This window comes from Coregonus lavaretus (genome assembly GCF_964263955.1).
Source record: "Coregonus lavaretus genome assembly, chromosome: 33".
NCBI lineage: Eukaryota > Metazoa > Chordata > Actinopteri > Salmoniformes > Salmonidae > Coregonus > Coregonus lavaretus.
This window is the reverse complement of record NC_140020.1, coordinates 36,836,764-36,980,942: the sequence shown is the minus strand read 5'-3', so window position 1 is coordinate 36,980,942 and position 144,179 is coordinate 36,836,764. Positions and strand designations below refer to the sequence as shown.

General features: G+C 43.3%; 2 protein-coding genes across 6 annotated transcripts; both read left to right on the top strand.

The window, feature by feature from the left end:
* Positions 1 to 39,192: 39,192 nt before the first annotated feature.
* LOC311108454 (protein lin-9 homolog) lies at positions 39,193 to 89,478 on the top strand. 2 transcript variants are annotated; one of them, XM_084151078.1, is made up of 15 exons: positions 39,193 to 39,252; positions 62,230 to 62,262; positions 64,309 to 64,394; positions 65,154 to 65,258; positions 65,441 to 65,571; positions 65,658 to 65,783; positions 86,252 to 86,409; positions 86,612 to 86,745; positions 87,016 to 87,141; positions 87,321 to 87,422; positions 87,511 to 87,591; positions 87,725 to 87,850; positions 88,103 to 88,285; positions 88,370 to 88,467; positions 88,641 to 89,477. In XM_084151078.1, exons 1-15 carry the CDS (start codon positions 39,222 to 39,224, stop codon positions 88,744 to 88,746), a joined length of 1,626 nt encoding a protein of 541 aa, XP_084007204.1. In that variant the 5' UTR covers positions 39,193 to 39,221; the 3' UTR covers positions 88,747 to 89,477. The 2 variants fall into 2 exon arrangements, with proteins under 2 accessions (XP_084007204.1, XP_084007205.1); XM_084151079.1 differs by lacking the exon at positions 62,230 to 62,262 and having other exon boundaries at positions 39,194 to 39,252; positions 88,641 to 89,478.
* Positions 89,479 to 97,564: 8,086 nt separating this feature from the next.
* Positions 97,565 to 130,740, top strand: LOC311108046 (Golgi resident protein GCP60-like). 4 transcript variants are annotated; one of them, XM_084150693.1, is made up of 8 exons: positions 97,565 to 97,885; positions 116,834 to 116,975; positions 117,312 to 117,452; positions 117,581 to 117,739; positions 117,924 to 118,098; positions 126,622 to 126,841; positions 127,364 to 127,648; positions 127,953 to 130,740. In XM_084150693.1, the coding sequence occupies exons 1-8, from the start codon at positions 97,615 to 97,617 to the stop codon at positions 128,165 to 128,167; spliced, it is 1,608 nt and encodes a 535-aa protein (XP_084006819.1). In that variant the 5' UTR covers positions 97,565 to 97,614; the 3' UTR covers positions 128,168 to 130,740. The 4 variants fall into 4 exon arrangements, with proteins under 4 accessions (XP_084006819.1, XP_084006821.1, XP_084006820.1 ...); XM_084150695.1 differs by having other exon boundaries at positions 97,599 to 97,885; positions 126,622 to 126,820; XM_084150694.1 differs by having other exon boundaries at positions 97,599 to 97,885; positions 126,622 to 126,820; positions 127,361 to 127,648.
* Positions 130,741 to 144,179: the final 13,439 nt, after the last annotated feature.

Here is a 144,179-nt window from a genome sequence, read left to right as displayed (position 1 = left end):
TAATAGTTTTCAAGCCCTGCCACAAGAGGGATAGAGAGAGAGAGAGAGGCAGAGCAGCTATAGAAGGGGCTAATCATAGTGCACTGCAAGCCAAGGCACCCAGACTCTCTTATCCCTGCGACAGTGCAGTGCCAGCCTTCAAGAGGCCGGGACATCGGGGACAGGCAGGGGCATCGTGCGTACACACACACACACACTGGCACATACACACTCAAACACACAGCCAATCTTGTCATGAGCCTCTCACTCCACCGGGTTACCACCTTAATTTTCTTCCACTCTGCTCACCACTCTCTCTACTCAGCCTAACTAGCTCCACCTGTCCCTGCTCTGCTCTGCTCTAATTACTCTGCCAGCTGCGCTGCATTACCCACTACCTCTCCCAGTATTTAAGGCCCTGTCTTTCAGCTCTCCGGTGTCAGATCGTCTGCAAAGCTCACACCCGGAACCTGTTTGCTCGCGCTTCTGGCTCACCCTGGTTTTGTGACCCCGGACCTGCCTGATTTTTGGATACTCTTCTGCCCCAGGAGATCCAGACCTGCTTCTGCCATTACGACTCCTGACTACTCTTCAATCCCGGTAACTCTGACCAGCCTTCTGCCTTGCTACTACGTATTTTGGATTTCCCTTGAACTGTACTGCTGCCTTGTTTCATTCCGCCCTGTTGTGTCTGTGTCTCCCCCCCCCAGGACTTCTGGACCACCCACCACCGGCTTCATAGGACGCATCGCTGCCACTGGGGGGGGCACAGACCCAGCACATTGGACGGGATCCCTGTTACCCCTGGAGCCTTCATTCACTCCCTACTTCCCTTTTCCCTTAAGTTTTAATAAACTTTCTGGTGTGACGCAATTGTGGTCCTCTGGTCGTCTGTCTGAACCGTGACAGTACGATCTGACCATTATGGACTCAGCGCACACTTTCCCCGACATGGAAACCGATGAGCATGAGCAGCAGTTCCAGCAGCAGCAACAACAACTCGCCATGATCATTCAACTCCTCACCAACCTTACCCCAGCCAGTCTGCCCACCAGCCCTGCCCCCGAGTTACCTGCCCCGGTCATTGCAGCCGCTGCTCCGGAACCCAAGATTGGAAACCCCGAGCGGTTCAACGGCGATTCAACCCAGGTCCGGCCATTCCTGACTAGCTGCCGACTTCAGTTCTCCTTGCAGCCAAGGACCTTCGCCACGGAGGGGGCTAAAGTTGGGTATGCCATCACTCACCTGACGGGCCGAGCTCGACTCTGGGGAACAGCAGAGTTCGAACGTCAAACCCCCGCATGTGCAACCTTCGACCTGTTTGCTGAGGAGATGCTGAAGGTGTTTGACCTGGATTCACCAACCGCAGAGGCGTCTCGTGAACTGTTCAGTATTCGACAAGGCAGACGTACAGTCGCAGACCATTCCATCGACTTCCGAACCCTGGCTAGACGAAGTTCTTGGAACACACCATCGTTGGTGGACGCGTTCTTCCATAGTTTGGCTGACTATATCAAGGACGAGTTGGTCTCCCATGAACTGCCTTCCACTCTTGATGAAGCCATCGCACTGACTGTCAGGATCGACAGAAGGATACAGACCCGTCGTCGTGAGAGGGGGCGCCAAGGTCCACCTACTACCGGCATTCGGAGAGATCCGACTGGGCTCCTGTCATCTACTGCCACTCACCCAGGTCAGCTTGATCAGTCTGACCCTATGGAGATTGGGCGAGCCTCTCTCACTCCTGCAGAGCGCCAGCGCCGCTTCACCTCAAACCTCTGCCTCTATTGTGGAGGTGATGGACATCGTGTGGTAACCTGCCCTTTAAAGGGCCGAAGCTCACCGGGCATAGGGGGAGTCCGGTTGAGTTCAATGACCATCCAGTCCTCCGACCGCAAACCCCTGCTGCAAGTTCACCTCCGCCTCTCTGACTCAACTCACACCCTGGCTGCTCTGGTGGATTCTGGCGCCGAAGCCAACATAATGGACATCAAGCTGGCACGCCAACTGGGACTGGAGAACCTCCGTTTGACACCTCCTATTCCTGCCCGGGCACTGGACGGACACTTACTCGGATCGGTCACTCATGTCACGGCCCCGGTCTCGATGGGTCTGTCCGGAAACCATCAAGAAACTATCCAGTTTCACCTGCTCCCCTCTCCAGGCCAACCCCTCATCCTGGGTTACCCATGGCTCCGCCGGCACAACCCTCAGCTCGACTGGGTGACCGGGGTGATCAGGGAGTGGGGAGAGGACTGCCACCGAACCTGCCTGCTTGCTGCCGCACTACCCCCTCGGCCAGTACCTACTAACTCCGCTCCTGACCTCTCCAATGTCCCAGAATGCTACCATGGTCTCAGAGAGGTGTTTAACAAAGCAAGAGCCACATCTCTGCCCCCTCACCGACCGTACGACTGTGCCATCGACCTCCTCCCTGGAACAGCCCCTCCAAAGGGTCGTCTTTATTCGTTGTCTGCTCCTGAAAGAAAGTCCATGGAGGACTACATCAATGGCTCTCTGTCCGCAGGATTAATCCGTTCATCTTCATCTCCTGCTGGTGCTGGCTTCTTCTTTGTGGGGAAGAAGGACGGATCTCTTCGCCCCTGCATCGACTACAGGGGACTCAACGACATCACAGTGAAAAACCGTTACCCTCTGCCTCTGCTCACCTCTGCTTTTGAGTTGCTCCAGGGAGCCACTGTTTTTACCAAGTTGGATCTCAGAAACGCTTACCACCTAGTGCGGATCCGGGAGGGAGATGAATGGAAAACCGCATTCAATACACCAACAGGCCACTACGAGTATCTGGTTATGCCTTTTGGCCTCACCAATGCTCCTGCTGTGTTCCAGGCTCTAGTGAATGATGTACTGCGGGACATGTTAAACAAGTTTGTCTTCGTTTACCTGGATGACATCTTAATCTACTCCAGAAACCTGTCTGAACACACCCGCCATGTCCAGCAAGTCCTTCATCGTCTTCTGGAGAATTCCCTCTACGCCAAGGCAGAGAAATGTGAGTTTCACGTCAAGACAGTGGCCTTCCTGGGGTACATAGTGGCAGAGGGAAGTATCCAAATGGATCCTGCCAAAGTATCAGCAGTCACTTCATGGCCAGTTCCGGAGAACAGAAAGAAGCTGCAACAGTTTCTGGGGTTTGCTAACTTCTATAGAAAGTTTATCCGGAACTACAGTACCGTTGCTGCCCCTCTCACTGCTCTAACCAGCACCAAGCAACCCTTCACCTGGACCCCAGCAGCCGACAAAGCCTTCAGTACCCTCAAGGTGAGGTTCACCTCCGCTCCCATCCTCCAGATGCCTGATGTGGACCGGCAATTCATTGTGGAGGTGGACGCCTCGGATGTGGGAGTTGGTGCTGTGATTTCTCAGTGGGCTGCGGAGGATAGGAAGCTCCATCCCTGTGCCTTTTTCTCACGTCGGTTGTCCCCCTCTGAGTGCAATTACGACATAGGGAACCGTGAGCTGCTGGCTGTGAAGCTTGCCTTGGAGGAGTGGCGTCACTGGCTGGAGGGGTCCACCATTCCATTTCTCGTTTGGACCGATCATAAGAACTTGGAGTACATCCGCACGGCCAAACGGTTGAACTCCAGGCAGTCCCGCTGGGCCCTGTTCTTCACCAGGTTTAATTTCACTCTGTCATACCGGCCTGGATCACGCAACACCAAGCCAGACGCCCTCTCCCGTCAATTCCAGAAGGATGACACCCCCTCCAAGGACCCTGTGTCGATTCTGCCAAGTCCCTGCATCGTTGCAGCTCTGACCTGGGCTGTTGAGGAACAGGTGCTGGAGGCTCTCCGTAACCAGCCAGGTCCCAGCACTTGCCCAGCTGACCGACTTTTTGTCCCCGAAGACCTGAGGTCCCAGGTCGTTCAGTGGGGACATGACTCCCGCCTAGCTTGTCACCCTGGCTCCACCCGCACTTACAACCTGCTCGCCCAGAGGTTCTGGTGGCCCTCTCTGAGAAAGGATGTACGGGAATTCGTCCAAGCCTGCCCCATCTGCAACCAACACAAGTCGTCCTGCCAGCCCCCAGCCGGATTGCTGCAGCCCCTGCCTGTGCCCAGACGTCCCTGGTCTCACATCGCCCTTGACTTTGTCACGGGGCTGCCCCCTTCAAGTGGCATGACCGTCATTCTCACCATAGTTGACCGTTTCAGCAAGATGGCACACTTCATTCCCCTCCCCAAGCTCCCAACCGCCAAGGAGACCGCCCAGGTGGTCCTGGAACACGTCTTCCGGATCCACGGACTGCCAAAGGATGTAGTTTCTGACCGTGGTCCACAATTCTCCTCCGCTTTTTGGAAGGAGTTCTGTCACCTGCTGGGAGCCACAGTCAGTCTGACTTCCGGATTCCATCCCCAATCCAATGGGCAGTCAGAGCGGGCTAATCAGGAGCTCGAGAAGGCACTGCGATGCATGACTTCACGCAACCCCCACTCCTGGTCGCAGCAATTGACATGGGTGGAGTACGCACACAATTCTCTGACCTGCTCTGCCATCGGTATGTCCCCTTTCCAATGTGTTTATGGATACCAGCCTCCTCTATTTGCCAGCCAGGAAGAGGAGGTTACTTGCCCATCTGCACTTGCTTTTGCCCGTCGATGTCGCCGCACCTGGTCACAAGCCCGAGCCACACTCCTCAGATCCGTTGCCAGCTACACTACCGGGGCCAACCGTCGGAGAATTCCTGCTCCCACCTACCATGTTGGTCAAAGGGTGTGGTTGTCATCGAAGAACCTGCCACTCAGGGTGGAGTCGCAGAAGCTGGCACCTCGGTTCATTGGCCCATTCCCTATCATAAGAGTGATTAGCCCAACTGCTGTCCGGCTCCAACTGCCTAATTCCCTGAGGGTGCACCCCACTTTCCATGTGTCTAAGATTAAGCCCATCCATGAGAGTCCGCTGGTCCCTGCTGCGCCTTGTCCTCCTCCTCCACGGCTCGTCGATGGTGGTCTGGTTTACACCGTCCGCCGCCTGCTTCGGTCCAGACGGAGGGGTAGGGGTCTCCAGTACCTCATTGACTGGGAGGGCTATGGACCTGAGGAAAGGACCTGGGTGCCAGCTAGTCGGATTGTGGATAGGACTCTCATCACCGCTTTCCACCAACGGCATCCTGATCAACCTGCAATCCGTAGGGGCCGCCCCAGAGGGGTCCCTAACCGTCCTGCCCGCTCGGCTTCCTGTCCTGTGCCTGATCCTGTCTCGGGACCTGTCCCATCTCCCGACCACGGCCCTCCGGCTTCCTCCGAGGATGAGGACGTTCACTCGGACCGTTCGGAGGAGTTCTAGCCCTCCTCCGGCTCCCCTCCTCCCGCCCGGCGTGGTGTTGCTCTTGGGACTTCTGGGGCCGTCCCTTGGGGGGGGGGTTCTGTCATGAGCCTCTCACTCCACCGGGTTACCACCTTAATTTTCTTCCACTCTGCTCACCACTCTCTCTACTCAGCCTAACTAGCTCCACCTGTCCCTGCTCTGCTCTGCTCTAATTACTCTGCCAGCTGCGCTGCATTACCCACTACCTCTCCCAGTATTTAAGGCCCTGTCTTTCAGCTCTCCGGTGTCAGATCGTCTGCAAAGCTCACACCCGGAACCTGTTTGCTCGCGCTTCTGGCTCACCCTGGTTTTGTGACCCCGGACCTGCCTGATTTTTGGATACTCTTCTGCCCCAGGAGATCCAGACCTGCTTCTGCCATTACGACTCCTGACTACTCTTCAATCCCGGTAACTCTGACCAGCCTTCTGCCTTGCTACTACGTATTTTGGATTTCCCTTGAACTGTACTGCTGCCTTGTTTCATTCCGCCCTGTTGTGTCTGTGTCTCCCCCCCCCAGGACTTCTGGACCACCCACCACCGGCTTCATAGGACGCATCGCTGCCACTGGGGGGGGCACAGACCCAGCACATTGGACGGGATCCCTGTTACCCCTGGAGCCTTCATTCACTCCCTACTTCCCTTTTCCCTTAAGTTTTAATAAACTTTCTGGTGTGACGCAATTGTGGTCCTCTGGTCGTCTGTCTGAACCGTGACAAATCTCTCACACACAGAGGCCAATCCTTGCAAAAAAAATAGAAACACACACCGACACGCTCAAACACATACAAACATAGACTAGGCTATATAAAAGCTAGTCCCAATAACAAGACAAGACATGACTCACTAGTCCTAAACACAAATCAGTCAGTCCTGTCGTCAATCTCTACACATCGCTTAGAGCCTCAGACAAGCCTTTAGTGTTAATGACAACACACTAACTAAAATCTGTCACATGTACGCACCAGCTTCAACCTCAGCAACAAAACACCACAAATTCACACACTCACACTCACACAGACACACACTCACACAGCCCCTTATGGCCCCTGCCGAAGACAACTTGTGTTTCTCTCTCTCAGAGTCTCTGTCCTGTGATATTTCTTCAGCTAGTGGAGGAACTAACTGAGAGAGTCTGGGTGCCTTGGCTTGCAGTGCACTTTGATTAGCCCCTTCTATAGCTGCTCTGCCTCTATCTCGCTCTATCCCTCTTCGTCTATCCCTCTCATGAATAAACATCTCACTAACACAATGGTCTTCACCATCCACACTCTGTCTCCCTGTGTGTGAGACACAGAGAGAGAGAGAGAGACACAGAGAGTTAGTTCAAGGGTCTCTCTATATCCAACCTGTAATGTTGCCCCTCTCACATTCATTTGGATAGGATAACCAAATTAATCAATTGTATTAATGAATTATTCCAGAAATTAATCAGTATATTATCTTGAATATCCAAAGCCAAAAGTCACAACATTACCTACCAAAAGTGCAGATAGAACCTCACGAGAGTGCTCCTGGAGGAGCACCTCACCCCTCGGCGTCCATCCATTGGGGGCCGTCCTGCTGCAGACAGTCCACTACACCTTACTGCATGGCATTTTCCCTCTGAAGTCCTTCAAACTGCTGCTCAAGGCACACAGAGGCACTGCAAATTCTGCATGTCCGGCACCAGGAGAAGGAAGCAGAGAAGGGTGACAAGGTACATGTGTTTAGCTTGCGACACAACCCTGTGTTTTGCGCCATGCTTAGGGGAGTACCATATACTCAAGCGATATTGAGCACATCTGCAGCAATTACTGACTGACTGACTTGACAGGTGACCTTCCATGATGCCTTTAGGGGAGGGGGTGGGATGTTCAAACAGTATGTTGCTAGCATACAAAAGCTGGCCTCATTCTTCGGCAAGAAAGATGTCCAGTTCCAGTTATGATGTTGGCAAATAAATGTTTAATACTGTTTGTGTGTGTGTTTTCTGAAAGTACATAATAAAGAGTAATCATTATCATAATGAGATGGTAAGTAATAGTTGTACTGTAGCGTGAGGTCCAAAAGACAGATGGAGACATGTTAACCTCTATTGTGCCTTGCTGTGCCTCTACCTCTTTCGTCCCTTTTTTACTTTTCTTTTCTGGTGCCCACTCCTGAAAGAGAGATTTCATTAGACTCCATTAAGCATCAAGGCAGACCGGTCCAGAATATTACCCTCCAGCAGTCTCTAATAATGGTCACATTGAAGGACCATACACTACTGTTATACTGTCTGCTACATTAGCTTGTAACACTGTTCACTACATTAGACTAACTCTGACAATAACAAAGGGTCTGAAGTCTGCTACATCATCGCATACTACAGTACACTCCATTAGGCCCCATTAACTTCCATTAGCCCGCTGAGTGTGTGTGTGCGTGTGTCTGTGTGTCTGTGTGTGTGTGTGTGTTGCACCTGGAACTGAGGCCAGTCAGTGGGCATGCCTGGTCTGTGGGTGTTCTTCCACCAGCGCAGTTTGTCCTGCTCATTGATGGTCATGAGAGTGTTGTGGAGCTCATTATACACAGACTTCACACTGGGAGAGAGAAGGAGAGAGGGAGAAAAGGCGGAAAGAGAAGGATAGAAAGGGGAGGGAGAGAGAGGAGGAATGAGAGATCAGGGCATGACAAAAATGATCAATGAGAGATGAGATTAAAAAGAACATTCACACACCCACCTAGTAACAGTGACTGCAGGTATAGCCTACCTCCATTGCTGATCCTCTCCTCCTGTGATTTGTCAAGAACCTTCTCAAAGCGGGCTCGCATCTTGGGGTGTCGCATTGGCAGGAGATGTACACATTATTACACACACCAATGTATATAGATAAAGGCAGGTTTCCAGTAAAACATTGTTAGCACTATATTACAATATTGAGAAAAGGGTAAATGTTCAAATACCATGTTAGGTAACATTTCATTTTAAGGGGTCCTTTTTACAGTGTTAATACATGTGTAATTACAATTTAACAAGTATTGTTGTTAACTGTAACAACTCATAATTACAGTGTAATAATTACAATGTAACTGTTAGTAATTGCGATATGTAATTACAGAGGTGTAGCAATGAATGATTGTTACCATGCTTGTTACAAATGGGCAGGTTTCCACTAAATTCACCAACTTAGAGTTTCACTTCTTCTCATTTGCATACAGTAACAACTCTCACAAAGGTTGTGATCCCACTTGGATGCACTGGGTGTCTGAGAGATTATAGCCTATGCTCAACAGGCTCTAATTACTTACCCTTGAATGTGCACTGTTCAAACTATATCATCACTCAGTGTCGTTGCTAGCACTTGCCCCCAAAATAAAGTGTACCATCTGGGTTAACTTGGTTGAGCAATTAAAAACAGATCAGTAGGTCAACCTCACTGATTGGGATCTAATATGGGCTTCTGGAAGTTTCACTTCATTTCACAATAAGGTACAGAAATGAAGTGAAACTTCCAGAAGCTTTAAAATGTATAAGTACACATTAATTACAAGTAAGTACCCATCAAGAAACACTTCATTTTAATTAGCTAAATCCTGTGTAACACCTAGTAATTACATTGTACTTAGGCAAACATGACATGTACTATGCTTTGAAATAGTGTGTTTTTCCATATCTGGGATGACCAGGATAACCCAGATGATACACTTTATTTTAGTGGCAAGTGCTAGCAATAACGTTGAGTAGAGCTATATTTTCAACAGTGCACATTCATGGGTAAGTCATTAGAGCCTATTGAGCATAATCTCTCGGACACCCAGCGCATCCACGAGGGGTCACAACCTTTGTGACAGTTGTTACTGAATCGGATGAACCTGAGAAGAGACACAACACTACGTTTGTGAATTTAGTGTAAACCTGCCCATTTGTAACGAGCATGGTAACAAGCATTCATTGTTACAGTTTTGTAATTACAGACCACTATTACAACCAGTTACATGTTGTTATTACAGTGTAACTATTGGTTGTGACAGTTAACTACAACACTTGTTACAGTGTAATTACACATGTAATTGATTAATTAAGGTCACTAATTAGTAAAGAACTCCCCTCACCTGGTTGTCTAGGTCTTAATTGAAAGGAAAAAACAAAAACCAGCAGGCACTAGGCCCTCCATGGAATGAGTTTGACACCCCTGCCTAATATGCTGACTAGACCGGGCACGCACGTGCATCCGCGTGCGCCATCGCGCACATGTTGATTTTGTCCATCCACACCAGACGCGATCAGGACACGCAGGTTGAAATATCAAAATGAACTCTGAACCAACAATATTAATTTGGGGACAGGTCGAAACACATGAAACATTCATGGACATTTAGCTAGTTAGCTTGCTGTTGCTAACTAATTTGTCCTGGGATATTAACATTGGGTTGTTATCTTACCTGAAATGCACAAGGTCCTTTTTTCTGGATCTTTGTAGAATTTTGACCCATTTTGAATCACACAAAATCGTGTGTTCTCTACTCCGACAATTAATCCACAGATAAAAGGGGAAACCTAGTTAGTTTCTAGTAATCTCCCCTCCTTCAAGCTTCTGCTTCTTCTTCTTCTGTGGACTTTATATGGCAGTTGGCAACCAACTTTAAGGTGCATTACCACCACCAACTGGACTGGAGTGTGGACCTCAGTTCATCTTTCAATCACCCAAGTGCAGGGGTTCTTAAACTTTTTCAACGTAGGACCCAAATTAGAAATTCTGTGTTTTCCTGGGACCCAAGCTTATGAAAACATGCAACTATACGTAAATATGGTAAATATGGGTACATTACATTGCCCTTATGCCTAAAACAAATGCAATATCCATGTACATAGCTATTCATGTTTATTGTTCCCCGTTAAAAACACTCTTACATATCTGTCTAGGTTGGAACTGTTGCTGTTAAAATACAATAAATCATTTTCATTCTGAACAGGAATAAACTAATTGATTACATCACACAAATGTCTAACAGACCACACACAGGCTCAGTTTTTGATAGTGCAACCCTAAATAACAGTACAGATGAGAAATGGTCAGGCCTACTGTACATCTTACTGTACAAATTATTGTTTAAAAAAGTATAGGTTGGAACTGTGACTGTTAAAATACAATACATAATTCTTATTATGAACTGGAATAAACTGATCACATCACACAGACATAGACCAGAAAGCAAATACACACACACACACACACACACACACACACACACACAACACACACACACACACACACACACACACACACACACACACACACACACACACACACACACACACACACACACACTCACACACACACACACACGCACACACAATCACACACGCACACAATCCTAATGAGCAGTGTGTGGCTGGTTGAAGTGTTCAACAAGCAGGTCTATTTTGGGCTCCGTTTTTTGACCGTGCAACCCTGAGGTCATACGCAGCATTGATTCTGTTTCTGTACTTGTTTTTGAAGCACACCAGAGTTGAGAACCCTGACTCGCATAGGTATGTGGTGCAAAACTGGATCAGAATATCTACAGGCAGGAGACCGCTTCCTGATGTAGATGAGCAACCCAAAAGCCTCAAAAAACATCTGGCTTAAATCAGTTTATTCCAGTTCAGAATAAAAATGATTACTTGTATTTTAATAGCAACAGTTCAAACCTGGACTTGTTTTCAACAATAATTGCTACAGTAAGATGTACAGTAGGCCTCATCATTTTTCATCTGTACTATTACTTAGGGATGCACTATCAGTAGCTAGCTAACTTGCTTTGGCTAATGTTAACTTTAGTTACCTAGCTAGCTATTAGTAGTGTACAAAGGGATTGTTTGAAAGAGAAACTCACATCGACTACTATGAGAGACAGTACTCCCTTATTTCTGCTTACACTATCATCATCACCTGTTATAAAATGACAGCAATGCCTTGCTAGCTGACGACAGCTCCACTGTCGAAGTCCATGGGTTTACCGTCATGCTGTGGATGTTTGGTCAGGACGTGTCATTTTAATTTGTTCGTTTTGAGAGACTCATTACTAAGAACTTCCCCGCACAAAACACATTGTGGGCACTCCTCGTTATTTCTCAAAGTTTGTATGAAACCAAGAGAGAGAAACTCATCGCTGTATTTGCGTTTCATGACGATTGAGCTCAGTCAGAACTTGTGGCTAGCTTGAGTGATGGCGAGTGGGAATGAAAAGTCAGTGACTGACAGCGCATCACCTGCTGCTGAACGACAGCGCTGCAGCATGTGGGTCGCAGAGTGATCGTCAAGAAAACGGCTGAAAAAAGATCTGGTAAACCAGTGGTGTAAAGTACTTAAGTAAAAAAACTTGAAAGTACTACTTAAGTTGTTTTTTGGGGTATCTGTACTTTACTTTACTATTTACACTACAGTTCAAAAGTTTGGGGTCACTTAGAAATGTCCTTGTTTTCCATGAAAACATACAGTACATGAAATGTGTTTGAATAGGAAATATAGCAAAATGCATAGGAAATGTAGTCATTGACAAGGTTAGAAATAATGATGTCCTTCAAACTTTGCTTTCGTCAAAGAATCCTCCATTTGCAGCAATTACAGCCTTGCAGACCTTTGGCATTCTAGTTGTCAATTTGTTGAGGTAATCTGAAGAGATTTCACCCCATGCTTCCAGAAGCACCTCCCACAAGTTGGATTGGCTTGATGGTCACTTCTTACGTACCATACGGTCAAGCTGCTCCCACAGCAGCTCAATAGGGTTGAGATCCAGTGACTGTGCTGGCCACCATTATAGACAGACAGAATCCCAGCTGACTGCTTCTTCCCTAAATAGTTATTGCATAGTTTGGAGCTGTGCTTTGGGTCATTGTCCTGTTGTAGGAGGAAATTGGCTCCAATCAAGTGTCGTCCACAGGGTATGGCATGGCGTTGCAAAATGGAGTGATAGCCTTCCTTCTTCAAGATCCCTTTTACCCTGTACAAATCTCCCACTTTACCACCAAAGCACCCCCAGACCATCAAATTGCCTAGACCATGCTTGACAGATGGCATCAAGCACGCCTCCAGCATCTTTTCATTTGGTCTGTGTCTCACAAATGTTCTTCTTTGTGATATGAACACCTCAAACTTCTATTTCTCTGTCCATAACACTTTTTTCCAATCTTCCTCTGTCCAGTGTCTGTGTTCTTTTGCCCATCTAAATCTTTTATTTTTATTGGCCAGTCTGAGATATGGCATTTTCTTTGCAACTCTGCCTTGAAGGTCAGCATCCCGGAGTCGCCTCTTCACTGTTGACGTTGAGACTGGTGTTTTGCGGGTACTATTTAATGAAGCTGCCAGTTGAGGACGTGTGAGGCGTCTGTTTCTCAAACTAGACACTCTAATGTATTTATCCTCTTGCTCAGTTGTGCACCGGGCCTCCCACTCCTCTTTCTATTCTGGTAAGAGTCAGTTTGCGCTGTTCTGTGAAGGGAGTAGTACACAGCATTGTACGAGATCTTCAGTTTCTTGGCAATTTCTCGCATGGAATAGCCTTCATTTCTGACGAGTTTCAGAAGAAAGTTATTTGTTTCTGGCCATTTTGAGCCTGTAATCGAACCCACAATTGCTGATGCTCCAGATACTCAACTAGTCTCAAGAAGGCCAGTTGTATTGCTTCTTTAATCAGCACAACACTTTTCAGCTGTGCTAACATAATTGCAAAAGGGTTTTCTAATGATCAATTAGGTTTTTAAAATGATAAACTTGGATTAGCAAACACAACGTGCCATTGGAACACAGGACTGATGGTTGCTGATAAAAATTTGCTTTTCTTTCGAAAACAAGGACATTTCTAAGTTACCCCAAACCTTTGAACTGTAGTGTATATGTTATTGGAATTACTCAATAGAGTCTGCTAAAATTAAATGGGTATTTTTGATGGGCAACAGGTTTAATACAGAGTACTGGTGATTCCTTACTCCACCCACTCCATTCAGTGCAATGCAATACACGGTATATGGGATACTTATTGGCTTGTAGAGAGAAAACATTTCTACCGGTCTCTGCTAAAGTGGGGTGGGAATACTCAGTAGGGTCTCTACTAACCAAATATGTGTCGTTTTGGAGGGGGACTGAGTCCTACATAGCCAGCAGCACCTAATTCTCCACCCCTTACTTATGTATGACTCAGTCCCCCTCTAAAACTACACATATTTGGTTAGTAGAGACCCTACTGAGTATTTTCCACCCCACTTTAGCTGAGACAGGTAGAAAAGTTTTCTTGCAGGTACAGCGTCCCCGCAACATAAATACTGGGGGTAGGCCATACCGGTGAAACGTCAGCCTATCACAATTAATACAACATTCCCAAAAAACTATAGTCTATTACACCTTTATTTAACATTAGTGCATGTTAGCCGCATGAGAAATTTGTGAATTGACTGGAAACCGGGTGGTATGAAAATGTATGCACTCACTAACTGTAAGTCGCTCTGGATAAGAGCGTATGCTAAATTACTAAAAATGTAAAATGTATACGCTCCAAATTGCGTTGTGGTTTGAGGAGAACACTTACATTTTGTCAAGGCGGAGATGACTGTCCGAGACGCTCGCAGACAAGGCAGATATGAGTGGCCTAGACCCAGGCACGCGTTGCCAACAGTGGAATCATCTGTTCAGGTTACAAGTGTAGGCCTAATGACAATAGCAGAATGTCATTGCAATACATGTAGGTGTTTTGTAACAGATGTCTCTTTCCATTAATCAAATTGCGGGTGTACAGTGCACTGTTGGGGTCTGAAATTATTTTGTGAGTGGACGAATGTGCGTGGGTAGCCTACAGGAGTGCCTTTGTTAAGTGACTGTTTGACAATCAGATGAAAACATCATGACTGGTTGTGTTTATGCCACATTAAAAGTCATAGGCGGCGTGTCCATAAGGCTAGGGTAAGCTAAGATTTCCCTAAAGTAAATGTAATTAAATTGCTCAAAGTATACAACCTAATTAGCTTACTCCTGTCTATGCAGAAATAAATAAATTATTTCAAAATAGGCTACTACACCAGAAAGCATGATTTGGCCACAGGGGATCATTAGCTTCTTAAATCGCATAGCCTAAGTCGGAAGGGCCCGCAATTTGCGCAGCGGGTGCTGCAAATACCAAATAGATAATTGTTAAGTTGCGACTGTCAGTAAAAAGCAGAGACCCATATATCGCAATATAAAAAAAATGCAATCACAGGAAAATTGTTTGGAAAGCAAATGGCTATTGCTGTAAAGAGATGACAATGAAAAGACTCCAATCTGTCTTTGAGTTATCAAAAATCTTAACATACTGTAATTGAGCAAACAGTAGCCTATCTTATTGGCACAAGCGGAGAACATCGGCCACATCCCCATATTCACTGTCTTTATCATTGGGTCAGTGCCACTTTTGTTTGTTTTTGGACAATCATTTCCTCCTCCAGGTTAGATGGACCTCATATTGTATTTGTGTCGCCCCTTTTCATAGGCCGATTATATAGATCAGACAACATCCAACAATAATATCAAAGGGCTTAAAAACAAAGGTGTCATTGTACACTGATGATTCATGTTTTCTTTTATATCCACAACTTGAATCCCTCCACAGCCTCATAGAGGATCTAGATACATGTTCTAACCTCACTGGATTACAACCTAATTATGATAAATGTACTATATTACGTATTGGATCACTAAAAAATAAAAAATGTACATTACCATGTAGTTTACCAGTAAAATGGTCTGATGGTGATGTGGATATACTCGGAATGCATATCCCAGATGAAATAAATGATCTCACTCTAATACATTTTAATAGAAAGTTAGCAAAAATAGATAAGATCTTGCTACCATGCCTATCCCTGTTCTCTCCTCTCTGCACAGGCTACACAAACGCACCACACCGCGTGGCTGCTGCCTCTCTAACCTGCTGGTCCCTGCACGCACCCCACACCTGGAGTTCCAGGTCGCAGGCAGCCTCTGGAACTGCCGTTCTGCTGCCAACAAAGCTGACTTCATCCCAGCCTATGCCAACCTCCAGTCCCTCGACTTCCTGGCGCTGACGGAAACATGGATCACCACTGAAAACACTGCTACTCCTACTGCTCTCTCCTCGTCTGACCATGTGTTCTCGCATACCCCGAGAGCATCTGGTCAGAGGGGTGGTGGTACAGGAATCCTCATCTCTCCCAAGTGGACATTCTCAATTTTTCCCCTAACCCATCTGTCTATCTCCTCATTTGAATTCCATGCTGTCACAGTCACTAGCCCATTTAAGCTTAATATCCTTGTCATCTATCGCCCTCCAGGTTCCCTTGGAGAGTTCATCAATGAGCTTGACGCCTTGATAAGTTCCTTTCCTGAGGATGGCTCACCCCTCACAGTTTTGGGGGATTTCAACCTCCCTATGTCCACATTTGACTCATTTCTCTCTGCCTCCTTCTTTCCACTCCTCTCCTCTTTTGACCTCACCCTCTCACCGTCCCCCCCTACTCACAAGGCAGGCAATACGCTTGACCTCATCTTCACTAGATGCTGCTCCTCTACTAATCTCACTGCAACTCCCCTCCATGTCTCCGACCACTACTTTGTTTCCTTTTCTCTCTCGCTCTCCTCCCACACTACTCACTCTGCCCCTACACAGATGGTAATGCGCCGCCGCAACCTTCGCTCTCTCTCTCCCACTACTCTCTCCTCTTCCATCCTATCATCTCTTCCCTCTGCTCAATCCTTCTCCCTCCAATCTCCTGATTCTGCCTCCTCAACCCTCCTCTCCTCCCTTTCTGCATCCTTTGACTCTCTGTGTCCCCTATCCTCCCGGCCGGCTCGGTCCTCCCCTCCAGCTCTGTGGCTTGATGACTCACTGCGAGCTCACAGAACAGAGCTCCGGGCAGCGGAGCGGAAATGGAAGAAAACTAAACTCCCTGCCGACCTGGCATCTTTTCACTCCCTCCTCTCTACATTTTCTTCATCTGTTTCTGCTGCTAAGGCCACCTTCTACCACTCTAAATTCCAAGCATCTGCCTCTAACCCTAGGAAGCTCTTTGCCACATTTTCCTCCCTCCTGAATCCCCCCCCCCCCCCCCCCCCCCTCTCTCTCTCTGTGGATGACTTCGTCAACCACTTTGAAAAGAAGGTTGACGACATCCGATCCTCGTTTGTTAAGTCTAATGACACTGCTGGTCCTGCTCACACTGCCCTACCCTATGCTTTGACTTCTTTCTCCCCTCTCTCTCCAGATAAAATCCTGCGACTTGTGACTGCAGGCCGCCCAACAACCTGCCCGCTTGACCCCATCCCCTCCTCCCTTCTCCAGACCATCTCCGGTGACCTTCTCCCCTACCTCACCTCGCTGATCAACTCATCCTTGACCGCTGGCCATGTCCCTTCCGTCTTCAAGAGAGCGAGAGTTGCTCCCCTTCTCAAGAAACCAACACTCGACCCCACTGATGTCAACAACTACAGACCAGTATCCCTTCTTTCTTTTCTTTCCAAAACTATTGAGCGTGCCGTCTTTAGCCAACTCTCTTGCTATCTCTCTCAGAATGACCTTCTTGATCCAAACCAATCAGGTTTCAGGACTGGTCATTCAACTGAGACTGCTCTTCTCTGTGTCACGGAGACTCTCCGCACTGCTAAAGCTAACTCTCTCTCCTCTGCTCTTGTCCTTCTAGACCTGTCTGCTGCCTTTGATACTGTGAACCATCAGATCCTCCTCTCCACCCTCTCCGAGCTGGGCATCTCCGGCGCGGCTCACTCCTGGATTGCGTCCTACCTGACTGGTCGCTCCTACCAAGTGGCGTGGCGAGAAGCTGTCTCCGCACCACGTGCTCTCACCACTGGTGTCCCCCAAGGCTCAGTTCTAGGCCCTCTCCTTTTCTCCCTATACACCAAGTCACTTGGCTCTGTCATATCCTCACATGGTCTCTCCTATCATTGCTACGCTGACGATACACAACTAATCTTCTCCTTTCCCCCTTCTGATAACCAGGTGGCGAATCGCATCTCTGCATGTCTGGCAGACATATCAGTATGGATGACGGATCACCACCTCAAGCTGAACCCTGGCAAGACGGAGCTGCTCTTCCTCCCGGGGAAGGACTGCCCGTTCCATGATCTCGCCATCACGGTTGACAACTCCGCTGTGTCCTCCTCCCAGAGTGCGAAGAGCCTAGGCGTGACCCTGGACAACACCCTGTCGTTCTCCGCCAACATCAAGGCGGTGACCCGCTCCTGCAGGTTCATGCTCTACAACATTCGGAGAGTACGACCCTGCCTTACACAGGAAGCGGCACAGGTCCTAATCCAGGCACTTGTCATCTCCCGTCTGGACTACTGCAACTCGCTGTTGGCTGGCCTCCCTGCCTGTGCCATTAAACCCCTACAACTCATCCAGAATGCCGCAGCCCGTCTGGTGTTCAACCTTCCCAAGTTCTCTCACGTCACCCCCCTCCTCCGCACACTCCACTGGCTTCCAGTTGAAGCTCGCATCCGCTACAAGACCATGGTGCTTGCCTATGGAGCAGTGAGGGGAACGGCACCTCTGTACCTTCAGGCTCTGATCAGTCCCTACACCCAAATGAGGGCATTGCGCTCATCCACCTCTGGCCTGCTGGCTCCCCTTCCTCTGCGGAAGCATAGTTCCCGCTCAGCCCAGTCAAAACTGTTCGCTGCTCTGGCACCCCAATGGTGGAACAAGCTCCCTCACGACGCCAGGACAGCGGAGTCACTCACCACCTTCCGGAGACATTTGAAACCCCACCTCTTTAAGGAATACCTGGGATAGGATAAAGGAATCCTTCTACCCCCCCCCCCCCCCCCCCCCACCAATTTGTGAGTCGCTCTGGCTAAGAGCGTCTGCTAAATGACGTTAATGTGCCCTTGAGCAAGGCACTTAACCCTAATTGCTCCTGTAAGTCGCTCTGGATAAGAGCGTCTGCTAAATGACTAAAATGTAAATGTAAAATGAAAGGTAAATACCTGTCAATTTGTGGAAAAATCACCTTGATTAACTCTTTAGTATTATCCCAGTTTACCTATTTGCTTATGGTCTTGCCTACGCCTAGCGAACAGTTTTTTTAATTATATGAGAAAAAAATATTCCATTTTATTTGGAACGGCAAGCCAGACAAAATTAAAGGGGCCTATTTATATAATAAATATGAATTTGGAGGACAGAAATTATTAAATATTAAAGCATTAGACCTATCACTAAAAGTTATACTTAAATCCGAACTGGTTCTCTAGCAAAATAGTACGTTTGTCTCACCCAATGTTCAAGAATGGCCTTTTTCCATTTATTCAGATTACAACCTCACACTTTCAATTATTTGAAAAGGAAATCATCTCCCAAATATCATTATTTCTAAAACAAGCCATAGAAAATTGGTTGCAATTTCAATTTAATCCTCCAGAAACAAGAGAACAAATAATGCAACAAATATTGTGGTTAAAGTCAAATATACTCATTGATAAAAAACCTTCTTGTTTTTGACAAAATGTTTAAAAAAGGTATAATCTTCGTAAATTATATCATCGGTAGGACTGGTGGAGTTATGTCGCACATGCAGCTAACCAAAACATATGGAAATGTCTGCTCTACCCAAAATTATACCAAATAATTGCAGCATTACCGCAAAAATGGAAGAGGAAAGTGGAAGGGGGGAAATGTAAGGAACTTGTCTGTCGGCCTTGCATTAAAGAACATAATTGGTTAAAGAAAACTGTGATAAATAATAAAGTATACCAGTTTCATTTAAGGACCAAAGGATTGACAGCCGTCCCATATAGATTGCAAAATAGTTGGGAAGAGATTTTTGACGTACCGATCCAATGGAATAGTGTTTATGAACTGATATGCAAAACGACGCCGGATTAAAAACGTATAATTTTTCAATTTAAATTATTATATAAAATTCTTGCTACCAATATAATGTTATTTATATGGGGTATACAATCTTCCCAGCTCTGCAGATTTTGCTGCAAAAAGACAGAATCATTAGATTATTTGTTTTGGTACTGTCCATTTGTAGCTTGTTTTTGGACACAGGTCCAGGAATGGCTAAAGGATTGCAATATTTACCTGGAGCTAACCTTGCAGATAGCATTACTGGGTGATCTGAAAAGTCATAGTCAATCGATCAATAATATAATAATACTTGTAGCAAAAATGTTTATTTTCAATTTACAATCTGTAGAAACAATCAGAATAGAAAGGTTCAGAACTTTTGTAAAACATCACAGTAAAGTTGAAAAATATATGGCAAATAGAAATCCAATATGGATGGTGTTATGAGATAGATGGGTGGTGTTGAATGGAGTTGAAGGATGGGACTAATAACAACTAACAACAACTAATAACAACAAGATAACTAATAATGTAAGCATACTGTGTCCATAATAAGTATATAGGTTATAGGTTGAGAGCTTTTGTGAAAGAGCACAGTTAGAAAGATATGGCATATAGAAGCAAACCGGATGGACATCATGAAAATGATCGGAGAGGTTGAGGGTAGAGGAAGTTCAGGAGTAGAAACAAACAAAATAGAATTATTGTAAAATTGACTGTGTCCATAAAATGTATGTAGTATGTATAAGCTGGAAGTAGAGGCCTAAGCATTGTTGTTCACTAGTTTACTCCAATTAGGGAAGGGGTGGTGGGGTTGGAAAATAATAAAGGGAAATATATTTTAAAAAAGGAAATGTATATGTAGTGTATATATGTACAGTTGAAGTCGGAAGTTTACATACACTTAGGTTGGAGTCATTAAAACTCGTTTTTCAACCACTCCACAAATTTCTTGTTAACAAACTATACTTTTGGCAAGTCGGTTAGGACATCTACTTTGTGCATGACACAAGTAATTTTCCCAACAATTGTTTACAGACAGATTATTTCACTTATAATTCACTGTATCATAATTCCAGTGGGTCAGAAGTTTACATAAATTAAGTTGACGGTGCCTTTAAACAGCGTGGAAAATGCCATAAAATGATGTCATGGCTTTAGAAGCTTCTGATAGGCTAATTGACATAATTAGAGTAAATTGGAGGTGTACCTGTGGAAGTATTTCAAGGCATACTTTCAAACTCAGTGCCTCTTTGCTTGACATCATGTGAAAATCAAAAGAAATCAGCCAAGACCTCAGAAAAAAATTTGTTGACCTCCACAAGTCTGGTTCATCCTTGGGAGCAATTTCCAAATGCCTGAAGGTACCACGTTCATCTGTACAAACAATATTATGCAAGGATAAACACCATGGGACCATGCAGCCCTCATACCGCTCAGGAAGGAGACGTGTTCTGTCTCCTAGAGATGAACGTACTTTGGTGCAAAAAGTGCAAATCTATCCCAAAACAACAGCAAAGGACCTTGTGAAGATACTGGAGGAAACAGGTACAAAAGTATCTATATCCACAGTAAAACAAGTCCTATATTGACAGCAAGGAAGAAGCCAGACTACGGTTTGCAAAACAAAAATAGAACTGTTTGGCCATAATGACCATCGGTATGTTTGGAGGAAAAAGGGGGTTACTTGCAAGCAGAAGAACACCATCCCAACCGTGAAGCACGGGGGTGGCAGCATCATGCTGTGGGGGTGCTTTGCTGCAGGAAGGACTGGTGCACTTCACAAAATAGATGGCATCATGAGGAAGGAAAATTATGTGGATATATTGAAGCAACATCTCAAGACATCAGTCAGGAAGTTAAAACGTGGTCGCAAATGGGTCTTCCAAATAGACAATGACCCCAAGCATACTTCCAAATTTGTGGCAAAATGGCTTAAGGACAACAAAGTCAAGGTATTGGAGTGGCCATCACAAAGCCCTGACCTCAATCCTATAGAAACTGTGTGGGCAGAACTGAAAAAGCGTGTGCCCTACAAACCTGACTCAGTTACACCAGCTCTGTCAGGAGGAATGGGCCAAAATTTACCCAATTTATTGTGGGAAGCTTGTGGAAGGCTACCCGAAATGTTTGACCCAATTTAAACAATTTAAAGGCAATGCTATCAAATACTAATTGAGTGTATGTAAAATTCTGACCCTGTCACGGATTCTGCCGAGGCTGCCCCTCCTCCTTGCTCGGGTAGGCTTCGGCGTTCGTCGTCACCGGAGTACTAGCTGCTGCCAATCTATGTTCTATGTTTCTATGTTCTACCTGTTGTTGTATGATTGTCTCACACCTGTTTCCCATCAGGCAATTACTCCTTCCCTATTTAACCCGGTGGCTCCCATTGTGTTTTGTACGTGTTTGTTATTCATTTCGTGTGTCGTTTGGTGAGCGGGTTTACTCCTCCCTGTGTGGAGGTATTTTGTATTTGTTTCTTTACTTGTTAGTAAAGTACGTTTTCATTGAGTTCTGTGTCCTGCGCCTGACTTCGATCCACCGCATTACACTGACACTCGTGACAGACCCACTGGGAATGTGATGAAAGATATAAAAGCTGAAATAAATCATTCTCTCTACTATTATTCTGACATTTCACATTCTTAAAATAAAGTAGTGATCCTAACTGACCTAAGACAGGGAATTTTTACTAGGATTAAATGTCAGGAATTGTGAAAAACTGAGTTTAAATGTATTTGGCTAAGATGTATGTAAACTTCCGACTTCAACTGTATGTTGTTTTTTTTATTATTATTTTTTCATCTTTATTTTAACAGGGAAAAACAGACTGAGACCTGGATCTCTTTTACGGCTGTGCCCTGTGTAAACATGTTGACATGTACAGTTTTAGACATACAGACAAGAACATTTCAAACATACAAAACAAAAACACAATTTAACAGAAACAATCACAGACAACATCATATTGATCCTCCATAAAAAAATGTAAATGGGCAAGGGACACCAGAGTGTCTAACTTAAGTTGGATCTGCAGTTTGTTCCATAAATAAGGTGCAAAGGAACTGAAGGCAGTCCTACCCAACTCTGTGGAGACCACAGGAGTCTCTAATGTAATCCACATCTGTGATCTGGTTTTAAAATTAATATATCTAGTGGAAATTAATGATGATATACATGGAGGTAGTTTTAAAATAAGTGCTTTATAAATAAACAAGAGAGCATGTTGCTCTCGCCTAACAGATAGAGAGGCCCAACCCACATGTTGATATAGGAAACAGTGATGAGTTTTGTAACTATCACCCGTGATAAACCTGAGTGCACAATGGTAAATAGCATCCAGTGGCTTTAATGTGTTTGCCGATGCATGCATATAGATAATATCACCATAATCTAAAACGGACATAAAAGTAGCCTGCACAATTTGTTTTCTATTTACAGAGGACAGACAAGCCCTGTTTCTGTAAAGGAACCCTATCTTGAATTTGAGCTTTTTTCCCAATTCAGTAACATGTTTTTTTTTAAGAAAGCCTATCATCTAACCATACCCCTAAGTATTTATATGCAGAGACCTGTTTGATTTGAGTACCATCCAAGCTAGTGATTACAAAAGTGTTTCTAATTGAGAGTTTAGACCTAGAAAAAAACATGACATTTGTTTTCTTAGCGTTTAAAACAAGTTTAAGCTGTAAAAGAGACCCCTGTAGTATCCTAAAATCAGACTCCAACTGCATTAAAGCTTGGTCCGCTGTTGGAGCAATAGAGTACATCACTGTGTCATCTGCATATAAATGGAATTTACAATATCTGATATCATCACCAATGTTGTTTATATAAAGTGAGAACAATAATGGGCCAATTATTGAACCCTGAGGGACCCCTTTAAGTAACTGTAAGGGGTCAGACTTGACCCCGTCGACCATGACGGCCTGAGTTCTATCTTTAAGATAGTCATAAAACCATCGACAGGCATCAGTGCCCAGTCCTATAGGTGACAGCTTACTCAAAAGGATAGCATGGTCTACAGTGTCAAAAGCTTTTGACAAATCTACAAACAACGCAGCACAGTGCTTTCTATCATCTAAAGCATTTGCAATATCATTTACAACAAGCATAGTGGCCGATGTGGTACTGTGTTTAGATCTAAAACCAGATTGATTGGTGCTAAAAATACTGTTAACAGAAAGAGAAGATTGTAACTGTTTGTTGACTATAGATTCTAGGATCTTTGCCAGACAAGGGAGCCTAGAGATGGGTCGATAGTTATCCAAATCACTACCGTCACCTCCCTTATGTAATGGCAGAACAAAAGCTGCTTTCCACACCTTAGGGATATTTCCTGTGCTTAATGTTAGATTAAAAATGTGTCACTGAACCAGCAATGATAGGTGCAGCACACTTAAGTAAGTACGGGTCTAAATTGTCAGCGCCTAAGGATTTCTTAGTATCAATGGCACACAGGGCAGCTAGAACCTCTGCTTCAGTTATTTTCTGGAAACTAAAAACAGGGTTACCATTTTTCAGAGTAACGGTTGAAAAGCAAGACGAAAAATCAACTAACTGGCCACTACCACAATGGCCACTTTTCCTTTCAAATAAAAAACCAGCAGAGATTAAATGCTTATTAAAAGCATCACAAATATCCTTTTTTTCACTTAGAATACAGGAGTCTGAGATAATTTGCTTAGGAAGAGAAACAGCAGAATTCCCCCGTTTCAGTGAATTAACGGTTTTCCAGAATTTTGCAGGATCTCCTGCAGAATTTGTCATAGCATTAAGGAAGTAATTTGATTTTGCCTTTTTGACAGCTGCAGTACATTTATTTCTCAATTGCCTAAAAAACAGCCAATCAGCTGGAGTACCTGTTTTCCTCGATTCTTTTGCAGAAAAAGACCTGACAATTCAGGAGAGAACCAAGAACTGGTTCGGTTTCTTACTCTGTGATTCTTAAGCGGGGCATGTTTATCAGACATAGAGGTAACAATAGAAGAGAAAAAAAGCAAGGGCTAAAACCGGGTCCAGAAAGCAGCAAGTGGATAAAAGCTCAGAGTGATATAAGTCAAGGATAAAAGCTTGCTGTGAGAAATGTTTATAATTATACAGGGATCAGAGTGTTTCAGCCTGGTATTTCTAATACAAGCAATAGAGCAGTGGTCACTGATATCATTTGAAAAAAACCCACTGGCTGTGTATTTATGGGGGTATTTGTTAGAATAATGTCTAGTAGAGTAGATTTTACTGGATTCTTAAAGTTGGGACGGGTTGGTTTAGTTATCAGCTGAGTTAGATTTAGCTCAGTACATATATATTTTAATTTATCGGATACTGGTGAAAGCCAATCCAGGTTAAACTCTCCCAAAATCAGTAATTCAGAGTTTGCATAATTAGACAGTATATCAGATAATTTGCATAAAGTACAAGGAGGAGCTGATGGGGGGCGATATACCCCTGCTAGAGTTAAATGAGCATTATTACCAAGTACCACATTTAAAACTAGACATTCATATTGCTTTGGGACAGAGGTTGATATTGACACAGAAACATTTAAGCAGGATTTTACATAAATCGCGATACCACCACTTCTACCAACTCTATCAGCTCTATAAATATTGTACCCAATCAACTGAACATCTGAATCAGGCACAGAATCACACAGCCACGATTCAGATACAATCAGTACGTCAACATTTGATTGTGAGTCCAAAATGTCAATAAAGTCCAACTTTTGGATCAGGCTTCTAGCATTCAAATGAATTATTCCAATGCCATTGCTACGGGAATTCATATCAGATGGAGTATCCAAGGTAGCACCTGAAGCTGCACTGAATTAGCAATAAACCATTTTCGGGCTATTGACAGAGCTCAATTTTATGGGGACAAGATTACTACTAACAATACCTCTCTGCATGTAAGTAGTATTCGCAATACGGTGATTGGACAATAATCTAGGAATTGCAGAAAGGTTGTTAGCTGAAGTTTGTTCCATATTTGCAATTGAGGGACTAATTAATGAAACTGGGAGAGGAGCATTGAACATAATCTGATAGGGGAGCGTACAATCCCAAAAGTCAACCCCCGAAAATACACAACGTCAGGTATCAAAGGCTCTACATAAGGCAAGAGTAAGAGACATGTTGGTGGAATTTACACCTGTTAAGATGTAAATTGTCCCGAAGAAATAGTCCTGGTTGGTCTGTAAAAGCTGCAAAGTTATCCAAAAAAGGAATTCCCATCGTGCAGCAGTATCCCTTAAGCCAGGTGTGTAATTGCCGTATACGACTAAAAACCATATCCGTGTAGCGTGGGGATGGAAAAGGACCGGAAACAACACACTGCTTCCCAGATTCCAGCAGCGTATTTATCAATGTTTTAAAATCGTCTCTCAATTTCTCTGACTGCTGGAGTTTAATGTTATTTGACCCAACATGGACAATGACAGTTGAAGCGGCGGAGTGCTTGCTAATAAGTAGCGGTAGCATTGAATATAGGTCAGGGATCCTAGCGCCAGGGTAGCACAAAGTCTCAGCTTTCCGGATTGAAACGTTTCGGACCATGGATGAAACCCACCACGAGAACGGAAGGACTACAGATGGGTTTATTGGGTATATGACGGGGCCTCTCCCGGGTGATCTGCTTCCTAGCAGGTTGAGGGGGGCTAGCAGCTGAGACTGACGACCTAGTGGTAGGCAAGGAGCGCAGATGAGTGTGCTTGGGCACTTCCACCTGAGAGTGAGACGGCAGCAGTAGAGATGTAGCGGAGGGACCCTGTACAGTATGATTGGAATGCACTTCCAGGTCTTCCAGGACCTTGAATCTCCTCCCCAATTGTAGCACTTCCGAAACATTTGATGGATTCCATTTCCTGGAGTGCTTTACTCCCCGGACAGCAATCCAGGCATCCTGAGGCGGAGCAGAAGGGGTGGAACAGACCGGGCCCTTCGGTTTAGACTCCTAGCCTGGGCCATGGCTCATTTAAGGGAACCGATTGGAGTTTCTCCGTTACAGGCTCCCCAGAAGTGGAGGTGCCGAGCCAGGGGCAGGTGACGTCGTCGATTTTGGAGGTGGTTTGTGCAACCATGGAGTCCAGGAGTTCTTCGTCCTCCTTGATCTGGCGCAAGACAGATACTCTCCCCTCCAGCTCAGCGACTCTCTGGCTCAGGTACTGGCAGGTGGCACATCCAGGGGTGAGCAAAGCCATGAGAGACATCCAACTTTCAGCTTGCTCCTCTCTGTAGGTCGTCTCGTCGTTGTTGGTAACCAGGAATCTGGGACACAAACTTGCGGTCCCAGCCGTAAAGGCTGACCGCGTCGCGGAATCAGTAGCAATGCAAACTTTAGCTATGATTTAAAAATGATTTCATAAAAACAACAAACCGAGTGTAGGCAGTACACGGTTCTATTGTGCGCTCTGATGACGTCTGTTGCGTGATGACGTTGCAGTGTGTATGCAGCTTTAACATCCTGACTGATGTCTTGAGATGTTGCTTCAATATATCCACATAATTTTCCTTCCTCATGATGCCATCTATTTTGTGAAGTACACCAGTCCCTCCTGCAGCAAAGCACACCCACAGCATGATGCTGCCACCCCTGTACTTCACGGTTGGGATGGTGTTCTTCGGCTTGCAAGCTACCCCCTCCCACAGGGAGGAGCTGGCCTTCTAAGCAGAGTACAGCGCCGCCCAGCTCAAAGGCTTCAACACACTCAGAGTGGAGGACAAGGAGGACCTCAAGAGGAGGCTGCCTGCTGTCAAATCTGAAGGGTGAGGCTTTGTTTAATGATGTAATTATAGATGTAGTCTGTTGTCTACAAACTTTAACTTTACTGGTACATAGTGGTGTATTAACATTAGTCAGGAGCGGTGTCCCTGATATTCTAGCAGTTCAGTTTATTGAACCTGTGTTTCCATCAGGTCTCAGGACACTAATGAATCTACCTGCAGTTTTTTTCTTTGTCTTCATGTCTGTTTCTGTGTCTCTTTGTCTCTGTCTCATTTGACTCTTTGTGTAAATATGTGTGTTTGTGTGTGTTTGATTGATGGGTCAAACAGCCAGTCAAATAGTGTGTTGTTTGATTGACAGGTGGTGGACAGCCTATCAGACTGCATGGCCTTTGGCGCGCTGAAGCCCTGCAAGGAGTGCAAGGGCCAGCTGGTGTTCAAGAGTGACGCCTACTACTGCACCGGGGACATCTTTGCCTGGACCAAATGTTTGCTCTCAGTAAGCCCCTCCCAGAGGGAGCCCCTGCAGGTGAGGAGGAACCAGTAGGTGAATGGGGTGTAGACAGTGAGAGAACTTGTTGGAATGACCTGAGTTGTTCTGAGGAATCTTGCTGAAATGGAGAATGTCATTTTGAGTAAAAGAAAGCTGATTTTACTCTATAACTGTGTTCGAATATCCATACTAACATACTGTGTACTACATACTTAATGAGTATATACTACATACTATATACTATTAGTTTCAGTTGAGCGTACTATTGCTTCGCCTGTCTACCGGGAGTTGATGCTGTTGCTATGCATCCTCTTGCTAGCTTGATAGCATAACAAATTACTAGCTAGACATTTTACGATTTCGGGTGTGTTCGTAAATTCAATCTGGAGTGCCAGAGTGCGCTCTGGGCGTTCGTAAATCCAGAGTGTTGTCAGATTGTCCGTTCGTAATTTCAGAGCGTTTCGCTCTGAGAGCGTTCAAAGCGCACACTGGACGCTCTTGCCAGGAGTAGGGTTGATCCAAGCGTTCAACAGCAGTCAAGCACCCAAGCTAACTGGCTAACGTTAGCTAGCTACTTCCAGACACAAATGAGAGAACACCTCACTCTGACCATTTTACTCGCCCTAGCAGAGCTGGTTAGGCTGTTTTCAGGTTATCCAGAGCGTTGGTGACTGTAACTGTGCTGCTGGCAACAATTAAATTACACTTTTTGCTGACGTCTACTGACACCGGCCATATTCAAAGGGTGTTGAGTGTTTGGAAATTCATCAGTTATTCTGCACTCTGGCACACTCAGACGAGAGTGCTCTGAAATCGGAGTAGAGAGCCAGAATTAAAAATGTCCATTGAAACGCAACGACTATACCACTTAGCTAAGAATGATGTGAATAATCAAGTCAATAAACGTTGGGTAGTTAGTTAGATAGCACATAGTTCATATACTGCCTGGCAAGTTGGATGTATTAGTAGCCAACTAACGTTAGGTAACTAGCTAACATACCGGTAAAATACTTCTGTAATGCTATACGGTTCATAAGGATAGCGTAGCTAACAAATTGTTAGTTAAAGCAATGAATTTGTATCCGCTCTCGTCAGACTTCAGCTGCATATTTTTGTCACGATCGTCAAACAGAGATGAGGACCAAGGCGCAGCGTTGAAGCGTTTTCTCTAGCTGGAGGTAAGCAGGAGGTAAGCTTCTCATATGGTGTTGAGTAAAGCTTAACCATGTATTAGATCGTAGGTAGGTAGTTAGCTGTAGTTAGGTATTGTATTTATTATAGGTTAGTATTGTTGTTATTGTAGGTTTCCGTAGGTAATTGTAGGTTAGTATCGAAGCACGAGGCTAGCTAGCTAGCGGGTAGCTACTGGTATCGATTAGCAACGCTGGAGAGCTGTTTCCAATGTTAATGTAGTCCTAGCCATCGTTTAATTTTTGCTGCGTTATGCGTTATGAAAGGAACTAGACACGGACTTGAATTATCTGTTTAGTGTGCTAACACACTCTTGGCAGTTGTTGTAACCAAGTATTGATGCTAAATTGTGTGTTAATGGATGCTAGCTTGCAAGTTAGCTACGGCGTCATAGCTAGGCATCGTGGGTTGTTGTGGGTAGTTACTGTGTCTTGGCAGTGCCGGCTGTAGCACGAAGCGAGCTACCTAGCCGTTTTTTCGAACAGAGTCAGAGTCAACACAATAGCCATTGTGTGCCGGGTGTAGCACGAAGCTAGCTAGCTAGCCGTTCTTCAAACAAAGTCAACACAGTGGCCATTGCTAGCTACCCAACACGACCAGCTAACTGTACGGTAGTAGCTAAATACAATATACTTGTCCTAGCTAGCCAACGTCTAATCATTGCTGCGTCATGAAAGGAACTTGACACAGACACGAATGATCTGTTTAGTGTGTTATCACACTATTGGTGGTTTGTTGTGACCAAGGGTTGGTGCTATATGGTGTGTTATTGTTATTGGATGCTAGCTTGCTAGTTAGCTATGGTGTCATAGTTGAATAAAGTGGGTTGAGTCTATTCCTTTAAACATTGAACCGCTGTGGTTCACAACAATTCTGATTTCTAAAGGTGGAAGTTGGGAGAGTTTTTGTTCGGGTGGTTCAGTGAAACAATTTTAGTTTCTGAGGTAGAAGTTTTTGGTGAGGGAGGCCCTGCTCTCTCCGCTCCCAGATGCTTAGCTCATTTCATTCCGATCTCCTCTGCATTTTTGTAGCCATTTGCTACAGCCTGTCAACTATGCCTCTGCCTATCCCTGTTCTCTCCTCTCTGCACAGGCTACACAAACGCACCACACCGCGTGGCTACTGCCTCTCTAACCTGGTGGTCCCTGCACGCACCACCCACGTGGAGTTCCAGGTCGCAGGCAGCCTCTGGAACTGCCGTTCTGCTGCCAACAAAGCTGACTTCATCCCAGCCTATGCCAACCTCCAGTCCCTCGACTTCCTGGCGCTGACGGAAACATGGATCACCACTGAAAACACTGCTACTCCTACTGCTCTCTCCTCGTCTGACCATGTGTTCTCGCATACCCCGAGAGCATCTGGTCAGAGGGGTGGTGGTACAGGAATCCTCATTTCTCCCAAGTGGACATTCTCAATTTTTCACCTAACCCATCTGTCTATCTCCTCATTTGAATTCCATGCTGTCACAGTCACTAGCCCATTTAAGCTTAATATCCTTGTCATCTATCGCCCTCCAGGTTCCCTTGGAGAGTTCATCAATGAGCTCGACGCCTTGATAAGTTCCTTCCCTGAGGATGGCTCACCCCTCACAGTTTTGGGGGATTTCAACCTCCCTATGTCCACATTTGACTCATTTCTCTCTGCCTCCTTCTTTCCACTCCTCTCCTCTTTTGACCTCACCCTCTCACCGTCCCCCCCTACTCACAAGGCAGGCAATACGCTTGACCTCATCTTCACTAGATGCTGCTCCTCTACTAATCTCACTGCAACTCCCCTCCATGTCTCCGACCACTACTTTGTTTCCTTTTCTCTCTCGCTCTCCTCCCACACTACTCACTCTGCCCCTACACAGATGGTAATGCGCCGCCGCAACCTTCGCTCTCTCTCTCCCACTACTCTCTCCTCTTCCATCCTATCATCTCTTCCCTCTGCTCAATCCTTCTCCCTCCAATCTCCTGATTCTGCCTCCTCAACCCTCCTCTCCTCCCTTTCTGCATCCTTTGACTCTCTGTGTCCCCTATCCTCCCGGCCGGCTCGGTCCTCCCCTCCAGCTCCGTGGCTTGATGACTCATTGCGAGCTCACAGAACAGAGCTCCGGGCAGCGGAGCGGAAATGGAAGAAAACTAAACTCCCTGCCGACCTGGCATCTTTTCACTCCCTCCTCTCTACATTTTCTTCATCTGTTTCTGCTGCTAAAGCCACCTTCTACCACTCTAAATTCCAAGCATCTGCCTCTAACCCTAGGAAGCTCTTTGCCACATTTTCCTCCCTCCTGAATCCCCCCCCCCCCCCCCCCCCCCCTCCTCTCTCTCTGTGGATGACTTCGTCAACCACTTTGAAAAGAAGGTTGACGACATCCGATCCTCGTTTGTTAAGTCTAATGACACTGCTGGTCCTGCTCACACTGCCCTACCCTATGCTTTGACTTCTTTCTACCCTCTCTCTCCAGATAAAATCCTGCGACTTGTGACTGCAGGCCGCCCAACAACCTGCCCGCTTGACCCCATCCCCTCCTCCCTTCTCCAGACCATCTCCGGTGACCTTCTCCCCTACCTCACCTCGCTGATCAACTCATCCTTGACCGCTGGCCATGTCCCTTCCGTCTTCAAGAGAGCGAGAGTTGCTCCCCTTCTCAAAAAACCAACACTCGACCCCACTGATGTCAACAACTACAGACCAGTATCCCTTCTTTCTTTTCTTTCCAAAACTATTGAGCGTGCCGTCTTTAGCCAACTCTCTTGCTATCTCTCTCAGAATGACCTTCTTGATCCAAACCAATCAGGTTTCAGGACTGGTCATTCAACTGAGACTGCTCTTCTCTGTGTCACGGAGACTCTCCGCACTGCTAAAGCTAACTCTCTCTCCTCTGCTCTTGTCCTTCTAGACCTGTCTGCTGCCTTTGATACTGTGAACCATCAGATCCTCCTCTCCACCCTCTCCGAGCTGGGCATCTCCGGCGCGGCTCACTCCTGGATTGCGTCCTACCTGACCGGTCGCTCCTACCAAGTGGCGTGGCGAGAAGCTGTCTCCGCACCACGTGCTCTCACCACTGGTGTCCCCCAGGGCTCAGTTCTAGGCCCTCTCCTTTTCTCCCTATACACCAAGTCACTTGGCTCTGTCATATCCTCACATGGCCTTTCATATCATTGCTACGCTGACGATACACAACTAATCTTCTCCTTTCCCCCTTCTGATAACCAGGTGGCGAATCGCATCTCTGCATGTCTGGCAGACATATCAGTATGGATGACGGATCACCACCTCAAGCTGAACCCTGGCAAGACGGAGCTGCTCTTCCTCCCGGGGAAGGACTGCCCATTCCATGATCTCGCCATCACGGTTGACAACTCCGCTGTGTCCTCCTCCCAGAGTGCGAAGAGCCTAGGCGTGACCCTGGACAACACCCTGTCGTTCTCCGCCAACATCAAGGCGGTGACCCGATCCTGCAGGTTCATGCTCTACAACATTCGGAGAGTACGACCCTGCCTTACACAGGAAGCGGCACAGGTCCTAATCCAGGCACTTGTCATCTCCCGTCTGGACTATTGCAACTCGCTGTTGGCTGGCCTCCCTGCCTGTGCCATTAAACCCCTACAACTCATCCAGAATGCCGCAGCCCGTCTGGTGTTCAACCTTCCCAAGTTCTCTCACGTCACCCCCCTCCTCCGCACACTCCACTGGCTTCCAGTTGAAGCTCGCATCCGCTACAAGACCATGGTGCTTGCCTATGGAGCAGTGAGGGGAACGGCACCTCTGTACCTTCAGGCTCTGATCAGTCCCTACACCCAAACGAGGGCATTGCGTTCATCCACCTCTGGCCTGCTGGCTCCCCTTCCTCTGCGGAAGCATAGTTCCCGCTCAGCCCAGGCAAAACTGTTCGCTGCTCTGGCACCCCAATGGTGGAACAAGCTCCCTCACGACGCCAGGACAGCGGAGTCACTCACCACCTTCCGGAGACATTTGAAACCCCACCTCTTTAAGGAATACCTGGGATAGGATAAAGTAATCCTTCTAACCCCCCCCCCCCCCCAAATTGTAAAGTGGTTATCCCACTGGCTATAGGGTAAACGCACCAATTTGTGAGTCGCTCTGGCTAAGAGCGTCTGCTAAATGACGTTAATGTGCCCTTGAGCAAGGCACTTAACCCTAATTGCTCCTGTAAGTCGCTCTGGATAAGAGCGTCTGCTAAATGACTAAAATGTAAATGTAAATGTAACATATTATTTATTTAGAATGATCACACGATCAAAACAACAACGATAACGTGACGTCTACGGTATAACACAAACCAAATCAGAACAAGATCCCACAAAGAATAGCTGAAAACAGCCTACCTAAGTATGGCTCCCAATCAGAGACAACGAGCAACAGCTGCCTCTGATTGGGAACCACCCTGACCAACATAGATCTATATGAGCTAGAACAAAACATAGAAAACACAACATAGAAGCTACCCCGTGAAACTAAACATAGAAAATCCACACCCTGGCTCAACATTTCAGAGTCCCCAGAGCCAGGGCGTGACAGTACCCCCCCCCCCAAAGGCGCGGACTCCGACCGCGCCAACAGAACACCACAGGGGAGGGACCGGGTGGGCACTCCGCCTTGGCGGCGGATCCGGCTCTGGGCATGATCCCCACTCCCTCTCTAACCCCCCACAGTACCCCTGGTCCGGTCTGGCCCTGCTGGCCGGAGCTGGACTGAACACTGGTGGAGCGGATTGCTCTAGCTCCGACGTGAAGCATCTGACCGGTGCCGGACCAGCCACCGGTGGAACAGGCACGGGCCGTGCCGGACTGACGACGCACACCACTGGCTTGGTGTGGGGAGCAGGAGCGGGCCGGGCCGGGCTGTCGAAGCGCACCCCTGACTTGGTGCGGGGAACAGGCACGGGCCGTGCCGGACTGACGACGCACACCACTGGCTTGGTGTGGGGAGCAGGAGCGGGCCGAGCCGGGCTGTCGAAGCGCACCCCTGACTTGGTGCGGGGAGCAGGAACGGGCCGAGCCGGGCTGACGAAGCGCACCACTGACTTGGTGCGGGGAGCAGGAACGGGCCGAGCCGGGCTGACGAAGCGCACCACTGACTTGGTGCGGGGAGCAGGAACGGGCCGAGCCGGGCTGTCGAAGCGCACCCCTGACTTGGTGCGGGGAGCAGGAACGGGCCGAGCCGGGCTGTCGAAGCGCACCCCTGGCTTGGTGCGGGGAGCAGGAATGGGCCGGACTGGGCTGGCGACGCGCACCGTAGACTTGGTGCGAGTGGCAGGAACAGGCCGGACCGTACTGGGAACACACACCACTGGCCCTATGTGGGGATCAGGAACAGGCCGGACCGGACTGGCAACACACGCCAGAACCTCTCGCCGTGCCTCTACAACCTCCTTCCCCCTGGTGACCAGTGACTCCCGTAACCTGGCGTCCTCCTGCTGCCCCGTCGTCCACGGCGTTAGCCCCCCCCTAAAAAATGTATGGGCTTCACTCCTACCCGTGGCCAAGGCCTCCATCCCTCTTGCCAGACTCGTACTCATCTCCTCCCACGTCCATCCTCTCTCCTCGTCACGCTGCTTGATCCAGTCGAGGTGGGATCTTCTGTCACGATCGTCAAACAGAGATGAGGACCAAGGCGCAGCGTTGAAGGTGAACATATTATTTATTTAGAATGATCACACGATCAAAACAACAACGATAACGTGACGTCTACGGTATAACACAAACCAAATCAGAACAAGATCCCACAAAGAATAGCTGAAAACAGCCTACCTAAGTATGGCTCCCAATCAGAGACAACGAGCAACAGCTGCCTCTGATTGGGAACCACCCTGACCAACATAGATCTATATGATCTAGAACAAAACATAGAAAACACAACATAGAAGCTACCCCGTGAAACTAAACATAGAAAATCCACACCCTGGCTCAACATTTCAGAGTCCCCAGAGCCAGGGCGTGACAATTTTCCCCCATTTTCTTCAAATCTGAAAATGTTGTGAACCCACTCCCACTTTCTGAAGAATTGCAGTATGGACCCTAAAAGCACGGAAATAGTGTCCACTGCTTGTATACTTCGTATTTTGGCCAATTTAGTACGACATCCGGGAACTTTTGGCATACTAACTACAGTGAGGGAAAAAAGTATTTGATCCCCTGCTGATTTTGTACGTTTGCCCACTGACAAAGAAATGATCAGTCTATAATTTTAATGGTAGGTTTATTTGAACAGTGAGAGACAGAATAACAACAACAAAATCCAGAAAAACGCATGTAAAAAATGTTATAAATTGATTTGCATTTTAATGAAGGAAATAAGTATTTGACCCCTCTGCAAAACATGACTTAGTACTTGGTGGCAAAACCCTTGTTGGCAATCACAGAGGTCATATGTTTCTTGTAGTTGGCCACCAGGTTTGCACACATCTCTTTGCAGATCTTCTCCAAGTCATTAAGGTTTCGAGGCTGATGTTTGTCAACTCAAACCTTCAGCTCCCTCCACAGATTTTCTGTGGCATTGAGGTCTGGAGACTGGCTAGGCCACTCCAGGACCTTAATGTGCTTCTTCTTGAGCCACTCCTTTGTTGCCTTGGCTGTGTGTTTTGGGTCATTGTCATGCTGGAATACCCATTCACGACCCATTTTCAATGCCCTGGCTGAGGGAAGGAGGTTCTCACCCAAGATTTGACGGTACATTGCCCCGTCCATCGTCCCTTTGATGCGGTGAAGTTGTCTTGTCCCCTTAGCAGAAAAACACCCCCAAAGCATAATGTTTCTAACTACATGTTTGACGGTGGGGATGGTGTTCTCGGGGTCATAGGCAGCATTCCTCCTCCTCCAAACACGGCGAGTTAAGTTGATGCCAAAGAGCTCAATTTTGGTCTCATCTGACCACAACACTTTCACCCAGTTCTCCTCTGAATCATTCAGATGTTCATTGGCAAACTTCAGACGGCCCTGTATATGTGCTTTCTTGAGCAGGGGGACCTTGCGGGCGCTGCAGGATTTCAGTCCTTCACGGCGTAGTGTGTTACCAATTGTTTTCTTGGTGACTATGGTCCCAGCTGCCTTGAGATCATTGACTCCCGTGTAGTTCTGGGCTGATTCCTCACCGTTCTCATGATCATTGCAACTCCACGAGGTGAGATCTTGCATGGAGCCCCAGGCCGAGGGAGACTGACAGTTCTTTTGTGTTTCTTCCATTTGCGAATAATCGCACTAACTGTTGTCACCTTCTCACCAAGCTGCTTGGTGATGGTCTTGTAGCCCATCCCAGCCTTGTGCAGGTCTACAATTTTATCCCTGATGTCCTTACACAGCTCTCTGGTCTTGGCCATTGTGGAGAGGTTGGAGTCTGTTTGATTTAGTGTGTAGACAGGTGTCTTTTATACAGGTAACGAGTTCAAACAGGTGCAGTTAATACAGGTAATGAGTGGAGAACAGGAGGGCTTCTTAAAGAAAAATTAACAGGTCTGTGAGAGCCGGAATTCTTACTGGTTGGTAGGTGATCAAATACCTATGTCATGCAATAACATGCAAATTAATTACTTAAAAATCATACAATGTGATTTTCTGTATTTTTGTTTTAGATTCCGTCTCTCACAGTTGAAGTGTACCTATGATAAAAATTACAGACCTCTACATGCTTTGTAAGTAGGAAAACCTGCAAAATCGGCAGTGTATCAAATACTTGTTCTCCCCACTGTATATATTATATGACTGGAGACATGTAACAGCAGAAAAATATATATATTCTCACATTTGAGTGGAACATATGGTAAGAGCATCCGTTTACTTTGGAATGGTCTGTTTTTGAAAGCATATGAAGGAACAATTCTCATCTCCGTTGTGAGACATATTTACAGTTATCCAATCACCTCAGCCCAAATATGACTGATTAGTTATTACCTGTATCCAAGTGCATTGCTGGATAATTCTCACTGCATAACCATCACCATGAAAAAGCATAATCCTTGCCTACCCCAGTCATGGTTATTCGAGTCTTAATGTGAACAATGGGTCTGGTCACCTCTCTTGGCAAGGGCATCAAAGTCTGGTGTCATCTTTGATGTAGAGATTCTCAGAACAGCTGTGACCTGTGAGGGGATTTGTTGTAATTCATGACTGAGAACGTTTGTTCACACATGTTGACCCAAATAAAACAAGCAACCTTTGGGCGTGCTTTTTAATGTTTGGAAACGTTGTTTCATTCAGTGAGCCATAGAACTGGTCTATTGTTGCTGTTTTGTACTTCTCCTTTAAAGCACTGTCACATTGGATGTCGATGAGCTCCAATTGTGTGTCTGGTGGTGCTTTCTCACTGTCGAAAGAAAGGGGGCATGATACAAGCTCCAGCTCAGTCTCAATCTTGGTGAAGTTTGAGAAGGGGCGGGAAAACTCAGCATGCAGGTCGATCAAAGTGCTACTGTATGGGTCAGTGCAGCACTGCGATGTGGGCGCGACCAGTATCGGAAAATGAGCAAGAGACCGGCTGCTCATTTGTCTGGAGAACAACATAAGTTTGTTCTTGAATGCTTTCACATTGGAATACAGTTCATGCACAAAAACACAATTTCCCTGCAGTTTCACATTTAGATCATTCAGATGCCCCAATATGTCCACACCGAAAGCAAAGTCGCCCAGACAGTCTGTGTCTTTAAACTCAGAGAAGTCATCAGCTTTACCAACCATATCAAGGAACATACCTATCTCCCCTCTCAGTTCCCACAGATGCAAAATACTTTTCCCAGGCTTAGCCAGCGCACATTTGAATGGTACAACAAGTCCTGGTGCTCTGCCTCTGTGTCATTGAGCAGCTGAATGAACTGCAATGGTTAAGCCCCCTTGCCCATATAAAGTTGACAAGTTTTACAACCACTTTGATAACATGTTTTCCAGCTTTAACACACTTTTAGCATGCTTGCTTGAAAAATGACGATTGAGATTATATTCCTTAAAAACGGCAACACTTTCTCGGCATATCAGGCCTTATGTCAAATATTAGTAAAAAAGTATTTTGCTGTCCATTCTTCTTTAAACACACGACATTCAGAGTCCACTTTTCTAATTTTCGCAGCACTCATTTTTCACGTCAAAAGTGGCTATGACGACAGCGCATTCTGAATCTGACTGTAGGCCCAAATACAGAGCTCGCTGCCAGGCTACAGCGCCATCTATTGGAGGTTGTTTGTATATCATGGATTGAGTAATTTTAGGCCAGAAATTGTAACTCAAATATATTTAATACATTTAAAAAATGTATCGCGGCCCGGATTGAAGTGCCCGCGGGCCGTACTTTGCCCCCCCCCCCCCTTGCCCTAGTCCCTGTTTCCCTTAACCTCCCCTCCTCCAGATACATTGTATGACGTAAAATGTAAATGTAATGACGTGGCACAGGTGAACCTGAAGTACCTGCTGAAGATCAAGTTCAACTACCAGACGTCCCTGTGGTAAAGGGGGCCGTAGTAGCCCACCACCCCTCCAAAAAGATCCAGGCGACCATGTCTCAACCCCACCGTTTCCAGCCCCCACCACACAACAGAGGACATCTTTGGCCCCGGACATCTTTGTCCCGCTTTACCACCTTCTCAGCGTAACACCATGTAATGTTTTCATTCAGTAGTTTAAAATCCTTGCCACTATACACATGGCTTATTGCAATAGCGGATAACCATAAATAGGATTGATGTATTGGCCTTGGTTTTATGCAACTCAGTACGTACCTGTTTCAGACTTTACTAGGTTACCATTGGTTACTAAGACTGTGGATCAAGAGGTCAGAGTACGCCAATCAGAATGGCTGAATTGAGGCACCTGTTTTTCTCATTCGAAAAAAATAAGATAACCAACACTTGTCTGTAAAATTGTACTTGTGTAACCCATAGTCCTAGGAAGTATTTGAGGTAAAAGCAATGCTCTGTTATTTTTAATATACTCTTAAAAACAGTGCAATTTGGCATCTATGGTTGGTTTCAACGGATATAATGAGATGTTTTCCAATGAGTCATTTCTCTTCACCCTTCCAGTCCATTCCATTCTGGTCAGAATATATTGACAAGGTAAAGGTATTGGTTTGGGCTGACAGCAAACCGCAGCAAAATAAATGATTTACTTGGAGAGATTGTTGATGTTCTATCAGTCTTGTCATTACTTACTTAATGATAACCTCTGGGGTTACATGTACAGTATGTCTGGAGAATTCATGTTGTGACCTAATTTGTCAAACCAGTTGGCCCACTTACTGCATGTCTGTCATTTGGGGGTATCTCATTTGGGGGTATCTCCATTTGGGGGTATCTCCTGTTACTGCATGTCTGTCATTTGGGGGTATCTTCTTGGTACCTGTTGATGAGCTTCTGCATGGTCAGGCAATTTATACAGCACTCTCAATGTATTTTTGTGTTACTTGTCTGGATAAATTATACAACAGGGATCTATGGAGTAATTTTGTTTTCTCCTTCAGACAGGACGTTTGAGGTCTGTGCCAGTCTGCTGAAAGATCTATAGAACTATAGATAAATACATTCATTTCATTGTAACGCAATTTGAACATCCCTTTCCATCAACGATTTACCTGAAAATAATCATGTACTGGCTTATTATAAAGATGACCACTGAGTTATTTGTATGCTCCAGACACACTCTGTCCCAGAATGCATCTTGACAATACGTCTTTCAAAAAGCGGCGCGGCTAATTCAAGATGGCGGAGATGGACCAGCTGTTATACGAGAGTAAGTAATAACACGAATTTGACAACACTTTTAAACTACCAATACCATTATATGAGGTGATGTGCAGTTTAAAACCTTATATGTTACCATTATGACAATTATTCACTGAATACTAGTCGCACTTTTTTCCTGAAGCGTTTGTAAACTCCCGATTTCTAGACTCAAAAGCTAGCTAGAGAGCTAACGCTTGTTAGCAAGCTGGCTAGCTAGCTACACTAAACATAATTAGGCGATGGTCGTAATGGCTAGCTAAATGATAGCAACCTTGTAGTCCGTTAGCTAAAGACTTAGCTAGCTAACGTGGGTTAGCTGAGTTTTGTTAATTTCTGAATCTTTTTATCCACTCACATTTTTGAGCCAAGGGTGTAACTAACTCTAGGTTTATGGGAGAATAATTACCTAACCATGATTAGGTATAACTTTCTGTTGTGATAACACATTTAGCTAACTGTTAGCTAGTTGCTTACATTATCCACTGTTCTCTAAAATATATACTTAGGTTTGTTGCTGCTATCATCTAAAAACAAACCGCCTATTCAGCAGTCTTATCTGACAAGACACTGACAGAACAGCTGTCTAGTGGGTGATGTGAAGCGTCATACTGTGTTGGCTTGCTGTCCTCTGACATATTTTTCTGGGAACCTGTCCTAGCCACAATAACTGGCAGTTTCCTAGGTATTATTTAAACGGGAAATCTGCAGTTGAACAATAACAAAGCGAATTCCCTTCCCCTGTTCGGTAAAAAGCTGAGGGATGGGGCTGGACAACTGTATCAACTTTCAAATTCATAGACCGAGCTAGCTATGGATGCAAGGACTGACCATCCATGATATAAAAATTATAATTTTGACTGGGGTAATACATTTTTGTTTTTGTTTTGTACATTTACAATGTTTACAAATGTTGCGTTAAAACAAGCAAATATTTTTGGTTCTGATGGGGTAAGACAGCTCATGAGGCATTTATGAGTTATATTAAAGAATTGATGGGTAAATATAATTAAGTCCCTAAAATTGATGTAGCAACTGCAGATTCCTCTTTAACAAACATATTATAATTTAACTCTCTACAATCTATCAGATGACCTGCAATTCTTTCCATCTGTGTATCTACCTTTGTCTGTTCAAGGTAGCCTTTCTCAATAATTGACCCTTACTTGGGTTAATAAAGAGTACATTCTCTCCAATAAGCATTTTTTTGTCACAACAAAATCATAGTCATCATAGTCCACAGACGCTGACTCCGACGTCCCATTGTGACATAGCTACGCAGCTCTGAGACCACCATACACGCACCTCCCCGCAAATCTCAACCTATTCATTTGAATGTGTTGACAGTTGGAGAAAGTCCTTGAGCTGTGCTGAGAATTCGAAAAGTATGAAAGGCAATGGTACAATATTCTAGAACACTGCTGTGCGTAGTGAATAATAGCGCACATAGACAGAACAGATCTACCGCTTCTTAGACTTTCTTGTAATAAGAATGACAGAACTATAACTCACATTTCGATTTGAATTTGTTCAGGTCGCCCAAAAAGTTACGTATTGCAGTTTTATGTTTGAAATGAAAAAGCCTGCTAATATGGGCTATTGCGAACGGGACAATTGATAGCCACAACATTCAAAGTAGTAGTAATAAAAAAGTAACTGCACATTAATGCTATAAAATCCTTCAATTTATCGTTATTTTGATAATTCAGTCAATTTATTGTGATGTGGATTTTTTGTCCATATTCCCCAGCTCTACTTTGCGCATACACGTGTCTGTTTCACACCTGTTTGTCTAAATGGGCAGCATGCTGCCCCAGACGGGAAGTAGCAGAAACGTGTGCGCGCAATGCCAGAACAAAACATTGCCATCCATATTAGATTTTGATTTAGGGAGAGGGGTAACATCAGAAACCTGGATTTAATTGTTAGTGAAATGGGGGAAAAAGTAAGGAACTTGTCTGTTGGCCCTGCATTAAAGACCAAAATTGGTTAAATAAAATTGTGATCAATAAAAAAGTATACCAGTTTCATTTAAGGACCAAACATTTTACAGCTGTGCCATATAGATTGCAAAATAGTTGTGAAGAGATTTTTGATGTACCGATTCCATGGCACATGGTTTATGAACTGATACGCAAAACAACGCTGTATTCAATACCTATAATTTTTCATTATTATACACAATTCTTGCATATATATATATATATATATATATATATATATATATGGGGATACAACCTTCCCAGCTCTGCAGATTTTGCTGCAAAGAGACGGAGTCATTAGATAATCTATTTTGGTAGTGTCCATATATAAACTCAGCAATAAAAGAAACGTCCTCTCACTGTCAACTGCGTTTGTTTTCAGCAAACTTTAACAAGTGTAAATATTTGTATGAACATAACAAGATTCAACAACTAAGACAAATATGAACAAGTGGGGGGGGGTCAAAATCAAAAGTAACAGTCAGTATCTGGTGTGGCCACCAGCTGCATTAAGTACTGCAGTTCATCTCCTCCTCATGGACTGCACCAGATTTGCCAGTTCTTGCTGTGAGATGTTACCCCAGTCTTCCACCAAGGCACCTGCAAGTTCCCAGACATTTCTGGGGGGAATGGCCCTAGCCCTCACCCTCCGATCCAGCAGGTCCCAGACGTGCTCAATGGGATTGAGATCAGGGCTCTTCGCTGGCCATGGCAGAACACTGACATTCCTGTCTTGCAGGAAATCACGCACAGAACGAGCAGTATGGCTGGTGGAATTGTCATTTTGGAGGGTCATGTCAGGATGAGCCTGCAGGAAGGGTACCACATGAGGGAGGAGGATGTCTTCCCTGTAACGCACAGCGTTGAGATTGCCTTCAATGATGACAAGCTCAGTCCGATGATGCTGTGACACACCGCCCCAGACCATGACGGACCCTCCACCTCCAAATCGATCCCGCTCCAGAGTACAGGCGTAATGCTCATTCCTTCAACGATAAACGCAAATCTGACCTTCACCCCAGGTGAGACAAAACCGTGACTCGTCAGTGAAGAGTACTTTTTGCCAGTCTTGTCTGGTCCAGCAATGGTGGGTTTGTGCCAATAGGCGACGTTATTGCCGGTGATGTCTGGTGAGGACCTGCCTTACAACAGGCCTACAAGCCCTCAGTCCAGCCTCTCTCAGCCTATTGCGGACAGTCTGAGCACTGATGGAGGGATTGTGCTTTCCTGGTGTAACTCAGGCAGTTGTTGTTGCCATCCTGTAGCTGTCCCGCAGGTGTGATGTTCGGATGTACCGAGCCTGTGCAGGTGTTGTTACACATGGTCTGCCACTGCGAGGACGATCAGCTGTCCGTCCTGTCTCCCTGTAGCGCTGTCTTAGGCGTCTCACAGTACGGACATTGCAATTTATTGCCCTGGCCACATCTGCAGTCCTCATGCCTCCTTGCAGCATTTATTTTATTTATTTTTTATTTAACCAGGTAAGCCAGTTGAGAACAAGTTCTCATTTACAACTGCGACCTGGCCAAGATAAAGCAAAGCAGTGCGATAAAAACAACAACACAGAGTTACGTATTGGGTAAACAAAACAAAGTAAAAAATACAACAGAAAATATATATACAGTGTGTGCGAATGTAGTAAGTTATGGAGGTAAGGCAATAAAATAGGCCATAGTGCAAAATAGTTACAATTTCGTATTAACACTGGAATGATAGATGTGCAAAAGATGATGTGCAAATAGAGATACTGGGGTGCAAATAATCAGGTCCAGTAATGGCTGAAGAATTGCAACATTTACCTGGAGGTAACTCTGCAGATAGCATTACTGGGTGATCTGAAAAGTCATAGTCAATCGATCAATAATATAATAATACTTTTAGCAAAACTGTTTCTTTAATTTACAATCTGTAGAAACTGTGAGAAAAGAAAGGATCAGAACTTTTGTGGAACATCACTGCACAGTTGAAAAATATTTCGCAAATAGAAATCCAATATGGATGGTGTTAAGAGATAAGTGGGAGGGGTTGAATGCAGCTGAAGGGTTGGACTAATAAGATAACTCATGTAAAATATACTGTGTCCGTAAAATGTATATAGGTTCAGAACCTTTGAAACAGCACAGTTAAAAATATATGGCAAATAGAAATCAAACTGCATGGACATCAGAAATAGATGAGGTTGAGGGTAGTGGAAAATAACAAAGGAAAATATATTTTAAAAAGATGTACAGTACCAGTCAAAAGTTTGGACACCTACTCATTCAAGGGTTTTTCTTTATTTTGACTATTTTCTACATTGTAGAATAATAGTGAAGACATAAACTATTAAATACACATATGGAATCATGTAGTAACCAAAAAAGTGTTAAACAAATCAAAATGTATTTTATGTTTGAGATTCTTCAAATAGCCACCCTTTGCCTTGATGACAGCTTTGCACACTCTTGGCATTTTCTCAACCAGCTTCACCTGGAATGCTTTTCCAACAGTCTTGAAGGAGTTCCCACATGCTGAGTACTTCTTGGGTGCTTTTCCTTCACTCTGCGGTCCAACTCATCCCAAACCATCTCAATTGGGTTGAGGTCGGGTGATTGTGGAGGCCAGGTCATCTGATGCAGCACTCCATCACTCTCCTTCTTTGTCAAATAGCCATTACACAACCTGGAGGTGTGTTGGGTCATTGTCCTGTTGGGAAAATAAATGATAGGCCATTTCATCTGGTTTGCACTTAGAGGGACTATCGCTGCAGAATTCTGTGGTAGCCATGCTGGTTAAGTGTGCCTTGAATTCTAAATAAATCACTGACAGTGTCAGCAGCAAAGCACCATCACACCACCTCTTCCATGCTTCACGGTGGGAACCACACATGCAGAGTTCATCCGTTCACCTACTCTGCGTCTCACAAAGACACGTCAGTTGGAACCACTAATCTCAAATTTGGACTCATCAGACCAAAGGACAGATTTCCACCGGTCTAATGTCCATTGTTTGTGTTTCTTGGCCCAAGCAAGTCTCTTCTTCTTATTGGTGTCATTTAGTAGTGGTTTCTTTGCAGCAATTCGACCATGAAGGCCAGATTCACGCAGTGGCCTCTGAACAGTTGATGTTGAGATGTTTCTGTTACTTGAACTCTGAAGCATTTATTTGGGCTGCAATCTGAGGTGCAGTTAATTCTAATGAACTTATCCTCTGCAGCAGAGGTAACTCTGGGTCTTCCTTTCCTATGGCGGTCCTCACGAGAGCCAGTTTCATCATAGCGCTTGAAGGTTTTTGCAACTGCACTTGAAGAAACTTTCAAAGTTCTTGACATTTTCCGGATTGACTGACCTTCATGTCTTAAAGTAATGATGGACTGTCATTTCTCTTTGCTTATTTGAGCAGTTCTTGCCTTAATATGGACTTGGTCTTTTACCATATAGGGCTATCTTCTGTATACCCCCCCTACCTTGTCACAACACAACTGATTGTCTCAAACGCATTAACTTTTAACAGGGCACACCTGTTATTTGAAATACATTCAACCTTGTGAAGCTGGTTGAGAGAATGCCAAGAGTGTGCAAAGCTGTCATCAAGGCAAAGGGTGACTAGTTTGAAGAATCTCAACAACAACAAATATAAATATCATATTTACATAAGTATTCAGACCTTTTACTCAGTACTTTGTTGAAGCACCTTTCTTCAGCCATTACAGCCTCAAGGCTTCTTGGGTATGACGCTAAAATCTTGGCACACCTGTGGTCCTCTGTAGCTCAGCTGGTAGAGCACGGCGCTTGTAACGCCAAGGTAGTGGGTTCGATCCTCGGGACCACCCATACACAAAAAAATAAAATAATGTATGCACGCATGACTGTAAGTCGCTTTGGATAAAAGCGTCTGCTAAATGGCATATTATTTATTTTGGGAGTTTCTCCCATTCTTTTCTGCAGATCCTCTCAAGCTCTGTCAGGTTGGATGGGGAGCGTAGCTGCACAGCTATTTTCAGGTCTCTCCAGAGATTTCTAGATCGGGTTTAAGTCTGGGCTCTGGCAGGGGTACTCAAGGATATTCAGAGACTTGTCCCAAAGCCACAAAGTGTTATCTTGGCTGTGTGCTTAGGGCCATTGTCCTGTTGGAAGATGAACATTTGCTCTGGATTAGGTTTTCATCAAGGATCTCTCTGTACTTTGCTCCGTTAATCTTTCCCTCGATCCTGACTAGTCCCTGTCACTGAAAAACAAATGGTTCAGTCTTGGTTTCATCAGACCAGAGAATCTTGTTTCTCATGGGTTCGTTTTTAGATGCCTTTTGGCAAACTCCATGCGTGCTGTCATGTTTTACTGGGAAGTGACTTCCAACTGGACACTCTACGATAAATGCCTGATTGGTGGAGTGCTGCAGAGATGGTTGTCTGGAGCTCTGTCAGTGTGACCATCGGGTTCTTGGTCACCTCCCTGACCAAGGCCCTTCTCCCCCTGATTGCTCAGTTTGGCCAGGTGTCCAGCTCTAGGAAGAGTCTTGGTGGTTCCAAACTTCTTCCATTTAAGAATGATGGAGGCCACTGTGTTCTTGGGGACCTTCAATGCTGCAGAACTTTTTTGGTACCCTTCCCCAGATCTGTGCCTTGACACAATCCTGTCTCGGAGCACTACGGACAATTCCTTCGAACTCGTGGCTTTGTTTTTGCTCTAATATGCACTGTCAACCTTGACCATATGCCTTTCCAAATCATGTCCAATCAATTTAATTTACCACTGGCGGACTCCAATCAAGTTGTAGAAACATCTTAATGATAATCAATGGAAACCGGATGCACCTGAGCTCAAATTCGAGTCGCATAGCAAAGGTCTGAATACTTGTGTGAATAAGGTATTTCTAAATTTGTCTTTGTTTTGTTGGTATGGGGTATTGTGTGTAGATTGATTAGGATAATTTTTTATTTTAATCCATTTTAGAATAATGCTGTAATGTAATAATCTGGAAACTTTATGAATGCACTGTATCTACCTAAAATACCTCATTCTTCTGCACACTGATCTGGTACTGCTACTTCTTGTACAGTGCCTTCAGAAAGTACTCATACCTCTTGACTTATTCCACATTTTGTTATTACAGCCTCAATTCAAAATGGTAGAAATATTTTTTTTCTCACCCATCTACACAAAATACCCCGTAATGACAAAGTGAGAACATGTTTTTAGGAATTGTTAGCAAATTTATTGAAAATGAAATACAGAAATATCTAATTTACGTAAGTATTCACACCCTTAAGTTAATACTTTGTGGAAGCACCTTTTGGCAGCGATTACAGTTGCGTCTTTCTGGGTATGGCACTCGGCGCTTTACACACCTGGATTTTGCAACATTTGCCCATTTTATTATTTTCCAAATTCTTCAAGCTCTGTCAAATTGGTTGTTGATTCATTTTCAGGTCTTGCCATAGATTTTCATGTAGATTTACAGTGGCTTGCGAAAGTATTCACCCCCCCCTTGGCATTTTTCCTATATTGTTGTCTTACAAACTGGAATTAAAAGGGATTTTTTGGGGGGTTTGTATCATTTGATTTACACAATATGCCTACCACTTTGAAGATGCCAAGTATTTTTTATTGTGAAACAAACAAGAAATAAGATGACAAAAACAGAACTTGAGAGTGCATAACTATTCACCCCCCCAAAGTCAATACTTTGTAGAGCCACCTTTTTGCAGCAATTACAGCTGCAAGTCTCTTGGGATATGTCTCTATAAGCTTGGCACATCTAGCCACTGGGATTTTTGCCCATTCTTCAAGGTAAAACTGCTCTAGCTCCTACAAGTTGGATGGGTTCCGCTGGTGGACAGCAATCTTTAAGTCATACCACAGATTCTCAATTGGATTGAGGTCTGGGCTATGACTAGGCCATTCCCATACATTTAACTGTTTCCCCTTAAACCACTCGAGTGTTGCTTTAGCAGTATGCTTAGGGTCATTGTCCTGCTGAAAGGTGAACCTCCCTCCCAGTCTCATCTCTGGAAGACTGAAACAGGTTTCCCTCAAGAACTTCCCTGTATTTAGCACCATCCATCATACCTTCAATTCTGACCAAACCCAGCCACCACCATGCTTCACTGTGGGGATGGTGTTCTCGGGGTAATGAGAGGTGTTGGGTTTGCGCCAGATATAGCGTTTTCCTTGATGGCCAAAAAGCTCAATTTTAGTCTCATCTGACCAGATTACCTTCCATATGTTTGGGGAGTCTCCCAAACATGTTTGCTTATTCTTTTTCGTTAAGCAATGGCTTTTTTTCTGGCCGCTCTTCCGTAACGCCCAGCTCTGTGGAGTGTACGGCTTAAAGTGGTCCTATGGACAGATACTTCAATCTCCACTGTGGAGCTTTGTTATTGCTTTGCCACATTTTTTACAGTATTACTTTAGTGCCTTGTTGCAAACAGGATGCATGTTTTTTTTTTTTTTTTTTTTGTACAGGCCACCTTCTTTTCACTCCGTATTTTAGGTTAGTATTGTGGAGTAACTACAATGTTGTTGATCCATCCTCAGTTTTCTCCTATCAGACATTAAACTCAGCAACTGTTTTAAGGTCACTATTGGCCTCATGGAGAAATCCCTGAGCGATTTCCTTCCTTTCCGACAACTGAGTTAGGAAGGACGCCTGTATCTTTGTGGTGACTGGATGTATTGATACACCATCCAAATTATAATTAATTCACCATGCTCAAAGGGATATTCAATGTCAGCTTTCTTTCTTTTTTTAAATCTATCAATAGATGCCCTTCTTTGCGAGGCATTGGAAAACCTTCTTGGTCTTTGGTTGAATCTGTGTTTTGAAATTCACTGCTCGACTGAGGGACCTTACAGATAATTGTATGTGTGGGGTACAGAAATTAGATAGTCATTAAAAAAACAATGTTCAACACTATTATTGCACACAGAGTGAGTCCATGCAATTTATTAGGTGACTTGTTAAGCACATTTTTACTCCAGAATGTATTTAGGCTTGCCATAAGAAAGGGTTTGAATACTTAATGACTCAAGACATTTTTTATTCATTTGTATAAAAAAATAATTACACTTTGACATTATGGGGGTATTGTGTGTGTGTAGGCCAGTGACACATCATAATTGATATATATTTTTTAATTCAATCAGCAACACAATGTGGAGAAAGTCAATGGGTGTGAACTTTCTGAATAGCTCCATTCTTGTGTATTTTATTCCTTTTTGTTACTATTTAATTTTTTAACTCTGCATTGTTGAGAAGGGCTTGTAAGCATGCATTTTACAGTAAAGTCTACACTAGTTGTGACAAATAACATAATTTTTTCAGGTTTTTGATCTCAATCACAATTGTTTTAATAGAACATCCAATTTTGTTGTTTTTCTAAGTGCACAACAATGCTTAAACCACATTGAGGTCTGGGAAAAAACGGATAATTTAATATTATTTTATTTTGGGGGGGTAGTTACCCTTTTAATTCCGGTGTGCACCAGCCAGACTTTTTGTGTTTGGCTAGTGGTGTTGTAGCGCACTTGTGATGGAGTTTTGAAAACAAATGGCCGCTGGATTAATGCAAATAATCGTGATTCTGCCAGGTAGGCATAGGCTCTGTTGTTGATACCTTTAATTGCCTTTCCATCTACCCAAAAAGGGTTAGGCTATCGTAAGGATCGCTAACGGCTGTACACAGTGGTAGACGTATAGGCCCTACGCACACTGCACACAGCAGGGCTCGACATTCAGGTAAATTAGCCAGTGGCACACCGGGCTAGTGCCAACTGAAAGATACTGACTGGCCCGAATGAGAGAATAATAATACTGGCCCGGGTCAAAATGTTGCCGGAAAGTGAATGAAGCGTGCATAATTTCAATAGCAGGTGATTTTTATCTTTAGTTTGCGGGCTGAGCATGTAGGCTATACTGTGTTCATACAGACATTGGCTAGTCAAATTCAAGGACTTTCAACAACTTTTTCCACCACTTAATTGTAATTTTCAAGGACCTACATTTGATATAATTGTTGTAATAGCCTATAGAAAGAATTCCCCCCCAAAATGTATGCAAAAAAAGTATGCATTACCACTTTAACAATAATGCATTTTTAACATACTAATGAAGTCTATCCATATGGTAGCTACTGCAGTCTCACCATTTTGAGATGTTTTATAGTTATTGAGGAGTTAATGTATCATGTTTTTAAAATGAGAAAGCGACCAAAAACTGGGTTCCCATTGTAATGGAATGCTTTGTGTGGCAAACCAAGTGGAGCCAACATTCGATGTTGTCTTGCTCATAATAATCACAATTTATATTGGAGTAGTAGAACTTCTAAATTGGCTATCATAACTTCAATGACCAGATAGGAAATGTCTGATTTTCAAGGTTGGCTATTCCATGACTCAATTGTGCATTGCAAATATTCAATCAAGACTTTGAACTTACCTGGTTTGCATAGCCATTATTGCCTTAGCATTTACTGGTAGATATCATAACCAGGGATGTAGTGTTGCTGATGCACTCCCTCACTTTTTTTTTTCAATTTAAGAATACACAGAGCTGGTAAAAAATATTTCTGGAAAATAATTTCTGAAGCTAAATCGATGTCCCACAAGATCACCATAATGATGAATGAATATTTTACATAACAGAACCAAATATAGTAGCATGGTAGACTTGTAACGTTACTGTTATACCAAAAACACCCAATTTCTAACGATTTTAGGATAATTAGCTGAAGCTGAATGGTCGCATTTCTTTTCTTATGCAGCCAAAACTCAACAGCGAGCGCCACTAGTGAGTATGTATGCTGTGATTGACACAAAATACAAGAACGGCTAATGGTTTGTTAACAACATCTGCTCTAATCCGCCCAAGCTAGAGCTCTGTGAGACGTTCACAGCAATAGCGGCAGAAATTTTGATCAAGAGAGACCTTTAAAAAATATGCTAATTTTCTCTAACACTAAACATACAAATATGTATTTTACAGTTATAAGGAAAGTTAAATATTTTACGTAGACATTTTATAATTTGATTATACTATATTTAGAAAGAATAAGTAATTTCAAGCATTATTCATACAGTTTTGTTGAATAGGAAATGGTTCATATAAAATATTTCATTTTTATCATATTTGTACTGTTTACTTGAGCTTGTCCTCAAATGGCTATACCTCAGCAATTTATAACTATTCTTACCAGAAAGGTGAGATTTAACGTTTCTTGGCGTATGCAGCATTACTAGTTATTGTTTATTGCCCTCTCATGATAAATAATTACTTTTGGGTATTACATTTTCGATTACAATTAGTTACATTTAACTGGTAAATACTTTTTTCTTTACTGTGGTCATAGGCAGATGTTGCAATTGGAGGTTGCATTTTATGCTATAATATTCAATAGGCCAATCTGTTGGTACAAACTATTTATTTGAAAAATGATGTGCGCTCCCTCGCCTATATAAATAGCACTACACAACTGATCATAACATGGAACAACTTTCCTACCCCTACCGCTGTCGGTCTTTGCTTCACGCAACAACCAGCTGTTTGAGAGCTGCTAGATCTCTCTGCCTGACAGATTATCTATAGGTGATATGTGTGCAGCCCTGTGTGATAAATAATCCCAGTTTTGTGCGCTGACCAACGCGAGGTAGGTGGCTTTTCCTGATCTTGCGCGGTACCTTCAGCATTCAAATGCTAATATGGCTTTGCGTGATGGTAGGCTTTATTAGTTGAGTAACAACCTATGTAATTTGCTAGGTTATTGTTGTCTATGAGCTGTTGAAAATTGTGTTTTACCAGAGTAAAAGTAAGCTACCGAAAACAAAACTCATCTGGCTATAGCCTACCTGCTGAACGGGGCTTAGAATAGAGTTTATTTTGATTGTTCAGGTTCACCAACAGCAATAGTTTTGGTAATTTTGCTTTAAACAATCAGTGTATACCGTCATTTTTAGATATACCGGGTAAAGTTGATAATTTCATAACATAGACAGTAATCTCTCTTTTCCTGAGCGCAAGCAATCACTCTGTAAAAACTTCCAAACTGTGAAAATCATTCGATTTTGAAAATGGTGAAGGTGGGCAACACCTCCGCCACGCTGATCCTCAACACTGGGGCCCAACAGATGTTCTGAATGTTTTGTACACTCTGTATATTTTATATACATTTATATGTATATACACTGAGTGTTCAAACATTAAGGACACCTGCTCTTTCCATGACATATAGACTGACCAGGTGAAAGCTATAATCCGTCATTGATGTCACTTGTTAAATCCACTTCAATCAGTGTAGTTGAAGGGGAGGAGTTTTAAGCCTTGAGACAATTGAGACATGGCTTGTGTATGTGTGCCATTCAGAGGGTGAATGGGCAAGACAAAATATTTAAGTGCCTTTGAACGGGGTATGGTAGTAGGTGCCAGGCACTTCGGTTTGGGTCAAGAACTGTAACACTGCTGGGTTAATAGTAGGATAATGGCGCCGGAGGAGATGGCTGCCGTTTTTATGGGCTCTTAACCAATTGTGCTATTTCGTGTGTTTTGTTTTGTTTTTTTTACGTTGTTTAACTTATTGTGTACCTAATGTTTCTGCCACTGTCTCTTATGACCGAACAGAGCTTCTGGATATCAGAACCAGAGCATATGAGCGGAGTGGAGCGGGAGCGAGCGTGGAGCGTGAGCGGACGGATTTTGAACAGAGCGCAGAGCGGCATTTTTAAAAGGACGGAGCGTCGCCCTATGTCCCGCTCCAATTTCGCTCGCTCACACCACGAGTCTGAAGCATGCTCAAGCCTGACCCAGAATCCATCTGTTTAATTTAATTTGTGTCGTCCATGAATTTGTATTTTATAGAGCGAGAGGAGCAGCAGCAGCAACAAGAGAAAAGGGTTGAGGAATTCAAAAGTTTATTCACTGCACGCAAAGGCCCAACCATAACAAGGGAGAGAAAAAGAGAGCTGGATGTAGCATTTTTTAAAATGATTTTCATGGACTATGAACCGCTGAGTAAAGGAGAACGCGAAGGGATGCAACACTTCGCCAGCGCAGCTCAACCGGGCTACACCCCCCCCCCCCCCCCCCCCAAGAAACTATGATAAATCAGTACTTTACTTTGTCAAATTTACATCTGAGATGCCCCATTCACATGCTTCAGCTGGCGATCAAAAACGCCTTTAACAAGCACGACAACATTAATAGGCTGTTAGTGAAAGTCGGGCACCTGGTGAAAAGTGTACGCAAGAGCACAGAGGAAACCGACCAATTAGGTGTCCGCCCCACAAATGCCTGCACCATTCGATGGAGCAGCCAGCTGCGGATGATTCAGTTGTTCATCCGGTTGTTCCAAAAAGACCCGTTATGGCAAAACAAACTCAAGTCTAATGTTGCTAACATCACCCTGAATCAAGTACGGCAGCTGACGCACCTTGTCAGTGTGCTGACACCACTAGCAGATCTCACAGACAAAATGCAGAAGGAGCTGGGGAACCTGGGGATGATCCTCCCTGCTGTCACAGAAATCAAATCCCTGCTCACCGTTTACACTCACGCTGCACTTCCAATGGGCATCGCTGCTTTTGCAGAAACATTGGCAAACAACGTGTCAATTCGCTATGGAATATACTATACTGATTAACATCTAATTTTAGCGTCAGTGTTAGATCCCCGTTTCAAGACAGAATGGATAATCCGAGATGAGTCTGTATGCAACAAATACGGGGAGATAAAGTAAGGCTGTGGTTTAAGCTAAAAGTGAAATACATGCAGATTTTGTTCCTTTTTTGGAGTGAGCGGGGGGCGATTTGAGTGGAGCGCGATGCAAACTGCGTTGAGCGCTGAGCGATAATGAGCGGACTGGCCTGATGTGGCTTTGAGCGGGGGGAGCGGAGGGGTGAACAGCTCCGTGAGCGAGGAGCTGAGATTCTCACCGCTCCACTCCGCTCATATGCTCTGATCAGAACAGCGATTTACTCCCCTCGAACTGGACGAAGATTGTTTCTTTAATGAGTTGGACACAAAGGATTTACTGCTGATACCGGAACAGGCCCAAATCCCGGTCATTCGCATGAAGAAAAGGAGATACAGGGGACGCAGGTCCGGGTGCCTTGTGAGAATTCGTCGGCGAGTGGGTAACCCGCCTCTAACATCAGTCCTATTGGCCAACGTACAATCATTGAATGACTGAATGAGCTCCGTTCAAGACTATCCTACAAATGGGACATTATTAACTTATGTTTCACCGAGTCGTGGCTGAACGACGACATGGATAATATGCAGTTGGCTGGGTTTTCCATACATCAGCAAGACGGAACAGCTGCCTCCGGTAAGATAAGGGGTGGCGGTCTGTTTCTATTTGTCAATAACAACTGGTGCGCAAAATCTAATATAGAGTCTCAAGGTTTTGCTCGCCTGAGGTAGAGTATCATGATAAACTGTAGACCACACTATTTACCAAGATACTTTTCTTCTATATTTTTTTGTAGCTGTCTATTTACCACCACAAACTGATGCTGGCACTAAGACCGCTCTCAACAAGCTGTATAAGGCCATAAGCAAACAAGAAAAGGGTCATCCAGAAGCGGCGCTCCTAGTGGCCGTGGACTTTAATGCAGGGAAACTTAAATCCGTTTTACCTAATTTCTACCAGCATGTTACATGTGTAACCAGAGGAAAAAAACTCTAGACCACTGTTATGATGAGTTTCTAGGGTATCAAGTGATTACGAATGTATGGATGTATTTAGACACTTTTGATGGAGTTCATATAATATATTTTATATGGTACCATGGTTAGTTATAACAGACAAAGGACAAAAAGATGAGAGAGGCCTGTAATTTTCATCATAGGTACACGTCAACTATGAAAGACAAATTGAGAAAAAAACATCCAGAAAATCACATTGTAGGATTTTTTATGAATTTATTTGCAAATTATGGTGGAAAATAAGTATTTGGTCACTTACAAACAAGCAAGATTTCTGGCTCTCACAGACCTGTAACTTCTTCTTTAAGAGGCTCCTCTGTCCTCCACTCGTTACCTGTATTAATGACACCTGTTTGAACTTGTTATCAGTATAAAAGACACCTGTCCACAACCTCAAACAGTCACACTCCAAACTCCACTATGGCCAAGACCAAAGAGCTGTCAAAGGACACCAGAAACAAAATTGTAGACCTGCACCAGGCTGGGAAGACTGAATCTGCAATAGGTAAGCAGCTTGGTTTGAAGAAATCAACTGTGGGAGCAATTATTAGGAAATGGAAGACATACAAGACCACTGATAATCTCCCTCGATCTGGGGCTCCACGCAAGATCTCACCCCGTGGGGTCAAAATGATCACAAGAACGGTGAGCAAAAATCCCAGAACCACACGGGGGGACCTAGTGAATGACCTGCAGAGAGCTGGGACCAAGGTAACAAAGCCTACTATCAGTAACACGCTACGCCGCCAGGGACTCAAATCCTGCAGTGCCAGAAGTGTCCCCCTGCTTAAGCCAGTACATGTCCAGGCCCGTCTGAAGTTTGCTAGAGTGCATTTGGATGATCCAGAAGAGGATTGGGAGAATGTCATATGGTCAGATGAAACCAAAATATAACTTTTTGGTAAAAACTTAACTCGTCGTGTTTGGAGGACAAAGAATGCTGAGTTGCATCCAAAGAACACCATACCTACTGTGAAGCATGGGGGTGGAAACATCATGCTTTGGGGCTGTTTTTCTGCAAAGGGACCAGGACGACTGATCCGTGTAAAGGAAAGAATGAATGGGGCCATGTATCGTGAGATGTTGAGTGAAAACCTCCTTCCATCAGCAAGGGCATTGAAGATGAAACGTGGCTGGGTCTTGAAGCATGACAATGATCCCAAACACACCGCCCGGGCAATGGAGTGGCTTCGTAAGAAGCATTTCAAGGTCCTGGAGTGGCCTAGCCAGTCTCCAGATCTCAACCCCATAGAAAATCTTTGGAGGGAGTTGAAAGTCCGTGTTGCCCAGCGACAGCCCCAAAACATCACTGCTCTAGAGGAGATCTGCATGGAGGAATGGGCCAAAATATCAGCAACAGTGTGTGAACCTTGTGAAGACTTTACAGAAAATGTTTGACCTGTGTCATTGCCAACAAAGTGTATATAACAAAGTATTGAAACTTTTGTTATTGACCAAATACTTATTTTCCACCATAATTTGCAAATTAATTCATTAAAAATCCTACAATGCGATTTTCTGGAGAAAAAAAATCTAATTTTGTCTGTCATAGTTGATGTGTACCTATGATGAAAATTACAGGCCTCTCATCTTTTTAAGTGGGAGAACTTGTACAATTGGTGGCTGACTAAATACTTTTTTTCCCCCACTGTAGCCCTGCCTCTGCCATCTTCCTAACTCCAGAACAAAGATCCACTCTCTCTATATATACACTCTGTTACAAGTCTCTCCACAAACATCTGTTTAACATCCATGGGCACTCCCATTCTTTGATGTTATTATCCTTTACCCCTGTCAGTATATCCTGTCCATCAATCATTTCTAAGATCAACATCAGTAATCTCCTCTGACATAACAGAATGTAGACTCTGTGGCAGCAAACCACTTATCTACTAACTCTCCCCTGGTCCACACAATACAATGACATGACATCATTACAACCACCTTTACTCCACACAGAGATGCATTCAAAGCTCTCCTTCACCCTCCATTTGGCAAATCTGACCATAATTCTATCCTCCTGCTTATAAGCAAAAACTAAAGCAGGAAGTACCAGTGACTCGCTCAATACGGAAGTGGTCAGATGAAGCAGATGCTATGCTACGGGACTGTTTTGCTAGCACAGACTGGAATATGTTCCGGGATTCATCCGATGGCATTGAGGAGTATACCACATCAGTCACCGGCTTCATCAATAAGTGCATCGATGAAGTCGTCCCCACAGTGACCGTATGTACATACCCGAAGCCATGGATTACAGGCAACATCCACACTGAGCTATAGAGTAGAAGTGCTGCTTTCAAGGAGCGGGACTCTAACCCGGATGCTTATGCCCTCCGACGAACCATCAAGCAGGCAAAGCATCAATAGAGGACTAAGATTAAATCCTACTACACCGACTCCGACGCTCGTCGGATGTTGCAGGGCTTGCAAGCTATTACGGACTACAAAGGGAAGCCCAGCCGCGAGCCTACCGGACGAGCTAAATTAATTATATGCAAGCAGCACTGAAGCATGCATGAGAGCACCAGCTGTTCCGGACGACTGTGTGATCACGCTCTCTGTATCCGATGTGAGTAAGCCCTTTTTAACAGGTCAACATTAACAAGGCTGCAGGTCCAGACGGATTACCAGGACGTGTACTCCAAGCATGCACTGACCAACTGGCAAGTGTCTTCACTGACATTTTCAACCTGTCCCTGACTGAGTCTGTAATACCTACATGTTTCAAGCAGACCACCATAGTCTCTGTACCCAAGAACACAAAGGTAACCTTCCTAAATGACTACCGAACCTTAGCACTCACGTCTGTAGCCATGAAGTGCTTTGAAAGGCTGGTCATGGCTCACATCAACACCATCATCCCAGAAACCCTAGACCCACTCTAATTTGCATACTGCCCTAACAGATCCACACACCTGCCACTTGGGGGCCTCTCGGATGCATGCTTAGTTCCCTCCTGTACTCACTATTCACACATGACTGCGTGGCCAAGCACGACTCCAACACCATCATTAAGTTTGCCGATGACACAACGGTGGTAGGCCTGATCACCGACAGCCTAAAGGGAGGAGACAGCCTATAGGGAGGAGGTCAAAGACCTGGCATGGTGGTGCCAGGACAACAACCTCTCCCTCAACGTGATCAAGACAAAGGAGCTTTATCGTGGACTACAGGAAAAGGAGGGCCGAGCACGCACCCATTCTCATCAACGGGGCTGTAGTGGAGCAGGTTGAGAGCTTCAAGTTCCTTGGTGTCCGCATCACCAACAAACTATCATGGTCCGAACACACCAAGACAGTTGTGAAGAGGGCACGACAACGCCTATCCCCCCTCAGGAGACTGAAAAGATTTGACATGGGTCCTCAGATCCTCTAACGGTTCTACAGCTGCACCATCAAGAGCATCCTGACTGGTTGCATCACCGCCTGGTATGGCAACTACTCGGCCTCCGATCGCAAGGCGCCACAGAGGGTAGTGCGTACGGCCCAGTACATCACTGTGGCCAAGCTTCCTGCCATCCAGGACCTCTATGCCAGGCGGTGTCAGAGGAAGGCCCTATACATTGGCAAAGACTCCAGCCACTCTAGGCATAGACAGTTCTCTCTGCTATGGTATGGCAAGCGGTACCAGAGCGCCAAGTCTAGGTCCAAAAGGCTTCTTAACAGCTTCTACCCCCAAGCCATAAGACTGCTGAACAGCTAATCAAATGGCTACCCAGACTATTTGCATTTTTACGCTGCTGCTACTCGCTGTTTATTATCTATGCATTGACACTTTACCCCTACCTACATGTACATATAACCTCAATTACCTCCACTAACCTGTACCCCCACACATAGACTCAGTACCGGTACCCCCATTATTTTGTTGCTCTTGATTTTTTTTCTTTCCTTTATTTAGTAAATATTTTCTTAACTCTTATTTTTCTTTAAAACTGCATTGTTGGTGAAGGGCTTGTGAAGGGAAAGATGAACGAAGCAAAGTACAGAGATCCTTGGTGAAAACCTGCTACAGAGTGCTCCGGACCTGTGGTCCTCTGTAGCTCAGCTGGTAGAGCACGGCGCTTGTAACGCCAAGGTAGTGGGTTCGATCCCCGGGACCACCCATACACAAAAAAAAAAATGTATGCACGCACGACTGTAAGTCGCTTTGGATAAAAGCGTCTGCTAAATGGCATATTATTATTATTATTATTTTACCTCAGACTGGGGAGGAGGTTCCCCTTCCAACAGGATAACGACCCTAAGCACACAGCCAAGACAACGCAGGAGTGGCTTCGGGACAAGTCTCTGAATGTCCTTGAGTGGCCCAGCCAGAGCCCGGACTTGAACCCGATCGAACATCTCTGGAGAGACCTGAAAATAGCTGTGCAGCTACGCTCCCCATCAAACCTGACAGAGCTTGAGAGGATCTGCAGAGAACAATGGGAGAAACTCCCTAAATACAGGTGTGCCAAGCTTGTAGCGTCATACCCAAGAACACTAGAGGCTGTAATCCCTGCCAAAGGTGCTTCAACAAAGTGCTGCGTAAAGGGTCTGAATACTTATGTAAATGTGATATTTCAGTTGATTTTTTTATATAAATATTTTATATTTGCAAACATTTCTTAACCTGTTTTTGATTTGTCATTATGGGGTATTGTGTGTAGATTGAGGGAAATAACTATTTAATCAATTTTAGAATAATGCTGTAACGTAACAAAATTTTGAAAAAGTGGAGTGGTCTGATTTACTTTCCGACTGCACTGTATATTTATATTCCGTCTATTGTTTTTTTTATTTAATTTGTTCTCGGTATTACTGCGCTGTTGCACCTGCAAATCTGGGTACTCGACCAATAAACTGATTTGATCAAAAGTTGTGCTATATGTTCGAAGCTATGTCATAGCTTAATTGTAAACGATAAATATTGTTACATTACTAGCTGAAACATTTAATCTGCTAAAATGTCTAGTTAATTAGTGGGTGACGGTAATTTCAGAACCATAGAGCAAGCTACATTGCCCCCCTCCGGTGTCTACATTGAACATACAGTGGGGAGAACAACTATTTGATACACTGCCGATTTTGCAGGTTTTCCTACTTACAAAGCATGTAGAGGTCTGTCATTTTTATCATAGGTATAATTCAACTGTGAGAGACGGAATCTGAAACAAAAATCCAGAAAATCACATTGTATGATTTTTAAGTAATTAATTTGCATTTTATTGCATGACATAAGTATTTGATCACCTACCAACCAGTAAGAATTCCGGCTCTCACAGACCTGTTAGTTTTTCTTTAAGAAGCCCTCCTGTTCTCCACTCATTACCTGTATTAACTGCACCTGTTTGAACTCGTTACCTGTATAAAAGACACCTGTCCACACACTCAATCAAACAGACTCCAACCTCTCCACAATGGCCAAGACCAGAGAGCTGTGTAAGGACATCAGGGATAAAATTGTAGACCTGCACAAGGCTGGGATGGGCTACAGGACAATAGGCAAGCAGCTTGGTGAGAAGGCAACAACTGTTGGCGCAATTATTAGAAAATGGAAGAAGTTCAAGTTGACGGTCAATCACCCTCGGTCTGGGGCTCCATGCAAGATTTCACCTCATGGGGCATCAATGATCATGAGGAAGGTGAGGGATCAGCCCAGAACTACACCGCAGGACCTGGTCAATGACCTGAAGAGAGCTGGGACCACAGTCTCAAAGAAAACCATTAGTAACACACTACGCCGTCATGGATTAAAATCCTGCAGCGCACGCAAGGTCCCCCTGCTCAAGCCAGCGCATGTCCAGGCCCGTCTGAAGTTTGCCAATGACCATCTGGATGATCCAGAGGAGGAATGGGAGAAGGTAATGTGGTCTGATGAGACAAAAATATAGCTTTTTGGTCTAAATTCCACTCGCCGTGTTTGGAGGAAGAAGGATGAGTACAACCCCAAGAACACCATCCCAACCGTGAAGCATGGAGGTGGAAACATCATTCTTTGGGGATGCTTTTCTGCAAAGGGGACAGGACGACTGCACCGTATTGAGGGGAGGATGGATCGGGCCATGTATTGCGAGATCTTGGCCAACAGCCTCCTTCCCTCAGTAAGAGCATTGAAGATGGGTCGTGGCTGGGTCTTCCAGCATGACAACGACCCGAAACACACAGCCAGGGCAACTAAGGAGTGGCTCTGTAAGAAGCATCTCAAGGTCCTGGAGTGGCCTAGCCAGTCTCCAGACCTGAACCCAATAGAAAATCTTTTGAGGGAGCTGAATGTCCGTATTTCCCAGTGACAGCTCCGAAACCTGAAGGATCTGGAGAAGGTCTGTATGGGGGAGTGGGCAATATCCCTGCTGCAGTGTGTGCAAACCTGGTCAAGACCTACAGGAAACGTATGATCTCTGTAATTGCAAATAAAGGTTTCTGTACCAAATATTAAGTTCTGCTTTTCTGATGTATCAAATACTTATGTCATGCAAATTAATTACTTAAAAATCATACAATGTGATTTTCTGGATGTACCTATGATAAAAATGACAGACCTCTACATGCTTTGTAAGTAGGAAAACCTGCAAAATCGGCAGTGTATCAAATACTTGTTCTCCCCACTGTATACAGTTGAAGTCGGAAGTTTACATACACCTTAGCCAAATACATTTCAACTCAGTTTTTCACAATTCCTGACATTTAATCCTAGTAAAAATTCCCTGTCTTAGGTCAGTTCGGAATAAGAATATGAAATGTCCGAATAATACTAGAGAATGATTTCTTTCAGCTTTTATTTCTTTCATCACATTCCCAGTGGGTCAGAAGTTTACATACACTCAATTAGTATTTGGTAGCATTGCCTTTTGAAATTGATTAACTTGGGTCAAACATTTCGGGGAGCCTTCCACAAGCTTCCCACAATAAGTTCCCACAAGAATTTTGGCCCATTCGTCCTTACAGAGCTGGTGTAACTGAGTCAGGTTTGTAGGCCTCCTTGCTCTCACACACTTTTTCAGTTCTGACCACAGATTGTCTATAGGATTGAGGTCAGGGATTTGTGATGGCCACTCCAATACCTTGATTTTGTTGTCCTTAAGCCATTTTGCCACAACTTTGGAAGTACGCTTGGGTTCATTGTCCATTTGGAAGACCCATTTGCAACCAAGCTTTAACTTCCTGACTGATGGCTTGAGGTGTTGCTTCAATATATCCACATACTTTTCCTTCCTCATGATGCCATCTATTTTGTGAAGTGCACCAGTCCCTCCTGCAGCAAAGCACCCCCAAAGCATGATGCTGCCACCCCCGTGCTTCACGGTTGGGATGGTGTTCTTCGGCTTGCAAGCAGCCCCCTTTTTCCTCCAAGCATAAGGATGGTCATTATGGCCAAACAGTTCAATTTTTGTTTCATCAGGCCAGAGGACATTTCTCCAAAAAGTACGATCTTTGTCCCCATGTGCAGTAGCAAACCGTAGTCTGGCTTTTTAATGACGGTTTTGGAGCAGTGGCTTCTAGCTTGCTGAGCGGCCTTTCAGGTTATGTCGATATAGGACTCGTTTTACTGTGGATATAGATACTTTTGTAACTGTTTCCTCCAGCATCTTCACAAGGTCCTTGGAAATTGCTCCCAAGGATGAACCAGACTTGTGGAGGTCTACAATTATTTTTTTTGGATTTCTTTTGATTTTTCCCTTGATGTCAAGCAAAGAGGCACTGAGTTTGAAGGTAGGCCTTGAAATACATCCACAGGTACACCTCCAATTGACACATTATGTCAATTAGCCTACCAGAAGCTTCTAAAGCCATGACATAATTTTCTGGAATTTTCCAAGCTGTTTAAAGGCACAGTCAACTTAGTGTATGTAAACTTCTGACCCACTGGAATTGGAAAAATGACTTGTCATGCACAAAGTAGATGTCCTAACCGACTTGCCAAAACTATAGTTTGTTAACAAGAAATGTGTGGAGTGGTTGAAAAATGAGTTTTTTAATGACTCCAACCTAAGTGAATGTTATCTTCCGACTTCAACTGCGTGCATGTATGCATGCATGCAATGCACTCAGACAGAGCGAGAGAGATGTCAGTTCAGACATCCAGCTCAGAGGCCCAGCTCATGAGCTCCATCAGCAGCAGATTTTAATTTAGAATGGAAAATGTATGTTTATGCATCAAATGTTAGTGCATCGAACCAAATCGCATCGATTTGTTTTCTGATCGAATCTCATCAAATCTTTTCCAACTAAAATGGATCACTCCTGTCCTTATCGGAGCCCATATGCGTATTGAATCGTCTTGAAAGGGAAAGATGCACATCTGTACTGCATTTAGTCTAGCCTAATTCCCTCTTCTCTTGATTGTAGGCTCTTCAGCTGAGGCACTTGTCAGTCTGAAAGGTACTGTATCTTAACACATTGCATTGATAATCCTTGTGTGTGTGTGTATACAGTGCCTTCAGAAAGTATTCATACCACTTGACTATTCCACATTTTTGTAGTTGTAACCTGAATTAAACAGATTAAAAATAAATAAAAAATCTCCCCCATCCCCATAATGACAACGTGAAACATGTTTTTAGAATTTTTAGCAATTTATTGAAAATTAAATACAAATATCTAATTTACATACGTGTTCACACCCCGAGTCAATACATGTTAGAATCACCTTTGGCAGCGATTACAGCTGAGTCTTTGTGGGTAAGTCTCTAAGAGCTTTGCACACCTCGATTGTACAATATTTGCGCATTCTTTTTAAAATTCCTCAAGCTCTGTCAAGTTGGTTGTTGAGCATTGCTAGACAGACATTTTTCTTGCCATAGATTTTCAAGCACATTTAAGTTAAAACGGTAACTCTGCCACTCAGGAACTGTCTTCTTGCTAAGCAACTCCAATGTAGATTTGGCCTTGTGTTTTAGGTTATTGTCCTGCTGAAAGGTGAATTTGGCTCCCAGTGGCTGTTGTAAAGCAGACTGAACCAGTTTTCCTCTAGGATTTTGCCTGTGCTTAGCTCTATTTTTATCTTTAAAGAACTCCCTAGTCCTTGCCGATGACAAGCATACCCATAACATGATGCAGCCACAACCATGCTTGAAAATATGAGGAGTGGTACTTAGTGTTGTGTTGGATTTGCCCCAGACATTTTTCTGCCACATTTTTGGCAAACAGGATGCATGTTTCGGAATATTTATATTCTGTACAGGCTTCCTTCTTTTCACTCTTTTAGATTAGTATTGTGGAGTAACTACAATGTTGTTGATCCATCCTCAGTTTTCTCCTATCACAGCCATTAAACTGTGTTTTAAAGTCACCATAGGGATTTCACCATGAAGCCAGAGTGGTTTCCTTCCTCTCCGGCAACTGAGTAGGAAGGACGCCTGTGTCTTTTTAGTGACTGGGTGTATATTGATACACCATCCAAAGTGTAATTAATAACTTGACCATGCTCAAAGGAATATTACATTATTTTTCCACTGCCATTTGTGAGGCAGTGGAAAACGTCCCTGGTCTTTGTGGTTGAATCTGTGTTTGAAATTCACTGCTTGACTGAGGGGCGTTACAATTATCTGTATGTTTGCGGTACAGAGATGAGGTAGTCATAAACAAATCATGCTGAACACTATTATAGCAACTTATTATTTGACTTTTTAAGCACATTTGATTTCTTCTGAACTTATTTAGGCTTGCCATAAAGGGGTTGAATGCTTATTGACTCAAGACATTTCAGCTTTTCATTTTAAATGAATTGGTAAAAAATTCTAAACATAATTCCACTTTGACATTATGGGATATTGTGTGTAGACCAGTGACACACAGTCTGACTTTTATCAATTTTAAATTCAGGCTGTAACAAAACAAAATGTGAAAAAAGTTAAGGGGTGTGAATAATTTCTGAAAGCACTGTATGTATTGCATATGTGTTTGCACTGTGTTTCCCTCTTGAAGAGGTTGGTAACCTAACGTAGCAGGTGTAAAACGACACGAGGAGTTCCCACATCTGTTTTTCAGGGGAAGTCGAAGTTAGGAGTCTTTTTATTAGCCTAACTAATGACTGGCTTAAAAATGCAACACACGAGGGACATGTCATAGACCCCAAACTAAGCCAATCTGAAGTCTTAACTTGTCAATTGTTATACCGTAGTCAATGGACTTTATTCAATGATGTCATCATCATTGTATGATGTGGTAAAAGTCTGTTGTTCTAAGTTATTTACTCTTGTCTCCTTTCCTGTATGACCAATGATCGCAGAAGACTTGATAAAGCAATAGTGTGGAAACTAGTCCTTTCACCTATCAATGGTCATGAAGGAAGGAGACTGGGAAAGGAGGACACTTCAGAGTTTGGGAAAATAGACCGTCTGTAGACAATGAGGGAGCAGTTGTGAATTGTCAGGGTATTGTGAGTTTGATCTATTTTTGATAACGGCATATGTTGTAAATTTCCAGAGGGCAGTCTGTCAAATACTTTGAATGAGACGCAAACAAAAGCTCACAACACGAGAGGACGACACACCCTGGTGTCCATGGAAACGGTGAGATGACCAATGTAGCCCTTCCTCCCATCTATGCCTTGGAACTCTTTAGGGCTTATATGAATTTTATCTCTGGTGATTCAATCATTATTGATTTAGTCGGCACTTATACTCTTTATCAGCACTTCCCATGAGTAGGGCTGGGAATTGCCAGGGACCTCACGATACGATATTATCACGATACTTTGGTGCCGATACGATATGTATTGCGATTCTCACAATTTATGTATGTATCACAATTTGATGCTGTGATTTTATTGCGATTCAATGTTCCAAACAAATTGCTCACCATATTGCTGCAGAGGGACGAGAGCAATTCGAAAACACGTTTTTGTCAGTCATAGAAATAAAACAAATTGGCTACCTATTTAAAAAGATGTGGAACAAGCTTTGAGGGAAAAATACTGGAGGTTTGGTGCAGGTCAGGTCAACTAGCGCAGGAATAATATTGTGATATTGTCGATACAATATATCGTCAAATAATATCACGATATGTAACTATCGATTTTTGTTTTTTACTACCCATGAGCAGTTTGTCTTTCTGTTCAAATAACCATCAATGGTCTGATTTGCACAATCAATTCTACCTTGACACTTTTCATTTGTATTTTCAACAAATCAGTGCCCCAGTTTCATCTTAGATGGGGTAGGAATGTATAATAAGCAAAACTATCTGCACATTTGAAAACATGTTAAAACATTATGTATAAATCATTGACATTATCACCCATATGCTGACCCTCCCCTCCCTGTGTCCAGCCGACGCGGAGCTCCAAGAGGAGCAGACTATTCAGGGAGGAGGAGGAACAGCACCTCCCATCCAGATCCCCTAGAAGGAGCCAAAGGGTCACATCTGTACCCCAGGTAAGGGCTCCAGCTCACACAGCTGGACAAAGCAAACCCTTTTCCATCTGTAAAATAAAAACGGCCTTTTTTAAACCCTGAGGAAATAATGTGCATCATTGCCTATCAACTACTCAGGATCAGATTAACCTAGATATGTGTAACTTAATTCTTGTTCATTTGTTTTGTATGTTTTCTTGCAGAAGTTTACTAATGTGACGACCCCAGATAAGAAAATGTCTCAGAGAATCGGTCTGCGATTGAGAAACCTCCTCAAACTGCCTAAAGCACACAAATGGTGCATCTACGAGTGGTTTTACTCTAACATAGACAGGTAAGCTGTATTACTTACTTACACACACACGCAGTAATTACAAGTTCTTTATTCCATTGAGCTCTGCCAACTTTTTCTCCTTCCAGACCTTTATTTGAAGGGGACAATGACTTCTGCCTGTGTCTGAAAGAATCCTTTCCCAATCTGAAGACCAGGAAGTTGACCCGTGTGGAGTGGGGGACAATCAGGAGACTGATGGGAAAACCCAGACGGTATTGTTCATTATTACAGAATATTCTCTTTTCAAAGCCTGGCCCTCCAAATCAGATTTTCATTTCTCAGTGTCCTTGGACAAGCCGGCAACTTTTTTCCATTTTATATTAAAATAGGCGACTTACTTTCCATTTGAAAGTTTCAATTCACTAGTCTGTCGAGCCCTCTCCCGCTAGAATGAACAATATGCATCTTCTAGCTATCTATTGATAGGATTAGTCATGGCGCTGTTATATGTTTTTTCGCGTTATTTGTAATTTATTCTGTACATAATATTTCTGCCACCGTCTCTTATGACCAAAAAATGATTCTGGATTTCAGGACAGCAATTACTCACCTCGTATTGGACAACATTTTTTCTTCAACGAGTTGGGCGCGAATTATATTCTACAGACACCCGACAAGGTCCAAATCTTCGTCATTCGCATGAGAAAGAGACAGAGATATTGTGGACGTAGGTCGGGGTGCCTTGTAAGGATCCGACGGCGAGCGAGTAAACTGCCTCTTCCATCAATCCTATTAGCCAACGTTCAATCATTTGAAAACAAATTGGATGACCTAAGGTCAAGGATATCCTACCAACGGGACATTAAAAACTGTAATATCTTATGTTTCACCGAGTCGTGGCTGAACGACGACATACAGCTGGCGGGATATACGCTCCATCGGAATGATAGAACGGCTGACTCCGGTGAGACGTGGGGTGGCGGTCTGTGTATATTAGTAAACGAGCTGGTGCATAAAATCTAATACAAAGGAAATCTTGAGGTTTTGCTCACCTGAGGTAGAGTATCTCATGATAAGCTGTAGACCACACTATTTACCAAAATAATTTTCATCTATATTTTTCGTAGCTGTCTATTTACCACCACTAACCGATGCTGGCACTAAGATTGCGCTCAATGAGCTGTATAAGGCCATAAGCAAACAGGAAAACACTCATCCAGAGGCAGCGCTCCAAGTTTCCGGGGACTTTAATGCAGGGAAACTTAAATCCGTTCTACCTAATTTCTACCAGAATGTTAAATGTGCAACCAGAGGGAAAAAAACTCTAGACCACCTTTACTCCACACACAGAGACGTGTACAAAGCTCTCCTTCGCCCTCCATTTTGCAAATCTGACCATAATTATATCCTCCTGATTCCTGCTTGTAAGCAAAAACTAAAGCAGGAAGCACCAGTGACTCGGTTAATAAGGAAGTGGTCAGATGACGCAGATGCTAAGCTACAGGACTGTTTTGCTAGCACAGACAGGAATATGTTCCGTGATTCTTCCGATGGCATTGAGGAGTACACCACATCAGTCACTGGCTTCATCAATAAGTGCATCGATGACGTCGTCCCCACAGTGACTGGTACGTACAGTTGAAGTTGGAAGTTTACATACACCTTAGCCAACTACATTTTAAACTCAGTTGTTCACAATTCCTGACATTTCATCCTAGTAACAATACCCTGTCTTAGGTCAGTTAGAATCACCACTTTATTTTAAGAATGTGAAATGTCAGAATAATTGAAGAGAGAATGATTTATTAATTTCATCACATTCCCAGTGGGTCAGAAGTTTACATACACTCAATTAGTATTTGGTAGCGTTGCCTTTAAATTGTTTAACTTCGGTGAAATGTTTCGGGTAGCCTTCCACAAGCTTCCCACAATAAGTTGGGTGAATGTTGGCCCATTCCTCCTGACAGAGCTGGTGTAACTGAGGTCAGGTTTGTAGGCCTCCTTGCTCGCACATGCTTTTTCAGTTCTGCCCACAGAGGTCGGGGCTTTGTGATGGCCACTCCAATACCTTGATGTTGTTGTCCTTAAGCCATTTTGCCACAACTTTGGAAGTATGCTTGGGGTCATTGTCCGTTTGGAAGACCCATTTGCGACCAAGCTTTAACTTCCTGACTGATGTCTTGAGAAGTTGCTTCAATATATCCACATAATTTTCCTTCCTCATGATGCCATCTATTTTGTGAAGTGCACCAGTCCCTCATGCAGCAAAGCACCCCCATAGCATGATGCTGTCACGGTTGGGATGGTGTTCTTCGGCTTGCAATAGTCCCCCTTTTTTCCTGGAAACATTTTTGTTTCATCAGACCAGAGGACATTTCTCCAAAAAGTATGATCTTTGTCCCCATTTGCAGTTGCAAACCGTAGTCTGGCTTTTTTATGGCGGTTTTGGAGCAGTGACTTCTTCCTTGCTCTGTGGCCTTTCAGGTTATGTCGATATAGGACTTGTTTTACTGTGGATATAGATACTTTTGTACCTGTTTCCTCCAGCATCTTCACAAGGTCCTTTGCTGTTCTGGGATTGATTTGCACTTTTCGCACCAAACTACATTCATCTCTAGGAGACAGAACGCGTCTCCTTCCTGAGCGGTATGGCGGCTGCGTGGTCCCATGGTGTTTATACTTGCGTACTATTGTTTGTAGAGATGAACGTGGTACCTTCAGGCAATTGGAAATTGCTCCCAAGGATGAACCAGACTTGTGGAGGTCTACAATATTTTTTCTGAGGTCTTGGCTGATTTCTTTTGATTTTCCCATGATGTCAAGAAAAGAGGCACTGAGTTTGAAGGCAGGCCTTGAAATATATCCACAGGTGTACACCTCCAATTGACACATTATGTCAATTAGCCTACCAGAAGCTTCTAAAGCCATGACATCATTTTCTGGAATTTTCCAAGCTGTTTAAAGGCACAGTCAACTTAGTGTATGTAAACTTCTGACCCACTGGAATTGTGAATTACAGTGATTTATAAGATAATTAATCTGTCTGTAAACAATTGTTGGAAAAATTACTTGTCATGCACAAAGTAGATGTCCTAACCGACTTGCCAAAACTATACTTTGTTAACAAGAAATTTGTGGAGTGGTTGAAAAACAAGTTTTATTGACTCCAACCTAAGTGTATGTAAACCTCCGACTTCAACTGTACATACTCCGACCAGAAGCCATGGATTACAGGCAACATCCGCACTGAGCTAAAGTGTTGAGCTGCCGCTTTCAAGGAGCGCGACTCTAACCTGGACGCTTATAAGAAATCCCACTATGCCCTCCGACGAACCATCAATCAGGCAAAGAGTCAATACAGGACTAAGATTGAATCATACTACACCGGCTCCGACGCTCGTCGGATGTGGCAGGGCTTGCAAACTATTACAGACTACAAAGGGAAGCACAGACACGAGCTGCCCAGTGACATGAGCCTACCAGACGAGATAAATCACTTCTATGCAAGCAACACTGAAGCATGCATGAGAGCATCAGCTTTTCCGGATGATTAAGACTTTTAAGCAGGTCAACATTTACAAAGGCGCAGGGCCAGACGGATTACCAGGATGTGTACTCCGAGCATGCGCTGACCAACTGGCAGTTGTCTTCACTGACTTTTTCAACATGTCCCTGACTAAGTCTGTAATAACATGTTTCACGCAGACCACCATAGTCCCTGTGGCCAAGAACACTAAGAACCTGCATAAATGACTACCAACCCGTAGCACTCACATCTGTAGCCATGAAGTATGAAACATTTATACACTCAATAACTGTAAGTAAAAGCATCTGCTAATTGACTAAAATGTAATGAAGTGCTTTGAAAGGCTGGTCATGGCTCACATCAACACCATTATCCCAGAAACGCTAGTCGCACTCCAATTTGCATACCGCCCCAACATATCCACAGATGATGCAATCTGTATTGCGCTCCACACTGCCCTTTCCCACCTGGACAAAAGGAACACCTGCGTGAGAATGCTATTCGTTGACTACAGCTCAGCGTTCAACACCATAGTGCCCTCAAAGCTCATCACTAAGCTAAGGACCCTGGGACTAAACACCTCCCTCTGCAACTGAATCCTGGACTTCCTGAAGGGCCGCCCCCAGGTGGTAAGGGTAGTCAACAACACATCTGCCATGCTGATCCTCAACACGGGGGACCCTCAGGGGTGCGTGCTCAGTCCCCTCCTGTACTCCCTGTTCACCCATGACTGCATGGCCAGGCACCACTCCAACACCATCATTAAGTGACGACACAACAGTGGGTAGGCCTGATCACCGACAATGATGAGACCGCCTATAGGGAGGAGGTCAGAGACCTGGCCGTGTGGTGTCAGAATAACAACCTTTCCCTCAACTTGATCAAGACAAAGGAGATGATTGTCGACTACAGGGAAAAAAAGGGAACTGAGCACGCCCCCATTCTCATCTACGGGGTTGTAGTGGAACAGGTTGAGCGCTACAAGTTCCTTGGTGTCCACATCACCAACAAACTATCATGGTCCAAAAAAACCAAGACAGTCGTGAAGAGGGCACGACAAAGCCCATTCCCCCTCAGGAGACTGAAAATAATTGGCATGGGTTCTCAGATCCTCAGTTATACAGAGCATCCTTAAGGTTGCATCACTGCCTGTTATGGCAACTGCTCGGCCTCCGACCACAAGGCCCTACAGAGGGTAGTGCGTCACTGGGGCCATGCTTCCTGCCATCCAGGATCTCTATACCAGGCGGTGTCAGAGGAAGGCCCTAAAAATTGTCAGACTCCAGCCACGCTAGTCATGGACTGTTCTCTCTGCTACCACACTGCAAGCGGTACCAGAGCGCCAAGACTAGGTCCAAAAGGCCTCTTAACAGCTTCTACCCCCAATCCGTAAGACTCCTGAACAGCTAATCATGGCTACCCAGACTATTTGCATTGTTCCATCCCACCCCCTCTTTTACGCTGCCGCTACTCTGTTTATAATCTATGCATATTCACTTTACCTCTACCTAAGGCTGAACGATTTTGGAAAATAATCTAATTGCGATTTTTTGCCCCCAATATTGCGATTGCGATTTAATATGCGATTTCATTTATTTATCCTTTTTCCCCTACAAAACATAATGAATGATTTAAATATGACCAACACAATAGTATATACATTTAGTGTGAAATGTTCTTTCCCATAGGCTGGGTCTATTTGTTAGAATTAAATTCAAACATGTATGACTTGAAATAAATGACATTTTTATTGAACTGCTCATTACAGAAACATCTGTGGCTTTGCCACTGTGCATTTAAATAATTTAAACAAAGGCATGAACTTTGTAAACACTGTGTGCAAAAGGTACAGTCTTAAGAAAAAAATAATTTTAAATTGTATGTATCTTACTGCTCCCAAGTCAGTAACATTTCACACAACTGAAACAAGGAATTTGCTTTGAAAATATTTTGTAAAATCAAAGTAAATAAAGTTATAAATAAAAAATGAGAAATGCACTTTTAATTTAGACAAACTATTTTTTATAAACGATTTGAATATTATAATATAAAATAGATGAGCCTCACTTATCTCAAGTACACAACAATAACACACCACACAGACTAAAGTTCACTACGAGTATGGCACTGCCAGCCATACTTATCCAACAGTTCTGTTCTCAGTGGCTCACAGGTTTTTTGCTAAGAAAACCAGAATATTGACTTTTTCTGGCTTCAAGGATGAGCGAGTGCAAGTCACAATATTCCCTCCTGTGCTAAAAAGACGCTCTGAGGGAGCGCTTGTAGCAGGTACACAAAGATACTTGCGTGCCATGGTGCACAACTGTGGGTAGCTGATCTTGTGCACCCTCCACCAAGCCAATGGATCATCTTCTCCATCAATGGTAGGAGTCATCAGGTAATTGTTTATCTCTGCCTCTGCGACTGAGAGGCATCATATCTTTGGCTATGAACTCGGTTATTGTCCGAGTGATTTCTCCGTGCCGTTTTGAATTACGTTCATACGGAGTGACACTTTCGAACATTTCTGTCAGTGATCCCTGTCTTGAGGTATTTGGCTTGTCTCGCGCACTGATGCTCGGCATTTTGGTCATACAACTGTCATGCATTGATTTGTGGTATTTTTTTAAGTGCTGAAACAGGTTTGTAGTGTTACCCCGTGAAGTAGCAATCGGAGCACGGCATGCTCTGCACAACACCTGACGCTGCTCAGCATCTTCTTTTTTAAAACCAAAATAGTTCCACACCACCGACGTGCTGTTCCTCTTCGATATTAAAGTATCAGCTGTGTCAGTTTCTGACTGTTCCGTCGAGCAAGAGGCCATTGCGCTGGACAGCATGAAAAGTCGCGTCACGTGACCACCTCAAATCGCGCACGTTGCGATTAGAAAATCGCGTTCAGTCAAATCGCGATATTATCGCGAATGCAATTAATCGTTCAGCCCTACCTCTACCCACATGTACATATTACCTCAATTACCTCGACTAACCAGTGCCCCCGCACATTGACTCTGTACCGGTACCCCCTGTATATAGCCTCCCTACTTTTATTTTTATTTACTGCTGCTCTTAATATTTTTTTTTCTTCAATTTTTTACCTATCCATTTTTTACTTAACACTCATTTTCTTAAAACTGCATTGTTTACATTTACATTTACGTCATTTAGCAGACGCTCTTATCCAGAGCGACTTAGTTAGTGCATACATTATTCTTTATTTTTATTTTCATACTGGCCCCCCGTGGGAATCGAACCCACAACCCTGGCGTTGCAAACACCATGCTCTACCAACTGAGCTACCTCCCTGCCGGCCATTCCCTCCCCTACCCTGGACGACGCTGGGCCAATTGTGCGCCGCCCCATTGGTCTCCCGGTTGCGGCCGGCTACAGCAGAGCCTGGATTCGAACCAGGATCTCTAGTGGCACAGCTAGCACTGCGATGCAGTGCCTTAGACCACTGCGCCACTCGGCATTGTTGGTTTAGGGCTTGTAAGTAAGCATTTCACTAAGGTCTACACCTGTTGTATTCGGCGCATGTGGCAAATAACATTTGATTTGATCATAGTAGGCTATTTACTGTGCTTTATTTGACAACTGAACAGCAATTGTTGACTAGTTTGTAAAAGGTGTCGAACTGACTGAATATATGTCCATGGTATCGCATCTTGACAAGTAAACCAAAGGATTTCCTAAGTTTCCTTGCCTAGGATGTCGGTGCTTGCCACTGTGAGTGACTCATCAGTTAGTGTAGTCTACCGAATGGTATCGGTTACTGTGAGAACTGTTTATTTGGCTCCCTCATTTGCATAGGCTACTGGTAGGCCAAAGCTTTTTGGCGATTATCTGCAGATAAATTATGAAAACAATCACTGCAGGAATAATGGGAAGTTGAGAGCCTCATTCTGGTCCAAATATGATCTTTAGGGCCCTCATGGAATCCAGACACGGAATGCAACAATATAAAAAAATGTATTGACCTTAGTAGAGATTCAACTAAATGTATTGAAAATTAATTAATTTTCCAAAGTTTTTTACAAGACATGAATAGAATTCATCAGTGATTTGTATTTCCTGCAACTTTAGTTGCAATGAGAATGCCCCTGTGTGTGATGCGCTTGTCTACCACTTTGTGTAGCCGTTAGCGAGGATACTAACGAAAACATTTCTTATTGTAGATGGAAAGGCTTTCCCAAAAACCTTTTCAATTAAATGTTAACTACAAAGTATCTGTTGCTTACCTGACAGAATTATATAATGATTATTTTCATCAATCCAGTGGGTATTTGTTTAGCAAACTCTACCATCACATGTGCACTACAAAAACACATATAAACGACAGCCTCTTGCTAGGTGCGCACATGAATTAAAGGGTAACTATACCCAATAATCTAAATTTTTCCTGTGAAAGTGACTGAGCAGAGACCTGAAACTGGGAAAAACGGAAGTCTTGAAAAACAAAACCGTGAGTTTATTTTTTTTGTTAATGTGGGCAATTTACTTAAATTTTTATATTTTAAGAAAATACATAATTTGAAGAACAAACATAGTGGCAATTAATATCTTGTAGTACAACTGTAAATAAGACTACTCTCAAGATAAGACCTACAGATTCATACTACAGCTATGACAAAGTTTGTATTGGTAGTAGTATGAGTTGGGGATATGCCGGTTCATTGTTTAGCTAACTAGCTACATGTCTAAACAAAATACTCCACTTCGGCCGGATTATTACATGACCCATCACATTAGCAGGTGTGTGTGGGGGTGAATACGGCCATCGATTCATGAACATGTGTAAATGTATTTGTATTTATTATGGATCCCCTTTAGCTGCTGTCAAGGCTGCAGCTACTCTTCCTGGGGTCCAGCAAAATTAAGGCAGTTATACATTTAAAAAAACATTACAATACATTCATAACAGATTTCACAGCACACTGTGTGCCCTCAGGCCCATACTCCACTACCACAAATCTACAATACAAAATCCATGCGTACGTGTGTGTGTGTGTGTATAGAGCGTATGTTATCGTGTGTGTATGCATGTCTGTGCCTATGTTTTGTGTTGCTTTACAGTCCCCGCTGTTCCATAAGGTATTTTTAAAATCTGATTCTACTGCTTGCATCAGTTGCCTGATGTGGAATAGACAATAGTGTCTAGACAATAGTGACCTATCCGCTTAGCTAGATGTGGGTGAGGGGTGGTTATAGCATTTCCTTCACATGACCCATCAATTTAGACTAGTCTGTCAGGTAAGCGTCATCTAATAACGATAAAATATTTAACATTTTTATCTGGACACTTTATATTTTTGATATTGCTACTATGCAAGTACTATCACTGTACCGTTTACACCTTCTGTATCGTGTGCATGTGACAAACAGATTTTATTTGATATAGTGTGTTTACCACATGACCACACTTGTGAATCCTTAAAGAGATGGGTGGGACTAAGGCTTAAGAGGGTGTGAACGATGCTGAATGGGTGTAGACAAAGAAGAGCTCTCCAGTAGGGCCATTTTCTCAAGTGGGGTTACAAGTTTATCAACTTTAAAAGCAGAATTACTTTCCCGTTGTTCCTCAACTGCAGTGTAGGACCTGTTTCTTTGTTAACTGCTCAACACAGAATAGCCACATGTGCGCACTCCCTCAGAAATCGTTTGGAGAAAATATCCTTTTTATTTTATTCAGCTATGTTCAATTGTATTCTTTGTACTAGAAAATAATATTTAAAAAATGCCACGGAATACTAAGCAAATCTTGTCTGCCAAATGATCTAGTGTCACCGCCATATCGCATAGCCAGATCAGGGCATAACATAAGGACAACTCGGCTATTCTGTTCTTCTGAAATAGGCTACATTTTCTTTGTATCATGTTTCCTTAGCCTGTCTAAAGTAAATAATGGATTTATTGTGATGGTGTAGGCCAGTGGTCACCAACCTTTTCTGAGTCAAGATCACTTTCGCATTAAAAAAAAGCAAGCTATCTACCACTCAGATTTTTTTTAAACCTGACTTAAAAAATGTAAGCCAATGCTAAATTTATAAAAACTGTTCTGTAGGAATTAGGTTTGTGCAGTAGGCCTAATACATTATCACAGCACAGACCATATTATATTTCAGAACTCGAGCTTTGATAACAAAATATACTGAACATAAATATAAACGCAACAATTTCAAAGATTTTACTGAGTTAGTTCATATAAGGAAATCTGTCAATTGAAATAAATTGATTAGGCCCTAATCTATGGATGTCACATGACTGGGAATACAAATATGCATCTGTTGGTCACAGATACCTTTAAAAAAAATTGGGGCGTGGATCAGAAAACCAGTCAGTATCTGGTGCAGGGTTCACACAAGGTGCTTAAAGTACTTGAATTACCTTGAAAATTTGACATTTTCTCAAATTGGTACTTGAAAAATGTAAATGGCAGGAGAACAGAAAATGATCAAATATGTTAATATCAAATCATTTTAGAAACATTTATTGGTCTTGCAAATTAATTTCCAGGCTAGTTTTATTTTTTCATGTGTTTCGAGCTCTAGTTGCCAGGTTAGCTCGCTCATTCCACCCACACTGTCACTCAGCCAGGCAGGTACAGAACTGACTGATTAGGCGCCACCAAACATCACATCGATAGCTAAAATGCCGGGCAAATGTAAATTCAACTCTTCCTGGCAGGATATTGATGTTTATGAATGGGTTATGCCAGACCCAACCAGGGATGTAGTGGAGGATAAACGCCGTTTACGCACCATTTTTTATTTGTGAAATATCGTTTACTCACCTTTTTTTATTTTTTTATTTGTTAATTATCGTTGATTCGACTGCAAACGAGTGGAATCATGAATTATTCATGTGTGCTTGTCATGTTTGCCTGCTCCCATGTATTTGCTTTGTTAGCAGTGCATTCATTTACCACTCTGTCCAACGGTAAACTCCGCCCACGACATAGGCCGAGAGGTGAAACGAACTACCTCAGCCCAGACCTACAGTGGCAAGTAGCAGAGATGTCACGAACAGTGGGAATTATTTTAACATCCCTCGACTCCTGCCGTGCCAACAGACATCCCCCCCCAGACAATCAGCAGGAGCAGTTGACTGAAATTAAGCTAACTATAATCAAAATAGATGGGCTACTATAAGTTCTCATAACAAAATAAATGTTCTTTATAGAGAGTAGTGAGACAGACCGTGGTGAGTCAGGCTGCAATGAAGGAGGCAAAGGAGATACACAGAGAGAGGAAACATTTGAAGCAAGCAGGGAGAAAGGTTAATAGTACATTCAAGAAAGTTAAAGCTAGGTTGCAAATGCGTCTTCCAAATGGACAATGACCCCAAGCATACATTTACATCATTTAGCAGACGCTCTTATCCAGAGCGACTTACATTATTATTAATTTTTTTTCATACCCCCTGTGGGAATCGAACCCACAACCCTGGCGTTGCAAACGCCATGCTCTATCAACTGAGCTACATCCCTGCCGGCCATTCCCTCCCCTACCCTGGACGACGCTGGGCCAATTGCGCGCCGCCCCATGGGTCTCCCGGTCACGGCCGGCTACGACAGAGCCTGGATTCGAACCAGGATCTCTAGTGGCACAGCTAGCACTGCGATGCAGTGCCTTAGACCACTGCGCCACTCAGGAGACATACTTCCAAAGTTGTGGCAAAATGGCTTAAGGACAACAAAGTCAAGGTATTGGAGTGGCCATCACAAAGCTCTGACCTCCAATCCTATAGAAAATGTGTGCGCAGAACTGAAAAAGCGTGTGTGAGCAAGGAGGCCTACAAACCTGACTCAGTTACACCAGCTCTGTCAGGAGGAATGGGCCAAAATTCACTCAACTTATTGTGGGAGGCTTGTGGAAGGCTACCTGAAACGTTTGACCCAAGTTAAACAATTTAAAGGCAATGCTACCAAATACTAATTGAGTGTATGTAAACTTCTGACCCACTGGGAATGTGATGAAAGAAATAAAAGCTGAAATAAATCATTCTCTCTACTACTGACATTTCACATTCCTAACGGACCTAAGACTGGGATTTCTTTTTAGGATTAAATGTCAGGAATTGTGAAAAACAAAGTTTACATGTATTTGTTTAAGGTGTATGTAAACTTCCGACTACAACTGTGTGTGTGTGTATTTATATTTGCGAGTAAAAAAAAAAAACATGGATTGGAAGTGATGCAGACTAATACATTGATGGAAGTTACAATCTAACTGCAATATTAATGCTGATCTACCCCCCCAAGAATGAAATAAAAAATAAAGTAACTGTTAAAACCGTTTTAAATAGGCCAACATTCATTATTTTTATTAACTTTATTTTCATGTAGATAAACGTTACCTAATAGCGGGAGTGTTTACAAATGATTATAAGCAATTGTTTTGCTAACTTAGTCTGTCTACATCTCCTCTTTCTTACTGTCATGTGATGCTCGAGCATCTAATACACAGGATGTAGAAGCGCTAGCCTATAGGCTATGGCACTTCAATGATTGTCAATTTCATCTTCATACTATCGCATAGCTGTCTCTCTACCCTTCATACTTTCCTTGTCAATTCATTATCTTATAGCCTACTTTCAGAGCTTAAGGGAAGCCTAGGTTTTTTAATACTTTTTAAGGATACATATATTTGCTTGTGTGTCTGACAAGCTGGTGGCTTTGATTGACGTGTCCTTTTACGGAGGTGTGCGTGTGTGAGTTAGCAGACTCTCTCTATAGGCCTATATGTGACTGCCTTGATTCGGTCTTATGTAGCAAAATTTGAAATTGTATTTTTTACATTGGATAAAAGTAGAGACTCAGAGCTAGAAAATGGTATATCATACACTGCAGTTGAGGAACAATGATAAACTTGTAACCCCACTTTTGAGAAAATGGCCCTACTGGAGAGCTCTTCTTTGTCTACACCCATTCAGCATCGTTCACACCCTCTTAAGCATTAGTCCCACCCATCTCTTTAAGGATTCACAAGTGAGGCCTTGTGGTAAACACACACTATATCAAATAAAATCTAAGTTTATTTGTCACATGCACAGGATACAGAAGGTGTAAACAGTACAGTGATAGTACTTGCATAGTAGCAATATCAAAAACAGAAAGTGTCCAGATAAAATTTTTACATATTTTATCGTTATTAGATGATTTCTCAATTTGCAGTATATTTGCCAATTGGCTGTACAGCCAGACCTATTTGCCATTTCCTTTGCCTCATCACTGACAGACTTGTCTAAATTGATGGGTCATGTGAAGGAAATGCTATAACCACCCCTCACCCACATCTAGCTAAGTGGATAGGTCACTATTGTCTAGATGTGTACATATGTTCATGAAATACAATCGATGGCCGCAATCTCCCCCAGACACAACTGCTAATTTGATGGGTCATGTAATAATCCGGCCGAAGTGGAGTCTTTTTTTTTGTTTAGACATGTAGCTAGCAAGCTAAACAATGAACCGGCATAACCCCAACTCATACTACTTCCAATACAAACATTGTCTTAGCTGTTGTAGGAACCTGCAGGTAGCTAAAGCTAACAAACTAGGTTAAATGTTAACTAGCTAACATTAGGCTATAAGTAGCAATGCAAATGGCTTTCTGATTCAAATAATATTACTACACAGATCATACCCGTAAGGTTAGCTAGTGAGCCAGCAAGCTAACGTTTGCTAGCTAACTAACTGTATGCTTTAACTTGCAATAAAATGACTTTCTGACAAAATTTAGAAATTTCTATCTGGAAAATGTAGCTAGAGTCTTAGCTGTATACATGGGTGTCAAGTCAAGACTGGAACCTTTTAACTCTGTTTTGTTTGTAGCTACACCTAGTTTGTCCATCTTTGTGTCTAGTCACTCAGATTTACACTGACCGTGGCTTGTGCAGATACTTTTTCCTACTGATCTTTCGATAGCGCCTGCTAAATTCACGGTCAGTGTGAACCGGAGTGACTTGACACAAAGCTGGCCGAACATCAATGTTGTTGAGAAAAGTAGCAAAACATTTGTAGTTCTCGATGGCTAACGTTATATCTTTCAATAACAGCGCGGTAGAAAGGACTGTCAACACATACTGAACAGGTCACGTTATAGACAGAAGCGTGCTACATGGCAGAACAATCCATGGCAACCTGGTTCAGGTTATCAATCAACATACCACGGTAGTTACAAACAGTACAGGAATTAAATCATCAACATGTATTGATCATATCTTTACTAATGATGCAGAAATTTGTTTGAAGCAGTATCCAAATCCATCGGATGTAGTGATCACAATATAGTAGCCATATCTAGGAAAACAATGTTCCAAAGGCTGGGCCCAATATTGTGTATTCGAGGTCATACAATAAGTTCTGTAGTGATTCTTATGTTTGTTGGTCTGTGGTGTGTCATGATGAACAACCAGACGCTGCACTTGACACATTTATGAAATTGCTTATCCCAGTTACTAATAAGCATGCACCCATTAAGAAAATTACTGTAAAAACTGTTCAATCCCTGTGGCTTGATGAGGAATTGAAAAATTGTATGGTTGAGAGGGATGAGGCAAAGGAGATGGCAAATAGGTCTGGCTGTACAGCCAATTGGCAAATATACTGCAAATTGAGAAATCATGTGACTAAACTGATCATGTGGGCGGTGCACAATTGGCCCAGCGTCGTCCAGGGTAGGGGAGGGAATGGCCGGCAGGGATGTAGCTCAGTTGATAGAGCATGGCGTTTGCAACGCCAGGGTTGTGGGTTCGATTCCCACGGGGGGCCAGTATAAAAAAATAATAATATATGTATTCACTAACTGTAAGTCGCTCTGGATAAGAGCATCTGCTAAATGACGTAAATGTAAATGTAAAGAATGCTAGTAAAAAGCTTTGGAGCACCTTAAATGACATTTTGGGACAAAAGGCAATCATCATTTATTGAATCAGATGGCTCATTCATCACAAAACCCACTGATATTGCCAACTACTTTTAATAATTTTTTCATTGGCAAGATTAGCAAATTTAGGCATGACATGCCAGCAACAAACACTGACACTACACATCAAAGTGTGACCAAATTATGAAAGACAGGCATTGTAATTTTGAATTCTGTAAAGTAAGTGTGGAAGAGGGGGAAAAAAGTATTATTGTCAATCAACAATGACAAGCCACCGGGGTCTGACAACTTGGATGGAAAATTACTGAGGATAATAGCGGACGATATTGCCACTCCTATTTGCCATATCTTCAATTTAAGCCTACTAGAAAGTGTGTGCCCTCAGGCATGGAGGGAAGCAAAAGTTATTCCCTTACCTAAGGATAGTAAAGCCCCCTTAACTGGCTCAAATAGCCGACAAATCAGCCTGTTACCAACCCTTGGTAAACTTTTGTAAAAAATGGTGTTTGACCAGTTAAAATGCTATCTCACAGTAAACAAATTGACAACAGACTTTCACCACGCTTATAGGGAAGGACATTCAACAAGCACAGCAAATGACTGATTGGCTGAGAGAAATTGATAAGATTGCGGGGGCAGTTTTGTTAGACTTCAGTGCGGCTTTTGACATTATCGATCATAGTCTGTTGCTGGAAAAATGTAAGTGTTATGGCTTTACACCCCCTGCTCTATTGTGGATAAAGAGTTATCTGTCTAACAGAACCCAGAGGTTGTTCTTTAATGGAAGCCTCCAACAAAATCCAGGTAGAATCAGGAATTAACCAGGGCAGCTGTCTAGGCCCCTTTTTTTCAATCTTTACTAACGACATGCCAGTGTGTCTATCTATGCGGATGACTCAACACTATGCTGTCATTTCAGTTGCTGTGGATGCTGACGTGTAACACTTAACAAAGATCTGCAGTTAGTTTCAGAATTGGTGGCAAGGAATAAGTTAGTCCTAAATATTTCAAAAACTAAAAGCATTGTATTTGGGACAAATCATTTACTAAACCTCAACTAAATCTTATAATGAATAATGTCTAAATTGTGTCTAAATGACTAAATTTGCTTGGAGTAACCCTGGATTGTAAAACTGTCATGGTCAAAACATATTGATACAACATTAGTCTGTCCATAATAAAGCGTTGCTCTGCATTCTTAACAGCACTATCAACAAGGCAGGTCCTACAGGCCCTAGTTTTGTCGCACATGGACTACTGTTAAGTCGTGTGGTCAGGTGCCACAACATATACATACAAATACACGATAACATGTACACATGGATTTTGTGTTATAGATATGTGGGAGGAGAGGCCTGAGGGCACACACTTAATATGTTGTGAAATCTGTTATGAATGTATTGTAATGTTTAAAAAAAAAAAAAAATGTTTAACTGCCTTAATTTTGCTGGACCCCAGGAAGACTATGTGGTCCTCTGTAGCTCAGCTGGTAGAGCACGGCGCTTGTAACGCCAAGGTAGTGGGTTCGATCCCCGGGACCACCCATACACAAAAATGTATGCACGCACGACTGTAAGTCGCTTTGGATAAAAGCGTCTGCTAAATGGCATATTATATTTATATTATATTATATTATATCCATAATTAATACAAAATACAAATCTCCCGGCATGTCCAGCTCATACATTCTCAGCCAATCATGGCTAGTGGGAAGGTTCCTGTCTTTTTTCCATGGTTAAACCAACTAGGCTCGTAATTTAACAATTGTATTTATGGATGGAATATACATTTTTTGATTAAGGCACATGAAAGTTCACATCATTTCTGCCAAAAAATGCATTTTGATAAAAAAATACATGTTTATGTTCAAATGCTGCTAATGTGAAGTAGTGACGTGCGACGTGCCTAGTTTACTGAAACAAGTCACATTTTTCCATTCAGAAAGTTCCCTAAAGTAGTCTGTCCAGACTCTAACTTTGGAAAAATAATCAAATGCTCCTGTCATGACTTAATCTTGTAAAAGGCCTTTTCTCAGCAAGTCTGTTATTTTCGTTAGAATAATTAGGAACAAAAAAATACGAGCACGTCTTGTTTATGATGCCTTTCACACCAATTGTGAAATATCGTACTGCCACAGTCTATTTTTTTATTCAATCAAATAAAATGTTATTTGTCACATGCGCTGAATGCAACAGGTGTAGATCTTACATTGAAATGCTTACTTAGAAGCCCTTAAACAACAATGCAGTTTTAAGAAAGAAAGCGCAAAAAAATAACACAAAAAAATACAATATAAAATAATACGAAATAAAAGTAACAAATAATTAAAGCGCAGCAGTAAAATTAACAATAGAGGCTATATACAGGGGGTACCGGTACTGAGTCAACGTGCGGGGGTACCGGTTAGTCGAGGTAATTGGGGTAATATGTACATGTAGGTAGAATTAAAGTGACTGCATAGATAATAAACAGAGTAGCAGCAGCGTAAAAGAGGGGGGTGGGGGGCAGTGCAAATAGTCTGGGTAGCCATTTGATTAGATGTTCAGGAGTCTTATTGCTTGGGGGTAGAAGCTGTTTAGAAGCCTCTTGGACTTAGACTTGGCGCTCCGGTACCGCTTACCGTGCGGTAGCAGGGAGAACAGTCTATGACTAGGGTGGCTGGAGTCTTTGACAATTTGTAGGGCCTTCCTCTGACACCGCCTAGTGTAGAGGTCCTGGATGGCAGGAAGCTTGGCCCCAGTGATTTACTGGGCTCCCGAGTGGCGCAGCGGTCTAAGGCACTGCATATCAGTGCTTGAGGCGTCACTACAGACCCCCTGGTTCGATTCCAGGCTGTATCACAACCGGCCGTGATTGGGAGTCCCATAGGGCGGCGCACAATTGGCACAGCGTCGTCCGGGTTTGGCCGGTGTAGGCCGTCATTGTAAATAAGAATTTGTTCTTAACTGACTTGCCTAGTTAAATAAAGGTTAAATAATAAATACATTAAATACACACTACCCTCTGTAGGGCCTTCCAGTCAGATGCCGAGCAGTTACCAAACCAGGCAGTGACGCAACCAGTCAGGATGCTCTTGATGGTGCAGCTGTAGAACCTTTTGAGGACCCATGCCAAATCTTTCTAGTCTCCTTCGGGGCAATAGGTTTTGTCGTGCCCTCTTCACGACTGTCTTGGTGTGCTTGGACCATGTTAGTTTGTTGGTGGTGTGGACACCAATGAACATGAAGCTCTCAACCTGCTCCACTACTGCCCCGTCGATGAGAATGGGTGCGTGCTCGGTCCTCTTCTTTTTCCTGTAGTCCACAATCATCTCGTTTGTCTTGATCACGTTGAGGGAGAGGTTGTCCTGGCACCACACGGCCAGGTCTCTGACCTCCTCCCTATAGGCTGTCTTGTCGGTTGTCAGGCCTACCACTGTTGTGTCGTCGGCAAACTTAATAATGGTGTTTGAGTCTTGCCTGGCCATGCAGTCATGGGTGAACAGGGCGTACAGGAGGGGACTGAGCACGCACCCCTGAGGGGCCCCCGTGTTGAGGATCAGTGTGGCAGATGTGTTGTCACCTACCCTTACCACCTGGGGGTGGCCCGTCAGGAAGTCCAGGATCCAGTTGCAGAGGGAGGTGTTTAGTCCCAGGGTCCTTAGCTTAGTGATGAGCTTTGAGGGCGCTATGGTGTTGAACGCTGAGCTGTAGTCAATGAATAGCATTCTCACAAAGGTGTTCCTTTTGTCTAGGTGTGAAAGGGCAGTGTGGAGCGCGATCGAGATTGCATCATCTGGATCTGTTGGGGCGGTATGCAAATTGGAGTGGGTCTAGGGTTTCTGGGATAATGGTGTTGATGTGAGCCATGACCAGCACTTCATGGCTACAGACGTGAGTGCTACGGGTCGTTAGTCATTTAGGCAGGTTACCTTAGTGTTCTTTGGCACAGGGACTATGGTGGTTTGCATGAAACATGTTGGTATTACAGACTCAGTCAGGGAGAGGTTGAAAATGTCAGTGAAGACACTTGCCAGTTGGTCAGCACATGCTCAGAGTACACGTCCTGATAATCCGTATGGCCCTGCGGCCTTGTGAATGTTGACCTGTTTTAAAGGTCTTTCTCACATCAGCTACGGAGAGCGTGATCACACAGTCGTCCGGAACAGCTGATGCTCTCATGCATGTTTCAGTGTTACCTGCTTCGAAGCGAGCATAGAAGTAATTTAGCTCGTCTGGTAGGCTCGTGTCAATGGGCAGCTTGCGGCTGTGCTTCCCTTTGTAGTCTGTAATAGTTTGCAAGCCCTGCCACATCCGACGAGCGTCGGAGCCAGTGTAGTACGATTCGAGCTTAGTCCTGTATTGATGCATTGCCTGTTTGATGGTTCGTCGGAGGGCATAGCGGGATTTCTTATAAGCTTCCGGGTTAGAGTCCCACTCCTTGAAAGCGGCACTTCTACTCTTTAGCTCAGTGCAGATGTTGCCTGTAATCCATGGCTTCTGGTTGGGTTATGTATGTACAGTCACTGTGGGGATGACGTCATCGATGCACTTATTGATGAAGCCAGTGACTGATGTGGTGTACTCCTCAATGCCATCGGAAGAATCCCGGAACATATTCCAGTCTGTGCTAGCAAACAGTCCTGTAGCTTAGCATCTGCTTCATCTGACCACTTTTGTTTTGACTGAGTCACTTGTGCTTCCTGCTTTAGTTTTTGCTTGTAAGCAGGAATCAGGAGGATATAATTATGGTCAGATTTGCCAAATGGAGGGCGAGGGAGAGCTTTGTATGCATCTCTGTGTCTGGAGTAAAGGTGGTCTAGAGTTTCTTTCCCCTCTGGTTGCACATTTAACATGCTGGTAGAAATGAGGTAAAACTGATTTAAGTGTCCCTGCATTAAAGTCCCCGGCCACTAAGAGCGCCGCCTCTGGATGAGCGTTTTCCTGTTTGCTTATGGCCGTATACAGTTGATTCAGTGCGGTCTTAGTGCCGGCATTTGTTTGTGTTGGTAAATAGACAGCTACGAAGAATATAGATAAACTATCTTGGTAGATCGTGTGGTCTACAGCTTATCATGAGATACTCAGGCAAGCAAAACCTCGACTTCCTTAGATATCGTGCAGCAGCTGTTGTTTACAAGACCGCCACCCCTGGTCTTACCAGAGGCTGCTGTTCTATCATGCCTATACAGTGTATAACCCGCCAGCTGTGTGTTATTCATGTCTTCGTTCAGCCACGACTCAGTGAAACATAAGATATTCCAGTTTTTAATGTCCCGTTGGTAGGATATACGTGCCTGTAGTTCGTCCACTTTATTATCAAGAGATTGTAAGTAGGCCAATAGTATCGATGGCAAAGGCAGATTAGCCACTTGTCACCGGCTCTTTACCAAGCACCCCAATCTCCTTCCGTGATATCTCCTTTTCTTCTACTGCGAATGACGGGGATGAGGGCCCTGTCGGGTTCAAGGTGATAATCGCTGTTCTGATATCCAGAAGCTCTTTTCGGTCATAAGAGACGGTAGCAGCAACATTATATACAAAATAAGCACGGTTGGTTAAGAGTCCATAAAACGGCAGCCATCCAGACCAGTCTGCAAGTTAAGTTGAACGCATTTCTTGCTTTAAACTGTATAAGGGAATAAGGTTCCAAAGAATAATAACCATAGTTAGAAATAATTTGTACAACATTTAAAGTGTGACTGCCGGCGCAAGTCACAATAACTAATGTGATTGGGATGACCCATATAATGTAGGATACCGCTGATACGGTGCCTTAGCTGGCATTGGGAACAAAGTAGACTGTACGATAGGCTACTCCCAAGACTAATTCTACTTAGCTAGCTAGTTTGTAGCTGGCTATTGACTGACAACAATCGAGCAGCAACATTGTTTGATCCCCACAATCAATGACATCCCTGCAGCAGCCATACATTTCAACATGAGCATACTGAACCATGCGGGCAAGGTTCAAACACAGCTAGCGAGCACTCACTAAGAAAATATATCATAAAACGACAGCATAGCGAGAAACAGCTAGTTGCAGCATACTAGCAGTAGCAGCAAGCGGCAGCAGGATGTGTGAGCAGAACCGGTCAGCTTAAATGGACCGTCAAATAAGGTAAGCGTGATTGCACCAATTAGATGCTAGTAACAATCTCAGCTGATGCATCAGCCGAGGCGGGCACTCAGGTTCCCTTTCTGAACTGGCATCGCGTTATGGACACAATGGAATCTCTGGGAAATATCAATGCAATGGAAGGAATGAAACCTTTATTGGTTTTCTTTTTCATGCACACCAAGTATACCAGTTATTTGTGTCTGAAATTAACTTAAATGTTCCCCTCTAGGTGTTCGTCTGCATTCTTTTCGGAGGAGCGGACTGCACTGAGACAGAAGAGGCAGAAGATGCGTCTGCTACAGCAGAGGAAGCTTGCTGACGTGTCACACTGCAAAGACCTCCCCGATGAGATTCCCCTGCCGCTTGTCATAGGAACCAAAGTCACCGGTACAACACTTGTTTTTATGGCAACCAAAGTGACTTATTTTATATCAGCAGCCTTTACCCTAAAAGTAGCTATCATAGTCACTGGTAAAATATCTGCAAATCTGTAGTCATAGCAACCAAAGTCACCTGCTCCAGATTAGATTTACTCGTTTTTGTATGTGCAGCCAGCTTTGAGTATTGATGATGTCTGTGTGTATTCCAGCTCGTCTCAGGGGAGGCCATGACGGCCTGTTCACTGGGCAGATTGATGCTGTGGATACCGGCGCTGCCACCTACCGTGTGACCTTTGACCGGAATGGGCTGGGCACACACACTGTGCCTGACTACGAAGTGCTGGTACGCCTGCCTGGCCTTCCTAACACTCATTCATTATTGATATGTTAGAACTGGGATTCTAACCACATCAGACATCACATACACAAACACATAAGTCTTTGTCCATCACTAGCAGTGCTGTTTCCTTTTCTTCCTCGATTACTCTCATATGCTTTGGGAAAATCAGCAGCAAGGTAGGGAGCATGTACAAGATATTGCCAATACCATGGTGATTTATTGCATTACCAGCTAGAGTTTATTAAAAATATCTGGTGTTTTTTCCCTCTCCAGAGTAAAGAGCCTAACGAGACCATGCCCATCTCGGCCTTCGCCCAGAAACAGAGACCCTCCCGCTTCCAGAACTTCATGACCCCACCTAGGGGGACTTACCCCTCCGCCACCACACCCGTCCTCATGGTAAGCAAGGAAACAAGGGTTTCAGTGCACATTATAGTTGTCTTTCCAGTTGTATTTTTGATCGTGTGAGATCACGTTGAACGCTTCATGTACTTTATTGCTATAAGATGATTTTGACTGACCCTTAAATTGAATATTGTTTTGTTTATTTGGAATTGACACATCTATTCCTGTGATAGGACAATGACCCCCTCATCAGCCAGTCTCCATGGAAAAGCAAATTCTTTGGAGTGGAAGAGGACACACTCGGTGGATTCCCTGTGAAGTTCCTCGTTCAAGCGGTGAGTGTTCCTGTCTTTGCCTCTGGGATCATATATCATAGTGTAAATATGTCCCACTAAAAATCTCTCCCTCTCCTCTATCTCCTAGACAAGGCTCTCCAAGATCCTTATGATCAAGAGGGAACACATCAAGCACTTGAAAGAAATGAACGCAGAGGCTGAAAAACTGGTATGGCCATAGATCATTCTATGACAGTATTATAACAGAACATTTTCATAACAGTATATTCAGTGAAAGAAATTGGAAATACGTGACAAAAAGTAAATGTATACCACTTAACATTGTGTTGTTTTCTTTGTAGAAGTCATACTCAATGCCTATAGGCCTGGAGTTCCAGAAGCGTTATGCCACCACAGTACTGAAGCTGGAGCAACTCAATAAGGACCTAAACAAGGTGCTGCACGAGGTCCAGCAGTTCTGCTGCGAGGTGAGGACATCTTTGATAGTTATGCAGCTAGATGTGTAACATGTAGCCATGCCTCTTATGAGTGTACTTAGCGAGAAGACATACTGAAGATGAGCAAAACGTCAGCAATAGTCGTTTTAGATTGTCATCAGCGAAGGGCATCTTAACATTTTTGTTTCCAAAGCTTATATGAACTCCTTTCTCTTCGGCTGCTCCCAGAACAGTTTTGCAACAATATGAATCTAAGTATGCATGTCCCTGTGCCCTCTCCAGCTGGCCCCAGATCAGGGCATGGCACTTGCGGACCAGCCCACAGAGCTGCGTCAGCGCTGTGAGGAAGAGGCCAAGGAGATGGTGCAGCAGACCAACTCCCTCTACGACGACCAGCAGTGTCTCTCTAACCCAAGCCTCAAACACCTCATCTCAGGTCTCACCGCCTTGTTGCTTCAGATCAAGGTTAGTATAAAGGCACACACACACAGCCTCACATCCCTAGTCAAGTTATTTGTTTGCCTGATCATGTATTTGTTTGTGCTCCAGTGTCTGGCTGAGGGAGGAGACCTGAACTCCTTCGAATTTAAATCGCTTACGGACTCTCTGAATGACATTAAGAGCTCAATAGACCCCTCCAACCTCAGGTGAGTGCCTCTACATTTCACATCCATTCTCTGCCCCAATGTTTCGTCTTATTTAGAGTTATGCAGGGAGATGGATGGCGGTGATAGAAGACTTCAGAGAAAGGGCTATAAATATGGCCAAGGTGGCAGGTGCATGTTCACATGGTCTAAATTTGTGTGTCTTGTCTGTGCAGTTGCTTCCAGAACAACGTAGAGATCCACGTAGCACACATCCAGAGTGGCCTGAGTCAGCTGGGAAACCTCCATGCCTTTGCCGCCAACAACACCAACATGGTCTGAAGCATGCATCCTTACCACACACAGAGAGCAGCCTGGTCAGCACCAACTAAGTGGAACATACACCATCTTGAATGACTGTAAAATAAAATATGTATTTTTTGGATCCCCTAACATGTCTTTGAAAATGATTTGTTTACTATAATGAAAACGGACTAACTTTCATGTCAAAAAATGGCCCTGGTCTCTAGACTAGATTGTGGTCACTGCGAGAATTCACACGTACATTTCTTGTTGTAGATTATTCTAAGGTGTCGTGCCACACAGTACGTTAAGCAGTTTCTATAATAATCCATATTTATTTTTGAGTGATAAAATAATATTTACCATTTGGAGCTTCCCTTTGAGTCAATGTTTGGTGTTCCTTTACTCCACTGGTAGTAAGCGCACGGGAGGCTAAAGAATGTTTTGTAATTTTTTTAAATTGTAGATATGTACAATACCTTTATGGTTACTAGGATTTATCATCAACATTTCTGTAACATACTCAAAGATGTTTCTATTTTTGTAAAAGGAGGATTGACAGTCTCGAACAGGGCATTGCTGTTGTTGAAAGCTCACCTCAGGCCTACATCACTGATGTAACCGAAATTCAAATACAACACTGAGTTGATAAAGTTTGTTACCAGAATTTCTCAATTTTGCCATTGGTTTTATAAATCTGTATATGGGAATCCCCCATGGCAATTGTAAATATTCCTTGCTGTCATTTTATATTAAACATATAGCAAAGCAAACTGATTTCATGCTTTTGTGACAATTTGATAAGGATAGGTGAAACAAATAGTACACAGCACGGGTACATTAAATGTCCTATATATTTTATTTTGCATGTTTGCAAACGAAGACAAATGTTTTATTGAAATATACAATAAATAACTGACATCGGTTCATTTTGTTATGAACCCACCACACTTCTTTCTTTGTTGCTGTGACAGAAAATTCACATAATCACAAAAGTCAGACATGGCACTGTTTTCCCACTCTGAATCTCAATCAGAAAACTCCTGACTGGCACAAATAGGAAAGGAGTGGCCAAAGTTATCCGGTCTGGTCTTCACTTGAGGATGCTGGACTTGGCATGCTACGTGCTTTGGAGAGAACCTGCCGAAGTTGTTCTATGATGGAATCGGAGGGATTACCGATGGTTTTGTTCAGGGGGAAGTTGTCATATTCAACCAGGACATGTTTTGGCCCTGTGCTACCGCTAAAGTTGTTTTGGGACTTGATGTAATGTCCATTTTCCTTGTGATACAGATTAGCGTTGTTTCATTTGCTCAACTTTGCTCCTATTCCCCTCCATGGATGCATCATAAACACAAACGATAGTCGAGTGTATGTAGTTGACCCTTTTCCTGCGTAGTGTTATCTTAGCGTGTGTTTCTTCCACCTGGGTTTGAAGTGGTGGTCTGAAGTTGTCCCCGAGTGTGAAGTTGGGCATTCTCTGAATCTCTTGGGGCATTCGGTTATAGGGTTGTGTGAACGGGGCCATGGGGGTGTTGGCAGCAACAACGTTGGGATTAATGGACAAAGGCGACCCTTCCTGGCGACGGGACTTTGCGCATCGGTTCTGGAACCACACCTTTTTGCATTTTCAAGTCGTGGTTTAGTGGCTAGTAGTCCTAGACCATTTTGTTAACATGGAAACTGTTTTGTGTCTTATCTGACTTGAAATGTGGTGCCTTACCTGAATTCTGGGCTCTGGTAGTCCGGTGAGAGCCTCCAGTCTCTCGCGGAGGTAGATGTCAGGATATTTGGTGTCAGAGTACACTTTATCCGGCACCCCTATATGCTGCTGGTTGAAGTTGGTCCTCTTCCTTCGATGGGTCAGCAAAGCCATGCTATCTGCTCTCGGCCCCATGAAGTTTGCAGAGTTGAAGTAGCTCGTCCTATCGGCAGCACCATAATCTGTTCAAACCAAGAACGATGGTATGAATATAATGTAACCAATGTAGACAGTAAGATTTACAGAGAGCGAGAGAGCATTACACTTACACAGTAACCAACCTGAATGCAGCATGCCATTCCTCTCCATGTGTCCTGGGTACATCTGGAAATGATTTAGGTCCCTCAGTTTTCCGTGGACTGCCAACATGTTACTCCTCTAGTCTTTTATTTTTAGGATTTTACTGACTACAACGGCCTGATCCCCAGTCTTATATCCACCCTCATCTCCTTGTGATCAAAGGTGACTAGTAACTGTAACAGATTACATTTAGAAAGTAGCCTACCCAACCCTGCTAACTGTCATACATCTATTAAATTGTGAAAAGTGTTTCATAATAAACGACCATGGGAATGATGTGTTCTTTCTTTTTGACTGTATGTCTAGCATTGTCAAAGACTGCACTAGCCCTACTACTGATAAGATCTGGTTTGGTATTTTAAAGGCTGGAGAAAGTTGATTAACTCTTTTTACTTTCAAACATCAAACAGCAGTGAGCTGCTGGCTGGTCAGGGCATCATGCACACGCCAGTGATCAGCTGAGCTGTTTTATAGCAGGCACTAGCAGCTTTTGTAGACAAAATTGATGACAACCATTATATAATGTTCTGTTGTCTATTCTATTTAGGCCTGTAACCTGTGGGTGATGATACATAGGATCACAATCAAATACAATGTTATTTGTCACATGCTTCATAATCAACACTAACAGTGAAATGTTTACTTACGGGTCCTTTTCCAACAATGCAGAGTTAAAGATAACATAGAAATAGTGACGCGAGGAATAAATACACAGTGAATAAAGAATAACAATAATGAGTAAAAAATAACATGGCTATATACAGGGAGTACCAATACCAAGTCAATGTGTAGGGTTACGAGGTAATTGAGGTAGCTATGCACATATACATAGGGGTAAAGTGACTAGGCAACAGGATAGATAATAGACTGAGCTGTAGCAGCAGCGTATATGGTGAGTATGTGGCGTCAGTATGTATGTGGGTGTATGTGTGTTTTTGGGTGTGAGCGTATGGGTAGAGTCCAGTGTGTGTGCATCGTCAGTGCAAGAAATGTAGTTCAAAAAAGGGTCAATGCAGGTAGCCATTTTCCTAGCTATTTAGCAGCATTGTTTAGCAGTCATGGCTTGGGGGAAGAAACTGTTCAGGGTCCTGTTGGTACCAGACTTGGTGCACTGGTACTGCTTGCCATGCAATAGCAGAGTAGACAGTTATTTTTTCAGCCTCCTGAGGGGGAAGAGACCCTGTCGTGCCTTGTTTACAACTGTGTGGGTGTGTGTTGACCATGTTAATTCCTTAGTGAGGTGGACACCGAGCAACTTGAAGCTCTCGACCTGCTTCATCGTCATCGCTGATCAGTCCTACCACCGTCGTGTCGTCAGCCAACTTGATGATGGTGTTGGAGTCGTGCACGGCAACGCAGTCGTGGGTGATCAGGGAGTACAGGAGGGGACTAAGCACACAACAATGAGGGGCCCCCATGTTGATGGTCAGCATGGTGGATGTGTTGTTGCCTACCCTCACCACCTGGGGGCGGCCCGTCACGAAGTCCAGTTGCAGAGTGAGGTGTTCAGTCCCAGGGTCCTGAGCTTGGTGATAAGCTTGGAGCAGACTATGGTGTTGAATGCTGAGCCATAGTCAATGAACAGCATTCTTACACACAGTACCAGTCAAAAGTTTGGACACACCTACTCATTCAAGGGTTTTTCTTTATTTTTCTATTTTCTACATTGTAGAATAATAGTGAAGACATCAAACTACGAAAAACACATATGGAATCATGTAGTAACCAAAAAAGTGTTAAACAAATCAAAATATATTTTACCTTTTAGATTCTTCAAAGTAGCCACCCTTTGCCTTGATGACATCTTTGCACACTCTTGGCATTCTCTCAACCAGCTTCACCTGGAATGCTTTTCCAACAGTCTTGAAGGAGTTCCCACATATGCTGAGCACTTGTTGGCTGCTTTTCCTTCACTTTGCGGTCCAACTCATCCCAAACCATCTCAATTGGGTTGAGGTTGGGTGATTGTGGAGGCCAGGTCATCTGATGCAGCACTCCATCACTCTCCTTCTTGGTCAAATAGCCCTTACACAGCCTCGAGGTGTGTTGGGTCATTGTCCTGTTGAAAAACAAATGATAGTCCCACTAAGCGCAAACCAGATGGGATGGCGTATCACTGCAGAATGCTGTGGTAGCCATGCTGGTTAAGTGTGCCTTGAATTCTAAATAAATCACAGAGAGTGTCACAAGCAAAGCACCCCCACACCATCACACCTCCTCCTCCGTGCTTCACGGTGGGAACCACACATGCGGAGATCATCCGTTCACCTACTCTGCGTCTCACAAAGACACAGCGGTTGGAACCAAAAATCTCACATTTGGACTCATCAGACCAAAGGACACATTTCCAACGGTCTAATGTCCATTGCTTGTGTTTCTTAGCGCAAGCAGGTCTCTTCTTCTTATTGGTGTCCTTTAGTAGTGGTTTCTTTGCAGCAATTCGACCATGAAGGCCTGATTCACACAGTCTCCTCTGAACAGTTGATGTTGAGATGTGTCTGTTACTTGAGCTCTGTGAAGCATTTATTTGGGCTGCAGTCTGATGCTGGTAACTCTAAGGAACTCATCCTCTGCAGCAGAGGTAACTCTGGGTCTTCCTTTCCTGTGGCGACCCCTTCATGAGAGCCAGTTTCATCATAGCGCTTGATGGTTTTTGCGACTGCACTTGAAGTTCTAGAAATGTTCACGATTGACTGACCTTCATGTCTTAAAGTAATGATGGACTGTCGTTTCTCTTTGCTTATTTGAGCTGTTCTTGCCATAATATGGACTTGGTCTTTTACCAAATACGGCTATCTTCTGTATACCACCCCTACCTTGTCACAACACAACTGATTGGCTGAAACGCATTAAGTAGGAAATAAATTCCACAAATTAACTTTTAACCAGGCACACCTGTTAATTGAAATGCATTTCAGGTGAATACCTCATGAAGCTGGTTGAGAGAATGCCAAGAGTGTGCAAATCTGTCATCAAGGCAAAGGATGCCTACTGAAGAATCTCAAATACAGTGGGGAAAAAAAGTATTTAGTCAGCCACCAATTGTGCAAGTTCTCCCACTTAAAAAGATGAGAGAGGCCTGTAATTTTCATCATAGGTACACGTCAACTATGACAGACAAATTGAGATTATTTTTTACAGAAAATCACATTGTAGGATTTTTTATGAATTTATTTGCAAATTATGGTGGAAAATAAGTATTTGGTCACCTACAAACAAGCAAGATTTCTGGCTCTCACAGACCTGTAATTTCTTCTTTAAGAGGCTCCTCTGTCCTACACTCGTTACCTGTATTAATGGCACCTGTTTGAACTTGTTATCAGTATAAAAGACACCTGTCCACAACCTCAAACAGTCACACTCCAAACTCCACTATGGCCAAGACCAAAGAGCTGTCAAAGGACACCAGAAACAAAATTGTAGACCTGCACCAGGCTGGGAAGACTGAATCTGCAATAGGTAAGCAGCTTGGTTTGAAGAAATCAACTGTGGGAGCAATTATTAGGAAATGGAAGACATACAAGACCACTGATAATCTCCCTCGATCTGGGGCTCCACGCAAGATCTCACCCCGTGGGGTCAAAATGATCACAAGAACGGTGAGCAAAAATCCCAGAACCACACGGGGGGACCTAGTGAATGACCTGCAGAGAGCTGGGACCAAGGTAACAAAGCCTACCATCAGTAACACACTACGCCGCCAGGGACTCAAATCCTGCAGTGCCAGACGTGTCCCCCTGCTTAAGCCAGTACATGTCCAGGCCCTTCTGAAGTTTGCTAGAGTGCATTTGGATGATCCAGAAGAGGATTGGGAGAATGTCTTATGGTCAGATGAAACCAAAATATAACTTTTTGGTAAAAACTCAACTCGTCGTATTTGGAGGACAAAGAATGCTGAGTTGAATCCAAAGAACACCATACCTACTGTGAAGCATGGGGTGGAAACATCATGCTTTGGGGCTGTTTTTCTGCAAAGGGACCAGGACGACTGATCTGTGTAAAGGAAAGAATGAATGGGGCCATGTATCGTGAGATGTTGAGTGAAAACCTCCTTCCATCAGCAAGGGCATTGAAGATGAAACGTGGCTGGGTCTTTCAGCATGACAATGATCCCAAACACACCGCCCGGGCAACAAAGGAGTGGCTTCGTAAGAAGCATTTCAAGGTCCTGGAGTGGCCTAGCCAGTCTCCAGATCTCAACCCCATAGAAAATCTTTAGAGGGAGTTGAAAGTCCGTGTTGCCCAGCGACAGCCCCAAAACATCACTGCTCTAGAGGAGATATGCATGGAGGAATGGGCCAAAATACCAGCAACAGTGTGTGAAAACCTTGTGAAGACTTACAGAAAACGTTTGACCTGTGTCATTGCCAACAAAGGGTATATAACAAAGTATTGAGAAACTTTTGTTATTGACCAAATACTTTTTTTCCACCATAATTTGCAAATAAATTCATTAAAAATCCTACAATGTGATTTTCTGGAGAAAAAAAAATCTCATTTTGTCTGTCATAGTTGACGTGTACCTATGATGAAAATTACAGGCCTCTCTCATCTTTTTAAGTGGGAGAACTTGCACAATTGGTGGCTGACTAAATACTTTTTCCCCCACTGTACATGTGGGTAGAGTTAAAGTGACTATGCATAAATAATTAACAGAGTAGCAGCAGCGTAAAAAGATGGGGTGGGGGGGCAGTGCAAGTAGTCCGGGTAGCCATGATTAGCTGTTCAGGAGTCTTATGGCTTGGTGGTAGAAGCTGTTGAGAAGCCTTTTGGACCTAGACTTGGCGCTCTGGTACCACTTGCCGTGCGGTAGCAGAGAGAACAGCCTGTGACTAGGGTGGCTGGAGTCTTTGACAATTTTGAGGGCCTTCCTCTGACACCGCCTGGTATAGAGGTCCTGGATGGCAGGAAGCTTGGCCCCAGTGATGTACTGGGCCGTACGCACTACCCTCTGTAGTGCCTTGCGGTCGGAAGCCGAGCAGTTGCCATACGAGGCGGCGATGCAACCAGTCAGGATGCTCTCGATGGTGCAGCTGTAGAACTTTTTGAGGATCTGAGGACCCATGCCAAATCTTTTCAGTCTCCTGAGGGGGAATAAGCTTTGTCGTGCCCTCTTCACAACTGTCTTGGTGTGTTTGGACCATGATAGTTCGTTGGTGATGTGGACACCAAGGAACTTGAAGCTCTCAACCTGTTCCACTACAGCCCCGTCGATGAGAATGGGGGCGTGCTCAGTCCTCTTTTTTCCCCTGTAGTCCACAATCATCTCCTTTGTCTTGGTCACGTTGAGGGAGAGGTTGTTATCCTGGCACCACATGGCCAGGTCTCTGACCTCCTCCCTATAGGCTGTCTCATCGTTGTCGGTGATCAGGCCTACCACTGTTGTGTCGTCGGTAATATGTACATTAACGTATTAATGCCAAAATAACACCAAAATAACACAAAAAAACAGGCAACAAAAAACAACAACAAAAAAAACAGGCCCTGAATGACGGGTCGCCACCACAGAAATAATCCCCTCCCCAACCCCATTAGACTTTATCTATATCATGCTGAAACACTCTACCCTTAGGATTGTTCAGCATGTCAACAACCATTTCAACAGTAACATCTGTTACCCCCAATATCTCTTTTGCCGTCTCCACAATAACCTTCAACCTGTCATTTCTGCTTTCCACAACCTGAGTCGTATTGATGACCTTACCAATAAAAGCTATGAAGTCAACTTTATTCATTATCAAAGTGTCCTTTGACACCACACATTCATGAGCACAAGATTTCTGAACAGACTCAAAACTTTGCCAGGACCATCAGAAGCACCAGCCCTGACAGTAGGTCCACTTACTACAGGTACATCCATGTAAGCTCCATCAGTCCGCACTGTAGTTCTACCAATCTGTTTTACAGCCTCTGCATACGATACATCATGACTGATCCTATATCTCTGAGTCTCTCTAGCCTCTCTCTGTACCTGGCATCCACCAAATGCTGCACTGTGTTCTCCCCCACAATTACAGCACTTAACCTTCACATTGCTTCCACATTCACAGTAATCATGTGCCCCTCCACACTTGGCACATATTTTATTTCCTTTACACTGAGCAGGTACAAGTCCCATTCTTTGGCATTTAAAACACTGCAGTGCATATGGGACAAATTCTTTAACATTGAAACTAAGGAATCATATATGTACTTTTCCCGGCAAGACTTTCTCAAACCTCAGCAACACTTTCACCTGACTCACTAGCAGTTTCAAACAAAACCTCAGTTTCAACCATCTTCTTCACCTGACTCAGAGAAACTGGCCATGCTCTAATTTGCCCCCAGACCCATGTGCCCTGGTGCTTATGGCGCTTTCAAGACAATTGGGGAGTAAAAAAAATGAAATAACTGGTCAAATCACGACGTTAGTGATCTTTATTTGTATTTATTTATTTAACCTTTATTTAACTAGGCAAGTCAGTTTAGAACAAATTCTTATTTACAATGACGGCCTACACCGGCCAAACCCGGACGACGCTGGGCGAATTGTGCGCTGCCCTATGGGACTCCCAATCACGGCCGGTTGTGATACAGCCTGGAATCGAACCAGGGGGTCTGTAGTGACGCCTCAAGCACTGAGATGCAGTGCCTTAGACCGCTGAAAGAATTTTTTCCCGAGTTCCCAGTTGTTTTATACGCTATGAAATATGAGATTTCCGAGTTCCGACTTCCCAGTTATTATGAACGCAGCATTAGATCCTGTCTTGGGTACGTCATTATTTACATCTTGTAACAGCATCTCCCGGAACTTCCGCTAAAAACGGAAATAGTTACGTGGCCGCTTCAGGCAGCTAACATTCTGCATGATGGCGACAGAGGTTCAGAGCGGCGACCTCAACAATGGCAGTTCTAGCCGGCTCGAAGTCTCCATCGACGGCCTCACCCTCAGCCCCGATCCCGAGGGCGAGCAGGAGCAAGTCGCTGAACCGGACCCCGAGCCCACGGGGCAGGATACCGAGGACCTGAGCGGCACCGACGATGGGGAGGAAGGCGAGTCTGCCAAAACCACGATAGAGAGGAAATGGGGATTTGGTTTGCTGGAACTATACCGACTAGCCTTGAAATTCTTCAAAGGTATTTTATATTCGTATTTCATAATAACAATGTATAATGGAATTGATACACGATGTGACTAGGTAGTTAGTTTTTTCATCCCTGTGTTCATTGTTTTCGTGCGGTGCAGTAGCTAACGTTTAACTAGCTAACGTTAGCTAGCTAGCCACTTGCTAATGATGCTTGGTTTACTGTCAAAATGCCATAGCAATTTGAAGCTTTTTCATCAATCAGAATCTCCGAATTCCAAATGTACCTGCATGATTGCTGGATGGTGTTTCATGTTGCTTCTCGTTGAACGAATTGTTGTTAAGACAACGAGAGAATAAAGGGCTAACTATTTAACGTTATAGTCCAGATTAAAGATGAGGCGACAATCATAACTTTACATGTCATGTGTCGATATGGTCATGTGGATCCTCCACGTAGCTAGCTAGCTGTCAGTTGACTAGTTACTCTCTAGAGTCTAGTGAATGAGAATCCAGTAACTAGTTTGATTGGTATGTGGCAGACAACCACCCTCCACTAACCCTTGATCATGTCTCAGTTGCATTACACATTGGACGAAGGGTCTTCTGTATGGGGGAAGTTATGTTAAGAGCCCCACGGCCATATCTCCCATGTTACTGCGCGTGTTTACGCAAGACAGTGGACCACCGGTGCTAATTAGCGATCTGCATCTCCTAACACCTGTGTATAAACGGAAGACGGACGCCACAAACGTGTTGTTACTGCAAAATACGGTTGGCTGCAACTGTGTTAAAACAGTACAGTAAGTGTGTATTTTGCATATATGAAAGTAGAGGGATTTATGTTTCTAGAACCATACCGCAATTGAGAACCGATTCAGTTTTAGATTGAGTTATTTGGCTGTTTTGACTTCCAGAGCCAATTTGCCTTTAAACATAGTGTTCCTCTCTCGGATTCATAGAGGCTCTCTTCTCTAACATGTAGGCTCACTTTTTGTGAACAGTCCCATCACAAGTCAGAATGTTGAATAAACTTAATTTGAACGTACTTTACCTGTTGTCTGCTGTTTTTGTCCTTATGTAGGAGATAATCGGAGACAAAATATCCACAGAGTAGTGTTATTAAGCAGACTTTCAGTACGCTGGTCTGTATATCGGTTTGTATTTCCGGTTAGTATTTTCAATACTGATGCAGTTCGGTCGCGACTTGCACAATATGTCAATAATGGCTGAGCTTGATTTACATTTTATTAGGAACTATTTTAGCCCAAGGGCTAAAAGAGTCCTTCAGACATGTAAAAAACAGACCGAACCTTATCCCACGCAATCAGCTGGCAAATTTCACAAGCACTGGCAGCTTATTGCGACAGTTTGGGCATTAATATGGAGTGGGTCCGCACTTTGTTGCTAAACAGCCTCCAATCTTCTGGGAAGGCTTTCCACTAGATGTTGGAACATTGCTGCAGGAACTTGCTTCCATTCAGCCACGAGCATTAGTGAGGTCAGGCACTGATGTTGGGTGATTAGGCCAGGCTCGCAGTCAGTGTTCCGATTCATCCCAAAGGTGTTCAATGGGGTTGAGGTCAGGGCTCTATGCAGGCCAGTCAAGTTCTTCCACACCGATCTCGACAAACCATTTCTGTATGGAATAACGTTGGGCTCCTTTAGTCCATTATTGGGCTAACCCGCTACTGTCATTCATACATCTAGTTACAGTGGAGGAGGTGGAGTTGCATATAACTCCCAGGGCGCGTTTGAGTGGCGAAAGCAACCGACTAGACAAGTCGGGGGAGCTGCATTTGCGACAGTCGAAAATCGGACACTAATGTGGTTTTCCGACAGCAATGCTCAGATCAACATTGCAGTGTTGCCATTGTTTATAAATGTTTTTCTTTTACAATTAAACATGGCTCCAACCCCCATATCACACACTCACAAATTGAATGTATATGTGGATATATTTTTATATATTATATATATATAGTCAGTGAGAGAGGGCCTCAAATATCACATTATTACTCCACTGTATACATGAATTACGGCAAAGTTTCAGTCCTGTTTTTAGTCACGTTCGCGTGGGTCAAATAAAAATACCCTAATGATTGGTTGACAATAGATCCTCATACAATTCAGGCAATGGCTGCAGGATGAAGTTGGCAAAGAACAACTGCAGTTAACTTAATGACCTTTGATTTTTGTAAAGTTCATGCAGTCGACATGTAGTCAGATTATTATTTTTTTACCCCATAATGCAACACGCACTGAAAGGCAATTCTGCATTAGATGACACATTCTCAGTAGGATGAGCCTAGTATGCTGCTGATTGTTGCGTACTACATTCATTTTGACTAAACAGTACGTTCTAAATGGTATGTAGTACGATTAGTACACAGTATGCAATTTTAAGGTTAGTTCCATTTAATTTCAATCACCTTTTAACCGTACCTCTTTTTGATTTGAATGACATTTTCCAGAAATTTGACAATGGTAGAAGTGGTCAGAAAGTTACTTTTTGGACCTGAATGCGAAAACATTCAGGATATGGAGGTGCTCAAAGTTGACCCATTTTGCTTATTCCAGTTACTAATAAGCATGCACCCATTAAGAAAATGACTGTTAAAAACTGTTGAATCCCCTTGGATTGATGAGGAATTTAACAATGGTATGATTGGGTGGGATGATGAGGCAAAAGATATGGCGAATAAGTCTGGCAGCACAATCGATTGGCAAACGTACTGCAAATTAAGGAATCATGTTACTAAACTAAATAAAAAGAACAAGAAACTATGCTATGAAACAAAATGAATGATATGAAGAATGCTATTAAAAAGCTTTGGAGCACCTTAAATTAAATTTTTTGGAAAAAGGCAAACTCGGGTCCTTCATTCATTGAATCAAATGGCTAATTTATCACAAAACCCACAATATTGCCACTCCTATTTGTCATATCTTCAATTTAAGGCTGCTAGAGGGTGTGTGCCCTCAGGACTGGAGGGAAACAAAAGTCATTCCGCTACCCAAGAATAGTAAAGCCCCCTTTACTGGCTCAAATAGCTGACCAATCAGCCTGTTACCAACCCTTAGTAAACTTCTGGAAAAAATGGTGTTTGGCCAGATACAATGCTATTTTACAGTAAACAAATTGACAACAGACTTTCAGCACGCTTATAGGGAAGGATATTCAACAAGCACAGCACTTACACAAATGACTGATGATTGGCTGAGGGAAGGTGATGATAAAAATATTGTGGGGGCTGTTTTGTTAGACTTTAGTGTGGCTTTTGACATTATCAATCATAGTCTGCTGCTGGAAAAACATATTTGTTATGGCTTTACACCCCCTGCTATATTGTGGATAAAGATTTACTTGTCTAACAGACCACATGGAGAGGCTTCCATTAAAGAACAACCTAACATAAACCAGGTAGAATCAGGAATTCCTCAGGGTAGCTGTCTAGGCCCCTTACTTTTTTCAATCTTTACTAATGACATGCCACTGGCTTTGAGTGAAGCCAGTGTGTCTATGTATGTGGATGACTCAACACTATACACGTCAGCTACTACAGCAACTGAAATGACTGCAACACTTAACAAAAAGATGCATTTAGTTTTAGAATGGGTGGCAAGGAATGAGTTAGTCCTAAATATTTCCAAAACTAAAAGCATTGTATTTGGGACAAATCATTCCCTAAGACCTAAACCACAACTACATCTCATAATGAATAATGTGGAAATTGAGCGATTTGAGGTGACTAAACTGCTTGGAGTATACCTGGATTGTAAACGGTCATAATCAAAACATATTGATACAACATTAGCTAAAATGGGGAGAAGTCTGTCTATAATAAAGTGCAGCTCTGCCTTCTTAACAACACTGTCAACAAGGCAGATCTTACAGGCCCTAGTGTTGTCGCACCTAGACTAATGTTCAGTAGTGTGGTCAGGTGCCACAAAGAGGGCTGGCCCTTAAAAATACACATTAATGATATGCATGTCAGTCTCTGGCTCAAAGTGGAAGAGAGATTGACATCATCACTTTGTTTTTGTAAGAAGTGTTGACAAGCTGAATGTACCGTTTAAACTACTAGCACACAGCTCAGACACCATGCATACCCCACAAGACATGCCACCAGAGGTCTCTTCACAATCCCCAAGTCCAGAACAGACTATGGGAGGCGCACAGTACTTCATAGAACCATGACTACATGGAACTCTATTCCACATCAGGTAACTGATGCAAGCAGTAGAATCAGATTTATAAAACAGGTAAATTCACCTTATGGAACATAGAGATACACACACAAAGGTACAGACACGCATACATTGTAATGTTGTATGGTTGTATTGTACTTTTTGTATGGTACATTTGTAGTGGTGTAATAATGTTATATGATAAACTGTGTTATCTTTTGTTTTATATGTAATGTAAGAGCTTTAATGTGTTTGGACTCCAGGAAGAGTAGCTGCTGCCTTGGCAGAAGCTAATGGGGATCCCTAATTAATACAAATACCAAGAGACATCCATGTCTTCATCACTAAAAAAGATTAAGGGTTAAGTTTGATATACACTGAACAAAAATATATAAATGCAACATGCAACAATGTCAAATATTTATAAGGAAATTGGTCAATTTAAATAAAAAAAATTAGGCCCTAATCTATGGATTTCACATGACTGGGAATACAGATGCATCTGTTGGTCACGATACCTTTTTAAAAGTAGGGGCGTGGATCAGAAAACCAGTCAGTATCTGGTGTGACCACCATTTGCCTCATGCAGCGCAACACATCTCCTTCGCATAGAGTTGATCAGGCTTTTGATTGTGGCCTGTGGAATGTTGTCCCACTCCAATTCAATGGCTGTGAGAAGTTGCTGGATATTGGCAGGAACTGGAACACGCTGTCGTAAACGTTGATCCAGAGCATCCCAGACATGCTCAGTGAGTGACATGTCTGGTGAGTTTGCAGGCCATGGAAGAATTGGGACATTTTCAGCTTCCAGGAATTGTGTACAGATCCTTGGGACATGGGGCTGTGCATTATCATGCTGGAAAATTAGGTGACGTCGGCGTATGAATGGCACGACAATGGGCCTCAGGATCTCATCACGGTGTCTCTGTGTATTGAAATTGCCATCGATAAAATGCAATTGTTTTCGTTCTCTGTAGCTTATGCCTGCCGATACCATAAACCCACCGCCACCATGGGGCACTATGGTCACAACATTGACATCAGCAAACCGCTCGCCCACACGATGCCATACACGCTGTTTGCCATCTGCCCAGTACAGTTGAAATCAGGATTCATCTGTGAAGAGCACACTTCTCCAGCGTGCCAGTAACAATTGAAGGTGAGCATTTGTCCACTGAAGTCGGTTATAACGCTGAACTGCAGTCAGGTCAAGACCCTGGTGAGGACGACGAGCATGCAGATGAGCTTCCCTGAGACGGTTTCTGACAGTTTGTGCAGAAATTCTACTGTTGTGCAAACCCACAGTTTCATCAGCTGTCCGGGTGGCTGAGTCCCGCAGGTGAAGAAGCTGGATGTGGAGGGGCTGGTGTGGTTGTGAGGCCGGTTGGACATACTGCCAAATTCTCTAAAACGATGTTGGAGGAGGCTTATGGTAGAGAAATTAACATTAAATTATCTGGTAACAGCTCTGGTGGACATTCCTGCAGTCATCATGCCAATTGCACGCTCCCTCAACTTGACACACCTGTGGCATTGTGTTGTGTGACAACTGCACATTTTAGAGTGGCCTTTTATTGTCCCCAGCACAAGGTGCACCTGTGTAATGATCATGCTGTTTAATCAGCTTCTTGATATGCCACACCTGTCAGGTGGATGGATGATCTTGGCAAAGGAGAAATGCTCACTAACAGGGATGTAAACAAATTTGTGCACAATTTATTTCAGCTCATGAAACATGAAACCAACACATGTCAAGTTTATATTTTTGTTCAGTATATAAATGAGTGATATGTACCCATTGATTCTTGAAGAATATATCTTATAAATGCCTCATGAGCTTAGTTCATCTGTCATACCCCATCAGAACCCAAAATGTAAGCTTGTTTACTCCAATGTTTGTAAACAAACACTATCCTCAACATTTTGACATCATGGATGGTCAGTCCTTGCATCCATTTCTCTATGAATTTGAGAGCGCTTACATTTATCCAACCCAATCCCTCAGCTTTTAAAGTTTAAACTGCCGATTGACCCTTTTTAAAAGTTAAAAAATGAAATGTGTTATTTTAAATAAATATTTAAGAAATTATCAAATAGTTTGACAAACCTTTTTTGCAAGCTTTTAAATGATATCAAACTGAACCATTAACCTTTTCCAGTGATGAAGATTTGGATGTCTGATGGTATGGTGGAGTATGCAAAATGGGTCAACTTTGAGCACCTCTATCTCCTGAATGTTTTTTGGCATTCAGGTCCAAAAAGTAACATTCTGACCGCTCCTACCATAGGCAAATATATACACTGAACAAAAATTATAAAAGCAACATGTAAAGTTCTGGTTTCATGAGCTGAGATTCAAGAAGATGGCGCCGACAGACATGACAGCTCTGCTTCTAGCTCCTAAGCAACTTTGCATTATTTTGTTTTTGTGTGTTATTTCTTACATTATTAGTCCAGAATGTTTTATGTGTTATTACTTACAGCCAGAAATAACTTTTGGATATCAGAGCGGCGGTAACTCACTAGCATTACGGTCAGAAATACGACTTTCCCGAATTGGATCCTTTGTTCGTACCACAGAGGGCAATTTAACTTATCCCAGAGGCTGCTCCAAGACGCCGCCGGCAGAGAAGGGGTATTCGGAGTGGACTTCTAGTCCGACTCAGGAGGCGTGCACAACATCCACCGCTTCCGAGTATTTTACTCGCTAATGTTCAGTCCTAGGACAATAAAGTAGTCGAGCTTAGGGCAAAGATCTCTTTCCAGAGAGACATACTCTGTTTCACAGGATCATGGCTCTCTCCGGATATACTGTCCCCATCCATCCAGCCAGCTGGGTTCTCAGTACATTGCGCAGACGGGAATTAAGAACTCTCCGGGAAGAAGAAAGGCGTTGGTGTTTGTTTCATGATTAACTACTCATAGTGTGATTGTGTTAACGTACAGGAACTCAAGTCCTTTTGTTCACCCGACCTAGAATATCTCACAATCAAATGTCGACCGTATTACCTCCCAAGACAATCGGTTATAGTCACAGCCGTGTATATTCCCCCTCAAGCCGATACCACAACGGCCCTCAAGGAACTACACTGGACTTTGTGCAAACTGGAAACAACATACAGTGCTATGAAAAAGTATTTGCCCCCTTTCTAATTTTCTCTACTTTTGCATATTTGTGATACTGAATGTTATCAGATCTTCAACCAAAACCTAATATTAGATAAAGGGAAAATAAGTGAACAAATAACACAACAATTACATATTTATTTCATAAACAAAGATATGCAACACCCAATTCCCCTGTGTGAAAAAAGTAATTGCCCCCTTACACTCAATAACTGGTTGTGCCACCTTTAGCTGCAATGACTCCAACCAAATGCTTCCTGTAGTTGTTGATCAGTCTCTCACGTCGCTGTGGAGGAATTTTGTCCCACTCTTCCATGCAGAACTGCTTTAACTCAGTGACGTGTGGGTTTTCAAGCATGAACTGCTCGTTTCAAGTCCTGCCACAACATCTCAATTGGGATTAGGTCTGGACTTTGACTAGGCCATTCCAAAACTTCAAATTTGTTGCTTTTTAGCAATTTTCATGTAGACTTGATTGTGTGTTTTGGATCATTGTCTTGCTGCATGACACAGCTGCGCTTCAGCTCACAGACGGATGGTCTGACATTCTCCTGTAGAAATTCTCTGATACAGAGCAGAATTCATGGTTCCTTCTATTAAGGCAAGTCGTCCAGGTCCTGAGGCAGCAAAGCATCCCCAAACCATCACACCACCACCACCATGCTTGACCTTTGGTATGATGTTCTTACTGTGGAATGCAGTGTTTGGTTTTCGCCAGGCATAATGGGACCCACTGGGTGGTTGTCCCACTGGCTATCCTAAGTTGAATGCACCAATTTGTAAATCGCTCTGGATAAGAGCGTCTGCTAAATTACTTAAATGTAAATGTAATCCGGAGACAGGTGTTTTATACAACAGCCTCCTGTGTGTTCTCTTTTCTTTTCTGTCTGCATATTTGCAATCAAACGCCAGAATTTTGTCCATCTCCTTAACTATCATACTCTGCTTCCACTGGGCATTCCACTGATTTCAAAACTCGGTCCTCCAGAAAGTGGAGAGCAACAACTTTGCAGTTCTACTACGTGATATCTTTCAAAAAAGCAGCGTTAGAAAGGATTCCCTACACATACTGACCAGCTCATATTATAGACAGAAGCGTGCTACATGGCAGACCAATCCGAACTCATCTCTCGGCATGTCCAGCCTACCCATTTATCTCAGCCAATCATGGCAAGCGGGAAGGTTCCGGTCTTTTTCTGTGGCTAAACCAACTAGGCTCGTAATTTAACAATTTAATTGGTATTTACAGATGGCATACAAGACATTTCTGCAAAAAAACACATTTTGATTTAAAAAATAAAATTAATAGTTTACATTCAAATGGCTCTCCTGTGAAGTAGTGACGCACGACATACACCTAGTTTCCTGAAATGAGTCACAATTATTCCCTCCGCAAGGCACTCAAACAGGCAAAACGTCAGTACAAAGACAAAGTGGAGTCACAAATCAGCGGCTCAGTCACGAGACGTATGTGGCAGGGTCTACAGACCATCACGGATTACAAAGGGAAAACCAGCCACGTCGCGGACACCGACGTCTTGCTCCCGGACAAGCTGAACACCTTTTGCACGCTTTAAGGATAACCGATGCTGCCCGCTCCAAAGGACAGTGGGCTCTCGTTCTCCGTGACCGACGTGAGTAAGACATTTTAAGCGTGTTCATTTGACTATAGCTCAGCCTTCAACACCATAGTACCCTCCAAGCTCATCATTAAGCTCTGGGTCCCTGGGTCTGAACCCCACCCTGTGCAACTGGGTCCTGGACTGCTTCTATTTCAAGGCCATCAGACTGTTAAATAGCCATTACTAGCCGGCTACCACCCGGTTATTCAACCCTGCACCTTAGAGGCTGCTGCCCTATGTACATAGACATGGAATCACTGGTCACCTTTAATGGAACACTAGTCACTTTAATGTTTACATACTGTTTTACTCATTTCATATGTATATACTGTACTCTACTCTATTTTAGTTCATGCCACTCAGACATTGCTCGTCCCAATATTTATATATTTCTTAATTCCATTCTTTTACTTTTAGATTTGTGTGTATTGTTTTTAATTGTTAGATACTACTGCACTGTTGGAGCTAGGAACACAAGCATTTCACCACACCCGCAATAACATCTGCTAAATATTTGTATGTGACCAATAACATTTGATTTGAAATAAAAGATCCCAGAAATGTTCCATCGCACAAAACATTTTGTGCACAAAATTGTTTACATCCCTGTTAGGGAGCATTTTATCCTTTTGTCAAGATAATCCATTCATCTGACAGATGTGGCATATCAAGAAGCTGATTAAACAGCATGATCATTACACAGGTGCACCTTGTGCTGCTGACAATAAAAGGCCACTCTAAAATGTGCGTTTGTCACACAACACAATGCCACAGATGTCTCAAGTTTTGAGGGAGCGTGCAATTGGCATGCTGACTGCAGGAATGTCCACCAGAGCTGTTGCCCAAGATTACATTTCTCTACCATAAGCCGCCTCCAACGTCATTTTAGATAATTTGGCATTACGTCCACAACCGGAGACCACGTGTAACCACGCCAGCCCAGGACCTCCACATCCAGCTTCTTCACCTGCGGGATGCAGCCACCCGGACAGCTGATGAAACTGTGGGTTTGCGCAACCGAATAATTTCTGCACAAACTGTCAGAAACCGTCTCAGGGAAGCTCATTTGCGTGCTCATCGTCCTCACCAGGGTCTTGACCTGACTGCAGTTCAGTGTCGTAACCGACTTCAGTGGGCAAATGCTCACCTTCAATTGTTACTGGCACACTGGAGGAGTGTGCTCTTCACAGATTAATCCTGATTTCAACTGTACTGGGCAGATGGCAAACAGCGTGTATGGCATCATGTGGGCGAGCGGTTTGCTGATGTCAACGTTGTGAACAGAGAGCCCCATGGTGGCGGTGGGTTTATGGTATCGGCAGGCATAAGCTACGGAGAACGAACACAATCGCATTTTATCGATGGCAATTTGAATACACAGCGATATCGTGACGTGATCCCGAGGCCCATTGTCGTGCCATTCATACGCCGACATCACCTCATGTTCCAGCATGATAATGCACAGCCTCATGTCGCAAGGATCTGTACACAATTCCTGGAAGCTGAAAATGTCCCAGTTCTTCCATGGTTTGCATACTCACCAGACATGTCACCCATTGAGCATGTTTGACATTTACGACAGCATGTCCCAGTTCCTGCCAATATCCAGCAACTTTTCACAGCCATTGAAGTGGAGATCAAGTGGAGTGGAGATCAGCTCTATGCGAAGGAGTTGTGTCGTGCTGCATGAGGCGAATGGTGGTCACACCAGATACTGACTGGTTTTCTGATCCACGCCCCTACTTTTAAAGGTATTGTGACCAACAGATGCATATCTGTATTCCCAGTCATGTGAAATCCATAGATTAGAGCCTAATTTATTTATTTAAATTGACTGATTTCCTTATATGAACTGTAACTCAGTAAAATCTTTGACATTGTTGCATATTGCATTTATATTTTTGTTCAATGTATATCAAACTCAACCCTTAATCTTTTTTAGTGATGAAGACATGGATGTGTCTTGGTATTTGTATTAATTAGGGATCCCCATTAGCTGCTGCCAAGGCAGCAGCTACTCTTCCTGGAGAACAAACACATTAAAGCACTTACATTATATATATATATATATATATATATATAGTAAAACAGTACATCATATAACATTATTAAACCACTACAAATCTACAATACAAAATGTACAATACCAGCATACAACACTATTACAATGTTTGCGTGTGAAGTTTTGTCACAGAACACAATGCCACAAAAGGGTTGAGTGAGCGTGCAATTGGCATGCTGACTGCATGAATGTCCAGCAGAGTTGTTGCCAGAGAATTGAATGTTAGTTTCTCTACCATAAACCGCCTCCAACCTATTTTTAGAGAATTTGGCAGTACGTCCAACCGGCCTCACAACCGTAGACCACGTGTAACCATGCCAGCCCAGGACCTCCACATCTGGCTTCTTCACCTGATTAGCTGGGCTTGTCTCCCAAGTGGGTGGGTCTATGCCCACCCATGGCTGCGCCCCTGCCCAGTCATGTGAAATCTGTAGATTAGGGCCTAATTAATTTATTTCAATTGACTGATTTGTTTGTTTGAACTGTAACTCAGCAAAATCTTTGACATTGTTACATGTTGCGTTTTTTTATATTTTTGTTGAGTGTATATATGGAAAGTTTCGTTCAAATCAAAAGGGTTGACGTCAAAAAGTAATTGAAATCAAATGGAACGACCTTTTAAATAAGTAGGACGCAAGCCAGATTCGAGACACGGCCAGTCTTTCAGACCATTGACAAGCAGTGTGTAGTTTCCAGAGGTCAGCTTTTGGAGATCCTTCTGGGCTTTCGTGACTTGACTTTTACTGCTTAATTGTAGGCTGACTGCCTTCTAATTTTCAGAATTAAATGCACTTGGCTTCACATCAAAAGAAAGTGCCTGCGTTTCCTTTGAAGGGCCATTGAACGTGGACCACACACATTTCACAGCCAATGGATAAGCGTGGAAATGAGTCATTACCATCACTTCCGATGTACACCTTTTTTAAAGCAGAAATTCGCAGGTCGTGGGCGACTCTATGCCGCCCCACTTCTTGTGTAGTGTTTTCACTTTGATCGAAAACAAGGGGTTTGAGCCCTGAGCCTCCTTGGGCTGGCCTTCTGGGCTAGGTGTGTCTTTGCGCTAATCCCGCCTACTCTAATGACCCTGCTGCCCCAGAGTTGGAGAGGAAGTGAAAGTCACTTGCAACCTAATGTCACCGCCGCCAGAAACAAAAAGAGCAGACGAAGCCAACAAGCATCATTCTCTGTTCTTGGATCTGAATCAACTCAATCCCAAAAGAGATAAAGAAGCAAGAAAATGACTGCTCATGACCAATTCATAAACCAGATAGAAATTTGAATTAATTTTGAAAGGTGGAAGAGTGACTCCGTCATGGCCACTGTTCTCATGGACCGGTAACATTAGGTAGGTTTTGGGTTGCGTGTTTAGCCTACTAGTTACATTAGCTGCTAACCTTTGTGTGTTCAATGTTTTAAGCTAGCTAACAAGACTACTTAGCTAGCTAACATCTTCTGTATTCAGACGGTTTTGTACTTAAAGGAATCTAACAATGGCATCATGTAGCTGCACTGCATAAACCCCACAAGATGCTCAATGCCTTTATTTCAACTAGCTAAAGCTAGATATGCAGGTTGTTGACTTGATAGTGTTTCATTTGTAGATGATAATGCTAGGTGGTAGATAGAATTTTCAGCACAGGACCACTCCAAAAAATGCATCTAGCTATAACATTTGGTACAGTAACATCACACTAATATGTATTTCTCAGGGAGATACTGGTGAACATGGTCTGATTGAGGGAACCTGAGACTGTACAAGTTGTGGTTGTGCAAACCCCAACACTGAAAGAGAGGTAAGAAATGTATGCATTTGCTGTTATGCTTTGTGATTCAATTATTTTGTTGGTAATTGACCAAAATAGTTAGCTATGTTTGCCTGTTCAGCACATTGCCTGCCTATATACAGCATTGATTCCGACCTAGAGTTAACCCAACTGAATGAATACCCAGCATGGGCAGTAAAGTTAACATCTGTATAACATATTGGTGGACTATGGGCCATCAAGTCATAGGATGGCACATTAACATGACACATGTTACATGGTTATAGCACAATGCTACATCGGAAAGTGTTCAGACCGTTTGACATTTTCCACATTTTGTTACGTTACAGCCTTATTCTAAAATAGTTTAAATAGTTTTTTTCCCCTCATCATACTACACACTACCCCATAATGACAAAGCAAAAATAGTTTTTTAGCCATTTTTTGCAAATTAATTAAAAACAGATACCTTATTTACATATGTTTTCAGACCCTTTGCTATGAGACTCGAATTTGAGCTCAGGTGCATCCTGTTTCCATTGATCATCCTTGAGATGTTTCTACAACTTCATTGGAGTCTTTGGAAACTTGATTGGACTTGATTTGGAAAGGCACACACCTGTCTATATAAGGTCCCACAGTTGACTGTGCATTTCAGAGTAAAAACCAAGCCATGAGGTCTAAGGAGTTGTCCGTAGAGCTCCGAGACAGGATTGTGTCGAGGCACAGATCTGGGGAAGGGTACCAAAAAATGTCTGCAGCACCCCAAGAACACAGTGGCCTCCATCATTCTTAAATGGAAGAAGTTTGGAACTACCAATACTTTTCTTAGAGCTGGCCGCCCTGCCAAACTGAGCAATCGGGGAAGAAGGGCCTTGGTCAGGGAGGTGACCAAGAACCCGATGGTCATTCTGACAGAGCTCCAGAGGTCCTCTGTGGAGAAGGGAGAACCTTCCAGAAGGACAACCATCTCAGCAGCACTCCACAAATTAGGCCTTTTATGGTAGAGTGGCCAGACGGAAGCCACTCCTCAGTAAAAGGCACATGACAGCCTGCTTGGAGTTTGCCAAAAGGCACCTAAATGACTTCCAGACCATGAGAAACAAAATTCTCTGGTCTGATGAATCCAAGATTGAACTCTTTGGCCTGAATGCCAAACGTCACATCTGGAGGAAACCTGGCACCATCCTTACGGTGAAGCATGGTGGTGGCAGCATCATGCTGTGGGGATGTTTTTCAGTGGCTGGGACTGGGAAACTAGTAAGGATCGAGGGGGAAAAATGAACGGAGCAAAGTACAGAGATCCTTGATGAAAACCTGCTCCAGAGCTCATACTGGGGCGAAGGTTCACCTACGACCCTAAGCACACAGCCAAGACGACGCAGGAGTTGCTTCAGGACAAGTCTCAATGTCCTTGAGTGGCTCAGCAAGAGCACGGACTTGAACCCGATCAAACATCCCTAGAGAGACTTCAAAAAAGTTGTGCAGCGACACTCCCCATCCAATCTGAAAGAGCTTGAGAGGATCTGCAGAGAAGAATGGGAGAAACTCCCCAAATACAGGTGTGCCAAGCTTATGTTATAGGCTGTAATCGCTGCCAAAGGTGCTTCAACAAAGTACGGAGTAAAGGGTCTGAATACTTATGTAAATGTAATATATTAGTTTATCTGTAGTCAACAGAGCTGGTGATTGACAACCCTGGAGAGCGTTGAAGAATATGTGGTTGAATTCTATAATGTACTCATATTCCATCAATATTATGTTATCAAATCAAAATCACAATTTTTTTGGCATATGCACAGGATGCAGTCTGATGTATACGGTAATATGACATTGCATTGTACAGTGTACTATTGAAGTAACAACTTGTTTAATATTTTCCCAATGTCAACCTATAATGCACAGGATAGTTTGGACCTGTTGGATGGAAGAAACAGTCAGCCATAGATGATGACGAACATCCTAACACTACATGCATCACCATCAAAAGTGTCCATGTGACGTTTATATCTGCTACACCATTCACCAACCAAATCAACTTTGTCTCATTATTTCAATTCACAAGATACAATGAACTTGCGCATCAGCCATTGAAAATTGAACCTCTGTAGCAGTGCCGTTAGGATGCATTGCGGTCATACCGGCTCTGATGACCTAGTAGGGGGTGAAAGGTGGGAACCAGGAGCAGCAGATACGTTTGGTCTGGAGGTGTGGGACCTATCAAAAGGGTCGTCATTCCAAGCTGCTGTGTGTGGCGAGTACTGGCCTCCCGAGATCCGCTGTGGCACCATGTAGGCTTTTTTTTCCTGGAAGCTGGTACCTAGCTGTGTATGTCCTGCATTGTATGTGTGTTTTTATTTAAGTTCTTCAAGTGTTCAGTTGTCATTGTAATTGTCCCATTTTTGGGTGGAAAAGTCACTTTTACCTTGTAAAGTTTAATTGTGAATTATGTGGGATTTTACAAAAGAGTCAAGTATTTTATAATGCAGCATGTAGTCCTGGTAATCAATGGTTCTGTTACTATGGCAGTGTTTAATGCTGATGGGAGAAAAAAAATAATGTCACTGAAATTATTAGTGCTAGTGTCAATGGCCTTTCCAAGTTTTCATAGTATTGATTCTAACTCAATGTAATTGTATATTCCTTTCTCAAGTTTCATCAGGAAAAGGTTAAATACTTGTAAAGAGTGTAATGTCTGCCATTCTGTATCAACAAAATGTTCCTACCAATCCCTTTGCATTGATGTTCCTGGAGAAACTCTTGCTTGGTTGGTAATGGTACAGGAGGGATGGGGATGAGTCCTGAGTCTTTGGGGGTTGTTGGCACTGGGAAAACAAACAAATTGTTACTTCAATAGTACACGGTACAATGCAATGTCAAATTCCCGTATACATCAGACTGCATCCTGTGCATATGCCAAAAAATAAACATTGATTTTGATAACATAATATTGATGGCATATGAGTAAATTAGTGTGAACCTACAGACTGTTTTGTGAGCGAGATAATTAATTTCTTAAGTATACTCAAAGTACTTGTATGAACAAAAGTTTCCTACCATATTCCCATATACACCCCACTGTATCCTGTGCATATGCTAAATAAACATTGATTTTGATAACATTATATGGATGGAATATGTGGTGTTGTGCTGTTACCAGTGTAACATGCTGATGTACCATCCTATTACTTGATGGCCCATAGTCCACCAATACGTCATGCAGATGAGCCATTGTTTACTTGACTGACCACACTGGATATTCATTCAGTCATTCTGGTGGGTAGTTCACACTAGGTAGGAATCAATGCTGTATATAGACAGCAATGTGCTGAACAGGCAAACATGGCTAACTATTTTGGTCTATTACCAACAAAATAATTATTGAATCACAAAGCATAACAGAAAATGCATACAGCATTTCTTACCTCTAAGTGTTGGGGTTTGCACAACCACAACTTGCACAGCCTTGGGTTCCCTCAAAATCAGACTGTCTCCACCAGTATCTCCCTGATACATTTTTATTTTGTATTTATTAAGGATACCCATTAGCTGCTGCCTTCTCTTCCTAGGGTCCAGCAACATTAGTACAGTTATATACAGTTTAAAATATTACATGACATTACATTTCAGAACACTTTACCCAATATATTTGGTGTGTTCCCTCAGACCACTACTCCACTATCACATACAGTGCCTTCGGAAAGTATTCAGACCCCTTGACTTTTTCCACATTTTGTTATGTCACAGCCTTATTCTAAAATTGATTACATAAATAAAAACATGGCAGTTTACAATCCAGGGTTACTCCAAGCAGTTTAGTCACCTCAATTTCCACATTATTTATTACAAGATTCAGTTGAGGTTTTGAGTTTTGTGAATGATTTGTCCCAAATACAATGCTCTTAGTTTTAGAAATATTTAGGACTCATTTATTCCTTGCCACCCATTCTGAAACTAACTGGAGTTCTTTAAGTTTTGCTTTGATTTAACTCGCTGTAGTAGCTGACGTGTATAATGTTGAGTCATCCGCATACATAGGGACACTGGCTTTACTCAAGGCCAGTGGCATGTCATTAGTAAAGATTGAAAAAAGTAAGGGGCCTAGACAGCTGCCTTGGGGAATTCCTGACTCTTACCTGGATTATGTTGGAAAGGCGTCCATTAAAGAACACCCTCTGTGTTCTGTTAGACAGGTAACTCTTTATCCACAATATAGCAGGGGGTGTAAAGCCATAACACATACGTTTTTTCCCAAAAAAGTTTACTAAGTGTTGGGAACAGGCTGATTGGTCAGCTATTTGAGCCAGTAAAGGGGGCTTTACTATTCTTGGGTAGCGGAATGACTTTTGCTTCCCTCCAGGCCTGAGGGCACACACTTTCTGGTAGGCTTAGATTGAAGATATGGGAAGTAGGAGTGGCAATAACGCCCACTATTATCCTCAGTAATTTGCATCCAAGACAACAATAATTGTTAAACTTCTTCCACACTCACTTTAAGTAATTCAACATTTCAATGCTTGTCTTTCATAATTTGATCAGTTATACTTGGATGTGTAGTGTCAGCGTTTGTTGCTGGCATGTTATGCCTAAATTTGCTAATCTTGCCAATGAAAAAATGATTAAAGTATTTGGCAATGTCAGTGAAATACATGTTTCTGTGATGTTACTGTGCAAAGTTTTATAGCTAGATGCATTTTTTGGGGTGGTCCTGGGCAGAAACTGCTGTCGACCACCTAGCTAGCTAGCATTTTCATCTACAAACGAAACACACTATCATGTCAACAATCTGCATATCTAGCTTTAGCTAGCTAACGGTAGCTAGTTGAAATAAAGGCGTTGGGTATCTTGTTGGGGTTTTTGCAGTGTCGCTACATGATGGTATCGTTAGATTCCTTTGAGTACAAAACAGTCCGAATACAGAAGATGTTAGCTAGCTAGCGAAGTAGCTTTGTTAGCTGCTAGCTTGAACATATAGCACACTAAGGTTAGCAGCTAATGTAGCTAGCAGGCTAAAAACGCAACCCATCCCTTACCTAACGTTACCTGTCCATGAGAACGGTGGCCATGTCAGTCAGAGTCACTCTTCCACCTGTCAAAATGAATTCCAATGTTTATCTGGTTTATGGATTGGTCATGAGCTGTCATTATCTCGCTTCTTTTTCTCTTTTGGGGTCGAGTTGATTCAGATCCAAGAACAGAGAAGGATGCTTGTATGCTTCGTCTGCTCTGTTTGTTTCTGGCGGCAGTGACATTAGGTTGCAAGTGACTTTCACTTCCTCTCCAGCTCTGGGGAAGTAGGGTCATTCGAGTAGGCGGGATTAGCGCAAAGACACACCTAGCATAGAAGTCCAGCCCAAGGCAGCTCAGAGCTCAACCCCCTTGTTTTCGTTCAAAGTGTAACACTACACAAGATGTTGGGTAGCATAGGTTCGCCCACAACCTGCGGATTTCTGCTTTTTTTCAGAACACGTGTATGCCTTCTGCTCCGATTCCCTTCTTCTCACGGATCTAACAGGAATGAGTAGATGAAAGCAGCGTGACTGAAACAAGGTGAAGCGATTGCTTACCTACACATAATCAATCATCTCAGATCTACACTTGTGGAGTGAGCAAGGGCAGAGGGGAGAGGATACATTTCTGGAATGAAATTCAGCCTAGATCTTTAGAGGGGAGCAAAATATTAGAGGGCTGCCAATTTTAACGAAACATTAAAGGAGTAGCCTATTTCTCCCACACAGCTGTGTTCGCTAAGTAAACATCTTTGAATTGCATTGACCATTTTCAAACAACATTCAATGTTTACTGCTGGTTTATTGTGAGAGCACTCCAGGTGACTTTTGGCATTTTGCAAACAGGTTCCAAACCTGGACTCCTCCTATTCTTCAGTGAAGCTGTGCATTGCATGTATTATTGATTGTTCCCGAAGGGCATTGGCAATATAAGGAGTGCACATTTAGAGAGAGCATGTCTTTCTCTCTTGTCATTTGATCTTGTCTAAATTGAGGCTTCTTTCTATGACCAAGGTCAGACATGGCTAAGTTGCTTCTTCGCTGACTGTATACACTGTAATAGGGACATGTATGTCAGCCACCATTCGCTAGCAGCACACTTAGCAACAAGATGTTCTGTGTGCAATTTCCAATATAGGCCTGTCTAGCAATGAATGATCAACAGATGATTTGCCTTGATAGTGTATTGCAGTCTAGACCATTAGTTTGTGTTTGTCTTGTCCTCAGATAAGGATGGCAAGGCCTTCCACCCCACCTATGAGGAGAAGCTTCGTTTGGTGGCACTCCACAAGCAGGTGTTACTGGGGCCATACAACCTTGACGCTTCTCCAGAGGTGGGCTTCTTTGACGTCCTGGGAAATGACCGCAGGTACCCCCCCCCCCCACACACCTCCCCAGTATGTTTGTGTGACCTTTTAACTCCATCTGACGCTCCATCCCTAGTGCTGCTACTGTGTTCCAGGAAACGTGAGGAAACAGTGTGGAATCAGAGCTTTTCCTCTTGGCGTTTTTTAAAGGTTTTTCACAGCTCAGTGTAAAAAGAAAGTTGTCCCTAATCTCGATCTCTCCTCTCTATCTCCCACCCTCAATTAAATTCAAAGGGGCTTTATTGTCGTGGGAAATATATGTTTACATTGCCAAAGAAAGTGAAATAAACAAAAGTGAGAAGAAACAAAACTATATTATCCCTATTTCCCCTCTGTAGGAAAGAGTGGGCTGCTCTGGGTAACATGGAGAAGGAGGAGGCCATGGTGGAGTTTGTCAAGCTGTTGAACAAATGCTGTAATTTATTCGCTCCCTATGTCACCTCCCACCAAATAGAGAAGGAGGAACAGGAGAGGAAACGGTAAGATGCCCAGGAGGACAGACAGACATTTCTGCCCATGACAGCAACATGGTGGAAACTATCCTAGTATTTAGGGAGTTTACTCAAATTTGTCGTGTTTTTGTCTCTTTCCTTCTATCTCACCTCAGGAGGGAGGAGGAGGAACGACAGCGCCGGGAGGATGAAGAGAGGGAGCGACAGAGGCAGGAGGAGGAGAGACGGAGGCTTGAAGAGGAGGAGAGGCTGAAGCGGGAGGAGGAGGAGAGGAGACAGTTGGAGGAGGAGAGGCTACGGGTGGAGCAGCAGAAGTGAGTCGTGTGTCTGTGTGTATGATATATTATCAATTTCTTTACCTTCAGGAAGATGTGGAGTGCATAGAATGTTAAAGCTACCTCTATCTACGGTGTTTATGTAGCTTTTTATGGTAGGCCAGTGTTCATTGAAGGGTGCTGAGTTGACGCTCTCCTCCAACCTCCCCCTCCCTGTCTGCAGACAGCAGATCATGGCAGCGCTGAATGCCCAGACGGCGGTGCAGTTCCAGCAGTATGCTGCCCAGCAGTACCCAGAGAGCCCTGAGCAGCAGCTGGGTCTCATACACCAGCTACAGGAACAACACTACCAACAGTACATGCAGCAGCTCTACCAGGTCCAGCTGGCACAACAACAGGTACACACCACTACATTCTATGCACTCCACATCTTCCTCAAGCAAGTGGGGAGGCCGATGACATCACATCAGACCAACTCCTTGAATGCCATACTTCTTGAAGTTTGCAGTTGTAAAAACCACTGTTTTGCGCAAAACATATTTTTTTACCGTTAAGTGTGTGTACATTACTGTAGGGGAGAGTGGGGTAAATTGAGCATTTTTTACATTCAGCATCACTCCGTCAAGGAAAATATAGTTTTCTTTCTAACAAAGATATCTACATATATTTCAGGATGTTTATGCCCAGAAATAATCAGAATTCATGTAAACATTAGTTTTGAAAACATAGCTTGTCCAAAAAAAGTGTTCTCTTGGCATTTTTTTTTACAAGCAGATGTAAGTTAAAGGACAATTCCACCCCAAAACTATCTTTTGGTATTTGTTTCATTAGTCCATTGTTGATAGTCCCCAAATCAAATCAACATTTTTTTTGTCAGATACACGTGTTTAGCAGATGTTATTGCGGGTGTAGTGAAATGCTTGTGCTTCTAGCTCCGACAGTGCCATAATATCTAACAATTAATATCTAACGTTCGGCATACCGCACCACCCTTTGGAGAGCCCTGCGGTTGCGGGCGGTGCAGTTGTCGTACCAGGCGGTGATACAGCCCAACAGGATGCTCTCAATTGTGCATCTGTAAAAGTTTGTGAGTGACATGATTTGCATGTCAGCAATCAAGTGTTCAAAATATACAGTATAACTTTCAAAATACAGAAATACAGCTGATATGATGCATTTAGCATTACAGTATATGATTCTGCGTTTTGCATTATATGATGGAAAGTGCATCGCAAGGCTGTATTTCTGTATTTTGAAAGTTATACAGTGCATTTGGAAAGTGTTCTGACCCCTTCCCATTTTCCACATTTTGTAACGTTACACCTTTTTCTAAAATTGATTAAATAGATAAAAAAAATCCTCATCAATGTACACACAATACCCCATAAAGACTAAGCAAAAACAGGATTTTAGAAATGTTTGCTAATGTATTAAAAATAAAAAAGTAATAAGTATTCAGAGCCTTTACTATGAGACACGAAATTGAGCTCAGGTGCATCCTGTTTCCATTGATCATCTTTAAGATGTTTCTACATCTTGATTGGAGTCCACCTGTGGTAAATTCAATTGATTGGACATGATTTGGAAAGGCACACACATGTCTATATAAGGTCCCACAGTTGACAGTGCATGTCAGATCAAAAATCAAGCCATGACGTCAAAGGAATTGTCCGTAGAGCTCCGAGACAGGATTTTGTCGAGGCACAGATCTGGGGAAGGTTACCAAAACATTTCTGCAGCATTGAAGGTCCCCAAGAAAACAGTGGCCTCCATCATTCTTAAATGGAAGAAGTTTGTAACCACCAAGACTCTTCCTAGAGTTGGCCGTCTGGCCAAATTGAGCAATCGGGGAAGAAGGGCCTTGGTCAGGGAGGTGACCAAGAACCTGATGGTCACTCTGACAGAGCTCTAGAGTTCCTCTGTGGAGATGGGAGAACCTATCAGAAGGAAAACCATCTCTGCAGCACTTTACCAATCAGGCCTTTATGGTAGAGTGGCCAGAAGGAAACCACTCCTCAGTAAAAGGCACATGACAGCCCGCTTGGAGTTTGCCAAAAGGCACATAAAGGACTCTCAGACCATGAGAAACAAAATTGAACTCTTTGGCCTGAATGCCAAGCGTCACATCTGGAGGAAACCTGGCACCATCCCTACGGTGAAGCATGGTGGTGGCAGCATCATGCTGTGGGGATGTTCTTCAGCGGCATGGACTGGGAGACTAGTTAGGATCAAGGGAAAGATGAACGGACCAAAGTACAAAGAGATCCTTGATGAAAACCTGCTCCAGAGCGCTCAGGACCTCAGACTGGGGCAAAGGTTCATCTTCCAACAGGACAACGACCCTAAGCACTCAGCCAAGACAATGCAGGAGTGGCTTTGGGACAAGTCTCTAAATGTCCTTGAGTGGCCCAGCCTGACCCCGTACCTGAACCCGATCTAACAACTCTGGAGAGACCTGAAAATAGCTATACAGTGATGGTCCCCATCCAATCTGACAGAGCTTGAGAGGACCTGCAGAGAAGAATAGGAGAAACTCCCCAAATACAGGTGTGCCAAGCTTATAATGTCATACCCAAGAAGACTCAAGGCTGTAATCGCTGCCAAAGGTGCTTCAACAAAGTACTGAGTAAAGGGTCTGAACTTATGTAAATATTATATATATATTTTTTATTATTATACATTTTATAAACCTGTTTTTGCTTTGTCATTATGGGGTATATTGTGGACATTGATGAGAAAAACAACAATTTAATCAGTTTTAGAATAAGGCTGTAACGTAACAAAATGTGGAAAAAGTCAAGGGTTCTGAATACATTCCGAATGCACTGTATATTTTCAAAACTTGATTGTTGTCATGCAAAGCATTTTGAGACTATATCAACAATGGACTAATCGTTTTTGGGCGGAGTTTTCCTTTAAGCCGCCTACAAATTTCTGTACTGAATGAAATATTACCACTGCCTTTTTAAAACCAAACACAATTCAATACCGTCACAATCACTTTTGTCTTTTAAACACCCATACCAGTAGGAATCCACATTTTCGAGCTGAAAGACGATAACCAGAGCTTACCCATGGTGTTGCACAAAGCTTTTAAGTCAATAAGTCATCGTTTTAGGCAAAGTATCATATATGGTAGGTGTTCCTGTGGCATGCATTGAAATGCGTGGCTTTCTTTTGCAAAATAACTGAGTTTAACAGACATATTTTCTAATTGTCAACCTACAGTTCCTTTAGAAAGTGTTCATACCCATTTACTTATTCCACATTTAGTTTTACAGCCTGAATTCAAAATGGATTACATATTTATTAAAAAAAAAAATCCCATCTAGACACAATACCCCATAATGACAAAGTGAAAACATGTTTGCAAATTTATTGAAAATTAAATACAGAAATATCTCATTTTACATAAGTAGACACCAGAGTCAATATTTTGTAGAAACACCTTTGGCAGCGATTGCAGCTGTGAGTCTTTTTGGGTACGTCTTTAAGATCTTTCCACACCTGGATTGTGCAACATTTGCCTATTATTCCTTAAAAAAAATATTCATGCTCTGTCAAATTGGCTGTTGATCATTGCTAGACTACCATTTTCAGGTCTTGCCATAGATTTTCAAGTAGATTTAAGTAAAAATGGTAACTCGGCCACTCAGGAACATTCACTGTTTTCTTGGTAAGCAACCCCAGTGTAGATTTGGCCTTGTGTTTTAGGTTATTGTCCTGCTGAAAGGTGAATTCATCTCCCAGTGTCTGGTGGAAAGCAGACAAAACCAGGTTTTCCTCTAGGATTTTGCTGTGCTTAGCGCCATTCCAAAAAAAATTTTATCCTGAAAAACTCCCCAGTCCTTAACGATTACAAGCATTCACATAACATGATGCAGCCACCACTATGCATGAAAATATGGAGAGTGATACTCAGTAATGTGTTGTATTGGATTTGCCCCAAACATAGCACTTTGTATTAAGGACAAAAAGTGATTTGCTTAGCCAAATGTTTTTGCAGTATTACTTTAGTGTCTTGTTGCAAACAGGATGCATGTTTTGGAATATTCTTCTTTTCACGCTGTCAACTAGGTTAGTATTGTGGAGTAATTACAATGTTGTTGATCCATCCTCAGGTTTCTCCTATCACAGCCATTCAACTTGGTAACTGTTTTAAAGTCACTATTGGCCTCATGGTGAAATCCCTGAGCTGTTTCCTTCCTCTCCGGCAACTGAGTTAGGAAGGATGCCTGTATCTTTGTAGTGACTGGGTGTATTGTTACACCATCCAAAGTGTAATTAATAGCGTCACCATGCTCAAAGGGATATTCAATCTCTGCTTTTTTGCCATCTACCAATATGTGCCTTTCTTTGCGAGACATTGGAAAACATCCCTGGTCTTTGTTGTTGAATCTGTGTTTGAAATTCACTGCTCGACTGAGGGACCTTACAGATAATTGTATGTGTGGGGTACAGAGATGAGGTAGTCATAAAAAAATCATGTTAAACACTATTATTTCACACAGAGTGAGTCCATGCAACTTATATTACTTATTTAGGCTTGCCATAACAAAGGGGTTGAATACTAATATTAATATTTTTTTTGTTTTGAAAAACATAATTCCACTTCTACATTATTGTGTATTGGCCAGTGACACAAAATCTTAATTTAATCCATTTTAAATTCAGGCTGTAACACAACAAAATGCGGAATAAGTCAAGGGGTGTGAATACTTTCTGAAGGCACTGTAAGCTCCGGCAATATGGTTAGCCTAACTATTGAACGGTTTGGAGCGTGTATTGAAGCAATGGGTGAGTTCGTTTTGCATGGCCCGGTGCCCCGGGTGGGTGGAGATTTCTCTTTTTAGGATCAATGGAATGGTCTAAATTGAGCAAACCCTGCACACCCGGGGCATGCAAAACTAATGCCTAAAACGTTAGTGGTCAAAACCATTCATCTTGAGCAGAGCATATGAGCGGAGTGGAGCGGTGAGAATCTCAGCTCCTCGCTCACGGAGCTGTTCACCCCTCCGCTCCCCCCGCTCAAAGCCACATCAGGCCAGTCCGCTCATTATCGCTCAGCGCTCAACGCAGTTTGCATCGCGCTCCACTCAAATCGCCCCCCGCTCACTCCAAAAAAGGAACAAAATCTGCATGTATTTCACTTTTAGCTTAAACCACAGCCTTACTTTATCTCCCCGAATTTGTTGCATACAGACTCATCTCGGATTATCCATTCTGTCTTGAAACGGGGATCTAACACTGACGCTAAAATGAGATGTTAATCAGTATAGTATATTCCATAGCGAATTGACACGTTGTTTGCCAATGTTTCTGCAAAAGCAGCGATGCCCATTGGAAGTGCAGCGTGAGTGTAATCGGTGAGCAGGGATTTGATTTCTGTGACAGCAGGGAGGATCATCCCCAGGTTCCCCAGCTCCTTCTGCATTTTGTCTGTGAGGTCTGCTAGTGGTGTCAGCACACTGACAAGGTGCGTCAGCTGCCGTACTTGATTCAGGGTGATGTTAGCAACATTAGACTTGAGTTTGTTTTACCATAACGGGTCTTTTTGTAACAACCGGATGAACGACTGAATCATCCGCAGCTGGCTGCTCCATCGAATGGCGCAGGCATTTGTGGGGCGGACACCTAATTGGTCGGTTTCCTCTGTGCTCTTGCGTACACTTTTCACCAGGTGCCCGACTTTCACTAACAGCCTATTAATGTTGTCGTGCTTGTTAACGGCGTTTTTGATCGCCAGCTGAAGCATGTGAATGGGGCATCTCAGATGTAAATTTGACAAAGTAAAGTACTGATTTATCATAGTTTCTTGGGGGAGTGTAGCCCGGTTGAGCTGCGCTGGCGAAGTGTTGCATCCCTTCGCGTTCTCCTTTACTCAGCGGTTCATAGTCCATGAAAATCATTTCAAAAAATGCTACATCCAGCTCTCTTTTTCTCTCCCTTGTTATGGTTGGGCCTTTGCGTGCAGTGAATAAACTTTTGAATTCCTCAACCCTTTTCTCTTGTTGCTGCTGCTGCTCCTCTCGCTCTATAAAATACAAATTCATGGACGACACAAATTAAATTAAACAGATGGATTCTGGGTCAGGCTTGAGCATGCTTCAGACTCGTGGTGTGAGCGAGCGAAATTGGAGCGGGACATAGGGCGACGCTCCGTCCTTTTAAAAATGCCGCTCTGCGCTCTGTTCAAAATCCGTCCGCTCACGCTCCACGCTCGCTCCCGCTCCACTCCGCTCATATGCTCTGATCTTGAGCGACTGAGGGAGCTAAAATGTAATCATATCACGCAATTTTACAATTTTATAAAATGGTAATATATATTATTTAATGCAGACTAACTTAAAATGAAACTTGACAAATTATCCAATGGATTATGATATGCTGGTAAAAAAGGGGAGGTGCAAAAACATTAGGTTGCACCCCCTATTTTAATTAGCTCCATTGCAAGGTGGCCAAGTCCAGGGTCGTCACTAGTTAACACAGCCATAAAGTCATGAACCCCATCTATTTCTACATTTTCTCTACTTAAAATTTGATTTTTAACCTAACCCTCACCTCAGCCCTAACCTTAACCACACTGCTAACCTTAGCCTAACCTTAAATTAAGACCAAAAAGGTCATTTTAGTTTTCTTGAATTTGCATGATATAGCCAATTTTGACTTTGTGGCTGTTTTCATCTAGTGGGAACCCACGTGTAGGCTACAGAGAAAAGCTGTTTGGGATAAGACTCACATAGAACTTTGCAGCAGGTGTTTCTGATTAATAAACATTGCCATGCTGGTGGGTGGTAACATTGAAAGAAACCCCAGCCCTGAAACGAAACAGCTTGAAAATAATTTGCACGTCATCTCATAGGAAAAGACATGTAAGACTCACGGAAACATCCGAAGTCACACATTCAGATTTGGCACTTCAACTTTGACTAAAACGATGACTTAACTACTTTTCCATCCACTGTTTTTATGTGAGTATAGTACCGTATAAAAAATCACGACAGCTGTGATGGAAACAGGATGTTTCAGTACAATTTTATAAATGCCGACAGCTCATTTGTTCGTTCGACATGGTGGGATCTTTTTGTGTCGTTAAAATTAATTATGCGATAAATGGCGGTGGAAACGCCTTTGCAAATATTGATATAACAACCATCAATCATATCGAAGTAAACTTGGAGTCACGCGATGACATGGTGTGTGGTCCTCCCACTACGACTCAGGAAACCATGCAGTTTATTAGGCTACAGATGAAATAAGTTATGATGAACTTCACAGGGTGGTGAAAGTGCACTGTGATCTTGACGCTCTTTCCAATAAATATTGAGGGTCTTATTCTGGTGACATGATGCTCGATGCTTGAGTGCCATTTGAAAAATACAAATATTATCACTCTTATCCATAATAATCTCATGTAGACTAGCCTACCTGCACAGCCTACCCGCACTGTATCTGTGAGCTGTTGGCTAGAGCGCACGAGCCAAGACCAGAGTAGGCACATTTGCTATTTAACACAACAGTTGTTGTGACAAAACTATCGGTAGAGTTGAAAATATAATGGAAACGCATTGAACTTTAGATTTCTATTCGGTACATGAAAATTTAAGACACAAAGTACATTTTGTGTGCCCTACATCATCACACACTGATTTGTGGGTGTTTAAGCATATTTTAACATAGGCTGACACCTAACAAACACTTTGTACTTTTTTTTTTTACACTTTTAACAGGCCAGGCCCTGTTATTACCGCATATCCCAGTGATAATGCGTTGCATTACAACTGGGAAGAAAACACATCAATTTGCTCAACTTGCCATTAGCTCAACCATTGGCTCAACTTACCCCAAGGCAAACGTTTTGACTATAGAGTGTTAAAAACATTCAGAACAGCCTCAATTCATCATGGCATGGGCTACAAGGTGTCAAAAGCATTCTACAGGGATGCTGGCCCATGTTGACTTCAATGCTTCCCACAGTTGTCATGTTGGCTGGATGTCCTTTGGGTAGTGGACCATTATTGATACACACGGGAAACTTAAGTGAAAAACCAGCAGTGTTGCAGTTCTTGACACACTCAAACCGTTGCGCCTGGCAATTACTACCATACCCCGTTCAAAGGCACTTAAATATGTTGTCTTGCCCATTCACCCTCTGAATGGCACACAGACACAATCCATGTCTCAATTGTCTCGAGGCTTCAAAATCATTTTTTAACCTATCTCCTCCCCTTCATCTACACTGACTGAAGTGGATTTAACAGGTAACATCAATAAGGGATCATAGCTTTCACCTGGTCAGTCTGTCATGGAAAGGTGTTCTTAATGTTTTGTATACTCAGGGTATGAGCCCACACAGCTACAAGGATGCACTTTCATGCTAGGTTTAGGACCTCATATTGACGCTTATAGAGAACCCAACTGATGTATAGAACAATCTTAAAATGATCTACTTTGGTTTAGATACAAGCATCATGAAACCTCAAACACAAATTAATTTCACTTGGTGAAAAACTGTTTTTTGGGACTGACTTGCTTACCACTTTTTCCATGTAGTTTCTTAAGTGTCCATGAAATGACCTCTTCCTAAGTATTTGGTTAATGATTAATTTTGTGTATGGTTTCCTAGAAACAAGGGTGGCTCAACTTACCCCTTTGGCTAAACTTACCCCACTCCTCCCCTATTTATACTTGGGATATCGCTTTTCAACAGGAAAAGTTAAAAAATAGCTGGAGGACGTCTTTAAACACTGATACTAAAACATATCCCTAATTAGAGATGCTGTCAACCAGTGTTGTCTTTCAGTTTTTATAAAGAGATTTTAAGTGATCATAAAGGGAAAAAACTAGAGATTATACAGGAATGTCTTAATTCTGCTGCCAGTCATTGACCTTCCTCCTTTCCACCTCCCTCATCCTTCCAGGCGGCCTTACAGAAGCAGCAGGAGGATGCAGTGGTGCAGGCCACCCTGGAAGCCACCAGTGAGCCTGTAGCTGCAGCGCCCCCGGCTAGAGAGGAGGTCCCCTTGCTCAATGGCCAGTCAGACTCCCACTCTGAGGGCATGGACAGGGAACCAGAGCCCCTCGAGCCTGCTGAGGAGGTCACTGAGAACGGGCCCATAGGTACACACACGCAACGGGCAGGTACAAACACGCATGCACGTACACACACCGGCCAGGTAGACAGACGCACATACATATGCACAAGCGCGCACACATTCCAAACTGTAATGTGATGCCTTACCCTCTACACTTGGTGATGTGACTTTGGGGATCAGAAAGGGATGAATAGGTGTAAGGGATACGTGAATGACTCCACCTAACCCTTCGATGGGGTAAGAAGTTGCTGCCCAGGACAGAGGATGCACATTTCTGGTTTGGAATCAAGCCATGGAATTAATTAATCGGTTATAGCAGAGTATCTCTGCCTACTCTGTTATCCTGGATAGAACAAGGAGACAGTGTGCCAGTATTGCCCTAAAGCCAGTTCTGTCTCATCTAGTGAAAATTAAAGTAACTTTAAGTACTCACAAGCAGATATTTTTTGTATGTTGTACATTCTTTGAAATGTTGTACTTTAGAAATGGATGTACATTGTGCGTAATCTGCCACTGTTATATTTACACGCCCCTCTCATTCCGTACTCTCCCTTCTCTCCCCCAGCAGACTCTCCCCCGGTCATAGCAGCCCCCTCCATGTGGACGCGTCCCCAGATCAAGGACTTCAAGGAGAAGATTCGGCAGGACGTGGACAGTGTGATCACGGTGGGGCGTGGCGAGGTAGTGACAGTGCGCGTGCCCACCCACGAGGAGGGCTCCTACCTCTTCTGGGAGTTCGCCACGGACCACTACGATATCGGTTTCGGAGTCTTCTTCGAGTGGACGGACGCCGCCAATGCCTCGGTCAGCGTGCACGTCAGCGAGTCCAGCGACGAAGACGAGGATGAGGAAGGTGAGGAGAGGAAGATTAGATGGCTGCTGGATTTCTAATGGGATGTTATGGGTTCTTTCGTGAGACCCAGGATGCAGTCCTACTGAGAGGGCTTATACCTGCTTGTTTGTCAGGGCTAATATGGATTTTTTTCATGTTTTAAACATACCCCCTTATTGTTAATGTGTTTGGTCCTTTCACACTGCTAGAAAAACACTAGGCTATTTACTGAAAGCCACCTCAGACCAGATTAATATAATCTTGTAGTGTGATCCAGTAGCTACTGACCAGCCCCCCTGATGGTCTGTGTTCCCTCTATTTCCAGGAGAGCCCCCTAGTGAGGAGGAGAAGGCTAAGAAGGAGGCAGGGAAGCCGCAGGTGGATGAGATAGTGCCGGTGTACCGGCGGGACTGTCACGAGGAGGTCTACGCCGGCAGTCACCAATACCCCGGCCGTGGAGTCTACCTTCTCAAGTTCGACAACTCTTACTCTCTTTGGAGGTCCAAGAGTGTCTACTACAGAGTCTACTACACTAGATAAGCCTGGAGGGACTACAGGAGGCAGGGAGTGTGTGTGTGTGAGGAGAGGAGGGGGGGATGAGACTAGACCTCCAGAGGGCGACAGAGTTGCTTCAGACTCCCACTGGAGATGGGACTCCCGTTGGAGATGGGACTCCTATCTGTTTGGTGTGTGTGTGTGTGCGCCTACACCTCGTTGGAGCCTGTGGAGTCCGGGAGGGAGTTAACCCTGTAGTGTATTCACCACCTGTCTTCTTCTTGCTCTTAGAGATCAACTGTAGGACTTTCTTGTATTTAATGGCCATCTTTTCTGCCCAAACATCATCTAGCCCTATTCTACCCTGTCATGTCATTGTTATGGCTGTGCTTCTATCTGAATGAGACACTCCTTAACCTGAGTTTATATTTAAGCTGAAGTCCATAATGGGTTGGGGTTTTGTCCAATGAGAGAAGTCATTGGTCAAACAGAGTCCAAACATAGTGACACACTACGCTACAGCAACATGCCTTTGTACTACAGAAGGAGTCCCTCATAGACCACCACTGAGTAACACTAAAACACACTCATCTGAACACAATCAGTTACTCCTCAAGTGGCAATGCTTCTATCAAAAGAGCTACGCCCAAATCCACATCAACCCCTAGCCCCTACCACCTACACACTCCTGGAGATCTGAGAGGGTTGAATTAAAGACATAAGCAATATTGCAGAATTTGCGCGATTGTGTCTAAAAAGCATTTCATTCATATTTATTATTCACCCTTTCTTGTAGTGTAGGATAATGTTTGTGTCTGTATAATATTTGGGTGTATTTAATCTCCAAACAGTGGCCTCCCTGCTTCAGGAGACATGTCTCTATAGTCTTTAGATGCTTCCTTTCCTCACCTCCTTTCCTTCATGGCCACTGATCTCAAAAGACATGAGAGGTGAAAATGATAAGGATGGAAACCTACCCATCTTTCCCTATCAGTGGCTATGAAGGACAAGGAAAGCAAGCCAGTAAGGAGTATTGTCTGTTCTGAAGGAGTCCTCTATTGACCACTCTGTGTGTTGAGTTTGTCACTGGACTGGAGATGCTAATTAGATTTCTGACTCATACATACCAACTGCCGGCTAACCACTTAAAAAGGGAATCATCAGTTGAAACAATAACAAAGTGAACTCCCCACCCCTGTTTCGGTAAAAAGCTGAGGGATAGGGTCGGAGAAAGGTAACCACTCTCAAATTCATTGACCGAGCTATGGATGCAAATCCATGATATTACAATTATAGTTTTAACCATGTTTTGAGGCTATATAGTGCTTGTTTACATTTACTTTGTTTACCAACTTTGGAGTGAAACAAGCTTATATTTGGAGTTCTGATAGGTTATGACTGTTGAACTAAGCTCATGAGGCATTTCTAAGTTATATTCTTCAAGAATCAATGGGAATATTTCATTAATTCAGAAGTCCAAAAATGGATGATGCAACTGCAGATTGCCCCTTTAAGATGATTTTAGCCTTTTGTTTTGGTCATTTTACTGTTACATCTCGATAGCATTTTATATTTCGTAATTGATGGATTGATTCCGATTTTTCATCTCAAATATGGCTTTCTGCTATCTCTAATAAACTGAGATGATCACATCTAGCTCTCTAGTCATTCATGTCTCTGGTTGAGAGTAATCAGTTACTAACTGAACTCAGACTGAGCTCTGAAGGTATATTTTCTTTAACTCTTATGCTCTCTTAGTTGTTTATTTTGTTGCCATTATTTAGTATTGTTCAGTCAGACTGTTCACCTACATTGCATCTGCATGCTTTGTGTTTCACTTGAAGTCAGATAGCCACCAGGGTTTGTTGATGATGATTCTGTATGAATTGTTCTTCTTTTGAAAGACTGTTTTTCGATGAATCATACTATTGTTTGGTTTCTGATGGGTTTCAAAGTCTCGTTTCAATTAAAAGATGCCTGACATTACCTTAACACTTATTAACGTTCACTGTGCCGAGGATGGTTGCACAGCGTCATCAGACGGGCTCATCAACGGGTCAGAAAGAGATGACTCACCCACTCCCTCTCCTAGTTGTAGTTCATCCTTGTTGACTTGTCTGGGAAAGGAGTCAAGTGATAGTATTGGAATGTGGCCATGGTTTTGACCCAGAAATGGAGAAATACATCATGCAAGGCACTGTTGATGGTAAAGCTAGTCAGGAGCCACAAAGTTCAAGAAATGCCCATTATTGAGCTCTTTCATTGTTCTGTTCATTTGTCTGAAGTACTTTTGCTCACCAACTGGTAGCCTAATGATACAGATTGTTCTAGCCTTGTATGTAAATCATTATATAAATGGGTTTAAGTGTGGGTTCTAGAGATGGGTGAAAAGGTCATGGGTTGAGAGTTGATGCACTGTAAAGTATGGTGAATGGGATATTATGTACATTGTTCCCCAAAAGAAAAGTCTGAAACTAAACTTTAAACTGAAAGACTGAATGAAATGTGGAAAAAAAGCTCATCCATTTTTGTTTTGCTTTGACTATCTTTGATCCGTATGAGTTTAAAGAAGAATCTGGGCATATATTTCATCTTGATTAAACATTATGTTCATCTCTATTACCTGAATGTCATTTTCTTCTCACAAAAAAAAAAAAAAAAGTACAATGTAAAGAATGTATAATTACCGTTTGTGTTCAACTCTTTGTTACAGTCAAGAGGTTACGCAAAGGTTCTATTTCAATTACTCGTTCTGTGTCTCACTATGGGTAATGCCTGGGGGTGGAGTCAATCTAGGAAGATCCAATTACACATCTAGACAGGAGAAACTGCCAAAACTGGACCACTCCACTTCCCATATCCGGGTAACCCTCACGCCCTGAGGATGCCCCCAGACTCCTACGGGAGGGTTTTTATATGGACTAGTTCCACTAGAGTCTATAAAGCCCACACTCCTGTACATTTTAAACAGTGTTTTAAATGTCAGCGTTTAACCACACAGCACAACATTGCACAGAAGACACCAGGTGTGGATGGGGACACTCCCACAAAACCTGCACTAAGGAGAAACATGATGCACATTGCGCCAACTGTGGGGGGCCCCAGTCCGCAGCATCTAAGCAGTGCCCCACCTACCTGTCCCTGCTCAACTCCAGGCAACCCTCTCAGCCTCACTCCCAGTCCTGAACAGATGCCCAGAATCATCTGGGTCAATGATCTTCATAAGGACCTCAAGGGCCTCTGTCAGGACGATGCCAAATACATTGCCATCTGGAGCAGCCTGAAGGAGCGGCATTCTACAGTCCGCCAGGGGTGATCCCCTCCCCACATTTCTTCCAACATCTCCTTCATCATGAGGACAAGGTCAACATCATGGGTGACTAAAACGCCAAACACCCCACCTTCAACAATAAAAGCACAAACTCAACCGGTAGAGCACTTAACGCCATCCTTGAACAGCACGATCTTGTCCTCATCAACAGTGATGAACCCACCCACTATGCATCATCCTATAACTCGGTCAAAAACCTGGACCTCTGCCTCTGCACCCATTCAGTGGCGGCCAACTATAGGCCCATCAGCCTACTGAACGGTCTGGGGATGTTGCTGGAGAGGGTCCTGGCCAGCTTCAGGACGAAGAGATCAACTACCGACAACATCCTGAGGCTGGCCAATGTACAAAGAGGGTTCAACAAAAAAAGAGGCGACGGTGGCGATCTTCTTCGACATTGACAGTGCTATCGGATACAAACCTGAAACTCCCCACTCAGATGGTCAGTCTTTTAAACAGCTTTTTAAATCAGCGGGAGATAGCGGTGAGGGTGGGAGTAGCCACATCATTCAGGTTCTCTCCAGAGGCGGGAGTACCCCAAGGCTCCGCCCTCAGTCCTCTACTGTTTTTAATGAACATCTGTGATATTTATTACCCCCACCCAAGAAAGGGAAAAGTGGCCCAGTTCGCAGGCCTCCTCCAAAAACTTTGCCCATGCTGGAAAATATCTACAGAAGAGCATAACAGAGATCGAGAACTGTGCCAATCTGTCTGTGGCGGGTCAAGCTCAACCCCCTGAAGACCCAGTGCATCCTCTTCTCCAGGCACCTCAAAAGAACCAAGCAAGTGCACCTTAAACTGTATGGACAGGCACACTAGACGACCCCAACGGCTAAGTTCCTTGGGGTCACATTTCAAGAAAACATGTTCTGGAGTGCCTGGAGAAGGAGGGAAGGATGTGCCTGAACCACCTGAGGGTGCTCTGCAGAAGAAAAGGAGGAGCCACGCCCAGAACAGCCATCAGAGTGTACCAGAGCTACATCCGGCCACTCTTTGAGTATGCTACACCAGCCTGGTGTAACGTGGGGAGGTATCATGTCAGAACTTCAGATCATTCAAAACCTTGCCATCAAGATGGCATACAGACGCCCCACGTTCACAAACACACTACGTACATTAGCTTTCAGGACTGAGAACAGTAGAGGAGAGGATGGCTGTTCTGGGGCGTAGATTTACCCTCAGGTCGGTTGACAATCCATCTCTGAAGCCCATTATTCGGGAGGAACAAGCTGATCCGCCTAGATTTTTATCCAGCACCACCCTCTCCGTGCTTCTTAACTATTGAGCATATTTATCACTTTTAAAATCATTTTAGAGTGGATATCTGATGCATTCTATTGTGATATTATCCACTCTTACGCAGTAGAAGCTGACATTTTAACAACCTAAAGAGCAGTTTTACTTCACTGTAAGTTGATTATTTTTCTAAACTCTATGGAAACACAAACAACATAAATAATAACTGCAACCATTCATCCCACTTTCCAAAATCACAAACCACCACTCCCCTCCTAGTATCCAAAATAACAAGTTTCCATCCCCTACTTTCTATTTTTAATAAAGTTATTTACCTCTTCCCCCAAACCAAGTCCCTTACCCTAAACCGGGTTCGTATCCTATTCCCAATCCTTCCCCTCAAACCTAAACACTTACCCTAAACCAGGTTCGTATCCTCTACCCAACCCCCCCTCCTCCTCTATTTTTTTGTATTATTTGTAATTTTTTTAAACATACTCTACTTCTTTACATTTGAAATCCATTAAAGTTTGTTTTAATCAAGTTGAGGAAGAAAAAAGGAGAACACCACCATCCCCTCCCCCTTGTACCTTGCTAAACCTGACCTTCACCAGACCGAAACATGGAGAAGAGGGCAGGAAGCCCTGAGATGTCCCTACCAGTCAAAAAGTTTGTCATCGTCCCATCTTTATCTTTTGACATGAAGCTGTCACAGAGAGAACAAGAGAGTGTGACCTATCAATCATTCTAAAGAGCAGCCCATCACAAGTATTTTCCACTTCTCTGCGGCCTACTGCAGAGCCCCGATTGATGACTGCTGTCTCGTCCCGGAAACAAAGAGGACCTGGCCGGCTTCCTCCAACACTTCACAGGTGGACACCCACAATTGAGTATCATAGTTCATGTGGGATTCAATGAAGGGCAGCTCAGAACAGCTGAAGATGATGTCAAGCAGAGACCCAATCAGTTCTTTAAAATCCAACAAAAGCCCCATAATATCTGGCCCTGTGCCCTCCCTAAATCGTGGCATTGAACGTTTCAGCAGACTTTTAGCCCTCCATAACTGGCTACGTGACTATTGCAGATCTGTGGGTGTTACATTTATTCTAGAAACAAAGCTTGTTTAATAATTTGGGTTACTGGATCCTTTCACAGCATTATAAGGCTGCATTGAGACAATTACTTATCAATGACCCAAGCCCAGCTGAGTTAATCCCTACCATTGTGTCGCTGAGTTGTCATAATGCCTCAGCAAATGTACAGTGGGGAAAAAAAGTATTTAGTCAGCCACCAATTGTGCAAGTTCTCCCACTTAAAAAGATGAGAGAGGCCTGTAATTTTCATCATAGGTACACGTCAACTATGACAGACAAAATGAGAAAAAAATTTATTTGCAAATTATGGTGGAAAATAAGTATTTGGTCAATAACAAAAGTTTCTCAATACTTTGTTATATACCCTTTGTTGGCAATGACACAGGTCAAACGTTTTCTGTAAGTCTTCACAAGGTTTTCACACACTGTTGCTGGTATTTTGGCCCATTCCTCCATGCAGATCTCCTCTAGAGCAGTGATGTTTTGGGGCTGTCGCTGGGCAACACGGACTTTCAACTCCCTCCAAAGATTTTCTATGGGGTTGAGATCTGGAGACTGGCTAGGCCACTCCAGGACCTTGAAATGCTTCTTACGAAGCCACTCCTTCGTTGCCCGGGCGGTGTGTTTGGGATCATTGTCATGCTGAAAGACCCAGCCACGTTTCATCTTCAACGCCCTTGCTGATGGAGGTTTTCACTCAAAATCTCACGATACATGGCCCCCTTCATTCGTTCCTTTACACGGATCAGTCGTCCTGGTCCCTTTGCAGAAAAACAGCCCCAAAGCATGATGTTTCCACTCCCATGCTTCACAGTAGGTATGGTGTTCTTTGGATGCAACTCAGCATTCTTTGTCCTCCAAACACGACGAGTTGAGTTTTTACCAAAAAGTTCTATTTTGGTTTCATCTGACCATATGACATTCTCCCAATCCTCTTCTGGATCATCCAAATGCACTCTAGCAAACTTCAGACGGGCCTGGACATGTACTGGCTTAAGCAGGGGGACACGTCTGGCACTGCAGGATTTGAGTCCCTGGCGGCGTAGTGTGTTACTGATGGTAGGCTTTGTTACTTTGGTCCCAGCTCTCTGCAGGTCATTCACTAGGTCCCCCCGTGTGGTTCTGGGATTTTTGCTCACCGTTCTTGTGATCATTTTGACCCCACGGGGTGAGATCTTGCGTGGAGCCCCAGATCGAGGGAGATTATCAGTGGTCTTGTATGTCTTCCATTTCCTAATAATTGCTCCCACAGTTGATTTCTTCAAACCAAGCTGCTTACCTATTGCAGATTCAGTCTTCCCAGCCTGGTGCAGGTCTACAATTTTGTTTCTGGTGTCCTTTGACAGCTCTTTGGTCTTGGCCATAGTGGAGTTTGGAGTGTGACTGTTTGAGGTTGTGGACAGGTGCCATTGATACAGGTAACGAGTGGAGGACAGAGGAGCCTCTTAAAGAAGAAGTTACAGGTCTGTGAGAGCCAGAAATCTTGCTTGTTTGTAGGTGACCAAATACTTCTTTTCCACCATAATTTGCAAATAAATTCATACAAAATCCTACAATGTGATTTTCTGGATAAAAAAATTCTCAATTTGTCTGTCATAGTTGACGTGTACCTATGATGAAAATTACAGGCCTCTCTCATCTTTTTAAGTGGGAGAACTTGCACAATTGGTGGCTGACTAAATACTTTTTTTCCCCACTGTACATTATCCCAGGGTTATTGGAAGACACAATGTAGGTAACCTAATTTATGTCCCTCTAACTGCCCTGAATGCCTCTTCTGATCCTACAGCTATTGTATGCGGTAATCATGGGCCTATGAACCAGAGTTTTACTGTTAGCACTGAGGAGGTGTGCCTTAGTAGGAAGTCCACTGTGTGCAGCTCACTAACATAAATAACATGAGCATGTCTACTTCTGTTAAGCTTCCCAGTAAAGCAATGGAAACAATCGAGCATCCCAGAAAAGTGCTAAAAATAGCCCATGTTAACTTATGTAGCTTAAGAAACAAGGTTCATGAAATCAATAATTTGCTGGTAACAGATTACATTCATATTCTGACAATCTCTGAAACTCACTTAGATAATACATTTGATTATACATTGGTAGCAATTGGTGGTAATCATGGTTATAACATTTACAGAAAATACAGAAATGCCAATGGTGGCGGTGTTGCCGTTTATATTCAGAACCACGTTCCTGTAATGCTTAGAGATGATCTCATGTTAAATACTTTTGAAGTAATATGGATACAGGTTCATCTGCCACACCTAAAGCCCATTCTTGTGGGAAGCTGCTATAGCCCACAAAGTGCTAACAGTCAGTATCTGGATAATGTTTGAAATACTTGATAATGTACTGTATGTGATATCAACAGAAAGGTACATTTTTTGCTTTAAAATATTTAAAGCACCCAGAAAATGTACCTATCTGGCTTTTATCAAGCTGCCCCCTCAAAAAAAGCTTCAAACTGTAACCAGTGCCTGCAACGTGGTTCAGGTTATCAGTCTACCAGGGTAATTACAAACAGTACAGGAATCAAATCATCAACATGCATTGATCACATCTTTACTAATGCTGCTGAAATTTGCTTTAAAGCAGTATCCAAACCCATCGGATGTAGTGATCACAATTTAGTAGCCATATCTAGGTCATACAATAAGTTTAGTAGTGATTTGTTGTTGATGTAAATAATATTTGTTGGTCTGTGGTGTGTAATGAGGAGCAACCAGACGCTGCACTTGACACATTTATGAAATTGCTTATTCCAGTTACTAATAAGCATGCACACTTTAAGAAAATGACTGTAAAAACTGTTAAATCCATGTGGATTGATGAGGAATTGAAAAATGTGTATGGTTGAGAGGGATGAGGCAAAAGGAATGGCAAATAAGTCTGGCTGCACAACCGATTGGCAAACGTACTGAAAATTTAGAAACCATGTAACAAAACTGAAGAAAAATAAGAAGAAAATATACTATGAAACAAAGATAAATTATATAAAGAATGATAGTAAAAAGCTTTGGAGCACCTTAAATGAAATTTTGGGCAAAAAGGTAAACTCAGCTCCATCATTCATTGAATCAGTTGGCTCATTCATCACAAAACCCACTGATATTGCCAATTACTTTAATTATTTTTTCATTGGCAAGATTAGCAAACTTAGGCATGCCAGCATGCCTAACAAACACTGACACTACACATCAAGTATAACTGATCAAATTATGAAATACAATCATTGCAATTTTGAATTCTGTAAAGTGAGTGTGGAAGAGGTGTAAAAAGTATTGTTGTCTATCAACAATGACCAGCCACCGTTGTCTGACAACTTGGGTGTAAAATTGCTGAGGATAATAGCGGACAATATTGCCACTCCTATTTGCCATATCTTCAATCTAAGCCTACTAGAAAGTGTGTGCCGTCAGGACTGGTGGGAAGCAAAAGTAATTCTGCTACCCAAGAATAGTAATGCCCACTTTACTGGCTCAAATAGCCGACTAATCAGCCTGTTGCCAACCCTTAGTAAACTTTTGAAAAATTGGTGTTTGACCAGATACAATGCTATGTTACTGTAAACACATTGACAACAGACTTTGAGCACGCTTATAGGGAAGGACATTCAACAAGCACGGCTCTTACACAAATGACTGATGATTGGCGAGAGAAATTGATGATAAAAAGATTGTGGGAGCTGTTTTGTTAGACTTCAGTGCGGCTTTTAACATTATCGATCGTAGTCTGCTGATGTAAAAATGTATTTGTTATGGCTTTACACCCCCTGCTATATTGTGGATATAGAGTTACCTGTCTAATAGATCACAGAGGGTATTCTTTAATGGAAGACTCTCCAACATAATCCAGGTAGAATCAGGAATTCCCCAGGGCAGCTGTCTAAGCACCTTTATTTTTTCAATCTTTACTAATGACATGCCACTGGCCTTGAGTAAAGCCAGTGTGTGTATGTATGCGGATGACCCAACACTATACACGTCAGCCACCACAGCGAGTGAAATCACTGCAACAGAATGGGTGGCAAGGAATAAGTTAGTCCTAAATATTTCTAAAACTGAAAGCATTGTATTTGGGCAAAATCATTTGCTAAACCCTAAACCTCAACTAAATCTTGTAATAAATCGTGGAAATTGAGCAAGTTGGGGTGACTAAACTGCTTGGAGTAACCCTGGATTGTAAACTGTCATGGTCAAAACATGTTGATACAACAATAGCTAAAATGGGGAAAAGTCTGTCCATAATAAAGCGCTACTCTGCCTTTTTAACAACACTATCAACAAGGCAGGTCCTACAGGCTCTCGTGTTGTCGCACCTGGACTACTGTTCAGTCATGTGGTCAGGTGCCACAAAGAAGGACCTCAGAAAATTACAATTGGCTCAGAACAGGTCAGCACAGCTGGCCCTTAAATGTACACAGAGAGCTAACATGAATAGTATGCATGTAAATATGTCATGGCTCAAGGTGGAGGAGACATTGACTTCATCACTACTTTGTTTTTGTAAGAAGTGTTGACATGCTGAATGCACTGAGGTGGCTGTTTAGACTACCAGCACACAGCTCGAACACCCATGCATACCCCACAAGACATGCCACCAAAGGTCTCTTCATAATTCCCAAGTCAAGAACAGAGTATGGGAGGCGCACAGTACTACATAGAGCCATGGCTACATTGAACTCTATTCCACATCAGGTAACTGATGGAAGCAGTAGAATCAGATTGAAAAAACAGATAGAAATGCACCTTATGGAACAGCGGGGACTGTGAAGAGACACACACACAGGCACAGACACATGATAAGACACGCACTCTGCACACACGTACACATGGATTTTGTATTGTAGATATGTGGTAGTAGAGTAGCGGCCTGAGGGAACTGCCTTAATGTTGCTGGACCCCAGGAAGAGTAGCTGCTGCCTTGGCTGCAGCTAATGGGGATCCTTAATAAATTCAAAACTGATCACGACAAGCTTCAGTGCCTACGAGCTTAGACAACAACCACTCAATTTTACAAGAAAGCATGAATGTAATTTGATATTCCATTATAGAGTCATTTAATCATGGGCAGGCAACCACTGTCTGGGGAAATGTGTGTGTCATGACCAATGATCTACACAGTGGTCATGACCCATGGAGAACAGTTTTTAGTTTAGCCTATTTCAGGGTCTGAATATTTCTGATGAGCCTATAAACTACATCAATAATTAGGTATGATATAAAAACTGAGCTCTGTCCACGGACCTATGAGCATATGACATGTCCTTTGAGACTTTCTGATGCGCAAACGGACTGCGTCACCTTCAGTGACTTTCCCCGGGAAAAGTGCCTCACAGTTCAACAACCAAGTTGGCAACGCTATTAGGCTATGGTTGACAATGTTTATTCATCAAAATATGTAGGCTACTATACTACTAGTTAAATAAAGGTTGAAAAAATAAAAATAAAAAATACTATGCCGTTACAATGCATGGGCACAGTGCGGCTCGCCAAATAGCCGGATGGGGTGCGTCGGATAAATTAACAAGTTGGTGTTTTTGCAGTAGCCTAGCCTTGATTGTCAAGGAAATGTTTCATAGAAATATAGGATACTTTGACTGGATAATTAGCCTACGATACGAAAAGGCCAAAATTATAGCCTATCCATTTAGTGAAATTAATGATTGAGGACGGGGTTTATGCAGTATTCTATGGTGTCCATCTCTATACAAGTGGTGTCAGTCAAGCGGTAATGCGTCCATAGGCCTATTGACAACTGTGCATCTGGCCCACTTGAGGCTGGACTCAAATGCTACTTTGATTTAGGGCCTATGCAGACGGGTCACATAGGCCTATAGGCCATGTCATCATTGGATGGGCTAAATAATGTAAAGCCATTTTGTGACAATGTATTTTTGCTGCAAATTGCAATAGGCCTATACTTAAACATTTATACAAATTCATAGATCCAATGATTATAGAGTCTCTATTATAGAGACTAAAAGCCAATTTATGCTTGATCCGAAAAATGTGGTTGGAGGCTTCGTACGGAGAGTGTGACGCAGTTGCGGAGCCTCTGGAGGCATGCAGAGGCCAAATCAAACTACATACTGTATAGCCGTGCGCCTCTCAAATTCTGTAACAATGCGGAGTTCTCTGTAAAGCTCTGCACTGACATGATTGGTTGACGGTAGGTGGGGGCGAGAAGTATGAATGCCCTGACTTCTGCAGAGGCCGTATCACAGTAAATGTTGTAGGGCCACTGCAGATGTCGGATTGACCATGCAGACCCTTTTAGCCTAAGTCATTGAGATAGGCAGTGCTATTGTTTTGGAAAGCTTGCTCCCTCTGCAGGTCTCGACAGGGAAGCATTGTCAGCAGACCTCTACCTGGCGTTTCTACATTGGCGCGCAACTCCGGGGAGGAGAAACATGACCACTGCGCCGAGCCCAAGACCATAGACGGAAGACGGGAGGCTACAGGATACAAAGCTCTCCAGCTCTGCTTTTGAGACATGGTAATTTTCGAACCTACCTACTAATACAGCGTGAGTTATTTAGGCTATGTCATCCTGTTGACTTTTATACCCAACTTTTCGTTGTCTCTCCAGCCTCCACATTGTCTGCCAGCCTACTGTCGAGGATGTCGACCTACGAACGCAAGAACAGGCTGCCTCTCCAACACCCAGACACGGATCTTCACCTCAAATCTCAGAATGCCACTACTACCCATGAGATCAGCCTTCCAAACAACGCTCTTTAGCCCTGCTAAATTAGGCCTACCTCTAACTTTGGCGTGAGTGAGCTTAAGTAGCCTTTGAGTCCAGCGGACAGATGCACAGTGTCCATATATACAGTGAGGGAAAAAAGTATTTGATCCCCTGCTGATTTTGTACGTTTGCCCACTGACAAAGAAATGATCCATCTATAATTTTAATGGTAGGTTTATTTGAACAGTGAGAGACAGAATAACAACAAAAAAATCCAGAAAAACGCATGTTAAAAATGTTATAAATTGATTTGCATTTTAATGAGGGAAATAAGTATTTGACCCCCTCTCAATCAGAAAGATTTCTGGCTCCAAGGTGTCTTTTATACAGGTAACGAGCTGAGATTAGGAGCACACTCTTAAAGGGAGTGCTCCTAATCTCAGTTTGATACCTGTATAAAAGACACCTGTCCACAGAAGCAATTAATCAATCAGATTCCAAACTCTCCACCATGGCCAAGACCAAAGAGCTCTCCAAGGATGTCAGGAACAAGATTGTAGACCTACACAAGGCTGGAATGGGCTACAAGACCATCGCCAAGCAGTTTGGTGAGAAGGTGACAACAGTTGGTGCGATTATTCGCAAATGGAAGAAACACAAAATAACTGTCAATCTCCCTCGGCCTGGGGCTCCATGCAAGATCTCACCTCGTGGAGTTGCAATGATCATGAGAACGGTGAGGAATCAGCCCAGAACTACACGGGAGGATCTTGTCAATGATCTCAAGGCAGCTGGGACCATAGACACCAAGAAAACAATTGGTAACACACTACGCCGTGAAGGACTGAAATCCTGCAGCGCCCGCAAGGTCCCCCTGCTCAAGAAAGCACATATACAGGCCCGTCTGAAGTTTGCCAATGAACATCTGAATGATTCAGAGGAGAACTGGATGAAAGTGTTGTGGTCAGATGAGACCAAAATCGAACTCTTTGCCATCAACTCAACTCGCTGTGTTTGGAGGAGGAGGAATGCTGCCTATGACCCCAATAACACCATCCCCACCGTCAAACATGGAGGTAGAAACATTATGCTTTGGGGGTGTTTTTCTGCTAAGGGGACAGGACAACTTCACCGCATCAAAGGGACGATGGACGGGGCCATGTACCGTCAAATCTTGGGTGAGAACCTCCTTCCCTCAGCCAGGGCATTGAAAATGGGTCGTGGATGGGTATTCCAGCATGACAATAACCCAAAACACATGGTCATCCCTACTGCCTCTGGTCTGGTGGACTCACTAAAAACAAATTAATCTATGAAGAATTTTAAATTATTTATACTTCTACTTTGATACTTAAGTATATTTTAGCAATTACGTTTACTTTTGATACTTAAACATATTTAAAACCAAATACTTTTAGACTTTCAATCAAGTAGTATTTTACTGGCTGACTTTCACTTTTACTTGAGTAACTTTCTATTAAGGTATCTATACTTTTACTCAAGTATGAAAACTGGGTACTTTTTCCACCACTGCTTGACACACACCTCATTCAACTCGTTGAGGGCTTGATGATTTGCTGACAAGTTGAATCACACACGTACACATGGATTTTGTGTTGAAGATATGTGGTAGTAGAGTAGGGGCCTGAGGGCACACACTTAATATGTTGTGAAATCTGTTGTGAATGTATTGCAATGTTTTAAAAAATGTATAACTGCCTTAATTTTGCTGGACCCCAGGAAGAGTAGCTGCTTGGCAGCAGCTAATGGGGATCCATAATAAATACAAATATTGTCACGTCTCCTTCCGTTGCTCCCCTTCCGGTCTACTGAGCCACCGGTCTGAGCGCACCACCTCGGCAACACCGGAATGGAAACCCAACGCACCCTAATCACCTCCAGTGCACCTGCACCTCATCATCTCATCACCACCCTTATATAGCCCTGGACTGTTCAGTGTTGTGTGATTGTTAGTGTCATGTCGTGTACTCGCTCTTTGTTGTTCTCTTGCTCATTGTTAAGTAAACCTTTACATTGTTGATTCCTGCGCCTGCGTCCTGCCTTTTCGAATCCTCAGTACTCGTCACAAAAATAAAGAGCAGCGAGGAGAGATTCAGAGGATAGTCCGTTTTAAGTTGTTGATATCCACTTGTAGGCATAGGCTTCTTTTTGTCCATCTTATATGGTGAGCCAATATGTGCCCATGCAATGGAATAGTAGCCTACAGTGCATTCAGAAAGTATTCAGACCCCTTGACATTTTCCACATTTTCTTACGTTACAGCCTTATTCTAAAATTGATTCAATTGTTTTTTTCCCTTAACTAATCTACACACAATACCAGATAATGACAAAGCTAAAACAGCTTTTTAGAATGTTTTGCAAATGTATTAAAAATAAAACACTGAAATATCACATTTACATAAGTATTCAGACCCTTTACTCAGAACTTTGTTGAAGCACCTTTGGGTATGACGATACAAGCTTGGCACACCTGTATTGGGGAGTTTCTCCAATTTTTCTCTGTAGATCCTCTCAAGCTCTGTCAGGTTGGATTGGGAGCGTCGCTGCACAGCTATTTTCAGGTCTCTCCAGAGATGTTCGATCGGGTTCAAGTCCGGGCTCTGGCTGGGCCACTCAAGGACATTCAGAGACTTGTCCCGAAGCCAATCCTGCGTTGTCTTGGCTGTGTGCTTAGGGTCGGCCAGTCTGAGATCCTGAGCGCTCTGGAGCAGGTTTTCATCAAGGAACTCTCTGTACTTTGCTCCGTTCATCTTTCCCTCAATCCTGACTAGTCTCCCAGTCCCTGCTGTGGAAAAACATCCCCACAGCATGATGCTGCCACCACCATGCTTCACCGTAGGGATGGTGCCAGGTTTCCTCCAGATGTGCCTTTTGGCTAACTCCAAGCAGGCTGTCATCTGCCTTTTACTGAGGAGTGGTTTCTACCATAAAGGCCTGTTAGGTGGAGTGCTGCAGAGATGGTTGTGCTTCTGGAAGTTTCTCCCATTTCCACAGATGAACTCTGGAGCACTGTCAGTGACTATCGGGTTCTTGGTCACCTCCCTGACCAAGGCCCTTCTCCCCCGATTGCTCAGTTTGGCTGGGCAGCCAGCTCTAGGAAGAGTCTTGATGGTTCAAACTTCTACCATTTAAGAATGATGGAGGCCACTGTGTTCTTGGGGAACTTCAATGCTGCAGAAATGTTTTGGTACCCTTCCGCAGATCTGTGCCTCGACACAATCCTGTCTCGGAGCTCTACGGACAATTCCTTTGACTGACGTGCACTGTCATCTGTGGGACCTTATATAGACAGGTGTGTGCCTTTCCAAATCATGTCCAATCAAATAAATTTAACACAGGTGGACTCCAATGAAGTTGTAGAAACATCTCAATGATGATCAATGGAAACAGGATGCACCTGAGCTCAATTTCGAGTCTCATAGCAAAGGGTCTGAATACTTATGTAAATAAGATATTTCTGTTTTTTATTTGTACAGTCGTGGTCAAATGTTTTGAATGACACAAGTTTTGGTCTTCACAAAGTTCGCTGCTTCAGTGTTATGAGATATTTTTGTCAGATGTTACTATGATATACTGAAGTATAATTACAAGCATTCCATAAGTGTCAAAGGCTTTTATTGACAATTACATTAAGTTTATGCAAAGAGTCAATATTTGCAGTGTTGACCCTTCTTTTTCAA

Coding starts and splice junctions, on each gene's coding strand:
- LOC311108454 (XM_084151078.1), top strand. CDS start 39,222: ATGGCGGAGATGGACCAGCTGTTATACGAGA. Junction 65,572..65,657: donor TTTTACTCTAACATAGACAG/GTAAGCTGTATT, acceptor TTCTCCTTCCAG/ACCTTTATTTGAAGGGGACA. Junction 87,423..87,510: donor TGAAGTTCCTCGTTCAAGCG/GTGAGTGTTCCT, acceptor TCTATCTCCTAG/ACAAGGCTCTCCAAGATCCT.
- LOC311108046 (XM_084150692.1), top strand. CDS start 97,615: ATGATGGCGACAGAGGTTCAGAGCGGCGACCTCAACAATGGCAGTTCT. Junction 117,740..117,923: donor CTACGGGTGGAGCAGCAGAA/GTGAGTCGTGTG, acceptor CCCTGTCTGCAG/ACAGCAGATCATGGCAGCGC. Junction 127,649..127,952: donor CGAAGACGAGGATGAGGAAG/GTGAGGAGAGGA, acceptor CTCTATTTCCAG/GAGAGCCCCCTAGTGAGGAG.